This window comes from Amblyomma americanum, chromosome 10, assembly GCF_052857255.1.
Source record: "Amblyomma americanum isolate KBUSLIRL-KWMA chromosome 10, ASM5285725v1, whole genome shotgun sequence".
Taxonomy (NCBI): Eukaryota; Metazoa; Arthropoda; class Arachnida; order Ixodida; family Ixodidae; genus Amblyomma; species Amblyomma americanum.
The window spans coordinates 50,443,022-50,587,200 of record NC_135506.1 but is presented as its reverse complement, the minus strand read 5'-3'; the positions used below and the strand labels follow the sequence as shown (position 1 = coordinate 50,587,200).

Here is a 144,179-nt window from a genome sequence, read left to right as displayed (position 1 = left end):
TTAGAGGAGGTCGGCGGGGATCCTTTGGGATGCCGCGGCCTCCACCGCGCGCTGGATAAGCCAGCGTTGGTCTGCTGGCTTGGAAGTACACAGGAGAGACTCCCACGTCTCTGGGGTGTTTGCGTTGTCTCTGTTGTAATGTGGACATGTCCACACCATGTGTATGAGTGTGGCCGGAGTTGAGCAGTGTTTACACATGGGGGCTATCTGTTCCGGAAATATCTTGCTGTATAAGAGGGGGTGTGGGAAGCTGCCAGTTTGTAGTTTGCGCCATTGGACGGCCTCGCGCCTTGTTAGATCGCGGTGTGCGGGAGGATATGTGCACCTTTGGAGTCTGTAGTGCTGGAGTATGTCCGTGTAAGTGGTGAGTAGAGATAGTGAAGCGCGTGGGATATTAGTGTCAGCGGAAGCAGGGTGGCTGATCACACTCTCGGCTCGGCAGCTGAGATCTCGAGCGAGTGTGTGTGCCTGGGCGTTTCCGCTGAGCGACTCGTGGGCTGGAGCCCAAAGAAGTAAGCGAGATGTGGAAGAGGGTGCTGTAGAACGTAGAATGTGTAACGCCTGGCAAGAGATACGGCCAGCATCGTAATTGCGAATAGCCTGTTGAGAGTCACTGATGACGACTTTGGTATTAGGGTCGGCTAGCGCGAGCGCAATGGCAACCTCCTCAGCTGCGGTGACTGTTTCTGTATTGCGAATGCTGCAGGCTGTGTACCAGCTGCGGTGAGGGGCGAGAGCTACCGCCACCATCGCTGGCCTCGATGGATGGTAAGAGGCGTCCGTATACGTGACGTCCGGACGTCCGCTGAAGCGTTTCTCGAACTGACGAGCCCGGTCGGCCCGTCTCTCGGCGTGGTGTTCCGGGTGCATCCGTTTGGGAATGGGAGGAATGCGGAGATTTAGGCGATATTCCGATGGAAGTTCAGCGTAACTTGGGGCCGATCTCGGCGGGGAGATCTCAACTTGCTGCAGTACCGCTCGGCCAGCGTGTGTGAGTGAGAGCCGCTCATACTGGGCGGTGAGGGTTGCTTCGATCAGTTCGCTCACGGTATTGGAGATTCCGAGAGCCATGAGCCTACCCCAGGTGATTAAGAAGTCGCTCTAAACGGCACGGTCATGGACGGTCACGTGCTAGAAAGAAAAAGCCGCAACAAGGATGTTGCTTTAATTCCTGCTGATTAGAATTTTAGATACTTCTGTAATTTTTTTTTTAAAGTGAACCGTGGTCCGAGAAACATTCTACCGATTTGATGAAGTGTGGACGAACAGGAGCATCTGTGTTATTTGTCGTTTCCGTCCCTATCATCGGCCTGTTCACAGCTTCTTTGAGAGCGCGTGCGGGTTGGATTGCGTTTCGATTGCGCAGTAGATGCCTCTTTGAAACCAGCCAGTCAGAACGCTGCTGGCACAGTACAGTGGTAATATGGGTGTGCTCAAAAAGGCAAACGTTAAAAAGTCTAAGACCTTTAAGACCTAGACCTATTTCACATTTGCATTTTTGAGCGCACCCATATTACCACTGGACTGTGCCAGCGGCGTTCTGATTGGCTGGATTCAAAGAGGCATCTACTGCGCAAGCGCTGTACACTGCAACGCGCTTACGCGCTCAATCAAGCTGTGAACAGTGAAAACTAAAAAGGGAGCAAACTGTAATCTAGCGAACTCCGTTATAAAAAAAGCAGTGCGCTAGGGGTGAGCTTACTCCCTTTTTGTAGCGATAGCTACGTCACGGTAGCATTTCGAGCCTTCCGCGTGGCGGCGCCGCCACGCTGTCACGTGGTTGGTCACGTGGAGCGCAGCAGCTGCCGATGGCGTGGCGCCGTGGCTGGTCACGTGGTTCGTCACCTGGTTGGTCACGTGACCAGCCACGGGGTGCGGAGCAACTGCTGCTGCCGGCTGCGCGGCGCGCCGGCGAAACCGAGCTGCCACAGCTGTGCGCATGCGCCGTATCAAGTGGGACGAAGATGAAGAAGGAACGTTCAGCGACACGGAGCGGCGAAAGACTGACTTTGCAATTCAACTGAGCAAGTTCCACTCGGCCAGCTGTACCTATCGCGTCACTCTACGTTTAACCAAAGCTAAGCCACCGCCATTTCTTTTTTTCATGTCTTGGAGCTTTTTCAGGCTCCCCCCCCCCTACTTTTCTTTGCTGTTGAAGTTGTCCTTTCAGCGCCCCCCCAAACCCCTTTTCTTCAATCCTTGAAATTCTTTCCGTCTGCTCGAGAGGGGAATTGAGCCAGCATCAGGAGCATGGAGGTCCACGCCCCTTTTCGACGCCCGTCGCGGCGCGGGCGTCGAAAAGGGGCTTGGACCTCCATGCTCCTGATGCTGGCGGGCTGGGCGCTCCCCACATACGCGAGGCAGTGTTCATGGTTTGGTTTGGTTTGGTTTTGTTTATGGGGGTATAACGTCCCAAAGCGACTCAGGCTATGAGAAGGACGCCGTAGTGGAGGGCTCCTGAAATTTCGACCACCTGGGGTTCTTTAACGTGCGCTGACATCTCACAGGACAGGGGCCTCTAGAATTTCGCCTCCATCGAAACTCGACCGCCGCGGCCGGGATCGAACCCGCGTCTTTCGGGCCAGCAGCCGAGCGCCATAACCACTCAGCCACCGCGGAGTTGCCGCTTTAGTTCGCGGCGCGGATCGAAGGGATGAAAGCTGAAGAAGGCGATTATTTCAAATACATGTTCGAGAGGACACCAGTTGGAACACGCACAGCCAGCGACTGCGGGTAAAACAATGGAGATGGCTCGTGCGGTCTAAATCATCGGAAAACAAAGCTTCTTTTTCCGCCACGACTGTTTCAAACCCTGCTCCTCACTATATATTACACTGTTGAAACTCGATGTATCAAAACCCGATTTTATTTACTTCCCGATCTAACGAAAAAAATTTTGATTCCGTAGCAAGTACCCATATCGTTCAATGTTCTCATCAATCCGGAATAACGAAACAGAATTGAACAACGGACCTGATGTAACGAAGTTTATCTGGGAAGACATGAGTAAGAAGCAGGTGATTTCTGACTTATTTTGCTCACAGTGTCTCGCAGCTTGTTGGCAGCGTGCCAGCAGAAACATCTATAGGCGCCCAACTTACGGGCCTATACAGGCTTTATAGCGTGGTATCATGGTGGCTGCCATCTTTGGTCACGTGATAACACCGCCATTACACGCCTCCTGACTACTCGGCGCGCGCCTCTTCGCGACGGCTGCTGCGCCTGATGGTACGGTTCCGAGAGGCAGTGCTTTAGCTGATACGGTTGTAAAGGAGCGGGCAGACGACACTGTAGCTTGGCCAAAGCTTCGAAGGAGATGTGAGAGTCCTAGTTTGATCACTTGAGGCGTGAAAACGTGATCGGGCTTCATGTCGCAGAGAGCTGCAAAGCTCTCCCTTTTCGAGCCAAGGGACGGATCGTCTGAAAGCTTATCTTTGCATCCACTGTATGTTTTTTATTGTTATTATCTAAAACGGCAGCACAGGTCGTTGTCGTGCTGTGTAGATGCATGCAGACATTGCTCTAAAACGTTCACATGTACGTCGTACGCATTTGTTTACATGTTAGCGGGACTTAGGAAACCTAAAATATTTTCTGCTGGCCGACAGAAGGCCGACAAAAATAGACACACAAATGTTAACTGTCATGTTAGCAGTACCACGCAATGAGCAATCTTCACGAGCTGGCGCGCGTTTCGAAGCATGCCTTTATGTTATTGTTAAAACGCGCGCATGGAAACGCGTTATTAGTACGCGAAGTTCATAATTATGTCAGCCTCACATATCAGATTGTGGTACACTCCACGATCGATATGAGGACATGAAAATGCTCGAGGTCTCGTTAGTGGTAAGTAATCATCCTCACTCTGAGTGCTGTTCAGCGAGTTCATTCTTACTGTCTCGCATGGACCACAAGGAAGTGGCAACCAGCCAGCACACCAGCCGTAACGCAAATGCTTTATTCCGAATATGGTCCACGAAAACCGCGCTACTTGGAGGGAAGTTCAACAGTACTATAGCACCAAGACGCCTTGTAATACACGGACTGACGGTAAGCGTTGTCCGCTCGCGCGGCTGTGCTCTGCGTACATAGTCTACAGTAGCGGTATGTAGGAGCGTAAGTCGTCTTTCTTTCCCGTTCTTAATTCGTCCTCGCGCGCTCCTGTTACTCATGGCCGCACACATTAACTTAGGAGCAATCGGGTCTCGCTACACACGCAGACGAAACTGCAGAGCATCTGAAAGCACGAAGTGACGTGTTCGGTGGCGGAACAGGTTGTTCATGCGCCTATGTAGTGCACTTGCCCACGCAAATTTTCCAAGATCGAAACCTTTCTTCCTATATTTGCTATCTAGCGCTGGACGAACGTGTTTGTTGCGTTCGCCCGTTCGGAAGGGTGCATGCCGAATGGGCGCGACAGGGGCAGCGCGTCCTTGTGCAGTTCGGTTCCGTGATGATCGCATCTCGCACCTTTAACTCTCTCTGGCAATGCTTCAATCCACAACACAGCACGTATTTCCACTGCTGAGTCGAGGCGTACACGCTGGCGACTTACGAGGCCCGCAATGGTGTGTTTCTCGCACACATGTGGCGCCATCTGATCTCAAACGGAAGAACCGCCCGCTGGAAACGGTCTATAGTTTTGTTTTGATGGCGCTGCGCCGCTGCTCACAACAACGGACTCGGCATTCGGCGGCGCTTTCCACCTTGGCTTCGAATCCGTTTTATCAGATGACGCTTTCATGCACAAACCATTCGAGACGCCTTCGCGGACTTCTCATATGCTTAGGCACGGTCGCCAAATACGATGCCACGGTAGCTTTTGGGTGCCGCTATGTTACGATATTAGATTTCGAAGGGTCGAAAAATGACATTCTCAATATTACGATTTTCCCGATTAAAAGATATAATTTGCGGCTGCTCTTTACTTTGTTCAAGGGAGTTTTTTACTGTAATAATGATTTCTTTCTTCTTTTGAGCATCACCCGGAAGCAATGTTTCAGAATATTACGGATAAGTTCTTCAGTTCTTCGTGTATGGCTTTATGTTCGCGGTCATGCTCGGTTTCACATTCCCCCCCCCCCCCCCCCCCCCCCCCCCGCCGGTTCACAGGCGATATTCGGTTTATTTTGCCGAGGATTGGAACTAAGAGCGTTTCACACTTAGAAAGCATCTCAGCCTCCGGATGCATCAGTAGTCAAGCAGGCCTTTCGCATTCATGGCGTGGAAAAAGAATATTTAAGGTGCTTGAAAATATGTTTTGGAAATGAATACAGAGCAATCAGTGTCTGTCACAGGACGACTATATGCAGAGGACGCAGCAAAACTGGTTGTACCTGCGGACACCCACCGTTAAAAAATTAATCTCCTGCCTACGAGCAGGTGGCGTGATCCAGTCCGTCAACCACCATATGACACGCTGTACCCCCTTTCCACCACTGCGCCTTCTCGCGGGCGCAGTGGGGCAGCGGTTAAGCGATACTCCACTGCCCGCGAAGACAGGTGCTCTCAGCGGTGGGCCTTGAGCGGCCCAGGTTGCTCTCTCCGAGCAACAAATCACTAACTTAACTGCCATCTGCCAAGGTGGACAGTTTTCTTCCTATCCGACGGGCAGGTTGTGATGGCGCCGCAAGGTCACGTGACCAAGGTGGGCCACCTGCCTCGTAGGTTGCTCTCTGGGCGCCACCTGCCAGAGTCATGCTGGTGATTTTTCGCTCGCAATCGCGACAACGCCGACGCCATATTTTCTGTAGAGCGGGGTCTTTAACGCTTTCACGTTAAAAAATTCAAGCCGTAAAAAAATCAATCTCCCACGTACGAGCTTCCACCACCCACCCGCCCGCGCGCCTCCCCCTTACCGCGGCCGCCAGCCGCCAATGCGCACGCGCAGATGCCTCCGTCTGCGCATGCGCACTAGCGACCGCGGTAAGCGAACACATTAGATACTTTATTTTACACTTGCAGTATTATTAATTCTATTTTACATTTGATACTTTATTGTACACTTTTAATATTATTAGTTTTTATATTAGTTGTATTATGTTACAGTTAGGGTATTGTTAGTTTTTATTTGTGATTTACAGTTGTTCTACTTCCGCAGTGGAGTGCTGCGGAAGACTTCCCTTTATACGTGTACCCGTATAGTACACGGGCGTTTTCGCACCCGTTCTCCAACCTGGGTGCAGTCTCCGAGGCCGGGTTACTAGCCCGTGCACCTGCCCAACGCAGTCGCGTAACGCCTTAGCCACTGCACCACCTCGAAGAGTAACTACTAGTAGTTAAGGGCGCCTTATATGTGTGCAAGGTCCAGCGATAAGCACCTTTAAGCTCCTTGGCAGGCATATAGCCGAGAGATGAGAGGGCGAAAAAAGGGGCCCTGAAATCCCCCACGGTTAAGCGGTTAAGCGACGTGCCATTGCCCTGCGATGGCAGGTGCTCCCAGCGGTGGGCTTTGTGCGACCCAGGTTGCTCTTCCTGAGCGACCAATCATAAATTTAACTACCACCTGCCATGGTGGGCAGTTTTCTGACAATCCGGTGGGCAGGTTATGATATGACGCCACAAAGCCACGTGACCTAACTGACAGCCTTCCAATCCTACCAACAAAGGAACATGGGAAGGCTTCCTTTATTGTTGACACCCCTGCCAGCACCGAGTACATAGGGGGGAAAATTTTGTATCTGTCTTACATCTCGGTGGACACCTGAACCGCGCCGTAAGAGAAGGGATAAAGGAGGAGGTGAAAGTAGAAAAGAAGAAAGAGGTGCCGTAGTGGAGGGCTCGGGAATAATTTCGACAACCTTGGGATCTTTAACAGGCTCTGTCATAGGGGGACGACGTCGTCACAATGCGCGGCTATGGCTGCCCCAACAAAGCAACAATTGCCTGCAAGCTTCCGCTGTGTGTGCGCTAGGCGCGGTTCCGATTGGTAGCGCCAATCTCAGCATTGGGTGAGTGAAATGAGTTTTCGTCCGATCTTTTTATTTTGAATTTTCAAAGCGGACTAACTTTCGTTTGTACGCTCCGATATGAACAACTATTTTGTAGCGATAGCTACATTACGGTAGCATTTCGAGCCTTCAGCGTGGCGTCGGCACGTGACCGTGGCGGCGCCGTCACGGTCACGGGGTGCAGAGGAGTTGCCGGCGGCGCGGCGCTGTGGCTAGTCACGTTGTTCATCACGTGATTGGTCACAGCTGCTGCTGCCGGCGGCGCGGCGCGACGGCGAAACCGAGCTGCCACAGCTGTGCGCATGCGCCGTGTAAAGTGGGACGAAGATGAAGGAGGAACGCCCAGCGAAACGGAGCGGCGCCAGACCGACTTTGCAGTTCGACTGAGCGAGTTCCACTCGGCCAGCTGTGGCTATCGCGTCAGTACAGGATTAACCAGATCTAAACCACCACCAATGTTTTACTCCATTCTGTTTAGAATGTAGGAGGGTGGGTTCTTAACTAACACCCGAGGAATGCTGCACTGGGAGTCAAAAGGACAGGGAGAGATGGAAGGGAGAAGTATGGCTTGCTATGCTATGTGGCTTTTTGAACTCTCTTTCTGGGGACACTTCGAGGCTTCTGGGAGGGAGTTAAAAATAAGCATAACCATTCGCCTCTCGTATTCAAACACCCGACTGATGTGCTCGCGAAGCTACCGCAGGCGCAAGTTTCGCCCCCATTTTGACAGCGCTTTTCTTTACGTTGGCGTTGACGTGAAACGCTGTCATAATGAGATCATCGACGCCCCTTGCGACTCTGCCTCCTTTTATTTTTCTTTGTATTTTTCCCCAGTTGTTATGGCTCTATTACATGTTTGACTATTTCACTGACTTTGGTCAATAGCCACTTCGGTGGCTAGGCTGACAGGCTAATGATTTCAGCGTAGCGGGATAGGATCTATTCCGGGCCGCAGCGGACTAATTTCGATTAAGGGAAACGCGAGATCACCACTGCGCTGTGCGACGTCAATGCACGCTAATTGTAGAACCCCGAGTGATCGAAGTTTGTCGGCAGCTCTACGCTACTGCACCTCTCATAAATTACCTTACCTTACGACACATGCACAATAAGCCGTGGTGCTGCTGCGCCTATGTTACGTTTAGACACTGCCTTAGTGTTCGACTTCAGACCATTGGCAACGGGAGTTTCAAGCGGTTACATCGGTGCGCTCAGCGGACGTGGTGATGAAATCCGAACATCCGCGGATGTTTCCTTACCGGAAACATCCCTTCTAATTCACAAGCAGCGCCATCTACCTTGTGAATTTTGCGCTTCTATTACGATTTACAGCCAAATTCGTTATATCCTGTATATTTCCTCGCTATATCAGTTAATAAATTATATAAACGTGTGCATCACGAAACTACGAATCGTTTGACACCATTCGGGACCCTCTGCGACAAACGGTTCGGCCGTAATGGCTGCCTAAGGTCCTCGGAATGCACGGTTTGGGGGCGTACAGGTCGTCGTTGCAAATCCCACACCTAATTCGGACTTCACTCAATTAGCAATTCTATCCCCATCAAATCATTACCGCAATCGTGTCAAAACTCTTAAGGCCGAAATGAACTGTCCCCTCGCCTTTCCTTTCTCTCAACATTTTTTATTTCATCGTTTATTATGAAAACGTGGCATCCTTATCGTTTCCAAGAAACCAATTTCCGAGCCGTCAATCTTCTTTGTGTCAGTTCTGCATCCCACAGGCCTGTGCTGGTTTTTTGTTCGAGTTCATGCTTCGACGTGGAGCAGGCGCTGTCGCAGCTGTTTGTCTCCGATACGCAAACAATTTGATCGCGCAGCAAACTGTTAGCGAGAGCTTCACCATTAGAAGACCTTGCTGATAGCTTCAGCCGCCAGTAACGCTCTATTAAATAACTTTCAGCCTATGATCAGCGGTTGCACCACCCTCGTGGTTACCCTTGCTTCTTTAGTCATCCTGACATATGTCATTCAGAGAAAATAACGCTATCATCTTTGACAGTCGCAAAACACTCGAAGGGAGACTCATAATGCAGTCAGATAGGCAAAGTGGATGAAAGTTGCTGCCTTTTTCTTCGCCCAGTACCGCCTCTCATAACGCGTTGATTGAATGTGTACGCAACTCAGCCACATGGGCGTGGACGGGGAATGCATAGGTGGTGGCTGAAAGTTTGACAGTGACGAAGCCAAAGAGGAGCATACTTGTCAGAAACGTAGTGTCGTTAAAATAAGAACGAGTAGCGATATTTATTGAACCAAACGAAAGAAAGGCGGAGAGGAAATTGCTTTGGATTGGGTAAAGAGACGAAATACAAGTTTTAATAAGAATGTAGTCTTGATCAAAAGTCTTAAGGCCAAATGCTTTTCGCTTCAGTCGCATAACAAAGCCATTACAGCACAGTTAAAGATCGAGTGACCATGAAATGCTAGCAGAAGGTTTCTTCCTGTGGTAGAGAAGCTTCCTGCTTGACTTGTGCTTTGTATGATCCGCTACACGGAGCATTTTAGGAAAATTCATTTTGATGCAGCAGAACGTTCTGGCCTTAAGGCTACTGATCCGGAGTACCCGGATTCGAACCCGACCGCGACGGCCGCGTTTTGACGGAGGCGAAACGCTAAGGAGCCCGTGTGCTGTGCGGTGTCAGTGCACGTTAAAGATCCCCAGGTGGTCTAAATTATTCCGGATCCCTCCACTACAGCACTTCTTCCTTCCCTTCTTCTTTCACTTCCTCCGTTATCATTTCCCTTAAACAGCGGTTCAGGTTTCCGCCGATATGTGAGACAGATACTGTGGCTTTTTTTCCCCCAGAAACCAGTTTTCAAGGATGCTGCCTAAACGCTCTCCTGTGTCTCCAGCAACTAAGCGTACGCGCGCTAATGAACGACAACGACACGAGCAGCAATACGCGCTAAAGGCTTTCGCCTCACCGCACCTTAGATCAACAAAGTGCCCCCCTGAATTTTTTCATTCATCGCAATGATGATTAAATACACTTTTCTCGCAGTGGAATATTTGCCTGCAAAGCTGAGTATGCAGGTACCAATTTTTTTTTTATTCGGGCTACTTAAACTAGCCGGTGTGCTAATTTTGTATACAGAGAGAGAAATAACATTTATTGGCACCCGTCAGAATGCTGACGGGAATCCGAGTTGCAGCTCGGTCCCGGCCGTGTCCTCCCCGTCGACCACGATCTCCTGGATCTGATCAGCGGCCAGGACAAGACGGATGACTTCACGTTGTCCTTTTCCTTCCCGTTCGAGATGCAGTGCCTCCCACGACTCATTTGTTCAGTCAGGTTCTCCAAAGCTAGGACACGTCCATACCATCTGGATCATGTCCACTATGCCCCCGCAACTCTTGCACCTGGGGCTAGAAATCTCCGGATACCACTTGCTATAAAGCTGTGGATTTCGAAATCCTCTGGTCTTTAGCTTACGCCACACAACCTCTTCGCTTTTGGTGAGCTGCTTAGAATCTTTTGGGAGTACCAGTCTGCTAATTTGTATTAGGCCTTTCTGAACAAGTTTCACACCTCATCTGGCTCTTTGCATTCAGGCAGCAGATATTGATATATGCTTTTCTCTAATTCTGCCTTTATACTCTTGAGCATATTTCGCCCTCTACACTTTCGTAACCAATTTCTCCATAATTTTGGTCACATCTTTCCTGATCTCCTTTCATCCATTTATTTCTTTATTGTTTTTCTTATTGACATGAACATAAAAGGAGTTAACTGTTGGTGCCTGATTAAGGCGCCGGCTACTCCTTTTCACATAACTGAGGAAAACCACTTGAGCTGGCGACATAATGTTCAACTAAGCAGAGCTACAAAACGCACGATTCGCAAGGCGAATACTACAATGGAGGTGCCAGAAATTCTAGCATAAGATTGAAAAATAAACTCTAGGTAATCATATTACCTAGTAACATAAAGTGAGGATATACTATAAGCAATTATATGCAATGATATGCTTTTTCTAGCTCTAGTATTTGTATAAGAGCTACAAATTTAAGGAATGAAAAAGAAACAATGAGCTGCAGCAATAACGATATCACATACATCAGATACATAATCGAAGCACATATAAATAATTTCCAGGACACTAGAGAGCAGCAAAAATAGCAATTTATTGTTAGTTGCTTTTACATAGGCTTATTTTATGTGCTTATGGTGTGCGTGCATAAGCCGGGACTCTCGCGCACGTTTCATGTTACGATAGTCCCCGCACTGCCTGTATCGAGTGGAGTCAGCGGCATCGAGGAGCTGGTGCCACACGTGATGCGAGGAGAGTGTTTGTCTTTGTTCTTTTTATGACTGAGAGCTTCCGCTAGGAGTGATGATATTGCGGGAAGGGGGTGTATTTGCCTATCTCTTTAGCCTGCGCTGAGAGTGTGACCGGATATCAATTTTGATTTGTTCGATCTAACATTATTCACCAAAAATGCAGTGAGCATTGATAAAGAACTGATATTTTTATCGCTTTATATGGCCCGTCTTCTTCACTGGCAGTCCAAACAATTTTCAACCGCAGTAACAAATATGTGAAAAAATCTAGTGCACTGGAGAATAACAACAAACATTTCAAAACTTCGCGTGCTGCAGCCACCACCACGCATAAGATAAGAAGGACTGTGAATGATATACAGCTAAACATTTCACGAAAGAAACTGTCGCAGACGTTGGGTAACAACGAGGACCAGGAAAATTTGAAAAACGAAGGAAAATTTTGAATGACTTGAAAACTCCCTGTTCTATTGCCGGTGCGTTGCCGTGTCTAAACTGATGCTTGGAAAATTATTATTTAAGAGTCCTGAAAATACTGTTCGTTCCGATCTCCAGATTTGCAAACGGGGTGCCATGCGCCGGAATATGTAACTTCTCGTGAGAGCATCTTCGCGGTCAGCGCATGGCTAGCTAGCTGTCTCATCCTGGGACGCAGGAAACTGGTGTGTGTGCGTGTGTGTGTTGGCGTTAAATACATCGGATATGAAGGAGACTCCTCTAGAAGAGAGTTTATTGAACCGAAGTGTTCTGGAGAGTGTTTGCGAGCCTCTCAGGGTGCTAGGGTGGTGCTTCGGTACGCGAATTCATCTGGCTTCGGGCAGTCTTCTAAGGTCGCCCTAAACTTGTATTTTTTGGGAGTATGTGCTTGCGGTAACGGAGGGCTGAAGACCCGAGGTAGATTTTTTTATTATGTTTTCAGGTGCCCCTTGCCCTTATGCAGCATTTTCCAATGAAGGCTTTTCTGAGGCACTCGCATCCGATTCCTAAACAATGGTGTAATGAAGTAAAAAAAAGTCTGCGAGGCAGCCGGCTCTTTATGGTTATTATCTCCAGCTTCTGCTATACGACACAGCGTTTGGAAACGACTTAGTACTTTCTTGCTAGAAGCATTTCCTTTTTATTTTAGCTTTATTCTTTCGTAATTTCTCCGAAGGCATCACTGTAGCCCCTTGGCAGCAGAAAAGCACTTAAAGGTATTATTATCATGCATTATCCGCGGATGGGCAAAGTGGATCGAAATTTTCACTTTCTCGCCACATAACACACAGCAGACAAAAAGCAGCACTAGACCTCTGAAGACCAATATGGCTGCTGTTTCTACACTGTAAAGTATGAGCACTTCTTTCATCTGCAAGAACGGCTGACTCCCCTCCTCTCCCTCCCTCCCTCCCGAAGCGCTATATTTACAAGGTCATGCCTGTGTGAATGACTCAAGACTTCGTTAGGCAGCTTGTTAGTAATTAGGAATTGTGAAGTTTATGGCTTGATCCACAGCTTGACCGATCTTCATGGATGTCAATCTTTGTCATGGATGTTAATCAGCAGGCGGTCTCTGATGAGGGACGGCGGTTGTGTGAAACTGTTACCTTCCACACTCTAAAATACTCCACGAGAGCTCCTTTTAAAAGCATAAACGTCTCGCGTGTGGAAGTGGAATCCTTTGGTGGAACTATGTGTTCCCTTAAAACCTGCAGGGAAGCTTCATCGGGAACACTGCCATCTCAACACATGGGAACACAGAAAGGGAACCACTCGCCAGCTAATAAGTGGCTGTGCACGAAACTTGTCGCATTAAAAATGCTGCTGTCGCTATGTCATGTTTAACGTTATTAAGCGACACATAACCTCTGAGGGAAGGCGTACTGGAGGGCTCCGGATTACTTTGGTAACGTGGCTTTATTTATCATGCACTGATACCGCGCAATGCATACGAGTTTTTGAATTTCGCCTTGATCGAAATGGAGCAGTATGTGGCCGCTGTGCCCTGGATTCAATCCAGCGACCTTCAGATCACCAGTCAAACGCCTAAGCCACTGAGCCACTGCATGCTACATCGAAAATATTACAGCTAAACTTAGAGAATATGGGAAGGAGAGATGTGATATATAGCTTGAATCACCAGTAACATGTCCGAAACCTGCCTAATGTCAAGGTCTAAAGATATTTCTGCTCGTATAGTCTCTCAGTGATGCAGAGAAAATCATTTGTAAACTACACCTTTAATAGTAGGCAATACCTGTACTTTAAACTAGGTCAGTGCGCCACATATAAGAATTTGGCCTGCGATGCAACGATAGTATGTATATTATGTAATTTAGAGACTGAATTTTGCCCGACTTAACGCGTTTCATTAGATGTGCTTTAGAGGATTCCGTCTTTACAAGCTTTGAAGGTCCAATTAGCAGCACTCTGGAGCCATGAAAAAGATTTTTCTTTTACTGTTGAAAAAACCGCACACCGCAACCGAGCAGGACCTGGCAAGATAAGAGAATCAGAGGGCCGCAGTGGTGTCTCAGGGGTTATGACGTTTGGCTGCTGGCCAAGAAAGACGCGTGCTCGGTCCCGGCCGCGGCGGTCAAATTTCGATGGAGGCAAAATTCCAGAGGCCCGTGTGCTTTGCGATGTCAGCGCCCGTTAAAGAACCCCAGGTGGTCGAAATATCCGCAACCCTTCTCTACCGCGTCTCTCATAGCCTTAGTTGCTTTGGGACATTAAGCTCTCTAAAATCAAAGCACAGAATCAGAGCAACTGAGAGAAGCACATTCCGAACATCAACTAAGTATTCGCACATTCAGACTTTTCAGGCATGCACTACGTTCCCCCTTATTATTACTTTCAACAACACTACGATATAATCGCTTCCACGCCGAAACAGTATATTGGAAGTAATAATATTTGTATACATTGTTATGAGCACATCACTCTTGTGGGTGCTGTTCTTCCGTGCTGGGAAAATGAGTGTTTCCTTGCAGCACAGTGGGGATGTGACGCATCTCGGCAATTTGCATTTTATTATCGTAGAAAATATACAGAAACTTGAGCCTGTATGCAGCACGGTTGTATTAAAACGTCCCAAGAGCCAAGATATTCATCATTTTATTCATTTGTTTGTTCAATTAGGCCGGAGAGATAATTACATGGGGTGGAGAGGTACAAATCCTCAAAATTCATACAAAACAGGGACACATTCCAAGAATTCGCACATGAAATAAATACGTCACTGCAGGCAGACATGCGCTGCTCTTGAACAGCATTTATTACACTGTCTGTTCTGTACAGATTGAAAATTATTCGAACAACCTATTAAAGCCGTACTGATGATTTTCCTTCCTATAGTTACGAGAATTTACCTTTGATAATGCAAGAAATTTTGCCGAAATCGCTGGAGCGGTTATACTTGAAAAGTGTTTTACAAAGCTTCTAATATAATCGAAAGGATAAATGAGGGTTGGGTCCGAACTTAAGCTTTCCTACGGCAAAAGAATTGTGCTAAACATGATGACAACCCGGCTCTATTAGAGTAGTATGTCGGATGCGAAGAAAAGGAGAACGCCAGCGAGGGCATCCTTGAGTGTGACATAATAAAGAGCAAATAACGCAACCACAGCCGGAGAAAAAACTGCAGTAATTGAAAGGCGTAAAGAACTAATTGACCCTGTCTTGCAGTTGACTGCTTTTTTCTCTGCTAATGGTGATAATTATGGCGGTCGTCAAAGGCTAGCTAAATTGCAGCGCGCATGATAAAAATAGCGGTCCGAAGAAGGAATTCTTCGCGTTGACTTTGCTTTATAGCCATGCGTTTGACAATGTCGACAACTTCCGCTTCAGCCAATTTCCCACTGGTATTTCCTGTCTAGAGTAGCGAAAGATCGAACAGATGATGAAAGCGAGTACAATATATAGCATGATTATTTTATGTGATATGTGCTGGCAAATCTTCGTCAGTTTTCCGGCCGCATCGCGGGGATATAAGGCTGCCTTATCTGCAGCGTCTTTCTGTTATATGCATAGGATGGGTAAACCGGCGGACAGCGGCCGTACATCAATTTCTCAGCAATATCTTTAAGCCCATGAAATGAGTTTTCGCAGAGAAAGGACAGTTTACAATCCGATCAACTTTTATTAAGTTACGTGCTATAACGAAAAAAAAGGAAGTTCTTAAACGATGGCCTGCCGCTCATCGTTTCGACGTGTCACTTTCGCATGGGCTTCATTGAACGGTTATGTTAAAGGAAAACGGCTGCAGCTTATGTTTTCAGGAAGCCATGAGCATACTCATTCAACAACTCTCCTCAGATAGCACCACTACATTACCATGTCAGATTTCATTAGGTCAAATGACGGTTTTAAACAGATATGCTGCAGGCGGCAGTTTTAAATAAGAACCTTTACGTTGTCATCTTTGCACTGAATATGTTTTTGACTGCACCCTTGTTTTTTGTTCGCCGGTCTGGCTGACATAATTTTGAAACTCATAGCCAATCATACGAAAGAACGTGTAGGAAGAGGACCCTTGCCACATGTTTCTCGAAATAATGAGCATCGAATAATGAGCATCGAAATAATGAGCAGAAATAATGAGCATCGAAAGATTCCTCTGAAATGAGCCATCGAAAAGCAAGCATGGGATAACGAAGCCCGAAATGATTAGGGTGTTTCCGCGTGTCCTGTCGAGCAACTAGGAATAGCACTTTCAAAAACGAGTAACATGATGATGACACTCGTGTAGCTCTAAATCGGCGACCACAAGCAGCTGGGAAGCACGGCTGTTGTACGTATAAGGAGATCAATGCGAATTTCTCGAAGAAAATTTCCCGTGCGCTTTTTGAGCACCTCTCTACGTAAGTTAAATCCGCTTGGTAAAAACTTGAATCTCACTAGCTTTAATTCTAATAATTAACCTAGGTTGCGCGTAGAATAATATTAGTAACACTTTGGTCATTCCCTGCCTTATTTACAGAAGGTGAGGGTCAGTAAGTAATTCTTAACTAAATATAAAAAAATATAGACACCGTTTTGATTTGCTAAGAAAAGCAAACAGGGAATCGTTCTTGTACTCTCTTGAGGTGATTCTCGCGAATTGGTTGAGTAAAAACGCGGCCTACTGCAACTTAACGTTGGTGTACTTCACGCGTACGGCTCTACATGGTCGTTCTACTTCTTTATTTATTGTTCTTTTTCTTTTGGTCGCATGCCCTCTTGAGAGAGAGAGAGAGTGATAGAGAAAAACGTTTAATGTGTAGAATGTTTGGGCGGGCCCACATTCCAGGAGGCCATTGGCTTTTGCCGCCGTTCTCGCCCGATTCACCAGCGATAGCTGGTCCTCCGAATGTGAGCTGAACAGCGCAGCCTCCCAGTCCTCAGTTGTTCGGTTATTGATTCTTAGTATAGCTTGACTCTAATGGCTTCCCGCTGTCGTTTCCTCTTCCTCCATACCAGGGGCCGTCAGTTCACCTCTCTCTTACAAGTGGAAGAATGCAATTATAAGTACATTGTATACCACACGGACTTGCGTTCGTTGAGCAGCGGAATAGTCCTGAAGATGGTTTTTGCACCTCAAAGAGAAAATCGACAGCTCCTTGAAGGAGAGAAATAAGCCGATCGCAGATTTGTTAAATGACAAGTTGCTTCTTTCTATTGCGATTCTCACAGATATATGTGGTCACCTGAACATCATGAACGCAAAAATTCGGGGAAAAGAAAAAATTGTACCGAAAATGAGTGAAGGCGTACAACTCTGAAAGCGCTACATACAACTCTGACAGCGCTAGATAAAAGCGAATAAACCGAACCACTTTTAAACTCTCAAGTCACTAGCTAAAACACGTTGCCTAAGTATCGTGCGATGTTTTCGCAGATTTTCTCCGCAATCTGGAGGAAGCATTGAAAATTCGATTTCAAGGCATCCGCAGCCTGTCTAAACAGTCAGAAATTTTCTCTATAGCTTTCAGTGTGCGAGACGACGATGTTGAATCCAAGTTGCAAATCGAGCTTATTGAACTTCAAGCAAGCACAACATTATACAATATAAGTGTGAAGACATTGGTGTCCCGAATTTAGGTTTTTTTTAGATAAGACAATTTTCCAAGTCTGCGGCACCAAGCGATCAGGATCATTTCCATGTTTGGGAGCACATACTTGTGCGAGTACTTTTTTTTCTTTATTGAGGGTGAACAAATCCGCTCTGCGTTCAAGAATGAAAGACGACCCCTCAGAGCCACCACGAGAATAGTCTGAGCACAAGATCTAACACCGAACTTTGCGTAACTTCTCGCTGATAAGCGTTTTCAAGCCTCAACCCACCAGCATGCTGAGAACTGAAGGGTAATTCCTGTGATCAACGAATAAAAGCCCTTGATAAGGGCAGTTACCTTCGTAGTTTATTTTACACACTGCAAGATTGACGCTTCACCCCCTCCCCCCCCCCCCCCAAAAAAAAACGCCATTCTGACTCACCCCGACCCCCTTTTATTGCTATTTTTCGGCTTCTGGCTCACGGGAGAAGTTTTAACAATGCCGCTGGCATTGCAACTTGAGTTTGATACCCATGCTCTGTAGGATATCTTTACCTGACCCGATTTTACTCCGCTCTCATGCCACAGCAGGTACAGCCTTGTTTTTTTTTTTGTCTTCGCTGTGCGTATGGTCTGCTCCAAAAGCACCCATTCTCACACAAAGCACCAGATGACAGCGCTACAGCTGCGACCATGAGCGCAGCCACGGCAGGTGACTGCACCAGCTGACTCGCTCGACTTAATGGTGGAGCGAACGCTTTGTTAATTCTTTATGCCATCGTTATGAATGCGCTTCACAGTTCTTTCGCTTCCGCTTTGTCGATCTCTTTTTCGACTCTCCTTTCTCGGTTTCCTTTCATTCTGCACCTGCCGCTTTCCGCAGTAAGCAGGAAAAAAAAAGAAAAGAATAAGAACGTTCGCGGTGGCGCTATGACCACCGAATGCGAGATTTCCTTTTACTTGACAAGCGAAGCGGCTACTAGCACCAGAATAAACTGCAAAAACTTGTGCCTTCAGCCGAGACAGTCTTTAAGGAGGCGCGTAATTAATTTGGTGGGAATGAGTGCAGCTTTGCAGAGTTAGAAGAGGAGCGGTTCCGTGTTCACCCCAGGTGATTAAGGAGTCACTCTAAACGGCACGGTCATGGACGATGACGTGCTAGAAAGAAAAAGCCGCTACAAGGATGTCGCATTAATTTCTGCTCATTAGAATTTTAGATACTTCTATGCTTTTTTTAAAAAAAGTGAAGCCTGGTCCGAGAAACATTATTCCTGTTTTGATGAAGTGTGGACGCACGGGAGCGTCTGTGTTATATAAAAAAAAGTCCTCAGTTGTTCGGTTATTGATTCTTAGTATAGCTTGACTCTCATGGCTTCCCGCTGTCAGTTCCTCTTCCTCCATACCAGGGGCCTCAAACACGCGGCGTACCGGCACAGTAAGTTTTGTCTTTTATTCCAAAGCTCGTGCCAGCTTCACGAGTCAGCTTCACCACCATAATTGTTTTCCAACCGAAATCGGCCAAAGGGTAACAACGTTCGCAAACGGCACTCATTCTTTTCGGAAAAGAGACGTGTGCCCCTTATTCTGCTTTACCTTCAGCGTACGTCAACTGCCTTCAAGAGCGTACAATAGGCGAAGTGCCGGACAGCCCTCTTTCTCTCTTTCGCCCCTCCCCACCCCTAAGCCGAACAACGAACCCACTCCCAAGTACACGGGGACAAAGACTCTCCTCCTTTTCTGTCCTGCGTCGCCTTTGCTGCAGAGTCCCAGGAAGTTGTCCAGGAGTAGACGATTTCCACACCGGAGACCACTGGCAACCCCTTGTGTGGAAATTGAAAGGAAGCAACTTCTTACCTTTGCCTTTATTCCTGACTATGAGTAACTAACGTTCGTCTTGTGAGACGCGAACGTATTCGGGCGGTAATAGAAGGTACGGACGATTCACTTCCCAGAAGCCACGGCACATGCAACGTGTTAATTGACCCACTACCCACCTTCCGTTGCGCTCCAGCAACAATGCTGTTTTGTGCATTCGGTGAAATCGCATTCCGAAGACGATACGGGCAACTAAAGGCTACCATTGAAAGATGTGAAGACGCAGAAGGGCACACCTCGGAATGCACACAGAGAACGCCTATGCGAGTAGGTCGAAAAAGCTGTGCGGCTTCTTTGTAGAGGGGGGGGGGGGGGGAGATCGAGGAGGAGGGCAGAGTGGTGCCTGCAACCCTTGTCAAGTTCTCACCTCATACTAAAATGAGAGCAAAAGACGCCCATCTGCCAAATATTTTTTTCCCTTTCAAGGTACGGACTTCCTTACTGACAGCAACTCTAAGAAAGCCTTGTAATGAATTTCAGCTAGACTGAAGACTGGGTGAGTTGGTAGACATTCACATTAAAACAATCCAAAAGACGCAGCAGAGAACAGGTAGGAAGCTCTGATGTAAAATACAGGCCTTGACTACCCGCCTTAAAGATCCCTAAGATATCTTGTTTTATCTCATTTGAGCCCTCCTTGCACAGTATACCATAAAGCTAGGTCGACCACTTGCAAGAAGAATGTGGTTTATCGCATTCCGCCACCTTGTGGAAGGAACTGCTACTGATAGAAAGGTAGGTGTCTTAATGTGCGCCTGAGTGAGGACTTCAGCTTGTTAGTCGGGAAGGCGAGCTCTACTCTGACACTGCTCTGCCAGTCTCGTGAAACCGGATAAACTAAACTGCAGTACACAGTACCACAGAAAACTCGGTTCACCACTTGCAAGAAGAGTGTGGTTTATCCCATTCCGCTGCCCTGTGGAAGGAGCGACTATGGGCAGACAGGCACGTGTCTTAATGTCTGCCTCAATGAGCACTGTACTTATTAGTGGGGAAGGCGGTCTCTAACTTGGCATCGTACTGCAATTCTCGCGAATGTCAATCGGTGGACGCAGGCTCAGTTTGCACGCCTGATTTCCGTGACACTTCAGTGGTGTATGTAAGTGACAAATAGGTACGTGTAGAGATAGTTGAGACATTCTATATTGATAAGGCGGATATCAAACTCTGATTTGATATGCGCCCTTCCACTGCTCTGGGTCATGTGCCCGCGTATCTTTGTGCGTGTCTTCCTTTGCCTCTTTCCCTCAAGAAAGCTTTGTCCTCCCTCATTTCTGAAACCGCGTACCATCACGTACATACACTTTCCCGTGTTAAGTAGTTTAACAGCATAGTCGCAGCTCAGAATGCCAGGACATCAAAGGTGACAAAGGTTGCAAGCCTGCATGTTTAACTGGCCGAGGTTATCCTATTCACCATTTTTAGCAACTAGAGATGAAGGAATTTTAGGAGATGTTAAGGCACACAGAATGAAGGCAAAATTAAGCTGGCCACCACTTTTGCTTGTTTCTTTCAGCGCATTCAGTGAGTACCGAAAATCGTGGTGCCGTGCAAGCGTTGCTAAAAAGCACGAAGTTTGGGATGAAGAGTGGCCCTCTTAGCCACAACTACTTGTCACATGCCTCATAGCCTACTTGTAGCTTAGAGACATTGAAATCTACCTGCCGCATACTACACCTGCTTTTTTGGGTAGGGCGTTTTATCTGTTTTATCCACCCTTTCTGACATTATTTGGGAAGCTATATTAGGCACGTCACCGCACCAAACCCCACTCAGCGATAACCTGCTGTAATTTCGGATTCACTTCTGCCACATCTTCATCAATTTTTTTTACAGCCCTTGTGGTAGCAAGAAAATAGGCGTTTTGCAGTTAAAGTTCCGCTTTAGAATGTTGCTGTCGAAGGACTCAATGAAATGAAAAATTGAAGATGAAAAGCGGTGTTTGAAACCTCGATGGAAACAGTCGTATTTTTTCGCTGAGTCGCAGCTCCACGTGATCTCTTTAATCTGCTGTCAGACTGTGTCTGTGCCGAAGAATGACAAATGCGGTGAATTGACTGAAAAGATGCGTGCCGACAAAATTTATAAACTGAAGGCGTCACTCGGAAAACCGCAAGAATTTTTCCCAGAGCCTCCCAAAACAGCGGAAGAAACGTTGAGAGCAAGATTGATTATTTTCCATCTAATTGCGAAAATCGCAAAAGCTATCACCTATGGGTTATTTGTGAAAAAATTGCTTGCTTCAATCCGCTGGTGCTATCTGTACCAGCGTGAAAAAAGAATTACAAATGACAGCCATTTCGCCCAATACGGTTGCGTAAAGAATTACTGACATAGGCCATGACAAAACGCCTTAATGAACCGATATCGGGACTTCAAAGCCTTTTGTCTCGCTATTGACGAAAGGACTGACATTACAGACAACGCCCAGGGTGCCATTTTCTTCCAGGGCATAGCCAGATGTCTCAACGTTACAGAACTACTGGACGTTGTCCCGCTGAAAATCACCTATACAGGAGCGGACATCATATCGGTGCTGGAAGGAGTTGTTTGCATTGCACTGCATTGCATTACATTGCATTGCATTGCATGGCTTTCATTGCGAGCGTATTGTGTGCGCGGCAACAGACGTTGCTCCATGGGTGGTTGGAAGCAGGAGCAGTCTTGTAAAACGTTTTCGAACAAAGCTTCAAGGGCTGGATGTCACTGAACTGTTTGTGGTGATGCATTGCATCTTACATAAAGATGCACCATGCAGCCAGCAAGGCACTCAATTTTTAATGTTTCATGGACATTGTGTTCGCCGCAGTGAACTTGATTCGTTCATGAGCGCTCAACCACCGTAAGTTCACCTCTCTCTTACAAGCGGAAGAATGCAATTATAAGGACATCGTATACCACACGGACTTGCGTTTTTTGAGCAGCGGAATAGTGCTGAAGATGATTTTTGGACCTCAAAAAGAAAATCGACAGCTCCTTGAAGGAGAAAATTAAGCCGATCGCTGATCTGTTAAATGTGAAGTTGCTTCTTTCTATTGCATTTCTCACATATATATGTGGTCACCTGAACATCATGAACGTAAAAACTCAGGGAAAACAAAAAAATTGCGCCAAAAATGAACGACGGCGTCCGTACATTTCCGGCCAAATTACAACCCTGACAGCGCTAGATAAAAGCGAATAAACCGAACCACTTTTAAACTCTCAAGCCACTAGAAAACGTTGCCTAAGTTTCGTGCGATGTTTTCGCAGATTTTCTCCGCAATCTGGAGGAAGCATTGAAAATTCGATTTCAAGGCATCCGCATCCTGTCTAAACAGTTAGAAATTTCCTCTATAGCTTTCAGTGTGCGAGACGACGATGTTGAGTCCAAGTTGCAAATCGAGCTTATTGAACTTCAAGCAAGCACAACATTATGCAATATAAGTGTGAAGACATTGGTGTCCCGAATTTAGGTTTTTTTAGATAAGACAATTTTTCAGGTCTGCGGCACCAAGCGATAAGGATCATTGCTATGTTTGGGATCATATACTTGTGCGAGTACTCTTTTCTTTATTGAGGGTGAACAAATCCGCTCTGCGTTCAAGGATGACAGACGACCCCCTCAGAGCCACCATGCGAATAGTCTGAGCACAAGATCTAACACCGAACTTTGCATAACTTTTCGCTGCTAAGCGTTTTCAAGCCTCAACCCACCAGCATGCTAAGAACCGAAGGGTAATTCCTGTTATCACAGAATAAATTCACTTGATAAGGGCAGTTACCTTCGTAGTTTCTTTTATTTTACACACTGCAAGATTGTTGCTTCGCCCCTCCCCCCCCCCAAAAAAAAAAAAAAACGCCATTCTGACTGAACCTGTCCTCCATTTTTGCTATTTTCCGGCTTCTGGCTCACGGGAGAAATTTTAACAATGCGGCTGGCATTGCAACTTGAGTTTGAGACCCATGCTCTATAGAATATCTTTACCTGGCCCGATTTTACTCCGCTCTCATGCCACAGCAGATACAGTCCTGTTTTTTTTTTTGTCTCCACTGTGCGTATGGTCTGCTCCAAAAGCACCCATTCTCACACAAAGCACGAGATGACAGCGCTACAGCTGCGACCATGAGCGCAGCCGCGGCAGGTGACGGCACCAGCAGACTCGCTCGACTTAATGGTGGAGCGAACGCTTTGTTAATTCTTTATGCCATCATTATGAATGCGCTTCACAGTTCTTTCGCTTCCGCTTTGTCGATCTCTTTTTCGACTCTCCTTTCTCGGTTTCCTTTCATTCTGCACCTGCCGCTTTCCGCAGTAAGCAGAAAAGAAAGCAAAGAATAAGAACGTTCGCGGTGGCGCTATGAGCACCGAATGCGAGATTTCCCTTTACTTGACAAGCGAAGCGGCTACTAGCACCGGAATAAACTGCAAAAACTTGTGCCTTCAGCCGAGACAGTCTTTGAGGAGGCGCGTAAATAATTTGGTGGGAATGAGTGCAGCTTTGAAGAGTTAGAAGAGGAACGGTTCCGTGTTCACCCCAGGTGATTAAGGAGTCACTCTAAACGGCACGGTCATGGACGATGACGTGCTAGAAAGAAAAAGCCGCTACAAGGATGTCGCTTTAATTCCTGCTCATTAGAAATTTAGATACTTCTGTACTTTTTTAAAAGTGAAGCGTGGTCAGAGAAATATTCTACCTACTTGATGAAGCGTGGACGCACGGGAGCATCTGTGTTGTATGTGGTTTCCGTCCCTATCATCGGCCTTTCACACTAAACACAAACACGTCCTGTTAGATGCCTCTTTGAAGTAGATGCCTCTTTGAAGTAGTTGCCTGTTTGAAACCAGCCAGTCAGAACGCTGCTGGCACAATCCAGTGGTAATATGGGTGCGCTCAGAAAAGCAAACGTTAAAATGTCTATAAGACCTTTAAGACCTAGACCTTTTCACATTTGCCTTTTTGAGCTCACCCATATTACCACTGTACTGTGCCAGCAGCGTTCTGATTGGCTGGTTTCAAAGAGGCATCTACTGCGCAAGCGCAACACAGTGCAACGCGGCCGTGCGTTCAAACTGTGAACAGTGAAAAGTAAAAAGGGAGTAAGCTGTCATCTAGCACACTCCGTTATAAAAAATGGAGTGCGCTAGAGGTGAGCTTACTCCCTTTTTGTAGCGATAGCTACATCACGGTAGCATTTTGAGCCTTCCGCGTGGCGGCGCCGCCACACTGTCACGTGGTGCGGAGAGAGAGAGAGAGAAAAGCTTTATTGGCGCCAAAAATTGGTCAATTCTGCGGGACCCGGATGTCTTCATGTTGAAGTTCCGAGTCTTCCAGTGGTGGTGCCCTTATTCTAGGGCCCCACTGAGTCTTGCTACCTCTTACGCATGCTGGACAAGTCCTTTTTGGACCGCCAGCACGCTGCTGGTGAGCAGGCTCTCCCACTGTTCCGCATTGGGCTCTTTTAGTTCATGGAATGAAGAATTGTTTTTACACTCCCATGTAATATGGTATAAAGTGGGGGTGGCTCCACACCACTTGCATGTGTCCGCGTACTGGTTCGGAAACATTTTGTGCAGTATGTGTAAGTTATGAAAATTTCCTGTTTGCAGTCTACGCCAACCGACTGCCTGATATTGCGTTAATAGCTGGTGTGGTGGAGGATACGCTATCCTCTGTCCTTTGTAGTGATTTAGGATTTCCGCTTAATATGGTTCCACCGTTGTAATGGGCTCAGGGTCACTTGATGTATCTGCTCGTTTGGTAAGCTCGCGAGCTAGATCGTCGGCCCTCTGATTCCCAGTCACCTCGGTGTGCCCCGGCACCCAGAAAATTTTGTGCTGAATTTCTTTGTTCGGGGGTCCCGCCTGGAGGATGATGCGTAGCGCTCCCTTGCTGATCCTACTAATAGTGCAGTGCCTGCATGCTTCTTTGGGCCCCGCCGCGGTGGCTCGGTGGTTAGGGCGCTCGACTACTGAACCGGAGTTCCCGGGCTCGAACCCGACCACGGCGGCTGCGTTTTTATGGAGGAAAAACGCTAAGGCGCCCGAGTGCTGTGCGATGTCAGTGCACGTTAAAGATCCCCACGTGGTCGAAATTATTCCGGAGCCCTCCACTACGACAGCTCTCTCTTTCTTTCTTCTTTCACTCCCTCCTTTACCCTTCCCTTACGGCGCGGTTCAGGTGTCCAACGATATATGAGACAGATACTGCGCCATTTGCTTTCCCCCAAAACCAATTATTATTATTATTATTATTATTATTATTATTATTATTATTATTATTATTATTATTATTATTATTATTATTATTATTATTATTATTATTATTATTATTATTATTATTATTATTATTATTATTCAAGGCAATGTTCAAGGCAATACATACTCTTCACGATTGCTTGTCATTGCAATCGGACATATCCGCCTTCTCTGATTGGTGCTTGAAGAATGGGCTCACTCTCAATTCATCTAAAACCAAGGTTGTCTCATTTACGCGTAAAACGCACAGTCTTCTCTACTCTTATTCGGTGAATGGTAGGCCGCTGCCCAGGGTTGATGAAATTAATGACCTCGGCGTACTTTTCGACCGTAGCCTCAGCTTCTTCTCTCATACAAAACGCATTGCTCTACGGGCTATGCGTACACTCGGCTTCATCTGCAGGCTTTCGAGAGAGTTTCGAGCCCCACTTCCTTTCTTAAAGCTCTACCTCTCCATATGCTTGCCGCTTTTGGAATATGCGTCTGTTGTTTGGAACGGCACTCGCCAGTCGAACTGTGAAAAAATCGACAGAGTTCAGCTAAAGTTTTTACGCATATTTCAACATCGGTTTTCTTGCAAAACTTCCAGCTCTCGTCCCAGACGGAGTAACTCACTGCAGCTTCCTTCTCTTAGCTGCCGTCGCGTGAGGGCAGATATAATTTTCTTGTATAAACTTCTTCATGGTCACATTCTATGCCCCCAGCTCCTAGCGCGTATCCTTTTGCGTGTACCGCGAAAGAGCATAAGGGAATTCAGACCATTCCAAGTTTCTGCGCTCCTGCACTCCCTCTCCCCTCTGGACAGAATGCAAAAGTTGTTTAATTCTCTTTGTCCTCACCTAGATATATTCGAAAATTCTCTCCCTTCCTTTATATTGGATGTCCGTGACGTTCCACTTTGAGCACTCTTTTTCTCATACATAACTTCCCCTTTCATGCATTTTGTCTTTACTACACTTGTGCGTTTGCACCGGTATTATGTTGTTTTTTTCTCTCCTTAATTGTTCATCACGTGTACTTGTTTACATTAATATTATTTCTTTAATACTGTATACTCACGCCTGATTGTCTGTAACGCGTTCACTAATTACTTTTCTTATTGTGTATGATTGTATTTCTAGCTTGTATTTCAGAGGTTTCTTATTCGTTCTTATTAGTTTTGGCTTTATTCTTCTTTGTATTTTGCTATATGCTTTACTTGGCTGTTATCGCTCGTTCATTGTCTTTGTTTATTGTTTCATTAGTTATTTATATGTGTGTTGCCTGTTCTAGCTGTTTTCATTTACCGCTGTTCTCGCTGTTTTCTTGTTTTCGCTTTTTTGCTTCATGCTTGCTGTCACGCCTAGTTTATGTGTTTTTTTTCTATCGCCTTGACTGCTGCATTACCTCCCCTGAGTGTCTTCCTTTATAATGAAATAAATTTACATTTTGTGCGTGTGAATGGTGTACCAGCACCAAGACCTATGGGTTGTTCCTGGGCACCGAAAAATAAAGATTGATTGATTATAATTATTAGCATTATTGTTGTTATTATTGTTATTGATATTATTATTATTATTATTATTATTATTATTATTATTATTATTATTATTATTATTATTGTTGTTGTTGTTGTTGTTGTTGTTGTTGTTGTTGTTGTTGTTGTTGTTGTTGTTGTTGTTGTTGTTGTTGTTGTTGTTGTTGTTGTTGTTGTTGTTGTTGTTGTTGTTGTATTGTTGTTATTGTTATTGTTGTTATTGTTGTTGTTATTATTATTGTTATTGTTATTATTGTTATTGTTATTGTGACTGTTGTTATTGTTATTGGTATTATTATGCTTCTTTGGAGTCAGTGATTATTGTGAGCGATTTATTTCTGCTCTATCCATCAGCTACTGCTAGCGCAACAGCAGCTTCTTCCCCCTCAGATACTCTGCAGCCGCTCTGTGATATACTGGTGACTAGGTCCTCTTGATGGTTCACCACCACCGATACTACTCTGTGTTCCTTCGTGTTTCTGTTCCATCGATGCAAAGCTGCATCTGTGTATACTACATTTGTTTTTTCAGCTAAGTGCTTTTCTACATACTCTGCTCTCGCAGCCCTTCTCCCTGCGTGCAGATTAGGGTCCATGTTGCGAGGGATTGTGCACACCCTGAGTGTTTAGCGAATGTTATCAGGTATGCCCGCAACCCTATCTTCCACTTCTTCTCTTAAGTAGCCGAGCCTTCGGAGGAGAGCTCGGCCAGTGGTTGACTGCTGGAGCCTGTACATTTGGGCCCCTATTTGAGCTTCCTTTAGCTCGTCAAACGTATTGTGGACTCCCAACTCGAGGAGCTTCTCGTTTGACGTATTTCTTGGTAGATTTAGGGCCGTCTTGAAAGCCTTTCTGATTAAAGTGTCTGCTTGTTCTTTTTCGTGCTGTGCCATCTTGTGGTAGGGGAGTGAGTATGTTATGCGGCTGACCTCCAGGCTCTTGACTAACTTGATCGTGTCACTCTCCTTCATGCCAAATCTTCTCTGTGATACTCTGGTGATCATTCTGCTGGACTGTTGCATTGATTGTTGGAGAATGCTTAGGGTGTGGCTTCACTTCCCGCTGCTTTGGATCCACATTCCCAACACTCTGATCATGTTGCGTTCCGGGAGGACCTCCACTTCAATTTTTATGTTGTATATTTTTTTTGATGGTCTCTTGCCCACTCGTAGAATTTCCGACTTCTCGGTGGAGCATAACAGGCCTCTCTGACGTAGTTCTCCACGCATGTGGCTGCCTGCTACAGGAGATTTGGTTTTCGCCCTGGGGAGCCCTGGCTGTTCCACATCGTTATATCATCGGCGTACATAGCGTGCTGTATCCCCTCTATCTGGCTCAGCTCTCTGCCTAGCCCAATCATCGCTATGTTGAAGAGGACCGGCGAGATCACTGAGCCTGGCGGGGTGCCTTTGTTTGGTGTTTCGAAGTCCTTGCTGCGTAAGTCCCCCAGTCCAACCGTAGCTGTGCGGTTTGGCTGGAAGGCCCTAACGTAGTCGTGTACTCTTCTTCCGCAGTTGGTGGTGGTTGGCTCTTCCATGATGGCGTCATGGCTGACGTTATCGAACGCGTCCTTGATGTCCAGTGCCGTGATGATGTTCTCCCTTGTTTTGGGGGCGGCTTCCGCGACTTCCTCCTTGATCTGTAAGAGGATGTCCTGCGTCGATAGATTTGTTCTGAAGCCGAACATACTGTGCGGGTACAGATCTTCTTCTTCCAGGTATTGTTGTATTCTCCTTGTGATGACTCTCTCAAAAAGCTTTCCTAGGCACGACGTGAGCGAGATAGGGCGCAAATGGTTTATCTCCAACTTTTTGCCTGGCTTGGGAATCATCACAACTTCTGCATGCTTCCTTTCAGTGGCAGCGTGCCTTCTGTCTACAGTGTATTGAGGTCTCCCGCGATAAGCAGAGTGTTGGATTTAGCTAGTCTTCGCACCTCCATAAAAAACTTATTGAAATTGCATCTCTTCTGTCTGGGTGGGCTATATAGGTTTACTATGAAAGTGCTTTTCGCTTTATGCTTCTTTTTGGGAATAACCTCCGTTATAACGTGCTCTATCCCCGTGTCCTCAATTTCGTCACGCGCTATGGTGACTAGGTGGTTGTTAATTAGAGTTGCCGTGCGTCCATTTTCCTGGCACTGGTATCCTTTTAAAACCGGAGTTTTATTAGTTTCTTGTAAGAGAATTAAATCAGGCGGTGAGACCTGCGTGTATATGAATTGCTGCAGTAGTCCCGGCTTGCGCCGGTAACCCCGACAGTTCCACTGCCATATATTTATTTTGCTGTTGCCTGCCATGTCGTTGTCTTATTGTTGCTTGTTTGGTTTTCGTTCCCAAATCTTCTTTCGTTGAAAAGCCTATCCCGGGCTTCGCTTGTAATTTTTTGAACAGTTTGGCTTTTGATGTAGCTATGGAAATACTGGTTTTCCTGCTGTAGCTGCTGCATTTGCGACTGCATTCGTGATATTTGATTTTGTATGCTGCGTAAAAGGCGTTACATGCCGTTCTCTGCATTACCTTCCATCACGACTGGTGGGGGAGTTGGACTCCGTGGTGGCGTTGGCACGCGCACCGGGGTGCCTGTTTTAAGAGCCTTCTGCTCACTGATGTATTCCCTCAGTCTTTATTTGAGCTGCTTGTTTTCCTCTCTAAGGAGCTCGAGCTCTTTCTTAATCTTTTTGATTTCCTCTTTATCATCGTTATTGTTTTGCCCATTTTGCGGAAAAAGTGGTTTGGGAGGGCCTGTTCCCCACCTCACCTGAACGCCGCTCTTGGTCTGCTTCTGCTGTTGTTCTTTGGGTGGTGTCCCGTGTTTTTGGCCTAGGGGCGGGAAGGACTCGTCCCTGGGTCCTCCGCTGCTGCCGCTGCGACCCCGGTTCCGGCTCTGGCGGCGCTGACGGAAGGCTCCCTCGTCCTGGTTGCGAGGATGACTGCCACTCCTGTCCCGCTCCGAGCTGAACCATCTCGGCCGGCGTCTCTTGCTGCGGCTACGACTCCTTCTCTGCTGCTGCGCCCCTTATGGCGGGCGCCCTTTCAGCTCTGCCACTGACTTGAGTTTTTGTTTGCATTCCCTTGTGCCGGTCAGGTGCTCGCCTCCACAGACCATGCACTGGACTTGACATCGATGTTCTTCCTTCGGGTTGCTTGCTCCGCAGCGCCTGCAGGCTTTTGCGCTCGATGTCAGGCATACATCCGAGCGATGCACGTCCTTGCATGCCGAATACGAAGCAGCACTGCCTAGTGGGCCGGTAGGCGTAGGTTTGGTACTCTCCCGAACAAAAGAGGAGCCATTTAGGAATGTTCGATTTCTCAAAGGAGAGTAATGCCTTCTCCAAATTACCTAGCATTCGTGCCGCTACAATCCTGTTGTCCTGCGTTCTCAATCTGAGCTGAGATTGGAGTTCTTCTTCCTTCATGCCTGACGGTAATCCGTGTATGACTGCCCGTGCGATATCGCTGGGTAGGGTGTAGGCTTGTACTTGATACGTTGTGCCTTCATACGGACTGCTCTCGATGTTTCTTATTTTCTTCGCTGTGTTGTCGTTTGAAGTACTTGCTATGATGATATTCGAACCTGGCCTGAGTATGACCATGAAGTCTTCTGCCTTGATACTTCTATTGCTCAGCAGCTGCCGGCGGCGCGGCACCGTGGCTGATCACGTGGTTCGTCACCTGGTTGGTCACGTGACCATCCACGTGGTGTCGAGCAGCTGCTGCTGCCGGCGGCGCGGCGCGCCGGCGAAACCGAGCAGCCACAGCTGTGCGCATGCGCCGTGTCAAGTGGGACCAAGATCAGGAAGGAACGCCTAGCGAAACGGAGCGGCGAAAGACTGACTTTGCAATTCAACACAGCAAGTTGCACTCGGCCAGCTGTAGTTATCGCGACACTCCACGTTTAACCAGAGCTAAGCCACCGCCATTTTTTTTCATGGCTTGGAGCTCTTTCAGGCTTCCCCCCACTTTTATTCGCTGTTAGAGTTGTCCTTCCAGCGCCCCCAAACCCCTTTTCTTCACGCTTTGAAATTCTTTCCGTCTGCTCGAGAAGGGAATTGAGCCATCATCAGGAGAATGGAGGTGCATGCCCCTTTTCGACGCCCGTCGCAGCGCGTGCTGGGCGCTTCGCACATACGCGTGGAAGTGTTCATGTAGTTGCCGCTTTAGTTCGCGGAGCGGATCAAAGGGATGAAAGCTGAGGAAGGCGATTATTTCAAATGCATGCCCGAGAGGACACCAGTTGGAACACGCACCGCCAGCGGCTGCGGATGAAACAGTGGAGATGGCTCGTGCTGTCTAAATCATCGGAAAACAAGCTTGTCTTTGCCCCACGACTGGTTCGAACCCTGCTCCTCACTATATATTACACTGCTGAAACTCGATCTATCGAAACCCTGTTTTACGATTTTCCCGATCAAACTAAAAAAATTTCATTCTGTAGCAAGTCGTTCAATGTTCTCATCAATCCGGAATAACGAAACTAACTTAAACAACGAACCTGATCTGACGAAGTTTATCTGGGAAGACATGAGTAAAAGGCAGGTGATTTCTGACTTATTTCGCTCCCAGTGTCTCGGAGCTTGTTGGCAGCGTGCCAGCAGTAACATCTATAGGCGCCCAAGTTACGGCCCTATAGTTTCGTTTTTATGGGGCTGCACGCTGCGCCGCTGCTCGGAACAATGGACTCGGCCGTCGGCGGCGCTTTCCACCTTGGCTTCGAATCCGTTTTACCTGATGGCAGGCACGGACGCCAAATACGATGCCACGGTAGCTTTTGGGTGTCGCTACGTTACGGTCTTACATTTCGAATGGTCGAAAAATGTCATTCTCAATTTTATGAATTCTTCAATTAAACGAAATAATTCGCGGTTGTTCTTCACTTCGTTAAATGGAGTTTTCTTTCACTGTAATAACGATTTCTTCTTTTGAGTATCACCCGGAATGAATGTTTCAGCATATTACGTATAAGCTCTTCGGTTCTTCATGCATGGCCTTATGTTCGCGCTCATGCTCGGTTTCACATTCACCCCGGTTTCCAGGCGAACTAAGAGCGTTTCACGCTTAGAAAACATCTCAGCCTCGGGATGCATCAGAGGTCACGCAGGCCTTTCGCATTCATGGCGCGGAAAAAGCATATGTAAAGGCGCTAGAAAATATGTTTTCGAAATGAATGCAGAGCAATGAGTGTCCGTCACGGGATGACTACACTAATAAGAGAAATATGCACATGACGCAGGAAAACTGGTCGTACCTGCGGACACGCGCCGTTAAAGAATTAATCTCCCACCCACGAGCGTGTGGCATGAATGGGTGGCGTGGCCTTCTCACGGGCGCAGTGGTGCAGCGGTTAAGCGATACGCCACTGCCCGGGAAGACAGGTGCTCTCAGCGGTGGGCCTTTAGCGGCCCAGGATGCTCTCTCCGAGCGGCAAATCATTTAACTGCCGCCTGCCATGGTGGGCAGTTTTCTCACTATCCGGCGGGCAGGTTGTGATGGCGCCGCAAGGTCACGTAAACTAGGTGACCTACCTGCCTCTAATAGGTTGCTCTCTGGGGACCACCTGCCAGAATCATGGTCGTGATTTTTCGCTCACAACGCCGATGCCGGATTTTCTGTAGAGCGGGATCTTTACCACTGTCGCGTTAAAAAATTCAACCTGTAAAAAAATCAAACTCCCACGTACGAGCTTCCACCACCCACCCGCCCGCGCGCCTCCCCCTTACCGCAGCCGCCAGCCGCCAATGCACACGCGTCTCCATCTGCGCATGTGCACTAGCGGCCGCGGTAAGCGATCACATTAGATATTTTGTTTTACACTTGCAGCATTATTATTTTATTTTACATTTAACAATTTATTGTACACTTGGATTATTATTAGTTCTTATATTAGTTATGTTACAGTTAGAGTATTGTTAGCTTTTAATTATGTTTTACAGTTGTTCTATTTCCGCAGTGGAGTGCTGCGGAGGACTTCCCTTTATACGTGTACCCGTATAGTACACGGGCGTTTTCGCACCCGTTCTCCAACCTGGGTGCAGTCTCCGAGGCCGGGTTACTAGCCCGTGCACCTGCCCGACGCAGTCGCGTAACGCCTTAGCCACTGCGCCACCTCGAAGAGTAACTACTAGTAGTTAAGGGCGCATTATATGTGTGCAAGGTCCAGCGATAAGCACCTTTAAGCTCCTTGGCAGGCATATAGCCGAGAGATGAGAGGGCGAATAAAGGGGCCCTGAAATCCCCCACGGTTAAGCGGTTAAGCGACGCGCCATTGCCCGGCGATGGCAGGTGCTCCCAGCGGTGGGCTTTGTGCGACACAGGTTGCTCTTCCCGAGCGACCAATCATAAATTTAACTACCACCTGCCATAGTGGGGAGTTTTCTGACAATTCGGTGGGCAGGTTATGATATGACACCACAAGGCCACCTGACCTGACAGCCTTCCAATCCTACCAACAAAGAAACATGGGAAGGCTTCCTTTATTCTTGTCACCCCTGCCAGCTCCGATTACACAGAGGGGAAAAATTGGAAATTTGGTTGTTGGGGAAACTTAATGGCGCAGTATCTGTCCAACATCTCGTCGGACGGCTCAACCGCGCCGTAAAGGAAGGGATAATGGGGGGAGTTAAAGAAGAAAGGAAGAAAGAGGTGCCGTAGTGGAGGGCTCCGGAATAATTCCCTGCACCTGGGGATCTTTAACGTGCTCTGACATAGGGGGACGACGTCGTCACAATGCGCGACTGTGGCTGCCCCAACAAAGCAACAATTGCATGCAAGCTTCCGCTGTGTGTGCGCTAGGCGCGGTTCTGATTGGTAGCGCCAATCTCAGTATTAGGTGAGTGAAATGAGCTTTCGTCCGATCTTTTTATTTTGAATTTCCAAAACGGACTAACTTTCGTTTGTACGCTCCGATATGAACAACTATTTTGTAGCGATAGCTACATTATGGTAGCATTTCGAGCCTTCAGCGTGGCGTCGGCACGTGACAGTGGCGGCGCCGTCACGGTCACGGGGTGCACAGGAGTTGCCGGCGGCGCGGCGCTGTGGCTAGTCACGTTGTTCATCACTTGATTGGTCACAGCTGCTGCTGCCGGCGGCGCGGCGCGACGGCGAAACCGAGCTGCCACAGCTGTGCGCATGCGCCGTGTCAAGTGGGACGAAGATGAAGGAGGAACGCCCAGCGAAACGGAGCGGCGACAGACCGACTTTGCAGTTCGACTGAACGAGTTCCACTCGGCCAGCTGTAGCTATCGCGTCAGTCCAGGATTAACCAGATCTAAACCACCACCAATGTTTTACTTCATTCTGATTAGATTGTAGGAGGGTGGGTTCTTAACTAACACCCGAGGAATGCGGCACTGGGAGTCAAAAGGACGGGGAGAGAGGGAAGGGAGAAGTATGGCTTGCTATGCTATGTGGCTTTTTGAACCCGCTTTCTGGGGACACTTCGAGGCTTCTGGGAGGGAGTTAAAAATAAGCATAACCATTCGCCTCTCGTATTCAAACACCCGACTGATGTTCTCGCGAAGCTACCGCAGGCGCAAGTTTCGCCCCCATTTTGACAGCGCTTTTCTTTACGTTGGCGTTGACGTGAAACGCTCTCATAATGAGATCATCGACGCCCCTTGCGACTCTGCCTCCTTTTATTTTTCTTTGTATTTTTCCCCAGTTGTTATGGCTCTATTACATGTTTGACTATTTCACTGACTTTGGTCAATAGCCACTTCGGTGGCTAGGCTGACAGGCTAATGATTTCAGCGTAGCGGGATAGGATCTATTCCGGGCCGCAGCGGCCTAATTTCGATTAAGGGAAACGCGAGATCACCACTGCGCTATGCGACGTCAATGCACGCTAATTGTAGAACCCCGAGAGGTCGAAATTTGTCGGCTACTCTACGCTACTGCACCTCTCATAAATTACATACAGCTTAGGGCGGTAAAAGCGGCCTGCCATACCATTTCATACCGTTCCATACCGTACCTTACGACACATGCACAATAAGCCGTGGTGCTGCTGCGCCTATGTTACGTTTAGACACTGCCTTAGTGTTCGACTTTAGACAATTAGCAACGGGAGTTTCAAGCGGTTACATCGGTGCGCTCAGCGGACGTGGAGATGAAATCCGAACATCCGCGGATGTTTCCTTACCGGAAACATCCCTTCTAATTCACAAGCAGCGCCATCTACGTTGTGAATTTTGCGCTACTATTGCGATTTACAGCCAAATTCGTTATATCTTGTATATTTCCTCGCTATATCAATTAATAAATTATATAAACGTGTGCATCACGAAACTACGAATCGTTTGACACCATTCGGGACCCTCTGCGACAAACGGTTCGGCCGTAATGGCTGCCTAAGGTCCTCGGAATGCACGGTTTGGGGGCGTACAGGTCGTCGTTGCAAATCCCACACCTAATTCGGACTTCACTCAATTAGCAATTCTATCCCCATCAAATCATTACCGCAATCGTGTCAAAACTCTTAAGGCCGAAATGAACTGTCCCCTCGCCTTTCCTTTCTCTCAACATTTTTTATTTCATCGTTTATTATGAAAACGTGGCATCCTTACGGTTTCCAAGAAATCAATTTCCGAGCCGTCAATCTTCTTTGTCTCAGTTCTGCATCCCACAGGTCTGTGCTGGTTTTTTGTTCGAGTTCATGCTTCGACGTAGAGCAGGCGCTGTCGCAGCTGTTTGTCTCCGATACGCAAACAATTTGATCGCGCAGCAAACTGTTAGCGAGAGCTTCACCATTAGAAGACCCTGCTGATAGCTTCAGCCGCCAGTAACGCTCTGTTAAATAACTTTCAGCCTATGTTCAGCGGTTGCACCACCCTCGTGGTTACTCTTGCTTCTTTAGTCGTCCTGACATAAGTCGTTCAGAGAAAATAACGCTAGCATCTTTGACAGTCGCAAAACACTGGAAGGCAGTCTTATAATGCAGCCAGATAGGCAAAGTGGATGAAAGTTGCTGCCTTTTTCTTCGCCGAGTACCGCCTCTCATAACGCGTAGCTTGAGTGTGTACACAACTCAGCCACTTGGGCGTGGATGAGGAATGCATCGGTGGTGGCTGAAAGTTTGACAGTAACGAAGCCAAAGAGAGGCGTAGTTGTCAGAAATGTAGTGTTGTAATAAGAACGAGTGGTTTGTGTCTGTAGCGATATTTGTGGAACTAAACGAAGGAAAGGCGGAGAGGAAATTGCTTTGGATTAGGTAAAGAGACGAAACACAAACTTAAATAACAATGTACAGTCTTGATAAAAAGTCTTATAGCCAAATGCTTTTCTCTTCAGGCGCATAAAAAAGCTATTACGGCACAAATAAAGATGGAGTGACCTTGCAATGCTAGCAGAAAGTTTCTTTTTGCGGTAGAGGAGCTTTCTGTTTGACTTGTGCTTTGTATGATCCACTACACGGGGCATTTTGGGAAAATTCATTTTGCTGCAGCAGAACGCTCTGGCCTTAGGACTTTGGATACTGGCCTTAAGGCTACTGATCCGGAGTACCCGGCTTCGAACCCGACCGCGACGGCCGCGTTTCAATGGAGGCGAAACGCTAAGGAGCCCGTGTGCTGTTTGACATGAGTGCACGTTAAAGATCCCCAGGTGGTCGAAATTGTACCTGAGCCCTCCACTACGGCACCTCTTCCTTCCTTTCTTCTTTCACTCCCTCCTTTATCCCTTCCCTTAAGCAGTGGCCCAGGTGTCCGCCGATATGTGAGACAGATACTGTGCCATTTTTCCCCCAGAAACCAATTTTCAAGGATGTTGCCTAAACGCTCTCCTGTGTCTCCAGCAACTAAGCGTACGCGCGCTAATGAACGACAGCGACACAAGCAGCAACACGCGCTAAAGGCTTTCGCCTCACCGCACTTTAGGTCAACAAAGTGCCCCCCTGAATTTTACCATTCATCGCAATGATGATTACATACACTTTTCTCGCTGTGGAGTATTTGCCTGCAAAGCTGAGTATGCCGGTACCATTTTTTTTATATTCGGGCTACTTAAACTAGCCGGTATGCTAATTTTGTATACAGAGAGAGAAATAACATTTATTGGCACCCGTCAGAAGGTTGACGGGAATCCGAGTCGCAGCTTGGTCCCAGCCATGTCCTTGCCGTCGACCGGGATCTCCTGGATCTCATCAGCGGCCAGGACGAGACGGATGACTTCACGTTCTCCTTTTCCTTCCCGTTCGAGATGCAGTGCATCCCAGGACTCAGGTTCTCCAAAGCTAGGACACGTCCATACCATCTGGATCATGTCCACTATGCCCCCGCAACTCTTGCACCTGGGGCTGAAAATGTCCGGGTACCACCTGCTATAAAGCTTGGGATTTGGAAAACCTCTGGTCTGTAGCTTACGTCACACAACCTCTTCGCTTTTGGTGAGCTGCTTACAATCTTTTGGGAGTACCAGTCTGCTAATTTGTATTAGGCCTTTCTGCACAAGTTTCACACCTCATCTGGCTCTTTGCATTCAGGCAACAGATCTTGATATATGCTTTTCTCTAATTCTGCCTTTATACTCTTGAGCAGATTTCGCCCTCTACAGTTTCGTAACCAATTTCTCCATAATTTTGGTCACATCTTTCCTGATTTCCTTTCATCCATTTATTCCTTTACTGTTTTTCTTATTGACATGAACAAAAAGGAGTTGTTGGTGCCTGATTACGGCGCCGGCTACTTCTTTTCACATAACTGAGGAAAACCACTTGAGCTGGCGACATAACGTTCAACAAAGCAGAGTTACAAAACGCACGATTCGCAAGGCGAATACTACGATGGACGCGCCAGAAATACTAGCATAAGATTGAAACATAAACTGTAGGTAATCATGTTACCTAGTGCCATAAAGTGAGGATATACTATAAGCAATTATGCGCAATGATATGCTTTTTCTAGCTATAGTAATTGGTATAAAAGCAACAAATTCAAGGAATGAAAAAGAAACAATGAGCTGCAACAATAACGATATCACATACATCAGATACATAATCGAAGCACATATAAATAATTTCCTGGACACTAGAGAGCAGCAAAAATAGCAATTTGTTGTTATTTGCTTTTACATAAGCTTACTTTATGTGCTTAAGGTGTGCGTACATAAGCCGGGACTCTCGCGCGCGTTTCATGTTACGATAGTCGCTGCAGTGCCTGTATCGAGTGGAGTCAGCGGCATCGAGGAACTGGTGTCACACGTGACGCCAGGAGAGTGCTTGTCTTTGTTGGCTTCATGACTGAGAGCTTCCGCTAGGAGTGACGATATTGCGGGAAGGGGGTGTATTTGCCTATCTCTTGAGCCTGCGTTGAGAGTGTGACCGGATAGCAATTTCGATTTAGTTGATCTAACATTTTTCACAAAAAATGCAGTGGATATTTATAAAGAACTGATATCTTTATCGCTTTACCGGGGCCGTCTTTTTCACAGGCAGTCAAACAATTTCCAACAGCAGTAACAAATATGTGAAGAAATCTAGTGCACTGGAGAACAAAAAGCAAACATTTCAAAGCTTCGCGTCCTGCAGCCACCACCACGCATAAGATAAGAAGGACTGTGAATGATATACAGCAAAACATTATACGAAAGAAACTGTCGCAGACGTTGGGTAACAACGAGGCCCAGGGAAATTTGAAAAACGAAGTAAAATTTGGAATGAGTTTTGACAACTCCCTGTTCTATTGCCAGTGCGTTGCCGTGTCTAAACTGAAACTTAAAAAAATTATTATTTAAGAGTCCTGAAACTACTGTTCAGTCCGATGTCTAGAATTGGAAACGGGGTACCATGCGCAGGAATATGAAATTTCTAGCGAGAGCACCTTCGCGGTCATCGCATGGCTTGCTAGCTGTCTCATCCTGAGACGCAGGAAACTGGTGTGCGTGCGTGCTTGCTTTTGTGTACGTGTGTGTGTTGGCGTTAAATACATCGGATATGAAGGAGACTCCTCTAGAAGAGCGTTCATTGAGCCGATGTGTTCTGGAGAGTGTTTGCAAGCCTCTCATGGTGCTAGGGGGGTGCTTCGGTACGCCAATTCATCTGGCTTCGGGCAGTCTTCTAAGATCGCCCTAACCTTGTATTTTTGGGAGTGTGTGCTTGCGGTATCGGAGGGCCGAAGACCCAAGGCACCTTTTTTTTATGTTTTCTGGTGCCCCTTGCCCTTAAGCAGCATCTTCCAATGAAGGCTTTTCTGAGGCACTCGTATCCGATTCCTAAACAATGGTGTAATGAAGTTAAGAAGAAAGTCTGCGAGGCAGTCGGTGCTTTATGGTTATTATCTCCAGCTTCTGCTATACGGCACAGCGTTTGGAAACGACTTAGTACTTTCTTGCCAGAAGCATTTACTTTTTACTTTTTATTTTAGCTTTATTTTGTGGTAATTCCTCCGAAGGCATCACTGTAGCCCCTTGGCAGCAGAAAAGCACATAAAGGTGTTATTATCTTGCATTGTCCGCGGATGGGCAAAGTGGTTCCAAATTTCCACTTTCTCGCCACATAACACACAGCAGACCAAAAGCAGGACTAGACCTCTGAAAACCAATATGGCTGTTGTTTCCACTCAGTTAAGTATGACCACTTCTTCCATCTGCAAGAACGGCTGACTCCCCCCCTCTTCCTCCTTCCCGAAGCGCTATCTTTACGAGGTCATGCCTCAGTGAATGACTCAAGACTTCGTTAGGCAGCTTCTTAGTAATTAGGAATTGAGAAGTTTATGGCTTGATCCACAGCTTGACCGATCTTCATGGATGTCAATCAACTCACTTGAACTCTGATGAGGGACAGCGGTTGGGTGAAACTGTTATCTTCAACACTCTAAAATACTCCACGAGAGCAGCTTTTAAAAGCATAAACGTCTCGCGTGTGGAAGTGGAATTTTTTGGTGGAACTATGTGTTCCCTCCAAGCCTGCAGGAAAGCTTCATCGGGAAGACTGCCCTCTCAACACATGGGAACACAGAAAGGGTACCACTCGCCAGCTAATAAGTGGCTCTGCACGAAACTTTTCGCATTAAAAATGCTGCTGTCGCTGTGTCAGGTTTAACGTTACTAAGCGACACATGACCTCTGAGGGAAGGCGTACTGGAGGGCTCCGGATTACTTTGGCAACGTGGCTTTATTTATCATGCACTGATACCGCGCAATGCATAGGAGTTTTTGAATTTCACCTTGATCGAAATGGGGAAGTATGTGACCGCTGTGGCCTGGATTCAATCCAGCGACCTTCCGATCAGCAGTCAAACGCCTAAACCACTGAGCCACTGCATGTTACATCGAAAATATTGCAGTTAAATGGAGAGAATATGGGAAGGAGAGATGTGATATATAGCTTGAATCACCAGTAGCATGTCCGAAAACTGCCTAATGTCAAGGCCTCAAGATATTTCTGCTCGTATAGTCTGTCAGTGATACAGAGAAAATCATTTGTAAACTACACCTTGAAGAGTAGGCAATACCTGTACTTTAAACTAGGTAAGTGCGCCACATATAAGAATTTGGCCTGCGATGTAACGATAGTACTTATAGTATGTAATTTAGAGACTGAATTTTGCCCGACTTAACGCGTATCATTAGATGTAGTTTAGAGCATTTTGTCTTTATAAGCTTGGAAGTTGCATTTAGCAGCACTCTGGGGCCATGAGAAAGATTTGTCTTTTATTGTTGAAAAAACCGCCCACTGCGACCGAGCAGGACCTGGCAAGAGAAGGGCCGTCGTGGTGGCTCAGGGGTTATGACGTTCGGCTGCTGGCCAAGAAAGACACGAGTTCGGTCCTGGCCGCGGCGGTAAAATTTCGATGGAGGCGAAATTCCAGAGGCCCGTGTGCTTTGCGATGTCAGTGCCCGTTAAAGAGCCCCAGGTGGTCGAAATTTCCGGAACCCTTCAATACGCAGTCTCTCATAGCCTTAGTCGCTTTGAGACATTAAACTCTCTAAAATCAAAGCAGAGAATCAGAGAAACTGGGAGAAGCACATTCCGAACATCATCTAAGGAATCGCACATTCAGACTTTTCAGGCATGCAATACGTTCCCCGTTATTATTTCTTTCAACAACACTACGAGATAATCGCTTCCACGCGGAAACAGTATATTGGAAGTAATAATATTTGTATACATTGTTATGAGCACAGCACTGTTGTGGGTGCTGATCTTCCGTGCTGGGAAAATAATTGTTTCCTTGCAGCACAGTGGGGATATGACGCATCTCGGCAATTTGCATTTTATTATCTTAGAAAATAAACAGAAACTTGAGCCTGTATGCAGCACGGTTGTATGAATATTTCTCAAGAGCCAAGATATTCATAATTTTATTGATCTGTTTATTCAATTAGACCAGAGAGATAATTACATGGGGTGAAGAGGTAGAAATCCTCAAATTTCATAAAAAACAGGGGCACATTTCAAGAATTCGCACATGAAATAAATACGTCTCTGTAGGCAGACATGCGCTGCTCTTGAACAGCATTTATTACACTATCTGTTGTGTACAGGTTAGAAATTATTCGGACTGCCTATTAAAGCCATTCTCATGATTTACCTTCCGATAGTTATGATAATTTACCTTTCTTAGTGCAGGAAATTTCGCCGAGATCGATGGAGCGGTTATACTTGAAAATTCTTTTGCAAAGCTTCTAATGTAATCGAAAGGAGAAATCAAGGTTGGGTCCGAAATTAAGCTTTCCTACGCTTAAGGATTGTGCTAAACTTGATGGAAACCCGGCTCTTTTAGAGTGGTATGTCGGATGCGAAGGAAAGCAGGCAACCAGCGAGGGCATCCTCGAGTGTGACAAAATAACGAGCACATAACGCAACCACAGCTGGAGAAAAAACTGGAGTAATTTAAACTGCGTAAAGAAGTAATTGACCCTGTCTTGCAGTTGACTGCTTTTTTCTCTGCTAATGGTGATAATGATGGCGGTCGTCAAAGACTAGCTAAATTGCAGCACACATGAAAAAATAGCGATCCGAAGAAGGAATTCTTCGCGTTGACTTTGCTTTATTGCCCTGCGTTTGACAATGTCGACAACTTCCGCTTCACCCAATCTCCCACTGGTATTTCCTGTCTAGAGTAGCGAAAGATCGAACAGATGATGAAAGCGAGCACAATATATAGCATGATTATTTTATGTGATACGTGCCGGCAAGCTCTCGTCACCTTTCCGGCCGCATCGCAGGGACATGAGGCTGCCTTATCTGCAGCGTCTTTCTGTTATATGCATAGGATGGGTAAACCGGCGGACAGCGGCCGTACATCAATTTCTCAGCAATATCTTTAAGCCCATGAAACGAGTTTTCGCAGAAAGGACAGTTTATAATCCGATCAAATTTTATTAAGTTACGTGCTAAAACGAAAAAAAAGGAAGTTCTGAAACGATGGCCTGCCGATCATCGTTTCGACGCATCACTTTCGCTTGGACTTCATTGGACGGCTATGCTTAAGGAAGACGGCGGCAACTTATGTTTTCAGGAAGCCATGGACATACTCATTCAACAACCCTCCTCAGATAGCACCACTACATTACCATGTCAGATTCCATTAGGTTAAATGACAGTTTTAAGCAGATATGCTGCAGACAGAAGTTTTAAATAAGAACTTTTACGTTGTCATCTTTGCACTGAATATGTTTTTGACTGCACCCTTGATTTTTGTTCGCCGGTCTGGCAGACATAATTTTGAAACTCATAGCCAATCATACGAAATAACGTGTAGGAAGAGGATCCTTGCCACATGTTTCTCGAGGGTATCTGTCAGAAACAATGAGCATCGAAAGATTCCTCCGAAATGAGCCATCGAAAAGCAAGCATGGGATAACGAAGCCCGAGATGATTAGGGTGTTACCTCGTGTGCTGTCGAGCAACTAGGAATAGCACTCTCAAAAACGAGTGACATGTGGATGCCACTCGCGCAGTTCAAAATCGGCGACCGCAAGCAGCTGGGAAGCACGGCTGTTGTACGTATAAGGAGATCAATGCGAATTTCTCGAAGGAAATTTTCCGTGCGCTTTATGAGCACATCTCTACGTCAATTCCGTCCGCTTGGTAAATACTTGAATCTGAGTAGCTTTAATTGTAATTACTAACCTAGGCTGCGCGTAGAATAATATTAATAACACTTTGGTCATTCCCTGCCAGGTTGCGCGTAGAATAATATTAGTAACACTTTGGTCATTCCCTGCCTTATTTACAGAAGGTGAAGGTCAGTAAGCAATTCTTAACTAAATATACAAGAATCTAAACACCGTTTTGATTTGCTAAGAAAAGCAAACGGAATCGTTCTTGTACTCTCTTCAGGTGATTCTCGCGAACTGGTTGAGTAAAGAAGTGGCCTACTTCAACTTAACGTTGGTATACTTCCCGCGTACGGCTCTACATGGTCGTTCTACTTCTTTATTTATTGTTCTTTTTCTTTTGCTCGCATCCTATCTTGAGAGAGAGAGATATTGAGAAAAACGTTTAACGTGTGGATTGTTTGGGCGGGCCCTCATTCCAGGAGCCCATTGGCTTTTGCAGCCGCTCTTGCCCGGTTCACCAGCGATAGCTGGTCTTCCAAATGTGAGCTGAACAGCGCAGGCTCCCAGTCCTGAGTTGTTGGGTTATTGATTCTTGGTATAGCTTGACTCTCATGGCTTCCCGCTGTCGTTTCCTCTTCCTCCATACCAGGGGCCGTCAGTTCACCTCTCTCTTACAAGTGGAAGAATGCAATTAAAAGGACGTTGTATACCACACGGACTTGCGTTGGTTGAGCAGCGGAATAGTGCTGAAGATGGTTTTTGGACCTCGAAGAGAAAATCGACAGCTCCTTGAAGGAGAGAAATAAGCCGATCGCTGATCTGTTAAATGACAAGTTGCTTCTTTCTATTGCATTTCTCACAGATATATGTGGTCACCTGAACATTATGAACGCAAAAGTTCGGGGAAAAGAAAAAATTGTACCGAAAATGAGTGAAGGCGTCCGTGCATTTCCGGCCAAATTACAACTCTGACAGCGCTAGATAAAAGCGAATAAACCGAACCACTTTTAAACTCTCAAGTCACTAGAACACGTTGCCTAAGAATCGTGCGATGTTTTAGCAGATTTTCTCCGCAGTCTGGAGGAAGCATTGAAAATTCGATTTCAAGGCATCCGCAGCCTGTCTAAACAGTTAGAAATTTTCTCTATAGCTTTCAGTGTGCGAGACGACGATGTTCAGTCCAAGTTGCAAATCGAGCTTATTGAACTTGAAGCAAGCACAACATTACAACATAAGTGTGAAGACGTTGGTGCCCCGAAGTTTAGGCTTTTTTTATAAGACAATTTTTCAAGTCTGCGGCACCAAGCGATCAGGATCATTGCCATGTTTAGGATCATATACTTGTGCGAGTACTCTTTTCTTTATTGAGGGCGAACAAATCCGCTCTGCGTTCAAGGATGGCAGACGACCCCCACAGAGCCACCATGCGAATAGTCTGAGCACAAGATCTAGCACCGAACTTTGCATAACTTTTCGCTGCTAAGATTTTCAAGCCTCAACCCACCAGCATGCTAAGAACCGAAGGGTAATTCCTGTGATCACAGAATAAAAGCACTTGATAAGGGCAGATACCTTCGTAGTTTAATTTACACACTGCAAAACTGACGCTTCGCCCCCCCCCCCTCCCCCCCCCCAAAAAAAAAAACGCCATTCTGACTGACCCCGTCCGCCTTTTTTTGCTATTTTCCGGCTTCTGGCTAACGGGAGAAATTTTTACAATGCGGCAGGCATTGCAAATTGAGTTTGAGACCCATGCTCTATAGGATATCTTTACCTGGCCCGATTTTACTCCGCTCTCATGCCACAGCAGATACAGTCCTGTTTTTTTTTTGTCTCCACTGTGCGTATGGTCTGCTCCAAAAGCACCCATTCTCACACAAAGCACGAGATGACAGCGCTACAGCTGCGACCATGAGCGCAGCCGCGGCAGGTGACGGCACCAGCAGACTCGCTCGACTTAATGGTGGAGCGAACGCTTTGTTAATTCTTTATGCCATCATTATGAATGCGCTTCACAGTTCTTTCGCTTCCGCTTTGTCGATCTCTTTTTCGACTCTCCTTTCTCAGTTTCCTTTCATTCTGCACCTGCCGCTTTCCGCAGTAAGCAGAAAAGAAAAAAAAAGAGTAAGAGCGTTCGCGGTGGCGCTATGAGCACCGAATGCGAGATTTCCTTTTACTTGGCAAGCGAAGCGGGTACTAGAACCGGAATAAACTGCAAATGAGTGCAGCTTTGCAGAGTTAGAAGAGGAGCGATTCCGTGGTCACCCCAGGTGATTAAGAAGTCGCTCTAAACGGCACGGTCATGGACGGTCACGTGCTAGAAAGAAAAAGCCGCTACAAGGATGTCGCTTTAATTCCTGCTCATTAGAATTTTAGATACTTCTGTAAATTTTTTTTTAAAGTGAACCGTGGTCCGAGAAAAATTCTACCTACTTGATGAAGTGTGGACGCACGGGAGCATCTGTGTTATATGTGGTTTCCGTCCCTATCATCGGCCTTTCACACTAAACACAAACACGTCCTGTTAGATGCCTGTTTGAAACCAGCCAGTCAGAACGCTGCTGGCACAGTCCAGTGGTAATATGGGTGCGCTCAAAAAAGCAAACGTTAAAATGTCTATAAGACCTTTAAGACCTAGACCTTTTCACATTTGCAGTTTTGAGCTCACCCATATTACCACTGTACTGTGCCAGCAGCGTTCTGATTGGCTGGTTTCAAAGAGGCATCTACTGCGCAAGCGCAACACAGTGCAACGCGGCCGTGCGTTCAAACTGTGAACAGTGAAAAGTAAAAAGGGAGTAAGCTGTCATCTAGCACACTCCGTTATAAAAAATGGAGTGCGCTAGAGGTGAGCTTACTCCCTTTTTGTAGCGATAGCTACATCACGGTAGCATTTTGAGCCTTCCGCGTGGCGGCGCCGCCACACTGTCACGTGGTGCGGAGAGAGAGAGAGAGAAAAGCTTTATTGGCGCCAAAAATTGGTCAATTCTGCGGGACCCGGATGTCTTCATGTTGAAGTTCCGAGTCTTCCAGTGGTGGTGCCCTTATTCTAGGGCCCCACTGAATCTTGCTACCTCTTACGCATGCTGGACTAGTCCTTTTTGGACCGCCAGCACGCTGCTGGTGAGCAGGCTCTCCCACTGTTCCACATTGGGCTCTTTTAGTTCATGGAATGAAGAATTGTTTTTACACTCCCATGTAATATGGTATAAAGTGGGGGTGGCTCCACACCACTTGCATGTGTCCGCGTACTGGTTCGGAAACATTTTGTGAAGTATGTGTAAGTAATGAAAATTTCCTGTTTGCAGTCTTCGCCAACCGACTGCCTCATATTGCGTTAATAGCTGGTGTGGTGGAGGATACGCTATCCTCTGTCCTTTGTAGTGATTTAGGATTTCCGCTTAATATGGTTCCACCGTTGTGGTGGGCTCAGGGTCACTTGATGTATCTGCTCGTTTGGTAAGCTCGCGAGCTAGATCGTCGGCCCTCTGATTCCCAGTCATCCCGGTGTGCCCCGGCACCCAGAAAAGTTTGTGCTGAATTTCTTTGTTCGGGGGTCCCGCCTGGAGGATGATGCGTAGCGCTCCCTTGCTGATCCTACTAATAGTGCAGTGCCTGCATGCTTCTTTGGGCCCCGCCGCGGTGGCTCGGTGGTTAGGGCGCTCGACTACTGATCCGGAGCTCCCGGGCTCGAACCCGACCGCGGCGGCTGCGTTTTTATGGAGGAAAAACGCTAAGGCGCCCGTGTGCTGTGCGATGTCAGTGCCCGTTAAAGATCCCTAGGTGGTCGAAATTATTCCGGAGCCCTCCACTACGGCAGCTCTCTCTTCCTTTCTTCTTTCACTCCCTCCTTTACCCTTCCCTTACGGCGCGGTTCAGGTGTCCAACGATATATGAGACAGATACTGCGCCATTTCCTTTCCCCCAAAAACCAATTATTATTATTATATCATTATTATTATTATTATTATTATTATTATTATTATTATTATTATTATTATTATTATTATTATTATTATTATTATTATTATTATTATTATTATTATTATTATTATTATTATTATTATTATTCCTTGGAGTCAGTGATTTTTGTGAGCGATTTATTTCTGCGGTATCCTTCAGCTACTGCTAGAGCAACAGCAGCTTCTTGCCCCTCGGATACTCTGCAGCCGCTCTGTGATATACTGGTGACTACGTCCCCTTGATGGTTCACCACCACCGATACTACTCTGTGTTCCTTCGTGTTTCTGTTCCATCGATGCAAAGCCGCATCTGTGTATACTACATTTGTTTTTTCATCTAAGTGCTTTTCTACATACTCTGCTCTCGCAGCCCTTCTCCCTGCGTGCAGATTAGGGTCCATGTTGCGAGGGATTGTGCACACCCTGAGTGTTTAGCGAATGTTATCAGGTATGCCCGCAACCCTATCTTCCACTTCTTCTCTTAAGTAGCCCAGCCTTCGGAGGAGTGCTCGGCCGGTGGTTGACTGCTGGAGCCTGTACATTTGGGCCCCTATTTGAGCTTCCTTTAGCTCGTCAAACGTATTGTGGACTCCCAATTCGAGGAGCTTCTCGTTTGACGTATTTCTTGGTAGATTTAGGGCCGTCTTGAAAGCCTTTCTGATTAAAGTGTCTGCTTGTTCCTTTTCGAGCTGTGCCATCTTGTGGTAGGGGAGTGAGTATGTTATGCGGCTGACCACCATGCTCTTGACTAACTTGATCGTGTCACTCTCTTTCATGCCAAATCTTCTCTGTAATACTCTGGTGATCATTCTGCTGAACTGTTGCATTGATTGTTGGAGAAGGCTTAGGGTGTGGCTTCACTTCCCGCTGCTTTGGATCCACATTCCCAACACTCTGATCATGTTACGTTCCGGGAGGACCTCCACTTTAACTTTTATGTTGTATATTTTTTTATGGTCTCTTGCCCACTCGTACAATTTCCGACTTCTCGGTGGAGCATGCCAGGCCTCTCTCTCTGACGTAGTTCTCCACGCATGTGGCTGCCTGCTGCAGGAGATCTGGTTTTTGGCTTGGGGAGCCCTGGCTGTTAAACATCGTTATATCATCGGCGTACATAGCGTGCTGTATCCCCTCTATCTGGCTCAGCTCTCTGCCTAGCCCAATCATGGCTATGTTGAAGAGGACCGGCGAGATCACTGAGCCTTGCGGGGTGCCTTTTTTTGGTGTTTTGAAGTCCTTGCTGCGTAGGTGCCCCAGTCCAACCGTAGCTATGCGGTTTGTCAGGAAGGCCCTTACGTAGTCGTGTACTCTTCTTCCGCAGTTGGTGGTTATTAGCTCTTCCATGATGGCGTCATGGCTGACGTTATCGAACGCGCCCTTGATGTCCAGTGCCGTGATGATGTTCTCCCTTGTTTTTGGGGCGGCTTCCGCGACTTCCTCCTTGATCTGTCAGAGGAAGTCCTGCGTCGATAGATTTGTTCTGAAGCCGAAAATACTGTGCGGGTACAGATCTTCTTCCAGGTATTGTTGTATTCTCCTTGTGATGACTCTCTCAAAAAGCTTTCCTAGGCACGACGTGAGCAAGATAGGGCGCAAATTGTTTATCTCCAACTTTTTGCCTGGCTTGGGAATCATCACAACTTCTGCATGCTTCCTTTCCGTGGCAGCGTGCCTTCTGTCTACAGTGTATTGAGGTCTCCCGCAATAAGCAGAGTGTTGGATTTAGCTAGTCTTCCCACCTCCATGAAAAGCTTATTGTAATTGCATCTTTTCTGTCTGGGTGGGCTATATAGGTTTACTATGAAAGTGCTTTTCGCTTTATGCTTCTTTTTGGGAATAACCTCCGTTATAACGTGCCATATCCCCGTGTCCTCAATTTCGTCACGCGCTATGGTGACTAGGTGGTTGTTAGAGTTGCCGTGCGTTCATTATCCTGGCAGTGGTATCCTTTTAAAACCGGAGTTGTTTTAGTTTCTTGTAAGAGAATTAAATCAGGCGGTGAGACCTGCGTGTATATGAATTGCTGCAGTAGTCCCTGCTTGCGCCGGTAACCCCGACAGTTCCACTGCCATATATTTATTTTGCTGTTGCCTGCCATGTCGTTGTCTTATTTTTGCTAGTTTGGCTTTCGTTCCCAAATCTTCGTTCGTTGAAAAGCCTTTCCCGGGCTTCGCTTGTAATATTTTGAACAGTTTGGCTTTTGATATAGCTATGGAAATACGGGTTTTCCTGCTGTAGCTGCTGCATTTGCGACTGCATTCGTGATATTTGATTTTGTATGCTGCGTAAAAGGCTTTACATGCCGTTCTCTGCATTACCTTCCGTTACGACTGGTGGGGGAGTTGGACTCCGTGGTGGCGTTGGCACGCGCACCGGGGTGCCTGTTTTAAGAGCCTTCTGCTCACTGATGTATTCACTCAGTCTTTCTTTGAGCTGCTTGTTTTCCTCTCTAAGGAGCTCGAGCTCTTTCTTAATCTTTTTGATTTCCTCTTTGTCATCATTATTGTTTTGCCCGTTTTGCGGAAAAAATTATTTGGGAGGGCCTGCTCCCCAGCTCACCTTAACGCCGCTCTTGGTCTGCTTCTGCTGTTGTTGTTTGGGTGGTGTCCCGTGTTTTTGGCCTAGGGGCGGGAAGGACTCGTCCCTGGGTCCTCCGCTGCTGCCGGTGCGACCACGGCTCCGGCTCTGGCTGCGCTGACGGAAGGCTCCCTCGTCCTGGTTGCGAGGATGACTGCCACTCCTGTCCCGCTCCGAGCTGAACCATCTCGGCTGGCGTCTCTTGCTGCGGCTACGACTCCTTCTCTGCTGCTTCGCCCCTTATGGCTGGCGCCCTCTCAGCTCTGCCGCTGACTTGAGTTTTTGTTTGCATTCCCTTGCGCCGGTCAGGTGCTCGCCTCCACAGACCATGCACTTGACTTCACATCGATGTTCTTCCTTCGGGTTGCTTGCTCCGCAGCGCCTGCAGGCTTTTGCGCTCGGTGTCGGGCATACATCCGAGCGATGTACGTCCTTGCATGCCGAATATGAAGCAGCACTGCCTAGTGGGCCTGTAGCGGAAGGTTTGGTACTCTGCCGAACAAAAGAGGACCCATTTACTAATGCTGGGTTTCTCAAAGGAGAGTAATGCCGTCTCCGAATTACCTAACATTCGTGCCGCTACAATCCTGTTGTCCTGCGTTCTCAATCTGAGCTGCAATTGGAGTTCTTCTTCCTTAATGCCTGACGGTAATCCGTGTATGACTGCCCGTGCGATATCGCTGGGTAGGGGGGAGGCTTGTACTTGATACGTTCTGCCTTCATACGGAATGCTCTCGATGTTTCTTATTTTCTTCGCTGTGTTGTCGTTTGAAGTACTTGCTATGATGATATTCGAACCTGGCCTGAGTCTGACCATGAAGTCTTCTGCCTTGATACTTCTATTGCTCTGCAGCTTCCGGCGGTGCGGCGCCGTGGCTGATCACGTGGTTCATCACCTGGTTGGTCACGTGACCAGCCACGTGGTGTGGAGCAGCTGCTGCTGCCGGCGGCGCGGCGCGCCGGCGAAACCGAGCAGCCACAGCTGTGCGCATGCGCCGTGTCAAGTGGGACCAAGATGAGGAAGGAACGCCCAGCGAAACGGAGCGGCGAAAGACTGACTTTGCAATTCAACACAGCAAGTTCAACTCGGCCAGCTGTAGTTATCGCGTCACTCCACGTTTAACCAGAGCTAAGCCATCGCCATTTTTTTTCATGGCTTGGAGCTCTTTCAGGCTTCCCCCCACTTTTATTCGCGTTTAGAGTTGTCCTTTCAGCGCCCCCAAACCCCTTTTCTTCACGCTTTGAAATTCTTTCCGTCTGCTCGAGAAGGGAATTGAGCCAGCACCAGGAGCATGGAGGTGCATGCCCCTTTTCGACGCCCGTCGCAGCGCGTGCTGGGCGCTTCGCACATACGCGAGGAAGTGTTCATGGAGTTGCCGCTTTAGTTCGCGGAGCGGATCAAAGGGATGAAAGCTGAGGAAGGCGATTATCTCAAATGCATGCCCGAGAGGACACCAGTTGGAGCACGCACCGCCAGCGGCTGCGGATGAAACAGTGGAGATGGCTCGTGCTGTCTAAATCATCGGAAAACAAGCTTCTCTTTGCGCCACGACTGGTTCGAACCCTGCTCCTCACTATATATTACACTGCTGAAACTCGATCTATCGAAACCCGATTTTACGATTTTCTCGATCAAACTAAAAAATTTTCATTCTGTAGTAAGTCGTTCAATGTTCTCATCAATCCGGAATAACTAAACTAACTTGAACAGCGAACCTGATCTAACGAAGTTTATCTGGGAAGACATGAGTAATACGCAGGTTATTTCTGACTTATTTCGCTCACAGCGTCTCGGAGCTTGTTGGCAGCGTGCCAGCAGTAACATCTATAGGCGCCCAAGTTACGGCCCTATAGTTTCGTTTTTATGGGGCTGCACGCTGCACCGCTGCTCGGAACAACGGACTCGGCAGTCGGCGGCGCTATCCACCTTGGCTTCGAATCCGTTTTACCTGATGGCAGGCACGGTCGCCAAATACGATGCCACGGTAGCTTTTGGGTGTCGCTACGTTACGGTCTTAGATTTCGAAGGGTCGAAAAATGTCATCGTCAATTTTATGAATTCTTCAAATAAACGAAATATTTTGCGGTTGCCCTTCGCTTCATTAAATGGAGTTTTTTTTTCACTGTAATAAACATTTCTTTCTTCTTTTGAGTATCACCAGAAAGCAATGTTACAGCTTTTTACGTATAAACTCTTCAGTTCTACATGCATGGCTTTATGTTCGCGCTCATGCTCGGTTTCACATTCACTCCGGTTTCCAGGCGAACTAAGAGCGTTTCACGCTTAGAAAACATCTCAGCCTCTGGATGCATCAGAGATCACGCATGCCTTTCGCATTCATGGCGCGAAAAAAGCATATGTAAAGGCGCTAGAAAATATCTTTTCGAATAGAATACAGAGCAATAAGTGTCCGTCAGAGGATGACTACACTAAAAGAGAAATATGCAGAGGACGCTGCAATACTGGTTGTACCTGCGGACACGCACAGTTAAAAAATTTATCTCCCTCCTATGAATGGGTGGCGTGATTCAGTACGTGAACCACGATGTGACACACTCTACCCCCGTTCCACCACTGCGCCTCCTCGCGGGCGCAGTGGTGCAGCAGTTAAGCGATACGCCACTGCCCGCGAAGACAGGTGCTCTGAGCGGTGGGCCTTGAGCGGCCCAGGTTGCTCTCTCCGAGCAACAAATCACTAACTTAACTGCCACTTGTCACGGTGGGTAGTTTTCTCACTGTTAGGTGGGCAGGTTGCGATCACGCTGCAAGGTCACGTGACCTAGGTGGCCCACCTGCCTCGTAGGTTGCTCTCTGGGGACCACCTGTCAGAGCCATGCTCGTGATTTTTCGCTCGTAACGCCGACAACTTCGACGCCGGATTTTCTGGGTAGCGGGGACTTTAACGCTGTCGCGTTTGAAAATTCAACCTGTAAAAAAATCAGTCTCCGACGTACGAGCTTCCACCACCCACCCGCCCGCGCGCCTCCCCCCTACCGCGGCCGCCAGCCGCCAATGCACATGCGCAGATGCCTTCGTCTGCGCATGCGCACTAGCGACCGCGGTAAGCGAACACATTAGATACTTTATTTTACACTTGCAGTATTGTAAATTCTATTTTACATTTGATAATTTATTGTACACTTGGAATAATATTATTTTTTATGATAGATATATTATGTTACAGTTAGAGTATTGTTAGCTTTTACTTATGTTTTACAGTTGTTCTATTTCCGCAGTGGAGTCATGCAGAAGACTTCCCTTTATACGTGTACCCGTTCAGTACACGGGCGTTTTCGCACCCGTTCTCCAACCTGGGTGCAGTCTCCGAGGCCGGGTTACTAGCCCGTGCACCTGCCCGACGCAGTCGCGTAACGCCTTAGCCACTGCGCCACCTCGAAGAGTAACCACTAGTAGTTAAGGGCGCCTTATATATGTGCAAGGTACAGCGATAAGCACCTTTAAGCTCCTTGGCAGGCATATAGCCGAGAGGTGGGGGTGCGAATAAAGGGGCCCTGAAATCCCCCACGCTTAAGCGGTTAAGCGACGTGCCGTTGCCCTGCGATGGCAGGTGCTCTCAGTGGTGGGCTTTGTGCGACCCAGGTTGCTCTACCCGAGCGACCAATCATAAATTTAACTACCACCTGCCATGGTGGGCAGTTTTCTGACAATTCGGTGGGCAGGTTATGATATGACGCCACAAGGCCACGTGACCTAACTGACAGCCTCCCAATCCTACCAACAAAGAAACATGGGAAGGCTTCCTTTATTGTTGACACCCCTGCCAGCTCCGAGTACACAGAGGGGAAAAATTGAAAATTGGGTTGTTGCAGAAACGAAATGGCGCATTATCTGTCCCACATCTCGGCGGACGCCTCAACCGTGCCGTAAGGAAAGGGATAAAGGAGGGAGTGAAAGAAGAAAGCAAGAAAGAGGTGCTGTAGTGGAGGGCTCGGGAATAATTTCTACAACCTGGAGATCTTTAACGTGCTCTGTCATAGGGGGACGACGTCGTCACAATGCACGGCTATGGCTGCCCCAACAAAGCAACAATTGCATGCAAGCTTCCGCTTTGTGTGCGCTAGGCGCGGTTCTGATTGGTAGCGCCAATCTCAGTATTAGGTGAGTGAAATGAGTTTTCGTCCGATCTTTTTATTTTGAACTTTCAAAGCGGACTAACTTTCGTTTGTACGCTCCGATATGAACAACTATTTTGTAGCGATAGCTACATTACGGTAGCATTTCGAGCCTTCAGCGTGGCTCGGCACGTGGCCGTGGCGGCGCCGTCACGGTCACGGGGTGCAGAGGAGTTGCCGCCGGCGCGGCGCTGTGGCTAGTCACGTTGTTCATCACGTGATTGGTCACAGCTGCTGCTGCCGGCGGCGCGGCGCGACGGCGAAACCGAGCTGCCACAGCTGTGCGCATGCGCCGTGTAAAGTGGGACGAAGATGAAGGAGGAACGCCCAGCGAAACGGAGCGGCGACAGACCGACTTTGCAGTTCGACTGAGCGAGTTCCACTCGGCCAGCTGTAGCTATCGCGTCAGTACAGGATTAACCAGATCTAAACCACCACCAATGTTTTACTCCATTCTGTTTAGATTGTAGGAGGGTGGGTTCTTAACACCCGAAGAATGCTGCACTGGGAGTCAAAAGGACAGGGAGAGATGGAAGGGAGAAGTATGGCTTGCTATGCTATGTGGCTTCTTGAACCCGCTTTCTGGGGACACTTCGAGGCTTCTGGGAGGGAGTTAAAAATAAGCATAACCATTCGCCTCTCGTATTCAAACACCCGACTGATGTGCTCGCGAAGCTACCGCAGGCGCAAGTTTCACCCCCATTTTGACAGCGCTTTTCTTTACGTTGGCGTTGACGTGAAAGGCTGTCATAATGGGATCATCGACGCCCCTTGCGACTCTGCCTCCTTTTATTTTTATTTTTATTTTTCCCCAGTTGTTATGGCTCTATTACATGTTTGACTATTTCACTGACTTTGGTCAATAGCCACTTCGGTGGCTAGGCTGACAGGCTAATGATTTCAGCGTAGCGGGATAGGATCTATTCCGGACCGCAGCGGACTAATTTCGATTAAGGGAAACGCGAGATCACCACTGCGCTGTGCGACGTCAATGCACGCTAACTGTAGAACCCCGAGTGGTCGAAGTTTGTCGGCAGCTCTACGCTACTGCACCTCTCATAAATTACATACAGCTTAGGGCGGTAAAAGCGGCCTGCCATACCATTTCATACCGTTCCATACCGTACCTTACGACACATGCACAATAAGCCGTGGTGCTGCTGCGCCTATGTTACGTTTAGACACTGCCTTAGTGTTCGACTTTAGACCATTAGCAACGGGAGTTTCAAGCGGTTACATCGGTGCGCTCCGCGGACGTGGAGATGAAATCCGAACATCCGCGGATGTTTCCTTTCCGGAAACATCCCTTCTTATTCACAAGCAGCGTCATCTACCTTGTGAATGTTGCGCTACTATTGCGATTTACAGCCAAATTCGTTATATCTTGTATATTTCCTCGCTATATCAGTTAATAAATTATATAAACGTGTGCATCACGAAACGACGAATCGTTTGACACCATTCGGGACCCTCTGCGACAAACGGTTCGGCCGTAATGGCTGCCTAAGGTCCTCGGAATGCACGGTTTGGGGGCGTACAGGTCGTCGTTGCAAATCCCACACCTAATTCGGACTTCATCTCAATTAGCAATTCTATCCCCATCAAATCATTACCGCTATCGTGTCAAAACTCTTAAGGCCGAAATGAACTGTCCCCTCGCCTTTCCTTTCTCTCAACATTTTGGATTTCATCGTTTATTATGAAACGTGGCATCCTTATGGTTTCCAAGAAACCAATTTCCGAGCCGTCAATCTTCTTTATCTCAGTTCTGCATCCCACAGGCCTGTGCTGGTTTTTTGTTCGAGTTCATGCTTCGACGTGGAGCAGGCGCTGTCGCAGCTGTTTGTCTCCGATACGCAAACAATTTGATAGCGCAGCAAACTGTTAGCGAGAGCTTCACCTTTAGAAGACCTAGCTGATAGCTGCAGCCGCCAGTAACGCTCTGTTAAATAACTTTCAGCCTATGATCAGCGGTTGCACCACCCTCGTGGTTACCCTTGCTTCTTTAGTCGTCCTGACATATGTCATTCAGAGAAAATAACGCTAGCATATTTGACAGTCGCAAAACACTGGAAGGCAGACTCATAATGCAGCCAGATAGGCAAAGTGGATGAAAGTTGCTGCCTTTTTCTTCGTCGAGTACCGCGTCTCATAACGCGTAGCTTGAGTGTGTACACAACTCAGCCACTTGGGCGTGGATGGGGAATGCATCGGTGGTGGCTGAAAGTTTGACAGTAACGAAGGCAAAGAGAAGCGTAGTTGTCAGAAATGTAGTGTTGTAATAAGAACGAGTGGTTTGTGTCTGTAGCGATATTTGTGGAACTTAACGAAGGAAATGTTGAGACGAAAATGCTTGGAAGTGGGTAAAGAGACGAAACACAAACTTTAATAACAATCTACAGTCTTGATAAAAAGTCTTAAGGCCAAATGCTTTTCTCTTCAGGCGCATAAGAAAGCCATTACGGCACAATTAAAGATCGAGTGACCTTGAAATGCTAGCAGAAGGTTTCTTTTTTCGGTAGAGGAGCTTTCTGTTTGACTTGTGCTTTGTATGATCCACTACACGGGGCATTTTGAGAAAATTCATTTTGCTGCGGGAGAACGCTTTGGCCTTAATACTTAGGCTACTGGCTTTAAGGGTACTTATCCGGAGTACCCGGATTCGAACCCGACCCCGACGGCCGCGTTTCGATGGAAGCGAAACGCTAAGGAGCCCGTGTGCTGTGTGATGTCAGTGCACGTTAAAGATCCCCAGGTGGTCGAAATTATTCCGGAGCCCTCTACTACGGCACCTCTTCCTTCCTTTATTCTTTAACTCCCTCCTTTATCCCTTCTCTTAAGCAGTGGTCCAGGTGTCCGCCGATATGTGAGACAGATACTGTGCCATTTTTTCCCCCAGAAACCAATTTTCAATGATGCTGCCTAAACGCTCTCCTGTGTCTCCAGCAACTAAACGTACGCGCGCTAATGAACGACAGCGACACAGGCAGCAACACGCGCTAAAGGCTTCCGCCTCACCGCACTTTAGGTCAAGAAAGTGCCCCCCTGAATTTTTTTCGTTCATCGCAATAATGATTAAATGCAATTTTCTCGCAGTGGAATTTTGACTGCAAAGCTGAGTATGCCGGTACTAGTTTTTTTTATGCGGGCTTCATAAACTAGCCGGTGCGCTAATTTTGTATATATATATATAGCGAGAGAGAGAGAGAGAAATAACATTGATTGGCACCCGTCAATAAGTTGACGGGAATCCGAGTCGCAGCTCGGTCCCAGCCATGTCCTCCCCGTCGACCGGGATCTCCTGATCAGCGGCCAGGAAGAGAAGGATGACTTCACGTTGTCCTTTTCCTTCCCGTTCGAGATGCAGTACCTCCCAGAACTCATTTGTTCAGTCAAGTTCTCCAAAGCTAGGACACGTCCATGCCATCTGGATCGTGTTCACTATGCCCCCGCAGCGCCTGCACCTGGGGCTGAAAATCTCCGGGTACCACTTGCTATAAATCTGGGGATTTTTAAATCCTCTGGTCTGTAGCTTACGTCACACAACCTCTTCGCATTTGGTGAGCTGCTTACACGCTTTTGGGAGTACCACTCTGCCTAATTTGTAACAGGTCTTTCTGCACACGTTTCGCACCTCATCTGACTCTGCGTATGCAGGCAGCAGATCCTCATATATGCTTTTCTTGAATTCTGCCTTTATACTCTTGAGCAGATATCACCGTCTGCAGTTTCGTTACCAATTTCTCCATAATTTTGGTCATACCTTTCCTGATTTCCTTTCATCCATTTATTCCTTTATTGTTTTTCTAATGGTCCTGAACATAAAAGGAGATATTGGTGCCTGATTACGGCGACGGCTACTCCTTTTCACATAACTGAGGAAAACCACCTGAGCTGGCGACATAACGTTCAACAAAGCAGAGCTACAAAACGCACAATTCTCAAGGCGAATACTGCGATGGACGCGCCAGAAATGCTAACATAAGATTGAAAAAAAAGAAAGTAATCATATTACCTAGTGACATAAAATGAGGATATACTATAAGCATTTATGTGCAATGATATGCTTTTTCTAGCTATAGTAATTGGCATAAAAGCTACAATTTCAAGGAATGAAAAAGAAACAATGAGCTGCAACAATAACGATATCGCATACATCAGATACATAATCTAAGCACATATAAATAATTTCCAGGACACTAGAGAGCAGCAAAAATAGCAATTTATTGTTATTTGCATTTACGTAAGCTTATTTTATGTGCTTATGGTGTGCGTGCATAAGCCGGGACTCTCGCGCGCGTTTCATGTTACGATAGTCCCCGCAGTACCTGTATCAAGTGAAGTCAGCGGCATCGAGGAGCTGGTGTCACACGTGATGCCAGGAGAGTGTTTGTCTTTGTTCGCTTTATGATTGAGAGCTTCCACTAGGAGTGATGATATTGCGGGAAGCGGGTGTATTTGCCTATCTCTTGAGCCTGCGCTGAGAGTGTGACCGGATAGCAATTTCGATTTATTCGATCTAGCATTTTTCACAAAAAATGCAGTTAACATCTATAAAGAACTGTTATCTTTATCGCTTTATCGGGCCCGTCTTTTTCACAGGCAGTAAAAATAATTTCCCACATCAGTAACAAATATGTGAAGAAATCTAGTGCACTGGAGAACAAAAAGCAAACATTTCAAAGCTTCGCGTACTGCAGCCACCACCACGCATAAGATAAGAAGGACTGTGAATGATATACAGCTAAACATTACACGAAAGAAACTGTCGCAGACGTTGGATAACTACGAGGCCCTGGGAAATTTGAAAAACGAAGAAAAATTTGGAATGACTTTTGAAAACTCCCTGTTCTATTGCCGGTGCGTTGCCGTGTCTAAACTGATGCTTGAAAAATTATTATTTAAGAGTCCTGAAATTACTGTTCGTCCCGATCTCCAGAGTTGCAAACGGGGTGCCATGCGCCGGAATATGTAACTTCTGGTGAGAGCATCTACGCGGTCAGCGCATGGCTAGCTAGCTGTCTCATCCTGGGACGCAGGAAACTGGTGTGTGTGCGTGTGTGTGTTGGCGTTAAATACATCGGATATGAAGGAGACACCTCTAGAAGAGAGTTTATTGAACCGAAGGGTTCTGGAGAGTGTTTGCGAGCCTCTCAGGGTGTGAGGGGGGTTCTTCGGTACGCGAATTCATCTGGCTTCCGCCAGTCTTCTAAGGTCGCCCTAACCTTGTATTTTTTTCGGAGTGTGTGCTTGCGGTAACAGAGGGCCGAAGACCCGAGGTAGCTTTTTTTTCTGTCTTCAGGTGCCCCTTGCCCTTATGCAGCATCCTTCAATTAAGGCTTTTCTGAGGCACTCGTATCCGATTCCTAAACAATGGTCTAATGAAGTAAAAAAAAAGTCTGCGAGGCAGCCGGCGCTTTATGGTTATTATCTCCAGCTTCTGCTATACGGCACAGCGTTTGGAAACGACTTAGTACTTTCTTGCCAGAAGGATTTCCTTTTTGTTTTTATTTTAGCTTTATTTTTGGTAACTTTTCCGAAGGCATCACTGTAGCCCCTTGGCAGCAGAAAAGCACTTAAAGGTGTTAATACCATGCATTATCCGCTGATGGGCAAAGTGGATCGAAATTTTCACTTTCTCGCCACATAACACACAGCAGACAAAAAGCAGCACTAGACCTCTGAAGACCAATATGGCTGCTGTTTGCATACAGTAAAGTATGAGCACTTCTTTCATCTGCAAGAACGGCTGACTCCCCTCCTCTCCCTCCCTCCCGAAGCGCTATATTTACGAGGTCATGCCTGTGTGAATGACTCAAGTCTTCGTTAGGCACCTTCTTATAATTAGGAATTGAGAAGTTTATGGCTTGATCCACAGCTTGACCGATCTTCATGGATGTCAATCTCTGTCATGGATGTTAATCTGCAGGCAGTCTCTGATGAGGGACAGCGGTTGGGTGAAGCTGTTATCTTCCACACTCTAAAATACTCCACGAGAGCTCCTTTTAAAAGCATAAACGTCTCGCGTGTGGAAGTGGAATCCTTTGGTGGAACTATGTGTTCTCTTAGAACCTGCAGGGAAGCTTCATCGGGAAGACTGCCGTCTCAACACATGGGAACACATAAAGGGAACCACTCGCCAGCTAATAAGTGGCTGTCCACGAAGCTTGTCGCATTAAAAATGCTGCTGTCGCTATGTCAGGTTTAACGTTACTAAGCGACACATGGCCTCTGAGGGAAGGCGTACTGGAGGGCTCCGGATTACTTTGGTAACATGGCTTTATTTATCATGCACTGATACCGCGCAATGCATATAAGTTTCTGAATTTCGCCTTGATCGAAATGGGGCAGTATGTGGCCGCTGTGTCCTGGATTCAATCCAGCGACCTTCAGATCAGCAGTCAAACGCCTAAGCCACTGAGCCACTGCATGTTACATCGAAAATATTACAGCTAAACTTAGAGAATATGGGAAGAAGAGATGTGATATATAGCTTGAATCAACAGTAGCATGTCCGAAACCTGCCTAATGTCAAGGTCTAAAGATATTTCTGCTCGCATAGTCTTTCAGTGATGCAGAGAAAATCATTTGTAAACTACACCTTTAAGAGTAGGCAATACCTGTACTTTAAACTAGGTCAGTGCGCCACATATAAGAATTTGGCCTGCGATGCAACGATAGTATGTAAAGTATGTAATTTACAGACTGAATTTTGCCCGACTTAACGCGTTTCATTAGATATACTTTAGAGAATTCCGTCTTTACAAGCTTTGAAGTTCCATTTAGCAGCACTCTGGAGCCATGAGAAAGAGTTGTCTTTTATTGTTGAAAAAAAAGGATACCGCAACCGAGCAGGACCTGGCAGACAAGAGAATCAGAGGGCCGCAGTGGTGGCTCAGGGGTTATGACGTTCGGCTGCTGGCCAAGAAAGACGCGTGCTCGGTCCCGGCCGCGGCGGTCAAATTTCGATGGAGGCGAAATTCCAGAGGCCCGTGTGCTTTGCGATGTCAGTGCCCGTTAAAGAACCCCAGGTGGTCGAAATATCCGAAACCCTTCTCTACCGCGTCTCTCATAGCCTTAGTCGCTTTGGGACATTAAACTCTCTAAAATCAAAGCACAGAATCAGAGCAACTGAGAGAAGCACATTCCGAACATCAGCTAAGTATTCGCACATTCAGACTTTTCAGGCATGCAATACGTTCCCCCTTATTATTACTTTCAACAACACTATGAGATAATCGCTTCCACGCCGAAACAGTATATTGGAAGTAATATTATTTGTATACATTGTTATGAGCACATCACTCTTGTGGGTGCTGTTCTTCTGTGCTGGGAAAATGAGTGTTTCCTTGGAGCACAGTGGGGATATGACGCATCTCGGCAATTTGCATTTTATTATCGTAGAAAATATACAGAACCTTGTGCCTGTATGCAGCAGGGTTGTATGAAAACGTCCCAAGAGCCAAGATATTCACCATTTTATTCATTTGTTTGTTCAATTAGGCCGGAGAGATAATTACATGGGGTGAAGAGGTACAAATCCTCAAAATTCAAACAAAAGAGGGGCACATTCCAAGAATTCGCACATGAAATAAATACGTCACTGCAGGCAGACATGCGCTGCTCTGTAACAGCATTTATTACACAATCAGTTCAGTACAGGTTGCAAATTATTCGGACTGCCTATTAAAGCCGTACTCATGATTTACCTTCCAATTGTTATGAGAATTTACCTTTTATAATGCAAGAAATTTCGCCGAGATCGATGGAGCGGTTATACTTGAAAATTCTTTTGCAAAGCTTCTAATTTAACCGAAAGGAGAAATCAAAGTTGGGTCCGAAGCTAAGCTTTCCTACGCTAAAGGATTGTGCTAAACATGATGACAACCCGGCTCTATTAGAGTAGAATGTCGGATTCCAGCGAGGGCATCCTCGAGTGTGACAAAATAACGAGCACATAGATAACGCAACCACAGCTGGAGAAAAAACTCGAGTACTTGAAAGGTGTAAAGCAGTAATTGACCCTGTCTTGCCGTTGACTGCTTTTTTCTCTGCTAATGGTGATAATGATGGCGGTCTACAAATGCTAGCTGAATTGCAGCGCGCATGAAAAAATAGCGGTCCGGAGAAGGAATTCTTCGCGTTGACTTTGCTTTATTGCCCTGCGTTTGACAATATCGACAACTTCCGCTTCACCCAATCTCCCGCTGGTATTTCCTGTGTAGAGTAGCGAAAGATCGAAAAGATGATGAAAGTGAGCAAAATATAGCACGATTATTTTATGTGATACGTGCCAGCAAACTTTCGTCAGCTTTCCGGCCGCATCGCAGGGACATAAGGCTGCCTTATCTGCAGCGTCTTTCTTTTATGTGCATAGGAAGGGTAAACCAGCGGACAGCGGCCGTAAATCAATTTCTCAGCAATATCTTCCCGCCCATGAAACGAGTTTTCGCAGAGAAAGGACAGTTTACAATCCGATCAAATTTTATTAAGTTACGTGCTATAACGTAAAAAAGGAAGTTCTGAAACGATGGTCTGCCGCTCATCGTTTCGACGCAACACTTTCGCTTGGACTTCATTGGACGGCTATGCTTAAGGAAGACGGCGGCAACTTATGTTTTCAGGAAGCCATGAGCATACTCATTCAAAAACTCTCCTCTGATAGCAACAGTACATTACCATGTCAGATTCTATTAGGTTAAATGACAGTTTTAAGCAGATATGATGCAGGCGGCAGTTTTAAAGAAGAACCTTTACGTTGTCATCTTTGCACTGAATATGTTTTTGACTGGACTCTTGTTTTTTGTTCGCCTGTCTGGTTGACATAATTTTGAAACCCATAGCCAATCATACGAAAAAACGTGTAGGAAGAGGACTCTTGCTACATGTTTCTCGCGGCTATCTGTCAGAAACAATGAGCATCGAAAGATTCCTCTGAAATGAGCCATCGAAAAGCAAGCCTGGGATAACGAAGCCCGAGATGATTAGGGTGTTACCTCGTGTGCTGTCGAGCAACTAGGAATAGCACTCTCAAAAACGAGTGACATGTGTATGCCACTCGCGCAGTTCAAAATCGGCGACCGCAAGCAGCTGGGAAGCACGGCTGTTGTACGTATAAGGAGATCAATGCGAATTTCTCGAAGGAAATTTTCCGTGCGCTTTTAGAGCCCATCAATTACGTCCGCTTGGTAAAAACTTGAATCTCGCTATCTTTAATTCTAATAACTAACCTAGGTTGCGCGTAGAATAATATTAGTAACACTTTGGTCATTCTCTGCCTTATTTACAGAACGTGAGGGTCAGTAAGTAATTGGTAACTAAATGTACAAAAATATAAACACCATTTTGACTTTCTAAGAAAAGCAAACAGAAAATCGTTCTTGTACTCTCGTCAGGTGATGCTCGCGAATTGGTTGAGTAAAGGCGCGGCCTACTTCACCTTAACGTTGGTGTACTTCACGCGTACGGCTCTACATGGTCGTTCTACTTCTTTATTTGTTGTTCTTGTTGTTTTTGTCGCATCCTCTCTTGAAAGAGAGAGAGAAAAACGTTTAATGCATTTATTGTTTGGGTGGGTCCTCATTCCAGGAGCCCATTGGCTTTTGCCGCCGCTCTTGCCTGGTTCAACAGCGAAAGCTGGTCCTCCGAATGTGAGCTGAACAGCACAGCCTCCCAGTCCTCAGTTGTTCGGTTATTGATTCTTGGTATAGCTCGACTCTCATGGCTTCCCGCTGTCTGTTCCTCTTCCTCCATACCAGGGGCCTCAAACACGCGGCGTACCGGCACAGTAAGTTTTGTCTTATTCCAAAGCTCGTGCCAGCTTCACGAGACAGCTTCACCACCATAATTGTTTTCCAACTGAAGTCGGCCAGAAGGTAACAACGTTCGCAGGCGGCACTCATTCTTTTCGGAAAAGAAAAGAGACGTGTGCCCCATATTCTGCGTTATCGTCAGCGTACGTCAACTGCCTTCAAGATCGTACAAGAAGCGAAGTGCCGGACAGCCCTCTTTCTCTCTTTCGCCCCTCCGCACCCCTAAGCCGAACAACGAACCCACTCCCAACAACACGGGGACAAAGACTCTCCTCCTTTTCTGTCCTGCGTCGCCTTTGCTACAGAGTCCCAGGAAGTTGTCCAGGAGTAGACGATTTCCACACACCGGAGACCACTGGCAACCCCTTGTGTGGAAATTGAAAGGAAGCAACTTCTTACCTTTGCCTTTATTCCTGACTATGAGTAACTAACGTTCGTCTTGTGAGACGCGAACGTATTCGAGTGGTAATTGAAGGTACGGACGATTCACTTCCCAGAAGCCACGGCACATGCAATCTGTAAATTGACCCACTGCCCATTTTCCGCTGCCCTCCAGCAACAATGATGTTTTGTGCATTCGGTGAAATCACATTCCGAGGACGATACGGGCAACTAAAGGCAACCAATGAAAGATGTGAAGACACAGAGGGCACACCTCGGATTGCACACAGAGAACGCCTATGCGAGGAGGTCGAAAAATCTGTGCGGCTTGTTTTGTAGTGGGAGGGGGGGGGGGAGGGGATCGGGAAGGAGGGCGGAGTGGTGCCTGCAACCCTTGTCAAGTTCTCACCTCATACTGAAATGAGAACAGAGGATGCCCATCTGCCAATTATTTCTTCCCTTTCAAGCCACGCGCTTCCTTAATGCCAGCAACTCTAAGAAAGCCTTGTTATAAATTTCAGCTAGGCTGACGACCGAGCGAGTTGGCGCACATTCATGTTGAAACAAACCAACAGACGCAACAGAGAACAGGTGGGAAGCTCTGACGTAAAATAAAGGCCTTGACTACCCGCCTTAAAGATCCCTAAGATATCTTGTTTTATCTCATTTGAGCTCTCCTTGCACAGTATACCATAAAACTAGGTCGACCACTCGCCAGAAGAATGTGGTTTATCGCATTCCGCCACCTTGTGAAAGGAACTGCTACTGGTAGACAGCTAGGTGTCTTAATGTGCGCCTGAGTGAGCACTTCAGCTTGTTAGTGGGGAAGGCGACCTCTACTCTGAAACTGCTCTGCCAGTCTCGCGAAACCGGGTAAACTAAACTGCAGTGCACAGTACCACAGAAAACTCGGTTCACCGCTTGCAAGAAGAGTGTGGTTTATCCCATTCCGCTGCCCTGTGGAAGGAGCGACTATGGGCAGACAGGCACGTGTCTTAATGTCTGCCTTAGTGAGCACTATAACCTATTAGTGGGGAAGGCGGCCTCCAACTTGGCATCGTACTGCCAATCTCGCGAATGTAAATCGGTGGACGCAGGCTCAGTTTGCACGCCTGATTTCCGTGACACTTCAGTGGTGTATGGAAGTGACAAATAGATACGTGTAGAGTTAGTTGAGACATTCTATATTGATAAGGCGGATATCAAACTCTGGTTTTATATGCGCCCTTCTACTGCTCTGGGTCATGTGCCCGCGCATCTTTGTGCGTGTCTTCCTTTGCCTCTTTCCCTCAAGAAAGCTTTGTCCTCCCTCATTTCGAAACCGCGTACCATCACGTTCATGCACTTGCGCCTGCTAAGTAGTTTAACAGCATAATTGCGGCTCTGAATACCACGACATCAAAGGTGACAAAAGTTACAAGCCTGCATGTTTAACTGGTGGAGATCATTATATTCACCATTTTTAGCAACTGGAGATCAAGGAATTCCAGGGGATGTCAAGGCACGCAGAATGAAGGCAAAATTAAGCTGGCCACCACTTTTGCTCGTTTCCTTCAGCGCATTCAGTGAGTACCGATAATCGTGGCGCCGTGCAAGAGATCCTAATAGGCACGCAGTTTGAGTTGAGGAGTGGCCCTCTTATCCACAAGTACTTGTCACATGCCTCATAGCCTACTTGCAGCTTGGAGACATCGAAATCTACCTACCCCATAATACACCTGCTTTTTTGGGTAGGGCTTTTCCTGTTTTCCCCACCCTTTCTGACATTATATTGGAAGCTATATTAGGCACGTAACCGTACCAAACCCCACTCGGCGATAACCTGCTGTGATTTCGGATTCACTTCTGCCGCATCTACATCAATATTTGTTACAGCCCTTGTGGTAGCAAGAAAATGGGCGTTTTGTAGTTAATGTTCCGCTTTAGAATGTTGCTGTCGAAGGCTTCAATGAAACGAAAAATTGAAGATGAAAAGCGGTGTTTGAAACCTCGATGGAAAGAGTCGTATTTTTTCACTGAGTCGCAGAACAACGTGATGTGTTTAATCTGCTGACAGACTGTGCCTGTGCCGAAGGATGACAAATACGGTGAATTGACTGAAAAGATGCGTGCCGACAAAATTGATAAACTGAAGGCGTCATTCGCAAAACGGCAAGAATTTTTCCCAGAGCCTACAAAAACAGCGGAAGAAACGGTGAGAGCAAGATTGATTATTTCCCATCTATTTGCGAAATTCGCAAAAGCTATCACCTATGGGTTATTTATGAAAAAATTGCTTGCTTCAATCGGCTGGTGCCATCTGTACCAGCGTGAAAAAAGATTACAAATGACAGCCATTTCGCCCAATACGGTTGCGTAAAGAATTACTGACATACGCCATGACAAAACGCCTTAATGAAGCGATGTCGGGACTTCGAAGCCTTTTCTCTCGCTATTGACGAAAGGACTGACATTACAGACAACGCCCAGTGTGCCATATTCATCCAGGGCATAGCCAGATGTCTCAACATGACAGAACTACTGTACGTTGTCCCGCTGAAAATCACCTATACAGGAGCCGACATCATATCGGTGCTTGAAGGAATTGTTTGCATTGCACTGCATTGCATTACATTGCATTGCACTGCATGGCTTTCATTGCGAGCGTATGGTGTGCGCGGACACAGACGTTGCTCCATGTGTGGTTGGAAGCAGGAGCGGTCTTGTAAAACGTTTTCGAACGAAGCTTCAAGGGCTGGATGTCACTGAACTGTTTGTGGTGGGGCATTGCATCTTACACTAAGATGCACCATGCAGCCAGCAAGGCACTCAATTTGAAATGTTTCATGGACATTACGTTCGCCGCAGTGAACATGATTCGTTCATGAGCGCTCGACCACCGTCAGTTCACCTTCCTCTTACAAGTGGAAGAATGCAATTATAAGGAGATCGTATACCACACAGACTTGCATTGGTTGAGCAGCGAAATAGAGTTGAAGAGGTTTTTGGACCTCAAAGAGAAAATCGACAGCTCCTTGAAGGAGAGAAATGAGCTGATCAGCGAGCTGTTAATGAGGAGTTGCTTCGTTCTCTGGCATTTCTCACAGATATATGTGGTCACCTGAACATCATCAACGTAAAAATTCGGGGAAAAGAAAAAATTGTACCGAAAATGAGTGAAGGCGTCCGTGCATTTCCGGCCAAATTACAGCTCTGACAGCGCTAGATAAAAGCGAATAAACCGAACCACTTTTAAACTCTCAAGCCACTAGAACACGTTGCCTAAGAATCGTGCGATGTTTTCGCAGATTTTCTCCGAAATCTGGAGGAAGCATTGAAAATTCGATTTCAAGGCATCCGCAGCCAGTCTAAACAGTTAGAAATTTTCTCTATAGCTTTCAGTGTGCGAGACGACGATGTTGAGTCCAAGTTGCAATTTGAGCTTATTGAACTTCAAGCAAGCACAACATTACAATATATGTGTGAAGACGTTGGTGTCCTGAAGTTTAGGTTTTTTTTTTTTGGATAAGACAATTTTTCAAGTATGCGGCACCAAGCGATCAGGAGCATTGCCATGTTTAGGATCATATACTTGTGCGAGTTCTCTTTTCTTTATTGAGGGTGAACAAATCCGCTCTGCGTTCAGGGATGACAGACGACCACTTCAGAACCACCCTGCGAATAGTCTGAGCACAAGATCTAGCACCGAACTTTGCATAACTTTTCGCTGCTAAGATTTTCAAGCCCCAACCCACCAGCATGCTGAGAACTGAAGGGTAATTCCTGTGATCAAAGAATAAAAGCACTTGACAAGGACAGTTACCTTCGTAGTTTCTTTTACTTTACACACTGCAAGATTGACGCTTCGCACCCTCCCCTCCCCCCCCCCCACCAAAAAAAACGCCATTCTAACTGACCCCGCCCTCTTTTTTTTTGCTATTTCCCGGCTTCTGGCTCACGGGAGAAATTTTAACAATGCGACTGGCATTGCAACATGAGTTGGAGACCCATGCTCTGTAGGATATCTTTACCTGGCCCGATTTTACTCCACTCTCATGCCACAGCAGGTAGAGTCTTGTTTTTTTCTTTTTGTCTCCGCTGTGCGTATGGTCTGCTCCAAAAGCACCCATTCTCACACAAAGCACGAGATGACAGCGCTACAGCTGCGACCATGAGCGCAGCCGCAGCAGGTGACGGCACCAGCAGACTCGCTCGACTTAACGGTGGAGCGAACGCTTTGTTAATTATTTATGCCATCATTATGAATACGCTTCACAGTTCTTTCGCTTCCGCTTTGTCGATCTCTTTTTCGACTCTCCTTTCTCAGTTTCCTTTCATTCTGCACCTGCCGCTTTCCGCAGTAAGCAGAAAAGAAAGAAAAGAATAAGAGCGTTCGCGGTGGCGCTATGAGCACCGAATGCGAGATTTCCTTTTACTTGACAAGCGAAGCGGCTACTAGCACCGGAATAAACTGCAAAAACGTGTGCCTCTGGTCGACACAGTCTCTAAGGAGGCGCGTAATTAATTTGGTGGGAAAGAGTGCAGCTTTGCAGAGTTAGAAGAGGAGCGGTTCCGTGTTCACCCTAGGTGATTAAGGAGTCACTCTAAACGGCACAGTCATGGACGATGACGAGCTAGAAAGAAAAAGCCGCTACAAGGATGTCGCTTTAATTCCTGCTCATTAGAATTTTAGATACTTCTGTACTTTTTTAAACGTGAAGCGTGGTCCGAGAAACATTCTACCTACTTGATGAAGTGTGGACGCACGGGAGCATCTATGTTGTATGTGGTTTCCGTCCCTATAATCGGCCTTTCACAATAAACACAAACACGTCCTGTTAGATGCCTCTTTGAAGTAGATGCCTCTTTGAAGTAGATGCCTGTTTGAAACCAGCCAGTCAGAACGCTGCTGGCACAGTCCAGTGGTAATATGGGTGCGCTCAAAAAAGCAAACGTTAAAATGTCTATAAGACCTTTAACACCTATACCTTTTCACATTTGCCTTTGTGAGCCCACTCATATCACCACTGGACTGTGCCAGCAGCGTTCAGATTGGCGGGTTTCAAAGAGGCATCTACTGCGCAAGCACAACACATTCCAACGCGCGCGCGCGCTCAATCAAGCTGTGAACAGTGAAAACTAAAAAGGGAGTAAACTGTAATCTAGCGCACTCCGTTATAAAAAAAGCAGTGCGCTAGGGGTGAGCTTATTCCCCTTTTGTAGCGATAGCTACGTCACGGTAGCATTTAAATCCTTCCGCGTGGCGGCGCCGCCACGCTGTCACGTGGTTGGTCACGTGGAGCGCAGAAGCTGCCGATGGCGCGGCGCCGTGGCTGGTCACGTGGTTCGTCACGTGACTGGTAACGTGAACAGCCACGTGGTGGGGAGTAGCTGCTGCCGGCGGCTCGGCGCGCCGGCGAAACCGAGCTGCCAAAGCTGTGCGCATGCGCTGTGTCAAGTGGGACGAAGATGAAGAAGGAACGCTCAGCTAAACGGAGCTGCGAAAGACTGGCTTTGCCATTCAACTGAGCAAGTTCCACTCGGCCAGCGGTACCTATCGCGTCACTCTACGTTTAACCAAAGCTAAGCCACCGCTATTTTTCTTTTTTCATGGCTTGGAGCTCTTTCAGGCTTCCCCCCCCCCTTTTATTCGCTGTTGAAGTTGTCCTTTCAGCGCCCCCCCCCCCACCCCATCCCCAAACCCCCTTTTCTTCACGCCTTGAAATTCTTGCCGTCGGCTCAAGAGTGGAATTGAGCCAGCACCAGGAGCATGGAGGTGCATGCCCCTTTTCGACGCCCGTCGCGGCATGGGCTGGGCGCTCCGCACATACGCGAGGAAGTGTTCATGGTTTGTCTTGGTTTATGGGGGTTTAACGTCCCAAAGCGACTCAGGTTATGAGGGACGCCGCAGTGAAGGGCTCCGGAAATTTCGACCACCTGGGGTTCTTTAACGTGCACTGACATCGCAGAGCACACGGTCCTCTAGAATTTCACCTCCATCGAAACTCGACCACCGCGGCCGGGATCGAACCCGCGTCTTTCGGGCCAGCAGCCGAGCGCCGTAACCACTCAGCCACCGCGGAGTTGCCGCTTTAGTTCGCGGTGCGGATCAAAGGCATGAAAGCTGGAGAAGGCGATTATTTCAAATACATGCCCGAGAGGACACCAGCAGGAACACGCACCGCCAGCGACTGCGGGTAAAACAGTGGAGATGGCTCGTGTTTTCTAAATCATCGGAAAACAAAGCTTTTTTTGAGCCACGACTGGTTCGTACCCTGCCCCTCACTATATAGTATACTGCTGAAACTCGATCTATCGAAACCAGATTTTACGAAGTTCCCGATGTAAGGAAAAAATTTTGATTCTGTGGCAAGTACCCATATCGTTCAATGTTCTCACCAATCTGGAATAACGAAACAAAATTGAACAACGAACCTTCTATAACGAAGTTTTTCTGGGAAGACATGAGTAAAAAGCAGGTGATCTCTGACTTATTTTGCTCACAGTGTCTCGCAGCTTGTTGGCAGCGTGCCAGCAGTAACATCTATCGGAGCCCAAGTTACGGCCTTATAGTTTCGTTTTTATGATGCTGAATGCTGCGCCGCTGCTGGGAACAACGGACTCGGCAGTCCGCGGCGCTTTCCACCTTGGCTTCGAATCCGTTCTACCAGTTGACGCTTTCATGCACAAACGATTCGGGACTCCTTCGCAGGCTTCTCATACGCGCAGTCACGGTCGCCAAATACGATGCCACGGTAGCTTTTGGGTGCCGCTACGTTACGATATTAGATTTCGAAGGGTCGAAAAATGACATTCTCAATATTACGATTTTCCCGATTAAACGAAATAATTCGCGGCTGCTCTTTACTTTGTTCAAGGAAGTTTTTTACTGTAATAATGATTTCTTTCTTCTTTTGAGTATCACCCGGAAGCATTGTTTCAGAATATTGCAGATAAGTCCTTCAGTTCTTCATGCATGACTTCATGTTCGTGCTCATGCTCGGTTTCACGTTCACCCCAGTTTCCAGGCGATGTTCGGTTTATTTTGGCCAGGACTGGAACTAAGAGCCTTTCACGCTTAAAAAGCATCTCAGCCTCTGGATGCATCAGTAGTCACGCAGGCCTTTTGTATCCATGGCGTGGAAAAAGCATATGTAAAGGCGCTAGAAAATGTGTTTTCGAAATGAATGCAGAGCAATCAGTGGCCGTCACAGGATGGCTACACTAATAAGAGAAATATGCACATGACGCAGCAAAACTGGTTGTACCAGCGGACACGCAACGTTAAAGAATTAATCTCCCACCTACGGGCGTGTGGCGTGAATGGGTGGCGTGGCCTTCTCGCGGGCGCAGTGGTGCAGCGGTTAAGCGATACGCCACTGCCCGCGAAGACAGATGCTCTCAGCGGTGGGCCTTGAGCGGCCCAGGTTGCTCTCTCCGAGCAACAAATCACTAACTTAACTGCCACTTGTCACGGTGGGTAGTTTTCTCATTGTTAGGTGGGCAGGTTGCGATCGCGCTGCAAGGTCACGTGACGTAGGTGGGCCACCTGCCTACTAGGTTGCTCTCTGGGCACCACCTGCCAGAATCATGGTCGTGATTTTTCGCTCACTACTTTTTTTTTCTTTATTGCCTGGCTTTGACCCATAACATTTACACAAAAACACTCAACAAAAAACACACAAAACGCTATGTACATACGACACTGTCGTGGTCAGCCATCTGGCTTCGTCATACTAAAATTCACGAAGCATACAGAGCGGCTCTAGCCTCGAGAGCCACTCGGGAGGCTCCGCAGCTGCTTTCTGGATGGCCAGAAAGCAGAAAGCCGACGCCGGATTTTCTGTAGAGCGGGGTCTTTAACGCTGTCGCGTTTAAAAATTCAACCTGTAAAAAAAATCAGTCTCCGACGTACGAGCTTCCACCACCCACCCGCCCGCGCGCCTCCCCCTTACCGCGGCCGCCAGCCGCCAATGCGCACGCGCAGATGCCTCCGTCTGCGCATGCGGACTAGCGACCGCGGTAAGCGAACACATTAGATACTTTATTTTACACTTGCAGTATTGTTAATTCTATTTTACATTTGATAATTTATTGTACACTTGGAATATTATTAGTTTTTTATTAGTTGTATTATGTTACAGTTAGAGTATTTTTAGTTTTTATTTATGTTTTTCAGTTGTTCTATTTCCGCAGTGGAGTCATGCAGAAGACTTCCCTTTATACGTGTACCCGTTCAGTACACGGGCGTTTTCGCACCCGTTCTCCAACCTGGGTGCAGTCTCCGAGGCCGGGTTACTAGCCCGTGCACCTGCCCGACGCAGTCGCGTAACGCCTTAGCCACTGCGCCACCTCGAAGAGTAACTACTAGTAGTTAAGGGCGCCTTATATATGTGCAAGGTCCAGCGATAAGCACCTTTAAGCTCCTTGGCAGGCATATACCCAAGAGGTGGGGGCGCGAATAAAGGGGCCCTGAAATCCCCCACGGTTAAGCGGTTAAGCGACGTGCCATTGCCCTGCGATGGCAGGTGCTCCCAGCGGTGGGCTTTGTGCGACCCAGGTTGCTCTTCCCGAGCGACCAGTCATTAATTTAACTACCACCTGCCATGGTGGGCAGTTTTCTGACAATTCGGTGGGCAGGTTATGATATGACGCCACAAAGCCACGTGACCTAACTGACAGCCTTCCAATCCTACCAACAAAGAAACATGGGAAGGCTTCCTTTATTGTTGACACCCCTGCCAGCACCGAGTCTGTCTTACATCTCGGTGGACTCCTGAACCACGCCGTAAGAAAAGGGATAAAGGAGGAGGTGAAAGAAGAAAGAGGTGCCGTAGTGGAGGGCTCGGGAATAATTTCGACAACCTGGGGATCTTTAACGGGCTCTGTCATAGGTGGACGACGTCGTCACAATGCGCGGCTATGGCTGCCCCAACAAAGCAACAATTGCATGCAAGCTTCCGCTGTGTGTGCGCTATGCGCGGTTCTGATTGGTAGCGCCAATCTCAGTATTAGGTGAGTGAAATGAGTTTTCGTCCGATCTTTTTATTTTGAATTTTCAAAGCGGACTAACTTTCGTTTGCACGCTCCGATTCGAATACCTATTTTGTAGCGATAGCTACATTACGGTAGCATTTCGAGCCTTCAGCGTGGCGTCGGCACGTGACCGTGGCGGCGCCGTCACGGTCACGGGGTGCAGAGGAGTTGCCGGCGGCGCGGCGCTGTGGCTAGTCACGTTGTTCATCACGTGATTGGTCACAGCTGCTGCTGCCGGCGGCGCGGCGCGACGGCGAAACCGAGCTGCCACAGCTGTGTGCATGCGCCGTGTAAAGTGGGACGAAGATGAAGGAGGAACGCCCAGCGAAACGGAGCGGCGACAGACCGACTTTGCAGTTCGACTGAGCGAGTTCCACTCGGCCAGCTGTGGCTATCGCGTCACTCCAGGATTAACCAAATCGAAACCACCACCAATGTTTTACTCCATTCTGTTTAGAATGTAGGAGGGTGGGTTCATAACTAACACCCGAGGAATGCGGCACTGGGAATCAAAAGGACGGGGAGAGAGGAAAGGGAGAAGTATGGCTTGCTATGCTATGTGACTTTTTGAAACCGCTTTCTGGGGACACTTCGAGGCTTCTGGGAGGGAGTTAAAAATAAGCATAACCATTCGCCTCTCGTATTCAAACACCCGACTGATGTGCTTGCGAAGCTACCGCAGGCGCAAGTTTCACCCCCATTTTGACAGCGCTTTTCTTTACGTTGGCGTTGACGTGAAAGGCTTTCATAATGGGATCATCGACGCCCCTTGCGACTCTGCCTCCTTTTATTTTTTTTTGTATTTTTTCCCAGTTGTTATGGCTCTATTACATGTTTGACCATTTCACTGACATTGGTCAATAGCCACTTCGGTGGCTAGGCTGACAGGCTAATTATTTCAGCGTAGCGGGATAGGATCTAATCCGGGCCGCAGCGGCCTAATTTCGATTAAGGGAAACGCGAGATCACCACTGCGCTGTGCGACGTCCATGCACGCTAACTGTAGAACCCCGAGTGGTCGAAGTTTGTCGGCAGCTCTACGCTACTGCACCTCTCATAAATTACATACAGCTTAGGGCGGTAAAAGCGGCCTGCCATACCATTTCATACCGTTCCATACCGTACCTTACGACACATACGCTATTAAGCGGTGGTGCCGCTGCGCCTACGTTACGTTTAGACACTGCCTTAGTGTTCGAATTTAGACCATGAGCTACGGGAGTTTCAAGCGTTTACATCGGTGCGCTCAGCGGAAGTGAATATGCAATCCGAACATCCGCGGATGTTTCCTTTCCGGAAACAACCCTTCCAATTCACAAGCAGCGCCATCTACCTTATGGATTTTGCACTACTATTGCGATTTACAGCCAAATTCGTTATATCTAGTATATTTCCTCGCTACATCAGTTAATAAAATCTATAAACGTGTGCATCACAAAACGACGAATCGTTTCACACCATTCGGGACCCTCTGCGACAAACGGTTCGGCCGTAATGGCTGCCTAAGATCCTCGGAATGCACGGTTTGGGGGCGTATAGGTCGTCGTTGCAAATCCCACACCTAATTCGGACTTCATCTCAATTAGCAATTCTATCCCCATCAAAGCATTACCGCTATCGTGTCAAAACTCTTAAGGCCGAAATGAACTGTCCCCTCGCCTTTCCTTTCTCTCAACATTTTTGATTTCATCGTTTATTATGAAAACGTGGCATCCTTATGGTTTCCAAGAAACCAATTTCCGAGCCGTCAGTCTTGTTTCTGTCAGTTCTGCATCCCACAGGCCTGTGCTGGTTTTTTTCGAGTTCTTGCTTCGATGTGGAGCAGGCGCTGTCGCAGCTGTTTGTCTCCGATACGCAAACAATTTGATCGCGCAGCAAGCTGTTAGCGAGAGCTTCACCATTAGATGACCTAGCTGTTAGCTACAGCCGCCAGTAACGCTCTGTTAAATAACTTTCAGCCTATGATCAGCGGCTGCACCACCCTCGTGGTTACCCTTGCTTCTTTAGTCGTCCTGACATATGTCATTCAGAGAAAATAACGCTAGCATATTTGACAGTCGCAAAACACTGGAAGGCAGTCTTATAATGCAGCCAGATAGGCAAAGTGGATGAAAGTTGCTGCCTTTTTCATCGCCGAGTATCGCCTCTCATAACGCGTTGATGGAATGTGTACACAACTCAGCCACTTGGGCGTGGATGGGGAATGCATCGGTGGTGGCTGAAAGTTTGACAGTGACGAAGCCAAGAAGGAGCGTAGCTGTCAGAAATGTAGTGTCGTTAAAATAAGAACGAGTAGCGATATTTATTGAACCAAACGAAAGAAAGGCGGAGAGGAAATTGCTTTGGATTGGGTAAAGAGACGAAATACAAATTTTAATAGGAATGTAGTCTTGATCAAAAGTCTTAAGGCCAAAGGCTTTTCGCTTCAGTCACATAACAAAGTCATTGCGGCACAGTTAAAGATCGAGTGACCTTGAAATGCTAGCAGAAGGTTTCTTCTTGTGGTAGAGAAGCTTCCTGCTTGACTTGTCTTTTTTATGATCCACTACACGGAGCATTTTAGCAAAATTCATTTCGTTGCAGCAGAACGTTCTCGCCTTAAGACTTATGGCTACTGGCCTTAAGGCTACTGATCCGGAGTACCCGGATTCGAAGCTGACCCCGGCGGCCGCGTTTCGATGGAGGCAAAGCGCTAAAGAGCCCGTGTGTTGTGTGATGTCAGTGCACGTTAAAGATCCCCAGGGGGTCGAAATTATTCCGGAGCCCTCCACTACGGCTCCTCTTGCACCTAGGGCTGAAAATCTCCGGGTACCACCTGCTATAAAGCTGGGGATTTGGAAAACCTCTGGTCTGTAGCTTACGTCACACAACCTCTTCGCTTTTGGTGAGCTGCTTACACTCTTTTGGGAGTACCAGTCTCAGACCTGCCAACCCGACGATGCTAAATCTACTATAGAGGATGCCAAGAAATACTAAAATTCGGTGAAAAATACTAAAATTATGTTTTAGTACATCAAATTTTTTATTTGGCTATGAAAACAAAACAACTTCAACTGGTGTTTCAATACATCACGCAAACAACTTCAGAAAGATGTCCTCGAAGTGGAAGGTTGGGACAACACTGAGGATGTTGCTGCTTTTGCCTTCCTCAGAAAGTCCTTGTCGAACACCTGATTGTGACAGACTACTGACTCCTTACATTTCACAACTAACAGCTGTTCTAGGCTCTTTTCTGACATGGATGAGCAAAACTGAGTGCAAGTCTTCTTCACTTTGCTGAACACTCTTTCACAGTCTGCCTTACTGTGTGGGAGAGTCAGAATCCCCAACATAACTTTTGAGATCTTATCATACCTTAAAGTACGGTCAATGTCCTGAATAATGGCAATAGCATACCACTGCTCGTCTATCCGCACCTGTGTAGTTACTTGTACTGGAAGTTCTTCGAGCTGAAGGCGGCTTAACTGGGCTTGGATGTCATCCAGGTCCGAGTCATCATCCTGCCCCTCAGAAACTGGCAAGAGAACTGGAAAGCGATTGATGAAGTACCTGACATCAGCAAACTTTGCTGTCACAATGCTGGAAAGCCTTGCCACTTCTGCTTTCTTCAGTATCTCTGACTTCAAGGGGAATTTCAGTATGATGTAATCGCTTACCACCACAAAAAATCTTCTTACTCGTGTAAGAAACTGTTGCTTGTCAGCAATCTTCAGCCTTTCTAAGATTTGTAGAGTTTGGCTGCCGATTACAAGGTTAGAAACTTGGGCGAGTCGGTAACGGTGATCCATGGAAAGTGAGAGTAGCGCAAAACGGCGCCTGTGTTGTGTCTGTCTTTCTCTGTCCCCTTGTCCCGTTTTGCGCTACTCTCACTTTCCATGGATTACAAGGTCATCATCATCCCTCTGGTTGCCAGAAGACTTGTAATCAATATCTGTCAGCTCACAACTACTCTTAATAACTGATGGTTTCACGAACCGCAGTAAAATCTCCCTGAGCAGGCTGTTCAAAACTTCCAGAAGCACATGTACTTGGGGAGCTCCAGACTGCAAAAAGGTGTTTGTCTTTTCAAATTCTGGTATGACTGACAGCAAGAAGGCGCAGTATGCCTTGTTGACATCTGATGAAAGGAACATGAACAGTCTTTCTTGCCTATTTAAGACCTTGGCCACTTGCTGCTTCAGAGCTTGCTGCGAAGGAGCTGAGTCGATGTCCAGCCTTGGTCGCTTGTTCTGATGTGCGATTTTTGCTGTCCGCGTCGACTTCGGAGAGTCCATCTCTGGATTTCGTTGTTCACTTGGTGATTCCAAGGGTTTCTTCGATGGCTTCACTTCACTGTGAAAGAAGCTGAGCAGTGGCTGCCACTGCTCAACAAGTCGTTTCAAGCTCCTACCAAGAGATAACCAACGAGTGTTGACATGTTTCAGGATTTTTTTTTACTCTACATCATGCAAGCATTGAAAAGCTCTCAGTTTGTCTTTCCTTTTTGAACTCTTCTCCAGTTAGTAGTAGACATCAATCAGCACCTCGTCCACACTTACAGGAAGGCAGGCCGAACCCTTCTGAGCTGCCAAATTGCTTAAGTGGCAACAACATCCAAGGATGGCAATGTTTTCATGGTTTTCTTTGAGAACAGCAGCAACCCCATCCTTAGATCCGATCATCACTGGCGCGTTATCGCACGCCATGCCGACGCAGTTCGGTACAGGCACGTTGTTGGCCTTCAGCGTGTCTACAACAAGTGCACCAATGTTCCGTCCAGTTGAGTCTCCCTCGAGTGTAAGCATTGCTAGCAAAGCAGTACGAACAATGCCGTCAACGAATGTGACAACAATCGGGTAGAGCTTTGCATCATTGCCAGCGTCGTTGCTCCCGTCCGTAGCGACCGAAAACGGTTCGGATTGAAGACAGCTTACAACACCTCTTGATTGGCCATTTCCTTGGCGATTGCAGCCGTTTTTGTACGAGCGCAAGCGTAGGCCACTGCCTCTTTGGAGTTCGGAGACATTTTCCTGAAGAGGTCTCCCGCAGCAGTGAATGCCACGTTGTGCTCGATGAGGAAAGCTGTGAAAAGGCATTCCGCTCGCCTTGGTCCACCGAAGCGCTAAAATATCCACCGAGCTTCTCGTTGGTGTCAACGATCTGCGCCGAGTCCTTGTGCTTCTTTGTTCCGAGATGCAGGAGGATGTCCCGACGACCGGCGTGCGCAATGTTCAGATCACAGCGGCAGACAGTGCAGATAGCATATTTTTCACCCTTGCGAGATTTCTGAATGCACGGAAAATCCGTCGAATAACTTGGTATGAACACTTGAAAGTACTTCTTGCCGGACATCTTACAACGACACCCGCAGCAACAACGCTGCACGCCGCGGAAATCACAACGCCGCCGGCAACACAACAGGCCTAACAAGCCCGGCTATGACCACACCAAACGCACCATTTCAAACGGGCAAACACAACAGAAGAAAGAATGCGAGGAAGTTCTCTCCTTCCTGCATGAACGCGATGGTGGTGATGACGATGGCTATCCCGTTTGCGAGCCACCAAAAGCCTCAGTGTTGCCAACACAGAATCAGAATGTACCGTGTGCAGCCGCTGAACGACAAAAATAAACAAAAATCGTAAAAATAGAGCGACATTACGATACTCGTAAAAAAACGCTGGAAATCGGGCACTTTACGATAAAATCGTAAAACTTGGCAGGTATGCAGTCTGCTAATTTGTATTAGGCCTTTCTGCACAAGTTTCACACCTCAACTGGCTCTTTGCATTCAGGCAGCAGATCTTGATATATGCTTTTCTCTAATTCTGCCTTTATACTCTTGAGCAGATTTCGCCCTCTACAGTTTCGTAACCAATTTCTCCGTAATTTTGGTCACATCTTTCCTGATTTCCTTTCATCCATTTATTTCTTTACTGTTTTTCTTATTGACATGAACAAAAAAGGAGTTGTTGGTGCCTGATTACGGCGCCGGCTACTCCTTTTCACATAACTGAGGAAAACCACCTGAGCTGGCGACAACGTTCAACAAAGCAGAGCTACAAAACACACAATTCGCAAGGCGAATGCAACGATGGACGTGCCAAAAATACTAGCATAAGATTGAAAAATAAACTGTAGGTAAACATGTTACCTAGTGCCATAAAATGAGGATATACTATAAGAAATTATGTGCAATGATATGCTTTTTCTAGCTATAGTAATTAGTATAAGAGCTACAAATTCAAGGAATGAAAAAGAAACAATGAGCTGCAACAATAACGACATCACATACATCAGATACATAATCGAAGCACATATAAATAATTGCCAGGGCACTAGAGAGCACCAAAAATAGCAATGTATTGTTATTTGCTTTCCATAAGCTTATTTTAAGTGCTTATGGTGTGCGTACATAAGCCGGGACTTTCTCGCGCGTTTCATGTTACGATAGTCCCCGCAGTGCCTGTATCGAGTGGAGTCAGCGGCATCGAGGAACTGGTGTCACACGTGATGCCAGGAGAGTGTTTGTCTTTGTTGGCTTCATGACTGAGAGCTTCCGCTCGGAGTGATGATATTGCGGGAATGGCGTGTATTTGCCTATCTCTTGAGCCTGCGTTGAGAGTGTGACCGGATATCAATTTTGATTTGTTCGATCTAACATTATTCACCAAAAATGCAGTGAACATTGATAAAGAACTGATATCTTTATCGCTTTATAGGGCCCGTCTTTTTCGCAGGCAGTCCAAATAATTTCCCACATCAGTAACAAATATGTGAAGAAATCTAGTGCAGTGGAGAACAAAAAACAAACATTTCAAAGCTTCGCGTACTGCAGCCACCACCACGCATAAGATAAGAAGGACTGTAAATGATATACAGCAAAACATTACACGAAAGAAACTGTCACAGACGTTGGATAACAACGAGGCCCAGGAAAATTTGAAAAACGAAGTAAAATTTGAAATGACTTTTGAAAATTCCCTGTTCTATTGCCGGTGCGTTGCCGAGTCTAAACTGAAGCTTGAAAAATTGTTATTTAAGAGTCCTGAAACTACTGTTCGGTCCGATGTCTAGAATTGAAAACGGGGTACCATGCGCAGGAATATGAAATTTCTAGCGAGAGCACCTTCGCGGTCATCGCATGGCTTGCTAGCTGTCTCATCCTGGGACGCAGGAAACTGGTGTGCGTGCGTGCTTGCTTTTGTGTACGTGTGTGTGTTGGTGTTAAATACATCGGATATGAAGGAGACTCCTCTAGAAGAGCGTTCATTGAGCCGAAGAGTTCTGGAGAGTGTTTGCGAGCCTCTCAGGGTGCTAGGAGGGTGCTTCGGTACGCCAATTCATCTGGCTTCGGGCAGTCTTCTAAGGTCGCCCTATCCTTGTATTTTTTTGCAGTGTGTGCTTCCGGTAACAGAGGGCCGAAGACCCGAGGTAGATTTTTTTTGCTGTTTTCAGGTGCCCCTTGCCCTTAAGCAGCATCCTCCAATGAAGGCTTTTCTGAGGCATTCGTATCCGATTCCCAAACAATGGTGTAATGAAGTAAAAAAAAAGTCTGCGAGGCAGCCGGCGCTTTATGGTTATTATCTCCAGCTTCTGCTATACGGCACAGCGTTTGGAAACGACTTAGTACTTTCTTGCCAGAAGGATTTCCTTTTTGTTTTTATTTTAGCTTTATTTTTTGGTAATTTTTCCGAAGGCATCACTGTAGCCCCTTGGCAGCAGAAAAGCACTTAAAGGTGTTATTATCATGCATTGTCCGCGGATGGGCAAAGTGGTTCCAAATTTCCACTTTCTCGCCACATAACACACAGCAGACAAAAAGCAGCACTAGACCTCTGAAGACCAATATGGCTGCTGTTTAAATACAGTAAAGTATGAGCACTTCTTTCATCTGCAAGAACGGCTGACTCCCCTCCTCTCCCTCCCTTCCGAAGCGCTATATTTACGAGGTCATGCCTGTGTGAATGACTCAAGTCTTCGTTAGGCACCTTCTTAGTAATTAGGAATTGAGAAGTTTATCGCTTGATCCACAGCTTGACCGATCTTCATGGATGTCAATCTCTGTCATGGATGTTAATCTGCAGGCAGTCTCTGATGAGGTACAGCGGTTGGGTGAAACTGTTATCTTCCACACTCTAAAATACTCCATGAGAGCTCCTTTTAAAAGCATAAACGTCTCGCATGTGGAAGTGGAATCCTTTGGTGGAACTATGTGTTCCCTTAATACCTGCAGGGAAGCTTCATCGGGAAGACTGCCATCTCAACACATGGAAACACAGAAAGGGAACCACTCGCCAGCTAATAAGTGGTTGTGCACGAAACTTGTCGCATTAAAAATGCTGCTGTCGCTATGTCATGTTTAACGTTATTAAGCGACACATGACCTCTGAGGGAAGGCGTACTGGAGGGCTCCGGATTACTTTGGTAACATGGCTTTATTTATCATGCACTGATACCGCGCAATGCATAGGAGTTTTTGAATTTCGCCTTGATCGAAATGGGGCAGTATGTGGCCGCTGTGTCCTGGATTCAATCCAGCGACCTTCAGATCAGCAGTCAAACGCCTAAGCCACGGAGCCACTGCATGTTACATCGAAAATATTACAGCTAAACTTAGAGAATATGGGAAGGAGAGATGTGATATATAGCTTGAATCATCAGTAGCATGTCCGAAACCTGCCTAATGTCAAGGCCTCAAGATATTTCTGCTCGTATGGTATTTCAGTGATGCAGAGAAAATCATTTGTAAACTACACCTTGAAGAGTCGGCAATACCTGTACTTTAAACTAGGTAAGTGCGCCACATATAAGAATTTGGCCTGCGATGCAACGATAATACGTATAGTATGTAATTTAGAGACTGAATTTTGCCCGACTTATCGCGTATCATTCGATGTGGTTTAGAGAATTTTGTCTTTACAAGCTTGAAAGTTGCAATTAGCAGCACTCTCGAGCTATGAGAAAGATTTGTATTTTATCGTTGAAAATACCGCCCACCGCGACCGAGCAGGACCTAGCAAGAGAAGAGAATCAGAGGGCCGTCGTGGTGGCTCAGGGGTTATGGCTTTCGGCTGCTGGCCAAGAAAGACACGAGTTCGGTCCTGGCCGCGGCGGTCAAATTTCGATGGAGGTGAAATTCCAGAGGCCCGTGTGCTTTGCGATCTCAGTACCCGTTAAAGAACCCCATGTGGTCGAAATTTCCGGAATCCTTCTCTACCGTGTCTCTCATAGCATTAGTCGCTTTGGGACATTAAACTCTCTAAAATCAAAGCAGAGAATCAGAGCACCTGAGAGAAGCACATTCTGAACATCAACTAAGAATTCCCACATTCAGACTTTTCAGGCATGCAATACGTTCTCCCTTATTATTAATTTCACCAACACTACGAGATAATCGCTTCCACGCCGAAACAGTATATTGGAAGCAATAATATTTGTATACATTGTTATGAGCACAGCACTCTTAAGGGTGCTGTTCTTCCGGGCTGGGAAAATGAGTGTTTTCTTGCAACACAGTGGGATATGACGCAGCTCGGTAATTTGCATTTTATTATCATAAAAATATACAGAAACGTGACCCTGTATGCAGCACGGTTGTGTGAAAACTTCTCAAGAGCCAAGATATTCATAAATTTATTCATTTGTTTATTCAATTAGACCAGAGAGATAATTACATGGGGTGAACAGGCACAAATCCTCAAAATTCATAAAAACCCGGGGTACATTTCAAGAATTCGCGCATGAAATAAATACGTCTCTGCAGGCAGACATGCGCTGCTCTTGAACAGCATTTATTACACTATCTGTTCAGTACAATTTGGAAATTATTCGAACTGCCTATTAAAGCCGTACTCATGATTTACCTTCCAATAGCTATGAGAATTTACCTTTCTTAATGCAAGGAATTTCGCCGAGATCGATGGAGCGTTTATACTTGAAAATTCTTTTGCAAAGCTTCTAATGTAATCGAAAGGAGAAATCAAGGTTGGGGTCCGAAGTTAAGCTTTCCTACGCTAAAGGATTGTGCTAAACTTGATGAAAACCCGGCTGTGTGAGAGTGGTATGTCGGATGCGAAGAAAAGCAGACAACCAGCGAGGGCATCCTCGAGTGTGACAAAATAACGAGCACATAGATAACGCAACCACAGCTGGAGAAAAAACTCGAGTACTTGAAAGGTGTAAAGCAGTAATTGACCCTGTCTTGCCGTTAACTGCTTTTTTCTCTGCTAATGGTGATAATGATGGCGGTCTACAAATGCTAGCTGAATTGCAGCGCGCATGAAAAAATAGCGGTCCGGAGAAGGAATTTTTCGCGTTGACTTTGCTTTATTGCCATGCGTTTGACAATGTCGACAACTTCCGCTTCACCCAATCTCCCGCTGGTATTTCCTGTGTTGAGTAGCGAAAGATCGAAAAGATGATGAAAGCGAGCACAATATATAGCATGATTATTTTTTGTGATACGTGCCGGCAAACTTTCGTCAGTTTTCCGGCCGCATCGCGGAGATATAAGGCGGCCTTATCTTTAGCGTCTTTCTGTTATATGCATAGGAAGGGTAAATCGGCGGACAGCGACCGTAAATCAATTTCTCAGCAATATCTTCCCGCCCATAAAACGAGTTTTCGCAGAGAAAGGACAGTTTACAATCCGATCAAATTTATTAAGTTACGTGCTATAACTAAAAAGGAAGTTCTGAAACGATGGCCTGCCGCTCATCGTTTCGACGCATCACTTTCGCTTGGACTTCGTTGGACGGCTATGCTTAAGGAAAAGGGCGGCAACTTATGTTTTCAGGAAGCCATGGGCATACTCATTCAAAAAGTCTCCTCTGATAGCACCAGTACATTACCATGTCAGATTCTATTAGGTTAAATGACAGTTTTAAGCAGATATGCTGCAGACAGAAGTTTTAAATAAGAACTTTTACGTTGTCATCTCTGCACTGAATATGTTTTTGACTGCACCCTTGTTTTTTGTTCGCCGGTCTGGCAGACATAATTTTGAAACTCATAGCCAATCATGCGAAAGAACGTGTAGGAAGAGGACCTTTGCCAGATGTTTCTCGAAATAATGAGCATCGAAATAATGAGCAGAAACAATGAGCATCGAAAGATTCCTCTGAAATGAGCCATCGAAAAGCAAGCATGGGATAACGAAGCCCGAGATTATTAGGGTGTTACCTCGTGTGCTGTCGAGCAACCAGCAATAGCACTTTCAAAAACGAGTGACATGATGATGTCACTCGCGCAGTTCGAAATCGGCGACCGCAAGCAGCTGGGAAGCACGGCTGTTGTACGTATAAGGAGCTCAATGCGAATTTCTCGAAGGAAATTTCCCGTGCGCTTTTTGAGCACCTCTCTACGTCAAGTCCGTCCGCTTGGTAAAAACTTGAATCTGACTAGGTTTAATTCTAATAATAAACCTAGGTTGCACGTAGAATAATATTAGTAACACTCTGGTCATACCCTGCCTTATTTACAGAAGGTGAGGGTCAGTAAGTTATAAACTAAATATACAAAAATCTAAACACCATTTTGACTTGCTAAGAAAAGCAAACAGGGAATCGTTCTTGTACTCTCTTCAGGTGATTCTCGCGGATTGGTCGAGTAAAAATGCGGCCTACTTCAACTTAACGTTGGTGCACTTCACGCGTACGGCTCTACATGGTCGTTCTACTTCTTTATTTGTTGTTCTTGTTGTTTTTGTCGCATCCTCTCTTGAGAGAGAGGGAGAGAAAAACGTTTAATGCATTGAATGTTTGGGCGGGCCCTCATTCCAGAAGCCCCTTGGCTTTTGCCACCGCTCTTGCCTGGTTCAACATCGAAACCTGGTCCTCCGAATGTGAGCTGAACAGCACTGCCTCCCAGTCCTCAGTTGTTCGGTTATTGATTCTTGGTATACCTTGACTCTCATGGCTTCCCGCTGTCGTTTCCTCTTCCTCTGTACTAGGGGCGTCAAACACGCGGCGTACCGGCACAGTAAGTTTTGTCTTTTATTCCAAAGCTCGTGCCAGCTTCACGAGTCAGCTTCACCACCATAATTCTTTTCCAACTGAAATCGGCCAAACAGTTACGTCCGCAGGCGGCACTCATTCTTTTCGGAAAAGAAAAGACACGTGTGCCCCATATTCTGCGTTATCTTCCGCGTACGTCAGCTGCCTTCAGTAGCGTACAAGAAGCGATGTGCCAGACAGCCCTCTTTCTCTCTTTCGCCCCTCCGCACCCCTCAGCCGAACAACGAACCCACTCCCCAGTACACGGGGACAAAGACTCTCCTCCTTTTCTGTCCTGCGTCGCCTTTGCTGCAGAGTCCCAGGAAGTTGTCCAGGAGTAGACGATTTCCACACCGGAGACCACTGGCAACCCCTTGTGTGGAAATTGAAAGGAAGCAACTTCTTACCTTTGCCTTTATTCCTGACTATGAGTAATTAACGTTCGTCTTGTGCGACGCGAACGTATTCGGGCGGTAATAGAAGGTACGGACGATCCACTTCCCAGAAGCCACGGCACATGCAACCTGTAAATTGGCCCACTACCCACCTTCCGTTGCGCTCCAGCAACAATGCTGTTTTGTGCATTCGGTGAAATCGCATTCCGAAGACGATACGGGCAACTAAAGGCAACCATTGAAAGATGTGAAGACGCAGACGGGCACACCTCGGAATGCACACAGAGAACGCCTATGCGAGTAGGTCGAAAAAGCTGTGCGGCTTCTTTTGTAGAGGGGGGGAGATCGAGGAGGAGGGCATAGTGGTGCCTGCAACCCTTGTCAAGTTCTCACCCCATACTGAAATGAGAGCAAAGGACGCCCATCTGCCAAATATTTTTTTTCCCTTTCAAGGTACGGACTTCCTTACTGACAGCAACTCTAAGAAAGCCTTGTAATGAATTTCAGCTAGGCTGACGACTGGGTGAGTTGGTAGACATTCACATTAAAACAATCCAAAAGGCGCAGCAGAGTACAGATAGGAAGCTCTGACGTAAAATACAGGCCTTGACTACCCGCCTTAAAGATCCCTAAGATATCTTGTTTTATCTCATTTGAGCCTTCCTTGCACAGTATACCATAAAACTAGGTCAGCCACTTGCAAGAAGAATGTGATTAATCGCAATCCATCGCCTTGTGGAAGGAACTGCTACTGGTAGACAGCTAGGTGTCTTATTGTGCGCCTGAGTGAGCACTTCAGCTTGTTAGTCGGGAAGGCGACCTCTACTCTGACACTGCTCTGCCAGTCTCGCGAAACCGGGTAGACTAAACTGCAGTGCACAGTACCACAGAAAACTCGGTTCACCACTTGCAAGAAGAGTGTGGTTTATCCCATTCCGCTGCCCTGTGGAAGGAGCGACTATGGGCAGACAGGCACGTGTCTTAATGTCTGCCTCAATGAGCACTATAACTCATTAGTGGGGAAGGCGGCCTCCAACTTGGCATCTTACTGCCAATCTCGCGAATGTCAATCGGTGGACGCAGGCTCAGTTTGCACGCCTGATTTCTGTGACACTTCAGGGGTGTATAGAAGTGACAAATAGATACGTATAGAGATAATTGAGACATTCTATATTGATAAGGCGGATATCAAACTCTCCCTTGATATGCGCCCTTCCACTGCTCTGGGTCATGTGCCCGCGCATCTTTGTGCGTGTCTTCCTTTGCCTCTTTCCCTCAAGAAAGCTTTGTCCTTCCTCATTTATGAAACCGCGTACCATCACGTACAAACACTTTCCCGTGTTAAGTAGTTTAACAGCAAAGTTGCAGCTCAGAATGCCAGGACATCAAAGGTGACAAAGGTTGCAAGCCTGCATGTTTAACTGGTCGAGGTTATCCTATTCACCATTTTTAGCAACTAGAGATGAAGGAATTTTAGGAGATGTTAAGGCACGCAGAATGAAGGCAAAATTCAGCTGGCCACCACTTTTGCTTGTTTCATTCAGCGCATTCAGTGAGTACCGAACATCGTGGTGCCGTGCAAGCGTTGCTAAAAAGCACAAAGTTTTGGATGAAGAGTAGCCCTCTTAGCCACAAGTACTTGTCACATGCCTTATAGCCTACTAGTAGCTTAGAGACATTGAAATCTACCTGCCGCATACTACACCTGCTTTTTTGGGTAGGGCGTTTTCTGTTTTATCCACCCTTTCTGACATTATTTGGGAAGCTATGTTAGGCACGTCACTTGCCGAACCCCACTCGGCGATGGCCTGCTGTAATTTCGGATTCACTTCTGCGACATCTACATCAATATTTTTTACAGCCCTTGTGGTAGCAAGAAAATAGGCGTTTTGCAGTTACAGTTCCGCTTTAGAATGTTGCTGTCGAAGGCTTCAATGAAACGAAAAATTGAAGATTAAAGCGGGGTTTGAAACCTCGATGAAAACAGTCGTATTTTTTCACTGAGTCGCAGCTCCACGTGATGTGTTTAATCTGCTGTCAGACTGTGTCTGTGCCGAAGGATGACAAATGCGGTGAATTGACTGAAAAGATGCGTGCCGACAAAATTGATAGACTGAAGGCGTCACTCGGAAAACCGCAAGCATTTTTCCCAGAGCCTCCCAAAACAGCGGAAGGAACGGTGAGAGCACGATTGATTCTTTTTCATCTAACTGCGAAAATCGCAAAAGCTATCACCTATGGGTTATTTGTGAATAAATTGCTTGCTTCAATCCGCTGGTGCTATATGTACCACCGTGAGAAAAGAATTACAAATGACAGCCATTTCTCCCAATACGGTTGCGTAAAGAATTACTGACATAGGCCATGACTAAACGCCTTAATAAACCGATACCGGGCCTTCGAAGCCTTTTCTCTCGCTTTTGACGAAAGGACTGACATTACAGACAACGCCCAGTGTGCCATATTCATCCAGGGCATTGCCAGATGTCTCAACGTGACAGAACTACTGTACGTTGTCCCGCTGAAAATCACCTATACAGGAGCCGACATCATATCGGTGCTGGAAGGAGTTGTTTGCATTGCACTGCATTGCATTGCACGGCTTTCATTGCGAGCGTATGGTGTGCGCGGCAACAGACGTTGCTCCATGTGGGGTTGGAAGCAGGAGCGGTCTTGTAAAACGTTTTCGAACAAAGCTTCAAGGCCTGGATGTCACTGAACTGTTTGTGGTGGTGCATTTCATCTTACACCAAGATGCACCATGCAGCCAGCAAGGCACTCAATTTGAAATGTTTCATGGACATTGTGTTCGCCGCAGTGAACATGATTCGTTCATGAGCGCTCGACCACCGTAAGTTCACCTCTCTCTTACAAGTGGAAGAATGCAATTATAAGGACATCGTATACCACACGGACTTGCGTTGGTTGAGCAGCGGAATAGTGCTGAAGATGATTTTTGGACCTCAAAAAGAAAATCGACAGCACCTTGGAGGAGAAAAATGAGCCGATCGCTGATCTGTTAAATGACAAATTGCTTCTTTCTATTGCATTTCTCACATATATATGTGGTCACCTCAACATCATGAACGTAAAAATTCAGAGAAAACAAAAAATTGCGCCAAAAATGAACGACGGCGTCCGTACATTTCCGGCCAAATTACAACTCTGACAGCGCTAGATAAAAAGCGAATAAACCGAACCACTTTTGAACCCACAAGTCACTAGAAAACGTTGCCTAAGTATCGTGCGATGTTTTCGCAGATTTTCTCCGAAATTTGGAGGAAGCATTGAAAATTCGATTTCAAGGCATCCGCAGCCTGTCTAAACAGTTAGAAATTTTCTCTATAGCTTTCAGTGTGCGAGACGACGATGTTGAGTCCAAGTTGCAAATGGAGCTTATTGAACTTCAATCAAGCACAACATTACAATATAAGTGTGAAGACATTGGTGTCCCGAAGTTTAGGTTTTTTTAGATACGACAATTTTTCAAGTCTGCGGCAACAAGCGATCAGGATCATTGCCATGTTCAGGATCATATACTTGTGCGGGTACTCTTTTCTCTATTGAGAGTGAACAAATCCGCTCTGCGTTCAAGGATGACAGACGACCACCTCAAAACCACCATGCGAATACTCTGAGCACAAGATCTAACACCAAACTTTGCATAACTTTTTGCTGCTAAGCGTTTTCAAGCCTCAACCCACCAGCATGCTAAGAACGAGGGTTATTCCTGTGATCACAGAATAAAAGCACTTGATAAGTGCCGTAACCTTCGTAGTTTCTTTTACTTTACACACTGCAAAACTGACGCTTCGCCTCCCCCCTTCCCCCCCACAAAAAAAAATGCCATTCAGACTGACCCCGTCCCTCTTATTTTGCTATTTTCCGGCTTCTGGCTCACGGGAGAAATTTTCACAATGCGGCTGGCATTGCAACTTGAGTTTGAGACCCATGCTCTATAGAATATCTTTACCTGACCCGATTTTACTCCGCTCTCATGCCACAGCAGATACAGTGCTGTTTTTTTTTTTGTCTCCGCTGTGCGTATGGTCTGCTCCAAAAGCACCCATTCTCACACAAAGCACGAGATGACAGCGCTACAGCTGCGACCATGAGCGCAGCCACGGCAGGTGACGGCACCAGCAGACTCGCTCGACTTAATCGTGGAGCGAACGCTTTGTTAATTCTTTATGCCATCATTATGAATACGCTTCACAGTTCTTTCGCTCCCGCTTTGTCGATCTCTTTTTCGACTCTCCTTTCTCAGTTTCCTTTCATTCTGCACCTGCCGCTTTCCGCAGTAAGCAGAAAAAAAAGAAAAGAATAAGAACGTTCTCGGTGGCGCAATGAGCGCCTAATGCGAGATTTCCTTTTACTTGACAAGCGCAGCGGCTACTAGCACCAGAATAAACTGCAAATGAGTGCAGCTTTGAAGAGTTAGAAGAGGAACGGTACCGTGTTCACCCCAGGTGATTAAGGAGTCACTCTAAACGGCACAGTCATGGACGGTCACGTGCTAGAAAGAAAAAGCCGCAACAAGGATGTCGCTTTAATTCCTCCTCATTAGAATTTTAGATATTTCTGTAATTTTTTTTTAAAGTGAACCATGGTCCGAGAAAAATTCTACCAATTTGATGAAGTGTGGACGCACAGGAGCATCTGTGTTGTATGTGGTTTCCGTCCCTATCATCGGCCTTTCACACTAAACACAAGCACGTCCTGTTAGATGCCTCTTTGAAGTAGATGCCTCTTTGAAGTAGTTGCCTGTTTGAAACCAGTCAGTCAGAACGCTGCTGGCACAGTCCAGTGGTAATATGGGTGCGCTCAAAAAAGCAAACGTTAAAATGTCTATAAGACCTTTAAGACCTAGACCTTTTCACATGTGCCTTTTTGAGCTCACCCATATTACCACTGTACTGTGCCAGCAGAGTTCTGATTGGCGGGTTTCAAGGAGGCATCTACTGCGCAAGCGCAACACAGTGCAACGCGGCCGTGCGTTCAAACTGTGAACAGTGAAAAGTAAAAAGGGAGTAAGCTGTCATCTAGCACACTCCGTTATAAAAAATGGAGTGCGCTAGAGGTGAGCTTACTCCCTCTTTGTAGCGATAGCTACGTCACGGTAGCATTTTGAGCCTTCTGCGTGGCGGCGCCGCCACGCTGTCACGTGGTGCGGAGAGAGAGAGAGAGAGAGAGATAAACTTTATTGGCGCCAAAAATTGGTCGATTCAGCGGGACCCGGGTGTCTTCATGTTGAAGTTCCGAGTCTTCCAGGGCTGGTGCCCTTATTCCAGCGCCCCACTGAGTCTTGCTACCTCATACGCATGCTGGACCAGTCCTTTTTGGACCGCCAGCACGCTGCTGGTGAGCAGGCTCTCCCACTGTTCCGCATTGGGTTCTTTCAGTTTATGGAATGAATAATTGTTTTTACACTCCCATGTAATATGGTATAAAGTGGGGGTGGCTCCCCACCACTTGCATGTGTCCGCGTACTGGTTCGGAAACATTTCGTGAAGTATGTGTAAGTTATGAAAACTTCCTGTTTGCAGTCTACGCCAACCGACTGCCTCATATTGCGTTAATAGCTGGTGTGGTGGAGGAGACGCTATCCTCTGTCCTCTGTAGTGATTTAGGATTTCCGCGTACGATGGTTCCACCATTGTGTTGGGCTCAGGGTCGCCTGATGTATCTGCTCGTTTGGTAAGCTCGCGAGCTAGATCGTCGGCCCTCTGATTCCCAGTCACCTCGGTGTGCCCCGGCAGCCAGAAAATTTTGGGCTGAATTTCTTTGTTAGGGGGTCCCGCCTGGAGGATGATGCGTAGCGCTCCCTTGCTGATCCTACCATTACTGTAGTGCCTGCGTGCTTCTTTGGAGTCAGTGATTATTGTGAGCGATTTATTTCTGCGGTATCCATCAGCTACTGCTAGCACAAGAGCAGCTTCTTCCCCCTCAGATACTCTGCAGCCGCTCTGTGATATACTAGTGACTAGGTCCCCTTGATGGTTCACCACCACCGATACTACTCTGTGTTCCTTCGTGTTTCTGTTCCATCGATGCAAAGCCGCATCTGTGTATACTACATTTGTTTTTTCAGCTAAGTGCTTTTCTACATACTCTGCTCTCCAGGCCTTCTCCCTGCGTGCAGATTAGGGTCCATGTTGCGAGGGATTGGGCACACCCCGAGTGTTTGGCGAATGTTAACAGGTATGCCCGCAACCCTATCTTCCACTTCTTCTCTTAAGTAGCCCAGCCTTCGGAGGAGCGCTCGGCCGGTGGTTGACTGCTGGAGCCTGTACATTTGGGCCCCTATTTGAGCTTCCTTTAGCTCGTCAAACGTATTGCGGACTCCCAACTCGAGGAGCTTCTCGTCTGACGTATTTCTTGGTAGATTTAGGGACGTCTTGAAAGCCTTTCTGATTAAAGTGTCTGCTTGTTCTTTTGCGTACTGTGCCACCTTGGGGTAGGGGAGTGAGTATGTTATGCGGCTGACCACCATGCTCTTGACTAACTTGATCGTGTCACTCTCCTTCATGCCAAATCTTCTCTGTGATACTCTGGTGATTATTGTGCTTAACTGTTGCATTGATTGTTGGAGAAGGCTTAGGGTGTGGCTTCACTTCCCGCTGCTTTGGATCCACATTCCCAACACTCTGATCATGTTACGTTCCGGGAGGACCTCCACTTCAACTTTTATGTTGTATATTTTTTTACGGTCTCTTGCCCACTCGTAGAATTTCCGACTTCTCGGTGGAGCATGCCAGGCCTCTCTCTCTGACGTAGTTCTCCACGCATGTGGCTGCCTGCTGCAGGAGATCTGGTTTTTGCCCTGGGGAGCTCTGGCTGTTCCACATCGTTATATCATCGGCGTACATAGCGTGCTGTATCCCCTCTATCTGGCTCAGCTCTCTGCCTAGCCCAATCATGGCTATGTTGAAGAGGACCGGCGAGATCACTGAGCCTTGCGGGGTGCCTTTGTTTGGTGTTTCGAAGTCCTTGCTGCGTAGGTCCCCCAGTCCAACCGTAGCTGTGCGGTTTGACAGGAAGGCCCTAACGTAGTCGTGTACTCTTCTTCCGCAAATGGTGGTGGTTAGCTCTTCCATGATGGCGTCATGGCTGACGTTATCGAACGCGCCCTTGATGTCCAGTGCCGTGATGATGTTCTCCCTTGTTTTTGGGGCGGCTTCCGCGACTTGCTCCTTGATCTGTAAGAGGAAGTCCTGCGTCGATAGATTTGTTCTGAAGCCGAACATACTGTGCGGGTACAGATCTTCTTCTTCCAGGTATTGTTGTATTCTCCTTGTGATGGCTCTCTCAAAAAGCTTTCCTAGGCACGACGTGAGCGAGATAGGGCGCAAATTGTTTATCTCCAACTTTTTGCCTGGCTTGGGAATCATCACAACTTCTGCATGCTTCCTTTCCGTGGCAGCGTGCCTTCTGTCTACAGTGTATTGAGATCTCCCGCGATAAGCAGAGTGTTGGATTTAGCTAGTCTTCGCACCTCCATAAAAAGCTTATTGAAATTGCATCTCTTCTGTGTGGGTGGGCTATATAGGTTTACTATGAAAGTGCTTTTAGCTTTATGCTTCTTTTTGGGAATAACCTCCGTTATAACGTGCTCTATCCCCGTGTCCTCAATTTCGTCACGCGCTATGGTGACTAGGTGGTTGTTAATTGGAGTTGCCGTGCGTCCATTTTCCTGGCACTGACATCCTTTTAAAACCGGAGTTTTATTAGTTTCTTCTAAGAGAATTAAATCAGGCGGTGAGACCTGCGTGTATCTGAATTGCGGCAGTAGTCCCTGCTTGTGCCGGTAACCCCGACAGTTCCACTGCCATATATTTATTTTGCTGTTGCCTGCCATGTCGTTGTCTTATTGTTGCTAGTTTGGTTTTCGTTCCCAAATCTTCGTTCGTTGAAAAGCCTATCCCGGGCTTCGCTTGTAATTTTTTTAACAGTTTGGCTTTTGATATAGCTATGGAAATACTGGTTTTCCTGCTGTAGCTGTTGCATTTGCAACTGCATTCGTCATATTTGATTTTGTATGCTGCGTAAAAGGCTTTACATGCCGTTCTCTGCATTACCTTCCGTTACGACTGGTGGGGGAGATGGACTCCGTGGTGGCGTTGGCACGCGCACCGGGGTGCCTGTTTTAAGAGCCTTCTGCTAACTGATGTATTCCCTCAGTCTTTCTTTGAGCTGCATGTTTTCCTCTCTAAGGAGCTCGAGCTCTTTCTTAATCTTTTTTATTTTCTCTTTGTCATCATTATTGTTTTGCCCGTTTTGCGGAAAAAGTGATTTGGGAGGGCCTGCTCCCCACCTCACCTTAACGCCGCTCTTGGTCTTCTTCTGCTGTTGTTGTTTGGGTGGTGTCCCGTGTTTTTGGCCTAGGGGCGGGAAGGACTCGTCCCTGGGTCCTCCGCTGCTGCCGCTGCGACCCCGGCTCCGGCTCTGGCTGCGCTGACGGAAGGCTCCCTCGTCCTGGTTGCGAGGATGACTGCCACTCCTGTCCCGCTCCGAGCTAACCATCTCGGCCGGCGTCTCTTGCTGCGGCTACGACTCCTTCCCTGCTGCTTCGCCCCTTATGGCGGGCGCCCTCTCAGCTCTGCCGCTGACTTCAGTTTTTGTTTGCATTCCCTTGCGCCGGTCCGGCGCTCGCCTCCACAGACTATGCACTTAACTTGACATCGATGTTCTTCCTTCGGGTTGCTTGCTCCGCAGCGCCTGCAGGCTTTTGCGCTCGGTGTCGGGCATACATCCGAGCGATGTACGTCCTTGCATGCCGAATATGAAGCAGCACTGCCTAGTGGGCCGGTAGGGGTAGGTTTGGTACTCTCCCGAACAAAAGAGGACCCATTTAGGAATGTTCGATTTCTCAAAGGAGAGTAATGCCTTCTCCAAATTACCTAGCATTCGTGCCACTACAATCCTGTTGTCCTGCGTTCTGAATCTGAGCTGCGATTGGAGTTCTTCTTCCTTCATGCCAGACGGTAATCCGTGTATGACTGCCCGTGCGATATCGCTGGGTAGGGTGTAGGCTTGTACCTGATACGTTGTGCCTTCATACGGAATGCTCTCGATGTTTCTTATTTTCTTCGCTGTGTTGTCGTTTGAAGTACTTGCTATGATGATATTCGAACCTGGCCTGAGTCTGACCATGAAGACTTCTGCCTTGATACTTCTATTGCTCTGCAGCTGCCGGCGGCGCGGCGCCGTGGCTGATCACGTGGTTCATCACCTGGTTGGTCACGTGACCAGCCACGTGGTGTGGAGCAGCTGCTGCCGGCGGCGCGGCGCGGCGGCGAAACCGAGCAGCCACAGCTGTGCGCATGCGCCGTGTCAAGTGGGACCAAGATGAGGAAGGAACGCCCAGCGAAACGGAGCGGCGAAAGACTGACCTTGCAATTCAACACAGCAAGTTGCACTCGGCCAGCTGTAGTTATCGCGTCACTCCACGTTTAACCATAGCTAAGCCACCGCCATTTTTTTTTCATGGCATGCAGCTCTTTCAGGCTTCCCCCCACTTTTATTCGCTGTTAGAGTTGTCCTTTCAGCTCCCCCAAACCCCTTTTCTTCACGCTTTGAAATTCTTTCCGTCTGCTCGAGAAGGGAATTGAGCCATCATCAGGAGCATGGAGGTGCATGCCCCTTTTCGACGCCCGTCGCAGCACGTGCTGGGCGCTTCGCACATACGCGAAGAAGTGTTCATGGAGTTGCCGCTTTAGTTCCCGGAGCGGATCAAAGGAATGAAAGCTGAGGAAGGCGATTATTTCAAATGCATGTCCGAGAGGACACCTGTTGGAACACGCACCTCCAGCGACTGCGGATAAAACAGTGGAGATGGCTCGTGCGGTCTAAATCATCGGATAACAAGCTTCTTTATGCGCCACCACTGGATCGAACCCTGCTCCTCACTATATATTACACTGTTGAAACTCGATCTTTCGAAACCCGATTTTACAATTTTCCCGATCAAACTAAAAAATTTTCATTCTGTAGCAAGTCGTTCAATGTTCTCATCAATCAGGATAAACGAAACTAACTTGAACAACAAACCTGATCTGACGAAGTTTATCTGCGAAGACATGAGTAAAAGGCAGGTGATTTCTGACTTATTTCGCTCACAGTGTCTCGCAGCTTGTTGGCAGCCTGCCAACAGTAACATCTATAGGCGCCCAAGTTACGGCCCTATAGTTTTGTTTTTAGGGGGCTGCATGCTGCGCCGCTGCTCAGAACAACGGACTCGGCAGTCGGCGGCGCTTTCCACCTTGGCTTCGAATCCGTTCTACCAGAGACGCTTTCATGCACAAACGATTCGGGACGCCTTCGCGGGCTTTTATACGCGCAGGCACGGTCGGCAGATACGATGCCACGGTAGCTTTTGGGTGCCGCTACGGTACGATCTTATATTTGGAAAGGTCAAAAAATGCTATTCTCAATTTTACGAATTTCTCGATTAAACGAAAGAATTCGCGGCTGCTCTTCCCTTCGTTAAAGGGAGTTTTTTTCACTGTAATAATGACTTCTTTCTTCTTTTGCGTATCACCCGGAGCAATGTTTCAGAATATTGCGGATAAGTTATTCATGTATGACTTTATGTTCGCGCTCATGCTCGGTTTCACATTCCCCCCGGTTTCCAGACGATGCTCGGTTTATTTTGCCGAGGACTGGAACTAAGAGCATTTCGCGCTTAGAAAGCATCTCAGCCTCTGGATGCATCAGTAGTTACGCAGGCCTTTCCCATTCATGGCGTGGAAAAAGAGTATGTAAAGGTGCTAGAAAATATCTTTTGGAAGTGAATACGGAGCAATCAATGTCCGCGACAGGATGACTACACTAATAAGAGAAATATGCAGAGGACGCAGCAAAACTGGGTGTACCTGCGGACACCCGCCGTTAAAAAATTAATCTCCCGCCTACGAGCGGGCGGCGTGATCCAGTCCGTCAACCACCATGTGACAATCTGTACCCGCTTTCTACCACTGCGCCTCCTCGCGGGCGCAGTGGTGCAGCGGTTAAGCGATACGCCACTGCCCGCGAAGACAGGTGCTCCCAGCGGCGGGCCTTAAGCGGCCCCGGATGCTCAATCCGAGCAACAAATCACTATTGCCACCTGCCCCGGTGGACAGTTTTCTCACTATCCGACGGGCAGGTTGTGATGGCGCCGCAAGGTCACGTGACCTAGGTGACCTACCTGCCTCTTATATGTTGCTCTCTGGGCACCACCTGCCAGAGTCATGCTCGTGATTTTTCGCTCGCAATCGCGACAACGCCGACGCCGGATTTTCTGTAGAGCGGGGTCTTTAACGCTTTCGCGTTAAAAAATTCAAGCTGTAAAAAAATCAATCTCCCACGCACGCGCAGATGCCTCCGTCTGCGCATGCGCACTAGCGGCCGCGGTAAGCGAACACATTAGATACTTTGTTTTACACTTGCAGTATTGGTTATTCTATTTTACATTTGATAATTTATTGTACACTTGGAATATTATTAGTTTTTATGATAGTTATATTATGTTACAGTTAGAGTACTGTTAGCTTTTACTTATGTGTTACAGTTGTTCTGTTTCCGCAGTCGAGTCATGCAGAAGACTTCCTTTTATACGTGTACCCGTTCAGTACACGGGCGTTTTCGCACCCGTTCTCCAACCTGGGTGCAGTCTCCGAGGCCGGGTTACTAGCCCGTGCACCTGCCCGACGCAGTCGCGTAACGCCTTAGCCACTGCGCCACCTCGAAGAGTAACTACTAGTAGTTAAGGGCGCCTTATATATGTGCAAGGTCCAGCGATAAGCACCTTTAAGCTGCTTGGCAGGCATATACCCAAGAGGTGGGGGTGCGAATAAAGGGGCCCTGAAATCCCCCACGGTTAAGCGGTTAAGCGACGTGCCATTGCCCTGCGATGGCAGGTGCTCCCAGCGGTGGGCTTTGTGCGACCCAGGTTGCTCTTCCCGAGCGACCAATCATTAATTTAACTACCACCTGCCATGGTGGGCAGTTTTCTGACCATTCGGTGGGCAGGTTATGATATGACGCCACAAAGCCACGTGACCTAACTGACAGCCTTCCAATCCTACCAACAAAGAAACATGGGAAGGCTTCCTTTATTGTTGACACCCCTGCCAGCAGCGAGTACTCAGGGGGAGAAATTGGAAACTCGGTTGTTGAGGAAACGAAATGGCGCAGTATCTGTCCAACATCTCGCCGGACGCCTTAACCGCACCGTAAAGGAAGGGATAAAGGGGGGAGTGAAAGAAGAAAGGAAGAAAGAGGTGCCGTACTGGAGGGCTCCGGAACAATTCCCAGCACCTGGGGATCTTTAACGTGCTCTGACATAAGGGGTCGACGTTGTCACAATGCGCGACTGTGGCTGCCCCAACAAAGCAACAATTGCATGCAAGCTTCCGCTGTGTGTGCGCTAGGCGCGGTTCTGTTTGGTAGCGCCAATCTCAGTATTAGGTGAGTAAAATGAGTTTTCGTCCGATCTTTTTATTTTGAATTTTCAAAGCGGACTAACTTTCGTTTGTACGCTCCGATTTAAATAATTCTTTTTTAGCGACAGCTACATTACGGTAGCATTTCGAGCCTTCAGTGTGGCGGAGGCACGTGACCGTGGCGGCGCCGCCACCGCCACATGGCTGGTCACGTGGTGCGGGGGAGTTGCCGGCGGCGCGGCGCCGTGGCTGGTGACGTTATTCGTCACCTGGTTGGTCACATGATCAGCCACGTGGTTGGTCACGTGGTGCGGAGCAGCTGCTGCTGCCGGCGGCGCGGCGCGCCGGCGAAACCGAGCTGCCACAGCTGTGCACATGCGCTGTGTCAAGTGGGACGAAGATGAAGGAGGAACGCCCAGCGAAACGGAGCGGCGACAGACCGACTTTGCAGTTCGACTGAGCGAGTTGCACTCGGTCAGCGGTACCTATCGAGTCACTCCAGGCTGAACCAGAGCTAAATCACCGCCAATTTTTTACTCCATTCTGTTTATAATGTAGGAAGGTGGGTTCTTAACTAACACACGAGGAATGCGGCACTGGGAGTCCAAAGGACGGGGAGAGAGGGAAGGGAGAAGTATGGCTTGCCGTGCTATGGGGCTTTCTGAACTCGCTTTCTGACACTCGGAGACACTCAGAGGCTTCTGGGAGGGAGTTAAAAATAAGCATAACCATTCGCCTCTCAGATTCAGACACTTGACTGATGTGCTCGCGAATCTACTGCGTAAGTTTGACCCATATTTTGACAACGCTTCTCTGTACGTTGGCGTTGACGTGAAACGCTGTCATAATGAGATCATCGGCGGCCCTTGCGACTCTGCGTCCTTTTATTTTTCTTTGAATTGGTTTTTCCCAGTTGTTTTAAATCTCTTACATGTTTGACCATTTCACTGACTTTGGTCAATACCCACTTCGGTGGCTGTGCTGACAGGCTAATGATTTCAGCGTAGCGGGATAGGATCTATTCCGGGCCGCAGCGGACTAATTTCGATTAAGGGAAACGCGAGATCACCACTGCGCTGTGCGACGTCAATGCACGCTAATTGTAGAACCCCGAGTAATCGAAATTTGTCGGCAGCTCTACGCTACCGCACCTCTCATAACTTACATACAGCTTAGTGTGGTAAAAGCAGCCTGCCATACCATTTCATACCGTGCCATACCGTACCTTACGCTACATGCACTATTAAGCCGTGGTGCTGCTGCACCTACGCTACGGTTTGACACTGCTTTAGTGTCCGTCTTTAGAGAGTTGGCTACGGGAGCTTCAAGCGTTTACATCGGTGAGCTCAGCGGACGTGAAGGTCAAATCCGAACATCCGCGGATGTTGAAAGGAAACATCCCTTCTAAGTAGGGTGCCTCAATACCAGCTCCGCCGTTCCCGGTTGAAAACAACTTAAGCGACGCCGCCATATTGAATCACAACTGGCCTCTCCCATGTACCGCGAAATGCTCGACTGGCAGCCCAGTGTAGCTCTCGCTGCAAAAGGCCGTTCAAGTTAAAGCTCTTTGAAGCGCGCCGAAAGCATGAACGACACCGTTAGAGACGCTAGCGCCGCTGATCCCGTGTGGTTCAATATGGCGGCGCCGCTGAAGTTGTCTCCACCCCGGCGCTGGCATTGAGGTAGCCTACTTCTAAGTCCCAAGCATGCAGCGCAATCTGCATTATGAATTTTGCTCTACTATTGCGATTTAGAGCCAGTTTCGCTATATCTAGTATATTTCCTCGCTATATCAGTTAATAAATTTTATACACGTGCGCATCACAACACAACGAATCGTTTGATATCATTCGGAACCCCCTGCGACAAACGGTTCGGCCGTAATGGCTGCCTGAAGGTCCTCGGAATGCACGGTTTGGGGGCGGAAAGGTCGTTGCAAATCCCACAAATATTTTGGACTTCATCTCAATTAGCAATTCTATCTTCATCAACTCATTACCGCTATCGCGTCACAACCCTTAAGGTGGATCTGAAGTGTCCCCTCCCTTTTCCTTTCTCTACACTTTTTTTACTTCATCCTTTACTATGAAAGCGTGGCATCTTTATGGTTTCCAAGAAACCAATTTCCGGGCCGTCAATCTTCTTTGTGTCAGTTTTGCATCCCACAGGCCTGTGCTGGTTTTTTTCGAGTTCATGCTTCGATGTGGAGCAGGCGCTGTCGCAGCTGTTTGACTCCGATACGCAAACAATTTTATCGCGCAGCAAGATGTTAGCGAGAGCTTCACCAATAGAAGACCTAGCTGTTAGCTGCAGCCGCCAGTAACGCTCTGTTAAATAACTTTCAGCCTATGATCAGCGGTTGCACCACCCTCGTGGTTACCCTTGCTTCTTTAGTCGTCCTGACATATGTCATTCAGAGAAAATAGCGCTAGCATCTTTGACAGGGGCAAAACACTGGAAGGCAGTCTCATAATGCAGCCCGATAGACAAAGTGGATGAAAGTTGCTGCCTTTTTCTTCGCCCAGTACCGCCTCTCGTAACGCGTTGCTTGAATGTGTACGCAACTCAGCCACTTGGGCGTGGATGGGGAATGCCTCAGTGGTGGCTGAGAGTTTGACAGGAACGAAGCCAAAGAGAAGCGTACTTGTCAGAAATGTAGTGTCGTTAAAATAAGAACGAGTAGCGATATTTATTGAACCAAACGAAAAAAAGGCGGAGAGGAAATTGCTTTGGATTGGGTAAAGAGACGAAATACAAATTTTAATAAGAATGTAGTCTTCATCAAAAGTCTTAAGGCCAAAGGCTTTTCGCTTCAGTCGCATAACAAAGCCATTATGGCACAGTTAAAGATCGAGTGACCTTGAAATGCTAGCAGAAGGTTTCTTCCTGTGGTAGAGGAGCTTTCTGTTTGAGTTGTGCTTTGTATGATCCACTACATGGGGCATTTTAGGAAAATTCATTTTGATGCAGCAGAACGTTCTCATTTAAGACTTTGGCTACTGGCCTTAAAGCAACTGATCCGGAGTACCCGGATTCGAAGCTGACCCCGACGGCCGCGTTTCGATGGAGGCAAAGCGCTAAAGAGCCCGTGTGTTGTGTGATGTCAGTGCACGTTAAAGATCCCCAGGGGGTCGAAATTATTCCGGAGCCCTCCACTACGGCTCCTCTTCCTTCCTTTCTTCTTTCACTCCCTCCTTTATCCCTTCCCTTAAGCAGTGACCCAGGTGTCCGCCGATATGTGAGACAGATACTGTGCCATTTTTTCCCCCAGATACCAATTTTCAATGATGCTGCCTAAACGCTGTCTTGTGTCTCCAGCAACTAAGCGTACGCGCGCTAATGAACGACAGCGACACAAACAGCAATACGCGCTAAAGGCTTTCGCCTCACCGCTCTTTAGGTGAACAAAGTGCCCCCCTGATTTTTTTCATTCATCGCAATGATGATTACATACACTTTTCTCGCTGTGGAGTATTTGCTTGCAAAGCTGAGTATGCCGGTACCAATTTTTTTTTATATTCGGGCTACTTAAACTAGCCGGTGTGCTAATTTTGTATACAGAGTGAGAAATAACATTTATTGGCACCCGTCAGAAGGTTGACGGGAATCCGAGTCGCAGCTCCGTCCCAGCCATGTCCTTGCCGCCGACCGGGATCTCCTGGATCTCATCAGCGGCCAGGACGAGACGGATGACTTCACGTTCTCCTTTTCCTTCCCGTTCGAGATGCAGTGCCTCCCAGGACTCAGGTTCTCCAAAGCTAGGACACGTCCATACCATCTGGATCATGTCCACTATGCCCCCGCAACTCTTGCACCTGGGGCTGAAAATCTCCGGGTACCACCTGCTATAAAGCTTGGGATTTGGAAAACCTCTGGTCTGTAGCTTACGGCACACAACCTCTTCGCTTTTGGTGAGCTGCTTACAATCTTTTGGGAGTACCAGTCTGCTAATTTGTATTAGGCCTTTCTGCACAACTTTCACACCTCATCTGGCTCTTTGCATTCAGGTAGCAGATCTTGATATATGCTTTTCTCTAATTCTGCCTTTATTCTCTTGAGCAGATTTCGCCCTCTACCGTTTCGCAACCAATTTCTCCATAATTTTGGTCACATCTTTCCTGATTTCGTTTCATCCATTTATTCCTTTATTCTTTTTCTTATGGACATGAACATAAAAAGAGATGTTGGTGCCTGATTACGGCGCCGGCTACTCCTTTTCACATAATTGAGGAAAACCACTGGAGCTGGCGAGATAACGTTCAACAAAGCAAAGCTACAAAACGCACAATTCGCAAGGCGAATACTACGATGGACGCGCCAGAAATGCTAGGATAAGATTGAATAAATAAACTGTAGGTAATCATGTTACCTAGTGACATAAAGTGAGGATATACTATACGCAATTATGTCCAATGATATGCTTTTTCTAGCTATAGTAATTGGTATAAAAGCTACAAATTCAAGGAATGAAAAAGAAACAATGAGCTGCAACAATAACGATATCACATACATCATATACAAAATCGAAGCACATATAAATAATTTCCAGGACACTAGAGAGCAGCAACAATAGCAATTTATTGTTATTTGCTTTTACATAAGCTTATTTTATGTGCTTATGGTGTGCGTACATAAGCCGGGACTCTTGCGAGCGTTTCATATTACGATAGTCCCCGCACTGCCTGTATCTAGTGGAGTCAGCGGCATCGAGGAACTGGTGTCACACGTGATGCCAGGAGGGTGTTTGTCTTTGTTCGCTTTATGACTGATAGCTTCCGCTAGGAGTGATGATGTTGCGGGAAGGGGGTGTATTTGCCTATCTCTTGAGCCTCCGCTGAGAGTGTGACCGGATAGCAATTTTGATTTGTTCCATCTAACATTATTCACCGAAAATGCAGTGAACTTTGATGAAGAACTGATCTCTTTATCGCTTTCTCGGGCCCGTATTTTTCACTGGCAGTCCAAACAATTTCCAACAGCATTAACAAATATGTGAAGAAATCTAGTGCACTAGAGAACAAAAACAAACATTTCAAAGCTTCGCGTACTGCAGCCACCACCACGCATAAGATAAGAAGGACTGTGAATGATATACAGCAAAACATTATACGAAAGAAACTGTCGCAGACGTTGGATAACAACGAGGTCCAGGAAAATTTGAAAAACGAAGTAAAATTTGCAATGACTTTTGAAACCTCCCTCTTCTATTGCCGGTGCGTTGCCGTGTCTAAACTGATGCTTGAAAAATTATCTAAGAGTCCTGAAATTACTGTTCGTTCCGAATTCCAGAGTTGGAAACGGGGTACCATGCGCAGGAATATGAAATTTCTAGCGAGAGCACCTTCGCCGTCATCGCATGGCTTGCTAGCTGTCTCATCCTGAGACGCAGGAAACTGGTGTGCGTGCGTGCTTGTTTTTGTGTACGTGTGTGTGTTGGCGATAAATACATCGGATATGAAGGAGACTCCTGTAGAAGAGCGTTCATTGAGCCGAAGTGTTCTGGAGAGTGTTTGCGAGCCTCTCAGGGTGCTAGGAGGGTGCTTCGGTACGCAAATTCATCTGGCTTCGGGCAGTCTTCTAAGATCGCCCTAACCTTGTATTTTTTTGGAGTGTGTGCTTGCGGTAACGGAGGGCCGAAGACCCAAGGTAGCTTTTTTTTCTGTTTTCTGGTGCCCCTTGCCCTTATGCAGCATCCTTCAATGAAGGCTTTTCTGAGGAACTCGTATCCGATTCCTAAACAATGGATTCCTAAACAATCTCCAGCTTATGCTATACGGAACAGCGTTTGGAAACGACTTAGTACTTTCTTGCCAGAAGGATTTCCTTTTTGTTTTTATTTTAGCTTTATTTTTTGGTAATTTTTCCGAAGGCATCACTGTAGCCCCTTGGCAGCAGAAAAGCACTTAAAGGTATTATTATCATGCATTATCCGCGGATGGGCAAAGTGGATCGAAATTTTCACTTTCTCGCCACATAACACACAGCAGACAAAAAGCAGCACTATACCTCTGAAGACCAATATGGCTGCTGTTTCTACACAGTAAAGTATGAGCTCTTCTTTCATCTGCAAGAACGGCTTGCTCCCCTCCTCTCCCTCCCTCCCGAAGCGCTATATTTACAAGGTCATGCCTGAGTGAATGACTCAAGTCTTCGTTAGACAGCTTCTTAGTAATTAGGAATTGAGAAGTTTATGGCTTGATCCACAGCTTGACCGATCTTCATGAATGTCAGTCTCTGTCATGGATGTTAATCTGCAGGCAGTCTCTGATGAGGGACAGCGGTTGGGTGAAATTGTTATCTTTCACACTCTAAAATACTCCACGAGAGCTCCTTTTAAAAGCATAAACGTCTCGCGTGTGGAAGTGGAATCCATTGGTGGAACTATGTGTTCCCTTAAAACCTGCAGGGAAGCTTTATCGGGAAGACTGCCATCTCAACACATGGGAACACAGAAAGGGAACCACTCGCCAGCTAAAAAGTGGCTGTGCACGAAACTTGTCACATTAAAAATGCTGCTGTCGCTATGCCAGGTTTAACGTTACTAAGCGACACATGATCTCTGAGGGAAGGCGTACTGGAGGGCTCCGGATTACTTTGGTAACGTGGCTTTATTTATCATGCACTGATACCGCGCAATCCATAGGAGTTTTTGAATTTCGCCTTGATCGAAACGGGGCAGTATGTGGCCGCTGTGGCCTGGATTCCATCCAGCGACCTTCAGATCAGCAGTCAAACGCCTAAGCCACTGAGCCACTGCATGTTACATCGAAAATATTAAAGCTAAACTTAGAGAATATGGGAAGGAGAGATGTGATATACAGCTTGAATCACCAGTAGCATGTCCGAAACCTGCCTAATGTCAAGGTCTAAAGATATTTCTGCTCGTATAGTCTCTCAGTGATGCAGAGAAAATCATTTGTGAACTACACCATTAAGAGTAGGCAATACCTGTACTTTAATCTAGGTCAGTGCGCCACATATAAGAATTTGGCCTGCGATGAAACGATAGTACGTATAGTATGTAATTTAAAGACTGAATTTTGCCCGACACAACGCGTATCATTAGATGTGGTTTAGAGAATTTTGTCTTTACAAGCTTGGAAGTTGCATTTAGCAGCACTTTGGGGCCATGAGAAAGATTTGTCTTTTATTGTTGAAAAAACCGCCCACCACGACCGAGCAGGACCTGGCAAGAGGAGAGAATCAGAGGGCCGCAGTGGTGGCTCAGGGGTTCTGACGTTCGGCTGCTGGCCAAGAAAGACGCGGGCTCGGTCCCGGCCGCGGCGGTCAAATTTCGTTGGAGGCGAAATTCCAGAGGCCCGTGTGCTTTGCGATGTCAGTGCCCGTTAAAGAACCCCAGGTGGTCGAAATTTCCGGAACCCTTCAATACGCAGTCTCACATAGCCTTAGTCGCTTTGAGACATTAAACTCTCTAAAATCAAAGCAGAGAATCAGAGAAACTGGGAGAAGCACATTCCGAACATCATCTAAGGAATCGCACATTCCGACTTTTCAGGCATGCAATACGTTCGCCGTTATTATTTCTTTCAACAACACTACGAGATAATCGCTTCCACGCCGAAACAGTATATTGGAAGTAATATTTGTATACATTGTTATGAGCACAGCACTGTTGTGGGTGCTGATCTTCCGTGCTGGGAAAATAAGTGTTTCCTTGCAGCACAGTGGGGATATGACGCATCTCGGCAATTTGCATTTTATTATCTTAGAAAATATACAGAAACTTGAGCCTGTATGCAGCAAGGTTGTATGAATATTTCTCAAGAGCCAAGATATTCATAATTTTATTGATTTGTTTATTCAATTAGACCAGAGAGATAATTACATGGGGTGAAGAGGTACAAATCCTCAAAATTCATAAAAAACGTGGGCACATTTCAAGAATTCGCACATGAAATAAATACGTCTCTGCAGGCAGACATGCGCTGCTCTTGAACAGCATTTATTACACTATCTGTTGTGTACAGGTTGCAAATTATTCGGACTGCCTATTAACGCCATTCTCATGATTTACCTTCTGATAGTTATGATAATTTATCTTTCTTAGTGCAAGAAATTTCGCCGAGATCGATGGAGCGGTTATACTTGAAAATTCTTTTGCAAACCTTCTAATGTAATCGAAAGGAGAAATCAAGGATGGGTCCGAAGTTAAGCTCTCCTACGCTAAAGGATTGTGCTAAACTTGATGGAAACCCGGCTTTGTTAGAGGCGTATGTCGGATGCGAAGAAAAGCAGGCAACCAGCGAGGGCATCCTCGAGTGTGACAAAATAACGAGCGCATAACGCAACCACAGCTGGAGAAAAAACTGGAGTAATTTAAACTGCGTAAAGAAGTAATTGACCCTGTCTTGCAGTTGACTGCTTTTTTCTCTGCTAATGGTGATAATGATGGCGGTCTTCAAAGGCTAGCTAAATTGCAGCACACATGAAAAAAATAGCGGTCCGAAGAAGGAATTCTTCGCGTTGACTTTGCTTTATTGCCATGCGTTTGACAATGTCGACATCTTCCGCTTCAGCCAATCTCCCACTGGTATTTCCTTTCTAGAGTAGCGAAAGATCGAACAGATGATGAAAGCGAGTGCAATATATAGCATGATTATTTTAAGTGATACGTGCCGGCAAACTTTCGTCAGTTTTCCGGCCGCATCGCAGGGATATAAGGCTGCCTTATCTGCAGCGTCTTTCTGTTATATGCATAGGAAGGGTAAACCGGCAGACAGCAGCCGTAAATCAATTTCTCAGCAATATCTTCCCGCCCATAAAACGAGTTTTCGCAGAGAAAGGACAGTTTATAACACGATCAGATTTTTTTTAAGTTACGTTCTATAACGAAAAAAAAAGGAAGTTCTGAAACGATGGCCTGCCGCTCATCATTTCGACGCATCACTTTCGCTTGGACTTCATTGGACGGCTATGCTTAAAGAAACCGGCGGCAACTTATGTTTTAAGGAAGCCATGGGCATACTCATTGAACAACCCTCCTCAGATGATAACACCAGTGCATTACCATGTCAGATTCCATTAGGTCAAATGACGGTTTCAGGCAGATATGCTGCAGGCGGCAGTTTTAAACAAGAACCTCTACGTTGTCATCTTTGCACTGAGTATGTTTTTGACTGCACCCTTGTTTTTTGTTCGCCGGTCTGGCTGGCATAATTTTGAAACACGCAGCCAATCATACGAAAGAACGTGTAGGAAGAGGACTCTTGCGACATGTTTCTCGCGGGTATCTGTCAGAAACAATGATCATCGAAAGATTCCTCTGAAATGAGCCATCGAAAAGCAAGCATGGGATAACGAAGCCCGAGATGATTAGGGTGTTACCTCGTGTGCTGTCGAGCAACTAGGAATAGCACTCTCAAAAACGAGTAACATGATGATGACACTCGTGTAGCTCTAAATCGGCGACCACAAGCAGCTGGGAAGCACGGCTGTTGTACGTATAAGAAGATCAATGCGAATTTCTCGAAGGAAATTTCCCGTGCGCTTTTTGAGCACCTCTCTACGTAAATTAAGTCCGCTTGGTAAAAACTTGACTCTCACTAGCTTTAGTTCTAATAACTAATCTAGGTTGCGCGTAGATTAATATTAGTAACACTTTGGTCATTCCCTGCCTTATTTACAGAAGGTGAGGGTCAGTAAGTAATTCTTAACTAAATAAACAAAAATCTAAACACAGTTTTGATTTGCTAAGAAAAGCAAACAGGGAATCGTTCTTGTACTCTCGTCAGGTGATTCTCGCGAATTGGTTGAGTAAAGACGCGGCCTACTTCAACTTAACGTCGATGTACTTCACGCGTACGGCTCTACATGGTCGTTCTACTTCTTCATTTATTGTTCTTTTTCTTTTGGTCGCATCCTCTCTTGAGAGAGAGAGAGAGAGAGATAGAGAAAAACGTTTAACGTGTGGAATGTTTGGGCGGGCCCTCATTCCAGGAGCCCATTGGCTTTTGCCGCCGCTCTTGCCCGGCTCACCAGCGATAGCTGGTCCTCCGAATGTGAGCTGAACAGCGCAGCCTCCCAGTCCTGAGTTGTTGGGTTATTGATTCTTGGTATAGCTTGAGTCTCATGGCTTCCCGCTGTCATTTCCTCTTCCTCCATACTAGGGGCCGTCAGTTCACCTCTCTCTTACAAATGGAAGAATGCAATTATAAGGACATCGTATACCACACGGACTTGAGGTTCGTTGAGCAGCGGAATAGTCCTGAAGATGGTTTTTGCACCTCAAAGAGAAAATCAAAAGCTCCTTGAAGAAGAGAAATAAGCCGATCGCTGATCTGTTAAATGACAAGTTGCTTCTTTCTATTGCATTTCTCACAGATATATGTGGTCACCTGAAAAGCATGAACGTAAAAATTCGGGGAAAACAAAAAATTGTACCGAAAATGAGTGAAGGCGTCCGTGCATTTCCGGTCAAATTAGAACTCTGACAGCGCTAGATAAAAGCGACTAAACCGAACCACTTTTACACTCTCAAGTCACTAGAACACGTTGCCGAAGTATCGTGCGATGTTTTCGCAGATTTTCTCCGCAATCTGGAGGAAGCATTGAAAATTCTATTTCAAGGCATCCGCAGCCTGTCTAAACAGTTAGAAATTTTCTCTATAGCTTTCAGTGTGCGAGACGACGATGTTCAGTCCAAGTTGCAAATCGAGCTTATTGAACTTGAAGCAAGCACAACATTACAATATAAGTGTGAAGACGTTGGTGCCCCGAAGTTCAGGCTTTTTTATATAACACAATTTTTCAAGTCTGCGGCACCAAGCGATCAGGATCATTGCCATGTTTAGGATCATATACTTGTGCGAGTACTCTTTTCTTTATTGAGGGTGAACAAATCCGCTCTGCGTTCAAGGATGGCAGACGACCCTCTCAGAGCCGCCACGCGAATAGTCTGAGAACAACATCTAACACCGAACTTTGCATAACTTTTTGCTGCTAAGCGTTTTCAAGCCTCAACCCACCAGCATGCTTAGAACCGAAGGGTAATTCCAGTGATCACAGAATAAAAGCACTTGATAAGGGCAGTTACCTTCGTAGTTTCTTTTATTTTAAACACTGCAAGATTGACGCTTCGCCCCTTCCCCCTTCACCGCCCCCCCCCCCCAAAAAAAAAAACGCCATTCTGACTGACCCCGTGCGCCTTTTTTTGCTATTTTCCGGCTTCTGGCTCACGGGAGAAATTTTAACAATGCGGCTGGCATTGCAACTTGAGTTTGAGACCCATGCTCTGTAGGATATCTTTACCTGGCCCGATTTTACTCCGCTCTCATGCCACAGCAGATACAGTCTTGTTTTTTTTTTGTCTCCGCTGTGCGTATGGTCTGCTCCAAAAGCACCCATTCTCACACAAACCACGAGATGACAGCGCTACAGCTGCGACCATGAAAGCAGCCGTGGCAGGTGACGGCACCAGCAGACTCGCTCGACTTAACGGTGGAGCGAACGCTTTGTTAATTCTTTATGCCATCATTATGAATACGCTTCACAGTTCTTTCGCTTCCGCTTTGTCGATCTCTTTTTCGACTCTCCTTTCTCAGTTTCCTTTCTTTCTGCACCTGCCGCTTTCCGCAGTAAGCAGAAAAAAAGAAAAGAATGAGAGCGTTCGCGGTGGCGCTATGAGCACCGAATGCGAGATTTCCTTTTACTTTACAAGCGAAGCGGCTACTAGCACCGGAATAAACTGCAAATGAGTGCAGCTTTGCAGAGTTAGAAGAGGAGCGATTTCGTATTCACCCCAGGTAAATAAGAAGTCACTCTAAAGGGCACGGTCATGGATGGTCACGTGCTAGAAAGAAAAAGCCGCAACAAGGATGTCGCTTTAATTCCTGCTCATTAGAATTTTAGATACTTCTGTAATTTTTTTTTAAAGGAAGCGTGGTCCGAGAAACATTCTACCGTTTTGATGAACTGTGGACGCACAGGAGCATCTGTGTTATTTGTCGTTTCCGTCCCTATCATCGGCCTCACACACTAAACACTAACACTTCCTGTTCACAGCATAATTGAGAGCGCGTGTGCGTTGGAACGTCTTGTGCTTGCGCAATAGATTCCCCTATGAAACCAGCCAGTCCCAACGCTCCTAGCACAGTCCAGTGGTAATATGGGTGCGCTCCAAAAGGCAAACGTTAAAAGGTCTATAAGACCTTTAAGACCTAGACCTTTTCACATTTGCCTTTTTGAGCTCACCCATATTACCACTGGACTGTGCCAGCAGCGTTCTGATTGACGGGTTTCAAAGAGGCATCTACTGCGCAAGCACAACACATTGCAACGCGCACGCGCGCTCAATCAAGCTTAGAACAGTGAAAACTAAAAAGGGAGTAAACTGTAATCTAGCACACTCCGTTATAAAAAAGGAGTGCGCTAGGGGGTGAGCTTACTCCCTTTTTGTAGCGAAAGCTTCGTCACGGTAGCATTTCGAGCCTTCCGCGTGGCGGCGCCGCCACGCTGTCACGTGGTTGGTCGCGTGGTGCGCAGAAGCTGCCGATGGCGCGGCGCCGTGGCTGGTCACGTGGTTCGTCACGTGACTGGTAACGTGAACAGCCACGTGGTGGAGAGTAGCTGCTGCCGGCGGCTCGGCGCGCCGGCGAAACCGAGCTGCCACAGCTGTGCGCATGCGCCGTGTCAAGTGGGACGAAGGTGAAGAAGGAACGCTCAGCTAAACGGAGCTGCGAAAGACTAACTTTGCCATTAAAGTGAGCAAGTTCCACTCGGCCAGCTGTAGCTATCGCGTCACTCTACGTTTAACCAAAGCTAAACCACCGCCTTTTTTTTTCGTGGCTTGGAGCTCTTTCAGACTCGATCTCCCCACTTTTCTTCGCAGTTTAAGTTGTCCTTTCAGCGCCCCCCTCCCCCCACCCCAAACCCCTTTTCTTCACGCCTTGAAATTCTTGCCGTGGGCTCGAGAGGGGAATTGAGCCAGCACCAGGAGCATGGAGGTGCATGCCCCTTTTCGACGCCCGGCGCAGCGCGGGCTGGGCGCTCCGCACATACGCGAGGAAGTGTTCATGGAGTTGCCGCTTTAGTTCGCGGCGCGGATCAAAGGGATCAAAGCTGGAGAAGGCGATTATTTCAGATACATGCCCGAGAGGACACCAGCAGGAACACGCACCGCCAGCGACTGCGGGTAAAACAGTGCAGATGGCTCGCGTAGTGTAAATCATCGGAAAGCAATCTTTTTTTGGCGCCACGACTGGTTCAAATACTGCTCATCACTATATAGTATAGTGTTGAAACTCCATCTTCCGAAACCCGAGTTTACTAAGTTCCCGATGTAACGAAAATTTTTGATTCTGTGGCAAGTACCCATATCGTTCAATGTTCTCACCTATCTGGAATAACGAAACAAACTTGAACAACGAACCTGATCTAACGAAGTTTATCGGGGAAGACATGAGTAAAAAGCAGGTGATTTCTGACTTATTTCGCTCACAGTGCCTCGCAGCTTGTTGGCAGCGTGACAGCAGTAACATCTATAGGCGTCCAAGTTACGGCCCTATAGTTTTGTTTTTATGGGGCTGCACGCTGCGCCGCTGCTCAGAACAACGGACTCGGCCGTCGGCGGCGCTATCCACCTTGGCTTCGAATCCGTTCTACCAGATGACGCTTTCATGCACAAACGATTCGGGACGCCTACGCGGGCTTTTATACGCGCAGACACGGTCGCCAAATACGATGCCATGGTAGCTTTTCGGTGCCGCTAGGCTACGATCTTTGATTTCGAAGGGTTGAAAAGTGCCATTCTCAATATTACGAATTTCCCGATTAAACGAAATAATTCGAGGCTGCTCATCACTTCGTTGAAGGGAGTTTTTTTTTCACTGTAGTAATGATTTCTTTCTTCTTTGGAGTATCACCAGGAAGCATTGTTTCAAAATATTACAGATAAGTCCTTCAGTTCTTCATGTATGACTTCATGTTCGTGCTCATGCTCGGTTTCACGTTCACCCCAGTTTCCAGGCGATGTTCGGTTTATTTTGCCGAGGACTGAAACTAAGAGCGTTTCACGCTTAGAAAGCATCTGAGCCTCTGGATGCATCAGTAGTCACGCAGGCCTTTCGCAGTCGTGGCGTGGAAAAAGCATATGTAAAGGCGCTAGAAAATATCTTTTCGAAATGAATGCAGAGCAATCAGTGTCCGTCACAGCATGGCTGCACTAATAAGAGAAATATGCACATGACGCAGCAAAACTGGTTGTACCTGCGGACACGCACCGTTAAAGAACTAATCTCCCACCTACGAGCGTGTGGCGTGAATGGGTGGCGTGGCCTTCTCGCGGGCGCACTGGTGCAGCGGTCAAGCGATACGCCACTGCCTGCGAAGACAGGTGCTCTCAGCGGTGGGCCTTGAGCGGCCCAGGTTGCTCTCTCTGAGCAACAAATCACTAACTTAACTGCCACTTGTCACGGTGGGTAGTTTTCTCACTGTTAGGTGGGCAGGTTGCGATCACGCTGCAAGGTCACGTGACCTAGGGGACCCACCTGCCTCTTATATGTTGCTCTCTGGGGACCACCTGTCAGAGCCATGCTCGTGATTTTTCGCTCGTAACGCCGACAACTTCGACGCCGGATTTTCTGGGTAGCGGGGACTTTAACGCTGTCGCGTTTAAAAATTCAACCTGTAAAAAAATCAGTCTCCGACGTACGAGCTTCCACCACCCACCCGCCCGCGCGCCTCCCCCTTACCGCGGCCGCCAGCCGCCAATGCGCACGCGCAGATGCCTCCGTCTGCGCATGCGCACTAGCGACCGCGGTAAGCGAACACATTAGATACTTTATTTTACACTTGCAGTATTATTAATTCTTTTTTACATTTGATAATTTATTGTACACTTTTAATATTATTAGTTTTTATATTAGTTGTATTATGTTACAGTTAGGGTATTGTTAGTTTTTATTTATTCCGCAGTGGAGTGCTGCGGAAGACATCCCTTTATACGTGTACCCGTTCAGTACACGGGCGTTTTCGCACCCGTTCTCCAACCTGGGTGCAGTCTCCGAGGCCGGGTTACTAGCCCGTGCACCTGCCCGACGCAGTCGCGTAACGCCTTAGCCACTGCGCCACCTCGAAGAGTAACTACTAGTAGTTAAGGGCGCCTTATATGTATGCAAGGTCCAGCGATAAGCACCTTTAAGCTCCTTGGCAGGCATATAGCCGAGAGATGAGGGTGCGAATCTTTTTAAAGGGGCCCTGAAATCCCCCACGGTTAAGCGGTTAAGCGACGTGCCATTGCCCTGCGATGGCAGGTGCTCCCAGCGGTGGGCTTTGTGCGACCCAGGTAGCTCTTCCCGAGCGACCAATCATAAATTTAACTACCACCTGCCATGGTGGGCAGTTTTCTGACCATTCGGTGGGCAGGTTATGATATGGCGCCACAAAGCCACGTGACCTGACAGCCTTCCAATCCTACCAACAAAGAAACATGGGAAGGCTTCCTTTATTGTTGACACCCCTGCCAGCACCGAGTACACAGAGGGGAAAAGTTTGTATCTGTCTTACATCTCGGTGGACACCTGAACCGCGCCGTAAGAGAAGGGATAAAGGAGGAGGTGAAAGAAGAAAAGAACAAAGAGGTGCCGTAGTGGAGGGCTCGGGAATAATTTCGACAACCTGGGGATCTTTAACGGGCTCTGTCATAGGGGGACGACGTCGTCACAATGCGCGGCTATGGCTGCCCCAACAAAGTAACAATTGCATGCAAGCTTCCGCTGTGTGTGCGCTAGGCGCGGTTCTGATTGGTAGTGCCAATCTCAGTATTAGGTGAGTGAAATGAGTTTTCGTCCGATCTTTTTATTTTGAATTTTCAAAGCGGACTAACTTTCGTTTGTACGCTCCGATATGAACAACTATTTTGTAGCGATAGCTACATTACGGTAGCTTTTCGAGCCTTCAGCGTGGCGTCGGCACGTGACCGTGGCGGCGCCGTCACGGTCACGGGGTGCAGAGGAGTTGCCGGCGGCGCGGCGCTGCGGCTAATCACGTTGTTCATCACGTGATTGGTCACAGCTTCTGCTGCCGGCGGCGCGGCGCGACGGCGAAACCGAGCTGCCACAGCTGTGTGCATGCGCCGTGTAAAGTGGGACGAAGATGGAGGAACGCCCAGCGAAACGGAGCGGCGACAGACCGACTTTGCAGTTCGACTGAGCGAGTTCCACTCGGCCAGCTGTGGCTATCGCGTCAGTACAGGATTAACCAGATCTAAACCACCACCAATGTTTTACTCCATTCTGTTTAGAATGTAGGAGGGTGGGTTCGAAGAATACTGCACTGGGATTCAAAAGGACAGGGAGAGATGGAAGGGAGAAGTATGGCTTGCTATGCTATGTGGCTTTTTGAACCCGCTTTCTGGGGACACTTCGAGGCTTCTGGGAGGGAGTTAAAAATAAGCATAACCATTCGCCTCTCGGATTCAAACACCCGACTGATGTGCTCGCGAAGTTACCGCAGGCGCAAGTTTTACCAATATTTTGGCAGCGCTTCTCAGCACGTTTGCGTTGACGTGAAATTCTGTCATAATGAGGTTATCGACGCCCCTTGCGACTGCGCCTCCTTTTATTTTTCTTTGCATTTGCATTTACCGGTTGTTTTAATTCTCTTACATGTTTGACCATATCACTGACTTTGGTCAATACCCACTTCGGTGGCTGTGCTGACAGGCTAATGATTTCAGTGTAATGGGGTAGGATCTATTCCGGGCCGCAGCGGCCAAATTTCGATTAAGGGAAACGCGAGATCACCACTGTGCTGTGCGACGTCCAAGCACGGTAATTTTAGAACCCCGAGTAGTCGAAATTTGTCGGCAGCTTTACGGATCCGCACCTCTCATAACTTACATACAGCTTAGGGCACTAAAAGCAGCCTGTCACACTATTTCACGCCATGCCATACCGTACCTTGCGCCACATACGCTATTAAGCGGTGCTGCCGCTGCGCCTACGTTACGTTTAGACACTGCCTTAGTGTTCGACTTTACAGTGTTAGCTACGGGAGTTTCAAGCGTTTGCATCTGTGAGTTCAGCGGACGTAAAGATCAACTCCGAACATCCGCGGATGCTTCCTTTCCGCAAACATCCCTTCTAAGACACAAGGAGCGCCATCTACCTTACTGATTTAGCATTACTATTAAGCTATACAGCCAAATTCGTTATATCTAGTATATTTCCTCGCTATATCAGTTAATAAATTTTATAAACGTGTCCATCACAACACGACCGATCGTTTGACACCATTCGGAACCCCTGCGATAAACGGTTCGGCCGTAATGGCTGCCTGAAGGTCCTCGGAATGCAAGGTTTGGCGGCGGAAAAGTCGCCGTTGCAAATCCTACACGTATTTTGGACTTCATCTCAATCAGCAATTCTATCCTCATCAACTCATTACCGCTGTCGCGTCATAACCCCTAAGGCGGAGAGAAAGTGTCCCCTTTCCTTTCTCTCAGCTTTTGACTTCATTGTTTATTCTGAAAGCCTGACATCCTTATGGTTTACAAAAACCAATTTCCGGGCCGTCAGTCTTGTTTCTGCCAGTTCTGCATCCCACAGGCCTGTGCTGGTTTTTTTTCGAGTTCATGCTTCGATGTGGAGCAGGCACTGTCGCAGCTGTTTGTCTCCGATACGCAAACAATTTGATCGCGCAGCAAACTGTTAGCGAGAGCTTCACCATTAGAAGACCTTGCTGTTAGCTGCAGCCGCCAGTAACGCTCTGTTAAATAACTTTCAGCCTATGATGAGCGGTTGCACCACCCTCGTGGTTACCCTTGATTCTTTAGTCGTCCTGACATAAGTCGTTCAGAGAAAATAACGCTAGCATATTTGACAGTCGCAAAACACTGGAAGGCAGTCTCATAATGCAGCCAGATAGACAAAGTGGATGAAAGTTGCTGCCTTTTTCTTCGCCGAGTACCGCCTCTCATAACGCGTAGCTTGAGTGTGTACACAACTCAGCCACTTGGGCGTGGACGGGGAATGCATCGGTGGTGGCTGAAAGTTTGACAGTGACGAAGCCAAAGTGAAGCGTACTTGTCAGAAATGTAGTGTCGTTAAAATAAGAACGAGAGTTTTGTGTCTGTAGCGATATTTGTGGAACTAAACGAAGGAAAGGTGGAGACGAAAATGCTTGAAAGTGGGTAAAGAGACGAAGCACAAACTTTAATAACAATCTACAGTCTTGATAAAAAGTATTAAGGCCAAATGCTTTTCGCTTCAGGCGCATAAAAAAGCCATTACGGCACAATTAAAGATCGAGTGACCGTGAAATGCTAGCAGAAGGTTTCTTTTTGCGGTTGAGGAGCTTTCTGTTTGACTTGTGCTTTGTATGATCCACTACATGGGGCATTTTGGGAAAATTCATTTTTATGCAGCAGAACGCTTTGGCCTTAATACTTAGGCTACTGGCTTTAAGGGTACTGATCCGGAGTACCCGGATTCGAACCCAACCCCGACGGCCGCGTTTCGATGGAGGCGAAGCGCTAAGGATCCCGTGTGCTGTGTGATGTCAGTGCACGTTAAAGATCCCCAGGTGGTCGAAATTATTCCGGAGCCCTCTACTACGGCACCTCTTCCTTCCTTTATTCTTTCACTCCCTCCTTTATCCCTTCCCTTAAGCAGTGGTCCAGGTGTCCGCCGATATGTGAGACAGATACTGTGTCATTTTTCCCCCAGAAACCAATTTTCAAGGATGCTGCCTAAACGCTCTCCTGTGTCTCCAGCAACTAAGCGTACGCGCGCTAATGAACGACGGCGACACAAGCAGCAACACGCGCTAAAGGCTTTGGCCTCAGCGCACTTAACGTCAACAAAGTGCCCCACTGAATATTTTCATTCATCGCAATGATGAATAAATGCACTCTCGCAGTGGAATATTTGCCTGCAAAGCTGAGTATGCCGATACCAATTTTTTTTAATGCGGGCTACTTAAACTAGCCGGTGTGCTAATTTTGTATGCAGAGAGAGAAATAACATTTATTGGCACCCGTCAGAATGCTGACGGGAATCCGAGTCGCAGCTCGGTCCCAGCCATGTCCTCCCCATCGACCACGATCTCCTGGATCTGATCAGCGGCCAGGACGAGACGGATGACTTCACGTGGTCATTTCCCTTCCCGTTCGAGATGGAGTGCCTCCCAGGACTCAGGTACTCCAAAGCTAGGACTCGTCCATATCATCTGGATCATGTCCACTATGCCCCCGCAACTCTTGCACCTAGGGCTGAAAATCTCCGGGTACCACTTGCTATAAACCTGGGGATTTGGGAATCCTCTGGCCTGTAGCTTACGTCACACAACCTCTTCGCATTTGGTGAGCTGCTTACACGCTTTTGGGAGTACCACTCTGCCTAATTTGTAACAGGTCTTTCTGCACAAGTTTCACACCTCATCTGGCTCTTTGCATTCAGGCAGCAGATCTTGATATATGCTTTTCTCTAATTCTGCCTTTATACTCGTGAGCAGATTTCGCCCTCTACAGTTTCGTAACCAATTTCTCCATAATTTTGGTCACATCTTTCCTGATTTCCGTTCATCCATTTATTGCTTTACTGTTTTTCTTATTGACATGAACAAAAAGGAGTTGTTGCTGCCTGATTACGGCGCCGGCTACTTCTTTTCACATAACTGAGGAAAACCACGTGAGCTGGCGACATAACGTTCAACAAAGCAGAGCTACAAAACGCAATATTCCCAAGGCGAATACTACAATGGACACGTCACAAATGCTAACATAAGATTGAAAAATAAACTGTAGGTAATCATGTTACCTAGTGCCATAAAGTGAGGATATACTATAAGCAATTATGTGCAATGATATGCTTTTTCTAGCTCTAGTAATTGTATAAAAGCTACAAATTCAAGGAATGAAAAAGAAACAATGAGCTGCGGCAATAACGACATCACATACATCAGATACATAATCGAAGCACATATCAATAATTTCCAGGACACTATAGAGCAGCAAAAATAGCAATTATTTGTTATTTGCTTTTACATAAGCTTATTTTATGTGCTTATGGTGTGCGTGCATAAGCCGGGACTCTCGGGAGCGTTTCAAGTTACGATAGTCCCCGCAGTGCCTGTATCGAGTGGAGTCAGCGGCATCGAGGAACTGGTGTCACACGTGATGCCAGGAGAGTGTTTGTCTTTGTTGGCTTCATGACTGAGAGCTTCCGCTAGGAGTGATGATCTTGCGGGAAGGGGGTGTATTTGCCTATCTCTTGAGCCTGCGCTGAGTGTGTGACCGGATATCAACTTTTATTTGTTCGATCTAACATTATTCACCAAAAATGCAGTGAACATTGATAAAGAACTGATATCTTTATTGCTTTATAGGGCCCGTCTTTTTCGCAGGCAGTCCAAACAATTTCCAACAGCAGTAACAAATATGTGAAGAAATCTAGTGCACTGCAGAACAAAAAAAAAACATTTCAAAACTTCGCGTGCTGCAACCACCACCACGCATAAGATAAGAAGGACTGTGAATGATATACACCAAAACATTCTACGAAAGAAACTGTCGCAGACGTTGGATAACAACGAGGCCCAGGAAAATTTGAAAAACGAAGTAAAATTTGGAATGACTTTTGAAAACTCCCTGTTCTATTGCCGGTGCGTTGCCGTGTCTAAACTGAAGCTTGAATAATTATTATTTAAGAGTCCTGAAATTACTGTTCGGTCCGATGTCCAGAGTTGGAAACGGGGTGCCATGCGCAGGAATATGAAATTTCTAGCGAGAGCACCTTCGCGGTCATCGCATGGCTTGCTAGCTGTATCATCCTGAGACGCAGGAAACTGGTGAGCGTGCGTGCTTGCTTTTGTGTACGTGTGTGTGTTGGCGTTAAATACATCGGATATGAAGGGGACTCCTCTAGAAGAGCGTTCATTGAGCCGAAGTGTTCTGGAGAGTGTTTGCGAGCCTCTCAGGAAGCTAGGGGGTTGCTTCGGTACGCCAAATAATGCGGCTTCGGGCAGTCTTCTAAGGTCGCCATAAACTTTTATTTCTTTGGAGTGTGTGCTTGCGGTAACGGAGGGCCAAATACCCAAGGAAGCTTTTTTTTCTGTTTTCTGGTGCCCCTTGCCCTTATGCAGCATCCTTCAATGAAGGCTTTTCTGAGGAAATCGTATCCGATTCATAAACAATGGATTCCTAAACAATCTCCAGCTTATGCTATACGGAACTGCGTTTGGAAACGACTTAGTACTTTCTTGCCAGAAGGATTTCCTTTTTGTTTTTATTTTAGCTTTATTTTTTGGTAATTTTTCCGAAGGCATCACTGTAGCCCCTTGGCAGCAGAAAAGCACTTAAAGGTATTATTATCATGCATTATCCGCGGATGGGCAAAGTGGATCGAAATTTTCACTTTCTCGCCACATAACACACAGCAGAAAAAAGCAGCGCTAGACCTCTGAAGACCAATATGGCTGTTGTTTCTACACAGTAAAGTATGAGCACTTCTTTCATCTGCAATAACGGCTTGCTCCCCTCCTCTCCCTCCTTCCCGAAGCGCTATATTTACGAGGTCATGCCTGAGTGAATGACTCAAGTCTTCGTTAGGTACTTTCTTAGTAATTAGGAATTGAGAAGTTTATGGCTTGATCTACAGCTTGACCGATCTTCATGGATGTCAATCTCTGTCATGGATGTTAATCTGCAGGCAGTCTCTGATGAGGGACAGCGGTTGGGTGGAACTGTTATCTTTCACACTCTGAAATACTCCACGAGAGCTCCTTTTAAAAGCATAAACGTCTCGCGTGTGGAAGTGGAATCCTTTGGTGGAACTATGTGGTCTCTTAGAACCTGCAGGGAAGCTTCATCGGGAAGACTGCCGTCTCAACACATGGGAACACAGAAAGGGAACCACTCGCCAGCTAATAAGTGGCTGTGCACGAAGCTTGTCGCATTAAAAATGCTGCTGTCGCTATGTCAGGTTTAACGTTACTAAGCGACACATGGCCTCTGAGGGAAGGCGTACTGGAGGGCTCCGGATTACTTTGGTAACGTGGCTTTATTTATCATGCACTGATACCGCGCAATGCATAGGAGTTTTTGAATTTCGCCTTGATCGAAATGGGGCAGTATGTGGCCGCTGTGTCCTGGATTCAATCCAGCGACCTTCAGATCAGCAGTCAAACGCCTAAGCCACTGAGCCACTGCATGTTACATCGAAAATATTACAGCTAAACTTAGAGAATACGGCAAGGAGAGATGTGATATATAGCTTGAATCACCAGTAGCATGTCCGAAACCTGCCTAATGTCAAGGTCTAAAGATATTTCTGCTCGTATAGTCTTTCAGTGATGCAGAGAAAATCATTTGTAAACTACACCTTTAAGAGTAGGCAATACCTGTACTTTAAACTGGGTCAGTGCGCCACATATAAGAATTTGGCCTGCGATGCAACGATAGTATGTATAGTAGGTAATTAGAGACTGAATTTTGCCCGACTTAAGACGTTTCATTAGATGTGCTTTAGAGAATTTTGTCTTTACAAGCTTGAAAGTTGCAATTAGCAGCACTCTGGAGCCATGAGAAAGATTTGTCTTTTATTGATGAAAAAACCGCACACCGCAACCGAGCAGGACCTGGCAACAGAAGAGAATCAGAGGGCAGCAGTGGTGGCTCAGGGGTTATGGCTTTCGGCTGCTGGCCAAGAAAGACACGAGTTCGGTCCTGGCCGCGGCGGTCAAATTTCGATGGAGGCGAAATTCCAGAGGCCCGTGTGCTTTGCGATGTCAGTGCCCGTTGAAGAACCCCAGGTGGTCGAAATTTCCGGAACCCTTCCCAACGGCGTCTCTCATAGCCTGAGTCGCTTTGGGACATTAAACTCTCTAAAATCTAACCAGAGAATCACAGCAACTGAGAGAAACACATTACGAACATCAACTAAGGAATCACACATTCAGACTTCTCAGGCATGCAATACGTTCCCCCTTATTATTACTTTCAACAACACTACGAGATAATCGCTTCCACGCCGAAACAGTATATTGGAAGTAATAAATTTGTATACATTGTTATGAGCACAGCACTCTTGTGGGTGCTGTTCTGCCGGGCTTGAAAAATGAGTGTTTTCTTGCAACACAGTGGGATATGACGCATCTCGGTAATTTGCATTTTATTATCGTAGAAAATATACAAAAACGAGCCTGTATGCAGCACGTTTGTATGAAAACGTCCCAAGAGCCAAGATATTCATGATTTTATTCATTTGTATACTCAATTCGGCCGGAGAGATAATTACATGGGGTGAAGAGGTACAAATCCTCAAATTTCATACAAAACAGGGGCACATTCCAAGAATTCGCACATGAAATAAATACGTCACTGCAGGCAGACATGCGCTGCTCTTGAACAGCATTTATTACACTATCAGTTGTGTACAGATTGTAAATTATTCGAACTGCCTATTAAAGCCGTATTGATGATTTTCCTTCCTATAGTTACGAGAACTTACCTTTGATATTGCAAGAAATTTCGCCAAAATCGATGGAGCGGTTATACTTGAAAAGTGTTTTACAAAGCTTCTAATATAATCGAAAGGATAAATGAGGGTTGGGCTCGAACTTAAGCTTTCCTACGGCAAAAGAATTGTGCTAAACATGATGACAACTCGGCTCTATTAGAGTAGTATGTCGGATGCGAAGAAAAGGAGAACTCCAGCGAGGGCATCCTTGAGTGTGACATAATAAAGAGCAAATAACGCAACCACAGCTGGAGAAAAAACTGCAGTAATTAAAAGGCGTAAAGAACTAATTGACCCTGTCTTGCAGTTGACTGCTTTTTCCTCTGCTAATGGTGATAATGATGGCGGTCTTCAAATGCTAGCTGAATTGCAGCGTGCATGAAAAAATAACGGTCCGGAGAAGGAATTCTTCGCGTTGACTTTCCTTTATTGCCCTGCGTTTGACAATATCGACAACCTGCGCTTCACCGAATCTCCCGCTGGTATTTCCTGTCTAGAGTAGCGAAAGATCGAACAGATGATGAAAGCGAGCACAATATATAGCATGATTATTTTATGTGATACGTGCCGGCAAACTTTCATCAGTTTTCCGGCCGCATCGCAGAGATATAAGGCTGCCTTATCTGCAGCGTCTTTCTGTTATATGCATAGGAAGAGTAAACCGGCGGACAGCGGCCTTAAATCAATTTCTCGCCAATATCGGTCCGCCCATAAAACGAGTTTTCGCAGAGAAAGCACAATTTACAAACCGATCAAATTTTATTAAGTTACGTGCTATAACGAAAAAAAATTAAGTTCTGAAACGATGGCCTGCCGCTCATCGTTTCGACGCGTCACTTTCGCATGGGCTTCATTGGACGGCTATGCTTAAGGAAAACGGCGGCAACTTATGTTTTCAGGAAGCCATGGGCATACTCATTCAACAACCCTCCTCAGATAACACCAGTGCATTACCATGTCAGATTCCATTAGGTCAAATGACGGTTTCAAGCAGATATGCTGCAGGCGACAGTTTTAAATAAGAACCTTTACGTTGTCATCTTTGCACTGAATGTTTTTGACTGCACCCTTGTTTTTTGTTTGCCGGTCTGGTTGACATAATTTTGAAACCCGCAGCCAATCATACGAAAGAACGTGTAGGAAGAGGATCCTTGCCACATGTTTCTCGCGGGTATCTGTCAGAAACAATGAGCATCGAAAGATTCCTCCGAAATGAGCCGTCTAAACTCAAGCACGGGATAACGAAGCCCGAGAGGAATAGGGTGTTACCTCGTGTGCTGTAGAGCACTAGGAATAGCACTTTCACAAACGAGTGACATGTGGATGCCAATCGCGCAGCTCTAAATCGGCGACCGCAAGCAGCTGGGAAACACGGCTGTTGTACGTATAAGGAGATCAATGCGAATTTCTCGAAGGTAATTTTCCGTGCGCTTTTTGAGCACATCTCTACGTCAATTACGTCCGCTTGGTAAAAACTTGAATCTCACTAGCTTTAATTCTAATAACTAACCTAGGTTGCGCGTAGGATAATATTAGTAACACTTTAGTCATTCCCTGCCTTATTTACAGAAGGTGAGGGTCAGTAAGTAATTCTTAACTAAATATACAAAAATCTAAACACCGTTTTGATTTGCTAAGAAAAGCAAACAGGGAATCGTTCTTGTACTCTCTTCAGGTGATTCTCGCGAATTGGTTGAGTAAAGACGCGGCCTACATCAACTTAACGTCGGTGTACTTCACGCGTACGGCTCTACATGGTCGTTCTACTTCTTCATTTATTGTTCTTTTTCTTTTGGTCGCATCCTCTCTTGAGAGAGAGAGATAGAGAAAAACGTTTAATGTGTAGAATGTTTGGGCGGGCCCTCATTGCAGGAGCCCATTGGCTTTTGCCGCCGTTCTTGCCCGGCTCACCAGCGATAGCTGGTCCTCCGAATGTGAGCTGAACAGCGCAGCTTCCCAGTCCTCAGTTGTTCGGCTATTGATTCTTGGTATAGCTTGACTCTCATGGCTTCCCGCTGTCGTTTCCTCTTCCTCTGTACTAGGGGTCTCAAACACGCGGCCTACCGGCACAGTAAGTTTTGTTTTTTATTCCAAAGCTCGTGCCAGCTTCACGAGTCAGCTTCACCACCATAATTGTTTTCCAACTGAAATCGGCCAAAGGGTAACAACGTTCGCAGTCGGCACTCAATCTTTTCGAAAAGGAAAAGAGACGTGTGCCTCTTATTCTGTGTTACCTTCAGCGTACGTCAACTGCCTTCAAGAGCGTACAAGAAGCGAAGTGCCGGACAGCCCTCTTTCTCTCTTTCGCCCCTCCGCACCCCTCAGCCGAACAACGAACCCACTCCCCAGTACACGGGGACAAAGACTCTCCTCCTTTTCTGTCCTGCGTCGCCTTTGCAGCAGAGTCCCAGGAAGTTGTCCAGGAGTAGACGATTTCCACACCGGAGACCACTGGCAACCCCTTGTGTGGAAATTGAAAGGAAGCAACTTCTTACCTTTGCCTTTATTCCTGACTATGAGTAACTAACGTTCGTCTTGTACGAGGCGGAAGTGATCGGGTGGTAATAGAAGGTGCGGACGATCCACTTCCCAGAAGCCACGGCACATGCAATCTGTAAATTGATCCACTACCCGCCTTCCGGATGCTGTTTTGTGCATTCGGTGAAATCACATTCCGAAGACGATACGGGCAACTAAAGGCAACCAATGAAAGATGTGAAGACGCAGAGGGCACACCTCTGATTGCACACAGAGAACGCCTATGCGAGTAGGTCGAAAAAGTTGTGCGGCTTATTTTGTAGAGGGGAGTGGTAGTGAAGGAGGGCGGAGGGGTGCCTGAAGCCCTTGTTAAGTTCTCACCTCATACTGAAATGAGAACAAAGGATGCCCATGTGCCAATTATTTCTTCCCTTTCAAGCACCGGACTTCCTTACTGAAAGCAACTCTAAGAAAGCCTTGTTATAAATTTCAGCTAGGCTGAGACCGGGTGAGTTGGCGCACATTCACGTTGAAACAAACCAACAGACGCAACAGAGAACAGATAGGAAGCTCTGACGTAAAATACAGGCCTTGACTACCCGCCTTAAAGATCCCTAAGATATCTTGTCTTATCTCATTTGAGCCTTCCTTGCACAGTATACCATAAAACTAGGTCAGCCACTTGCAAGAAGAATGTGATTAATCGCAATCCACCGCCTTGTGGAAGGAACTGCAACTGGTAGACGGGTAGGTGTCTTACTGTGCGCCTGAGTGAGCACTTCAGCTTGTTAGTGGGGAAGGCGAGCTCTACTCTGACACTGCTCTGCCAGTCTCGCGAAACCGGGTAAACTATATTGCAGTGCACAGTACCACAGAAGACTAGGTTCGCCACTTGCAAGAAGAATATGGTTGACGCAGGCTCAGTTTGCACGCCTGATTTCCGTGACACTTCAGTGGTGTATGGAAGTGACAAATAGATATGTTGAGAGATAGTTGAGACATTCTATATTGCTAAGGCGGATATCACACGAGAGTTTGATGTCCCTGCCACTGCCACTGCTCTGGGTCGTGTGCCCGCACATCTTTGTGCGTGTCTTCCTTTGCCTCTTTCCTTCAAGAAAGCTTTGTCGTCCCTCATTTCTGAAACCGCCTACCGTCATGTACATACATTTTCCCGTTTTAAGCAGTGTAGCAGCATAATTGCGGCTCAGAATACCACGACATCAAAGGTGACAAAGGTTGCAAGCCTGCATGTTTAACTGATGGAGGCTATCATATTCACCATTTTTAGCAACTAAAGATCAAGGGATTCCAGGGGATTTTAAGGCACGTAGAATGAATGCAAAATTAAGCTGGCCACCACCTTTGCTCGCTTCCTTCAGCGCATTCAGTGAGTACCAATAATCGTGGTGCCTTGCCAGCGTTGCTAAAAGGCACACAGTTTGGGTTGAGGAGTGGCCCTCTTAGTCACAAGTACGTGTCCCATGCCTCATAGCCTACTTGCAGCTTGGAGACATTGAAATCCACCTACCGCATACAACACCTGCTTTTTTGGGTAGGGTGTTTCCTGTTTTCGCCACCCTTTCTGACATTGTTTGGGAAGCTATATTAGGCACGTCACCGTGCCGAACCCCACTCGGCGATAGCCTGCTGTAATTTCGGTTTCACTTCTGCCGCATCTATATCAATCTTTTTTATATGCCTTGTGGCAATAAGAAACTAGGCCTTTTTGCCGTTGAAGTTCAGATTTGGAATGTCGCTGTCGAAGGCGTCAATGAAACGAAAAATTGAAGATGAAAAGCGGTGTTTGAAACCTCGATGGAAACAGTCGTATTTTTTAGCGATAGCTGCATAACAATAACATTTCGAGCCTTCAGCGTGGCGGCGCCGTGGCTTTAACGGCGCTGCCACCCTGTGGCAGCGTGGTTGGTCACGTGCTGGTCACGTGCTTAGCATGGTGGAAACTGCCATCATCCTGTTTCAAAGGGGATGCTCCTACCTTCCATCCATCCATCCAGCCTTTTCGCCACCTTGTCCTACGCCGTCACGCTGTAACGCGATTGGTCACATGGTGCGGAGCAGCTGCAGGCGGCGCGGCGCCATGGCGGATCGCATGGTTCGTCACGTGGTGATGTCAAAATTGGTTTTGGGAAAAGGAAATGGCGCAGTATTTGTCCCACATATCGGCGGACACCTGAACCGCTCCGTAGGGGAAGGGATAAAGGAGGTAATTAAAGAAGAGGCGCCGTAGTGGAGGGCTCCAGAATAATTTCGACCACCTGGGGATCTTTAACGTGCGCTGACATCGCACAGCACACGGGCGCCTTAGCGCTTTGCCTCCATAAAAACGCAGCCGCCGCGGTCGGGTTCGAACCCAGGAACTCCGGATCAGTAGCCGAGCGCTCTAACCACTGAGCCACCGCGGTGATGTCCTTTCCAAAAATTGCGGGTGAAGCTGCAGCGCAGCGTCCGGGATCCGGGGCGAAAGAATCAGTGTCTCGTGACAGTATTACCTACTTGAGAAATCAGCCGATGATGGCGGCACCGGTATTTTGTTTCTTGCTCTTTTCGAGCTTATACAAGCTGCGCTTTCGGTGACCGTGACTTCTTTGCGATAGCAATGTGATATTTTATCTGTGTAGGTCAACATCTGTTTGTTCACAGCTTCCCTTTAACGCAGAAAGTAAATAGACACCTCTAGCATACCGTGTACCGTGCCACCTTTACCGGTACCGGAGTACCGGGAGCCCGCCCGCAACCAATGGGCATGTGCAAATCATCTTGAAGGCGCCAGGTACCCGGCAGCCTCGCGCGGTGAGAATGCGCTGATTGGTCCCGATGCTGCAGGCGCGCGCGCAGCTGCCGGGTACCTGGCGCCATCTGGCGTTCTCAAAGCGATTTGCGCATGCGCATTGGCTGCGCGCGGTCTCCCGGTACTCCGTACCGGTAGCGGAAACTCGGTGTACGGTATACTAAAGGTGTCCAACAACACAGCTATGGCGGTCATGTAGGTGGACACCCATTGTAACCTTTAGTCTAGAGGCTGCCGCTTGTCCCAACGTAGCCTTTGGCGCTGCCGCTCTCTCCACCCCCCCCCCCCTAATTTTTTCTCTCCACGCAAACAATGTGGACAGGAAGCGAAGAGCTTGTGATAGGAGGCAGGACCAAAAATATCAACTCTTGAGCAGCAGCTAGAATACAGCGTTGGTAACTTACAAGGTACGTTTCTATGTTGTGGAAAAGCCGCTGCTGGAAGGTTTGAGAATGACAAAGCACTACAAGGTACCCTTCCTTTAACACGGACGCCTGCACGAGGGTGGAACACTTGTTGCAGGACGGCACTGGTTAACGCGACTTCACGGGAAAAAAAAATCCCTCATGAGAAAAAGAAAATATGCAGAGCAAAAAAAACGCATACGTCCCCTCAAGCGACAAAGCAGCACATTCTATGAATAGACTACAGCGCATAAGGACGCTTGGGCCCTACCGACGTTGCTGTCCCTCTGGAAATTACACGCGAGACAAGCACTGAGCGCCACACGTAAGCTCCGCGGTCCTACCCCCATTATTGCATTATTAGATCTTCGGGCTAGCCCCAATTTTTAAAAGCTACTCAAAAATTCTCTTCCTTTTTCATGCCTCGTGAAGGACAAGCGGGGTGGAACATCAGCCCTTGCAATTTTGAAGGGCGATTATTGCTTTTTCTGCATGCATGAACTGCACCTCGTAACATAGCCGGCTTGTATGCGGACGGTTCCAATGTCCACTTGAGTTATACTCGCTGTATTCTGTACGGAAAACAGAGTAATGTTAAAAACAAGAAAATGATTAAGAGTTTATGCTCCCATGGCGTTAAGTTCGTTAAATTAATTTGAAAAGAAAAGAAAACGCAGAAATGAAACCTTCAGATGGACGAAGAAAACAAAACTCCACTTACTCAGGGGCGCAATTTCCGCCGTCCGTAAACGCAATAAGCTAGTCGGAAATTTATGAACACAGAAAAAAAACTCATTCGAATGAAGACACGCTTTGGCGCATATACTGTACACTGCCGAAGTCTGAGTTTCCCCGTTGACTTGCGCGCCTGTCGCTTCTTCCGTTCCACAGATTTCCGGTAGCATCGCAATCAGATCTTGCTCTTTGTAGTTGAGGAAGAGACTCAACTATTAGGAACTGTCGTAGTTCTAGGAAACCCAAGAGAAAAGACAGAAAAAATGAAGGTGGAAGAAAGAAAATATGGTCGACACGCCTGACTGACTATTGCGGCTGTCTTACGTAGTGGAGACGCAATTTCCGAACTGATCAATTCGAACGCAAAGTGCCGGCCTATTTCTCGGGGGACGATGGCTGGGAGAAAGTCAAGATTGAAGGGTAAAGACGGATGATTCCTTGACTGCCGCGCAATCTCGGTAGTTGCGGACAAAGCGCAACAGAGGCGTGGGCGAAGCCAGGAAGGAAAAAAACGGAGGCGAAATGAGGAAACCAAGATGTACTGCGGGGAAACTTTCAGCGCATATGCTGCAGTGGTTTCCTTGGCGCCCACCCGGTTTTGCAATCCCATGCAATACGGACGAAAACTGATTTTTTTTTTTGCGGGGGCCGTAATTTAAGAACTAGCCTTGGCCTACGTGAAAGAAATGCGGGGTGAATTGTATTGCGTATTCACTGTTCTAGCTTCGTCGCTTTGCGCGTCCCGTTGTCATTCATCGTGCTTTATAAATCACATCCGGTGCAAAGGGCCCTGGCGGTAGCTCAGTGGTTATGGTGCTCGGCTCCTGACCCGAAAGACGTGTGTTCGATCCCGGCTGCGGTGCTCGCATTTAAGTGGAGTCGAATTTCCTAGAGGTTCGTGTACTGTGCGATGTCAGTGCACGTTAAAACAAAACGCCAGGTGGCCGAAATTCTCGGAGCCTTCCAATGCGGCGTTCCTCATAGCCTGAGTTGTTTTGCAACGTTAAACCCTGTAAAACAATAAAACAAACATTTACCTAGAACTGTGGATTATGCCGCAATTCTCGGAGCCTTCCAATGCGGCGTTCCTCATGGCCTGAGTTGTTTTGGAACGTTAAACCCTGTAAAACTAATAAAACAAACATTTACCTACAGCTGGGGATTGTGCTACCTGCCATATACAGTAAAACATCTCTATAAAAGAACGCTGTATAGCGAAATATTGAACAGAATGATGCAACAGCCCACGCGCAAGATCCCTCAGATGCATGTCAAGCTTTCTAGGGCAAAAAGTTTTGATATTGGAAAACTGCAGGGTACTGTTACGGAAATATTGAAGGTAATGGTCCATTGTTCTCGTATGTAGCAAAATTTTTCTTTTAAATCGTTTCCATCGATCGCAACGAACAGTTAAGGCTGCCTTAGAAAATCGATGGGGAACCCTGTTGACGATAGCAAAAACGTTAATAAAGAAAAATAATACAAGACTGCCATCAGGTGATCAGCGGATATGTTGATTGTTATAGTGAAATCTTAACATTATACGAAGAAAAAAAGCTATCGTAAATGGCCCCTCGCTCAAAATTGCTGTCAAGAATTGCTGGGTATATTCAATAAATTCGATATTTTGTTCCTACAAAAGTAAATATTCCTACAACCGGATACAACGAACCTCCAATCAACCCCAATTGCCATTTCATGCTATGTAAATTTATAGCGGTGCCCTATACTTCTTTACCAATTCTATGTGGCAAATGTTTACCATGAGGCATAATCTTCACTTCATAACAAACCTGCATGATAACCTGCATAACAAATGCGGAAAACTTATCCCGCCTCAAGCGGGCCTGCATGGAGCGTTTGTTTTCTCAATCCGTCAGCTTCGGCACGTGGTTCAACGCTGGCGCTTCCTGCTGTGAAACTTAGGTACACGGCCGTATGAACAATGCTAGGCTCCGTGATGCGTACGGGGTGCTGCGCTGTGCTGCGGCTCGACCGAGTTGCCATATTCGTTTGAGTTCACCTTTCTCCAGCCTCGTCACTGTACAAGATCCTCTACGAGCATTCTGCTTCTGCGGTTGCATGCGCGGTTCAGATCCTGTTTTCTAAGCATGATCGTGTGGTTAGAACCGTTTGGCAGAGCGCTTGGTATGTTTTACGGCATCGACGTCCCGCGGGTTTCTCAGGTCCAAGTGGTGAAAAACTAAAGCGCAAAACAGTTTCCATTGTCGAGAAAATGGCCATCATCAAAGCGTTCGCTTTGGCCGGCGCATTCTCCACAACGCCCTCGTGTTATGCAAAAAATGTGTCCCGTGTGCGCGTGAGCTGTGCGGCGAAGCCAGCCAAAAAGGGTAATCGCCCCCAGATGCCTCCACGTGCCTCCTTTTGCAGTGACCCGTATATACTTCAGCGGCTGGAACACAGAGCTAAATGTTCTGAATGGGTCCACCCCTGTTTTCTGTGACATTATTCGTACAAGGCCGGTTTTAGAAGAGATGAAGCTCACGTGGGCCTCGGAGGAAACGGGTGCGCTTTGGCGAGGTTGACATGTTCGCTAGGTGCACGTATATTCGAACTGGTCGTGGGCGATTCATACACGTGTTGAAGGCTCCCGCAACGCACACCGGCGCACACAAAACGCTAGCTATTTGGTCCTAGATATATACACTACCAGGTAAGCCCGTTTGCATGCGGCTGTTGTAACAAAGGTAGCGTAAAGATATAATGAAGGAACGGCTATAACTAAGAAACAGTGGGGCCGCTTCGACTTTGCTATAACGATATAGCCTTTGATATATAATAATATATATGATATATAATAATATCGATATTTTGCTGCGATATAACGTAGCAAAACATCACAGCCCAATTGTATGCTAAAACAATACTTCCGTATCATTGTTATTGGCAGCATAGTTAGCAGGTGCACGGACAGTTTTTGTTGGTTTTCACCTTAGCTTTTTCCACCTTCTTTCAAGGACCACGATCGACTGCGCGCTGTTTACTTCTGAGGGTACACAGCGGATACACAGTAAGCTGGTCGCAGGTCGTGCACGGTTTCGCCTCGCTCCATTTCCGTCGTCAGTGTAAGTAATCACAAACATGAAGCGTTGGTGGCTGTACCGATTCGTGGGCCGTGCAGTCCGAATATAACCTCCTAACAGCTTCCTCTCCTTCCCCACTTTCTGGCCCTCCGACTCGAGGTTTTAGCTAATGCGCTGCCGTTAATCCGCGCGCAAATGGAGAACTCTTGCTCAGGATCTCTGCGCACTGCCCAGGAAAGCTGGAGAACGAAAATGGCTCCAGGCTAAACCCTCGGCCAAACAGTGCTGCAGGGAAACCTCCTTCCGCGCTAATGGACACCAACGGCCGTTTTGAGTGGGGACATCAGTAGGTATAGGTCTGCAGAGTACTGGGCCTAATGTGAAGGAGAACAGGTGTCCAGAAAAAGAAAAAAGGAAATCCTACTCCAATCCTAAGTCCACTCTGTTGCTGAAGCGGTGCTTATACCAGTCTTCACGAAGGGCGTGACGGATGTTCTATAAACGAGTTGGAGTAAGAAGTGCTGTAGTTGTTTTGTTCGTGCGTCCAAACCAGCGACATAAGAGGTAGACTAGCTTTTATTAAAGGTATTTGTAAGTGTCCGAAAGCTTGCACGTACAGCCGGCCAAATGTATAACTCGCGTGATTTTCGCATCTCTAATTGAACCTTATAAAAGGATTCTCTCGACAAAACCACTGGCATATTCATCTTGTATTTTGACGCGTATGGTGGCATTTGGAGGTGCATTGTATTTCATATCATGGTTGAGTGGAGTAATTGCCTAATTTGATCAAAATTATTTCAGCTCAGAGTTTAAACTTCAAATTACCCTCTTGCCCCCGCCCTCCCTCCCTCCAAATGCACACACACTTCCCAACAACGTCTGTGCAGTAAGAGTGGGAATCGGGAGTTTATTAACAGGCTATCAACAAACCGCAAACTCGATGTAAAGAAATCACTTTATTAACATGTACAGATCATACACGCTTTCCACGCTGTAACCGTGACTTAATATATCGTATTATTCTTGTTTCTATTTTGCGCCGTTGATAATTTTATCCTAGTCTCCATGTTTTCATTAAACGTACCTCTGTGGCATCTAATAGTTTTCTAGAAAAAATAAGGTGCAGTAGCTGCCTTATTACTTTCTTGACGATATGATTTTTGGTTTTCAATCCAACTACGTTCTAATTATAACTCTAATTAGCACTTAGACACAAAGGCCCCTCATTATCTGATTCAAGAGTGTCGTGTTTATATTTCTGTTTGATGTATGCAAACAAAAATATAACTTCGAAATTGAAACCAAAACTTTAAACTTTTGGGAAAGCTGTTGTGACTCGCATATTAGGTTCAGCTTTTTTAAATTACTGATAATTTTTGTTTTTTGTTCTTTATTTTGTTTTCCCCCAGTATCCTGGACCCGTCGTGTTCCACTGTGTCGTCAAGCAAACCAAGGAAAGCGTTTACGGCATAAAAAGCAATAATACATAGACTGCAGCCTCGTCCGGTCATGTACTAAAATTCTAAGTAGATTTAATTTCCGCGACCGCACTCCCCAATCTCCCCTTCACGTAACAAATTACTGGGTCACTTATGAAAAAGGGGCGACATAGGATCTGGTGAAATTTTGTTCTTTAAATCCATCCTAAAATCATGCATGTTTTCGTTAACCAAGAAATTTAATTAGATCGAATTTCAGTTTGTGTCATCAAAACAAATTCTCCTATCCGCTTTACTACAACAGTAGATTGCGATAGAGGCGCAGTAATTTGATCCTTGCAGAGCATTAGCATGAGTGGAGTTAGGAAAGAAAATTGGCGTGCTTCAAAGCTGTGTATTGTTTTTATGGGGCTTTGTGTAGCGACATTACACTGACAGTTTGTAGGTAATAGTACCTCAAGTAGGTATTTATTGCATGAAATGTGGGTATAACTCATAGAAAGTCTGGCCTAACACGGTGCCATTAAAATATTAAAACTGCCACATTACTCGCTTCACCTGAAGAAATCGAACTTGTCATCCTTGAAAAGATGGAAAGCTTTGAAGGAAGTTCGTCACTATTTTTTTCATGTGCGCTATTCGTAATGTATATACCTAAGGATCTCGGCAGCTCCATATAGATTCATTTTCCGGTGGATTCCATTGTCTTTTGTAGCGATAGCTACATTACGGCAGCACTTCGAGCCTTCAGCTTGGCTAGTCACGTGGCGCGGAGAAGCTGCCGGTGGCGCGGCGCCCTGGCTGATCACGTGGTTCGTCACGTGGCTGGTCACGGGCCCAAGTTCCACTCAGCCAGCTGTAGCTATCGCGCCACTCCAGGTTTAAGCAGAGCTAAACCACCGCCATTTTTTTATCATTAAAAGCTGCCGCTGCCGACGTCAGTGTTGATAATTAACCGGTATTGTGACTTGAACGTTCGGCTGTGAGTGATGGGCCTGTCCAATGGTGCTAGAGAGAAATCTATCCGGTCTTGATTGCACAGTGATACTTGGCAGCGAGAACGTCATGACAAGAATTGTGGCAAAAACTCATTAAATTCACCGAATTAATGAAATGAGTGACGTATTAGATATTCCCGCTCATGACATGTACCTATCCCATAAAACAAACAAAAGTATGAAAGACACGGGACCGCACTTTAGGTTAGGCCTAGTTAATTCACTGCGGATGCTAACAAGCGATGAAAAGCGCTATTAAATTTGCGTGCGTAAAAGGAAACGGAAGGCACGGCAGACGCTATACTGACATTTGCGTGCCCTTTCTTTTCATGTGTAGCTTCACCTTTTTTTCATTTTTAAACCGCATACTCAGCAATTCTGGACAAATGCATTTTTGAACGGCAAACCATAAACACAACATTTTCATATAATGTAAGCTTAACAACAGATATATCTGCACATCAGCCGATGGCAGTCTTAATTTTTTTTCTATTATCGTTTTTGCGATCGTCCAAAGCGTTCCCCATTGGTTTTCTATGGGAGTCTTAATTATTTGATGCGACCGATGCCAACACTTTGAAAGAAATATTTTGCTATACATACCAGAAGAATGAACCACTATACCTTCAGTATCACCGCAAAAGTATCTTACAATTTTGCAATTTTCAAAATTTTTGTTCGAAATTGCTGGACATATCACAGCTGCGGCCTAAATCCATGCAATCATATCGTTATGGATTTATGCGTGAACAGCTTAGACAGCCTTGCGTACTTTGCATTATTTCTGCTCGCAGAATTAACTTTCTGCTTTTTGTTCATGATAGCGGGGACCCAGAGTAGCGTCGTACGCAGATGCCCTTAGAGAGAGAGAAAAAAAAATTTGTTGCCGCCAGAATGGCTGACCCGCCGCGGTGGCTCAGTGGTTAGGGCGCTCGACTACTGATCCGGAGTTCCCGGGTTCGAACCCGACCGCGGCGGCTGCGTTTTTATGGAGGAAAAACGCTAAGGCGCCCGTGTGCTGTGCGATGTCAGTGCACGTTTAGGATCCCCAGGTGGTCGAAATTATTCCGGAGCCCTCCACTACGGCACCTATTTCTTCCTTTCTTCTTTCACTCCCTCTCTTATCCCTTCCCATACGGCGCGGTTCAGGTGTCCAACGATATATGAGACAGATACTGCGCCATTTCCCTTACCCAAAAACCAATTATTATTATTATTATTAGAATGGCTGAGCCAGTTATAATTTGTCGCTAACAGAGAGTCTCACTTTGTAACTTACACACTCCCAAAGATCGGTTTTGCGTACAAGTTACTCGGCAGATTCTGCCGAAGTAATTAGAACGTATTGAGGCATTGTAACCTTTTGACCAGTCCAGAATAATTAAAACATAGCAACAAGCCTGGTTCTAACATTAATTTCCGCCTTAATTATTGCATGTAACTTTCATACAAGTAGCTTTATACTACCAGGTTTACAGCGTATTTATTGAATGTGGCAAAATAGGAACCCTGCGGGTGAAAAATGAGATTGCAGGAATTCCATTGCAGCCCCATTCTTATATGAAACAGCTTAACCACACAGCAGGAGAAGCGTTCGGTTGCTTTCATGCGGCAACACCTTGTATATTGCCGAACTGTATCCACTTGATATCAGCATCGTCATAATTACCAGTGCACGTATGTGTCTACTCCATGACGAAGACCTATCCAGTTTATATCGAAGTAAACCTGCTGCGCGCCATCTATTGCCCCACAATCGCTGCAAACTTCCCAATATTATCTGACCACCTGACTTTGCCCTACTATGTTTATCTATGCTTTGCACGCGCTTTGCTGCCCTAAGGGACGACCGGCTATTTTCCCTTCGCATTACAAGCTCTGCCGACATGCATAGCTTCTATATCTCCGCAAGGATATCGTGAATTTGCATTTTCTCCCCATCATTCTCTGATCTGTTCCTGTCTCATAGCGTTGTACCCCGTCTCTCCACAGCTCGTTGCCCTGAGCGCGATTTAGTTTCAGGCCTCTTCTCTTCCTCTTGCGATAAGGAGCCGTTAACAGGCTATTGCCACTAGAACACCCCCGAAACCAGCCCACGTGGTGTCAATCTACTTTGTAAACTAGTCTGTCGCTCAAATCAGGCCGCAGGCAAGGCCGATCTTCCACCTTTTCATAACCTCCGGGAGTTTTCGGTGCGGTACCCTCAAAACGCGGCGTACATTGCTTGAAGCTTAGCTCTGCTGAAGTGTACAGGTGATGCACGCGAGCCTCTCAGCTCCGCTGTGGGGAAAACACTCATCCGCTGATGCGTCCCTGCCGGCAACAAAATGGTAACACTCCTCAGTAAGCCATGCACTCGTGTCGGGGGCGTTGTGCCTTTGGGCCATGCTATACGCGTGGGAAGATGCCGCTCCCACTAAGAGCAACGCTGAACTGCGGCTGACAGCCCTTTCGCGCATCTTCCCTTTGCACGCACTTCACGTCTCACGTAGCAGGAGTTGTGAGCAGCACAGCCGAAGGCGCGCTACCGTCAGATGATGAGCCACTGTTTTTATGTTCTGGGAAACAGCAATGAAGCGATCATGGTCACATTGGCAGGAGTTTAGCATTAAAAAGTCACGTAACACTGCAAAAAGAATTTTTTTTTTCACTCCTGTTCCTTCTAAACTGTTTTGTATCAACATTTTTGCTTCTCTTGTACTGCAAATCTCGTTTTTTTTTTCATTCTGTTCTTTATTCTTCTTTTCATCTGACATATATGTTGAATTCAAGTTCCTAGCAGTTGTTAACTTAAAAACGAATAGCTATGTATCTCTATATTAATAAAATGCATTCTTTTAGCAGGGTTTGTTTTAAGATTTGATTTATCAACAGTGCATTAGTTGCTGTCCGTCGTTTAGAACGTTTTCTGTGGAAATTAGGTACAGGAGGCTCCCTTGAAGGAGTCGTAAAAACGGGGCCTGCTTGTATGTTTCATACCAGGTAACAACGATGAACAATATACAACCGCTGACGCCATAGTGGCCACCAGTTTGTCCAAACCGGAACATGTCTAAAATCGGCGCGTTTTAGTAATCCGCGTTTTTGCACATTTAAAGCATGGTGAATGTGCACTTTGCTTCATTGCGACACCAATGACGCCACTAACCAGCAACCCTTAAGTCAGTATTAGCACCTCCTCCACATCGGTTACATCATCGAAGTACGGGGGCTGAGGCGTACCGAATATTTTTCTGCGTTTTAGCAGCTTACAATAACAGAAAAAAGGCGGACACAGGTAAGCAGAGAGGCACGTACGGTTAATGCGAACAGTTAATGTATACTCGAAGTTACACACGTCGCAGTTGTTCTCCGCTGTCTCTGTGTTTTTGCTCTCCGCTGCACGTTGTCTATGCCTTAGTTTTTTTTTTTTTTCCTGTCAGTCACTTCCTCTCAAATAGGAGAGCGCAGCCGCTCCAACCTCAGCAGCGGTGCACGAAATTCTTGAGCCGGGTGCGCTAGGTTCCTTCTACGCTCCTGACGGGCCCGCAGTACAGGGTGGTCCTCGGCCCGTTCCCTAGCCGTGTCACGTTTTTCGCCCGTCAACTTTGCCACGACGGCGTATGGAGCTGCTGTGGACGGCTCCATCCTGTGTTGTGGTCTCCTGCACCCGGCCCCCCTCCTTTTCTTCCCATCGATTGTGAGAAGCGTAGGCTTGAAGACCTGTGGGCGTGGAACGGCAGCGCTTGTCACTGGCTGGTTTTGTGTGGCTCAAGAATGCAATATACTCATCTCCAAAGGCGCCCATAGCGTAAAAGAAGGCGTACGCAGGCACTGAATTGGATGCAGAAGCAAGCGTTAACTGCCGCCACCCACGCAAGGCGAATAAGGAAAGGTGAGTTGGGGAAGGGGAGGACTAGAAAGGGGAGCTAGTGCTTAGATGTTAAACATGTTGAATGACTCATTATCGATGCAACGGTAACGAATAATCCCTTTCAGTAGCTGTGAGTGCCTTCTGGCACTGAAGTTTAAAAATACGATGAGGAGAAATACATGTTGGCGCGTATCGATACGGTACCACACTCTAAAAGCAAAGAGAGCACTCTAACGGAAAAGAGAGCTTTTATAAGCTACGAATGAACAAATAGCGAAATCAAGGGGTTACAATCACCCGAAGATTTTGGCGAGTAAAATGCGTACATTGACACCAATTTTCTAGCGCGTAGTGCAGAGGCTACGTACGCCATCATTTACTTAAAAACGGCGGCGACCCGTCCTTTTCGGTGACGACGTGACGAGCTTCATTCGAGTGGCGGGAAGATAGGTAAATCTTGGCGATGAGTACGTCTTTTGCTGCAGGACAAGCGTCAACATATCCAGGAAGCGCCGCAGAAGCAGTTTTTCAGAACAATGATTGGATGGCGCGGTCCTGTGTTCCTTTAAATTATCTGTTAAGGGATAATAATAATTGGTTTTTGAGGAAAGGAAATGGCGAAGTATCTGTCTCATATATCCTTGGACACCTGAACCGCGCCGTAAGGGAAGGGATAAAGGAGGAAGTGAAAGAAGAAAGGAAGAATAGGTGCCGTAGTGGAGGGCTCCGGAATAATTTCGACCACCTGGGGATCTTTAACGTGCACTGACATCGCACAGCCCACGGGCGCCTTAACGTTTTTCCTCCATAAAAACGCAGCCGCCGCGGTCGGGTTCGAACCCGCGATCTGTTAAGGGATAAAAGGAGTTTCTAGGCTGTTCAAACACTTTTTCGGAAAAACCTATCTCTCAGTCATGTTTTGGTAAAAATTAAAAGGCGTTTATAGGGGAAACATCATTGTACGATTCCCTCGAGTATGGCATAAAACTTTTCGAAATACAGTACTTCGTAAAATCCAAAAACTCGAGTTATAAGTAGATGGTTGGTGAAATCAGCGCAGCTGACGCTGGACAAGACAAAGCGGCACATACACAACAGCGCTGAACTTACAACTGAGTTGTAAGTCCAGCGGAGTTGTGTGTGCCTCTTTGTCTTGTACTGCGTCAGTTTCGCTGGTTCCACCATCTGTTCATTACGAACCAATAACCGAGCAATTTACTCTATTAAGTAGATAATAATAATAATAATAATAATAATAATAATAATAATAATAATAATAATAATAATAATAATAATAATAATAATAATAATAATAATAATAATAATAATAATAATAACGAGTTTATTTTTCCCTCGGTACAAGGAAAAGGAGCAGCCGCAAAAAGCTGCTGCGAAGAGCAGCTTGACGGGGCGACTGCCCCCATATTTGACAACAGCTGGCAGCATGACACGAGTCAGCACAGAGTGAAACAACCAAAACGGTTAACAATGGTCGTTCGATCCGCTTAGACTTAGACTGGTCTTTTTAGTCAGAGACACTAAACACTGTGGTTGTGCAATAAAGAGCATCTGGCATTTTTCTGCCCTTGTGCAAGCTAGTGAACCATTTCAGAATGCCGATCATACTAACTGCTTGCCTCGGCTTTGCTTGGGATGGTCAGACGCCCAGTATTATCATCTGTGTCCCGCATAATAATCACTACTCACCTCACTGCGGTGGTTCTGTTGCAACAATTTCTGTTGCACCGAAGTTCGACCTAAAAACCGCGACAAGTCACCCAGAGCCTTGCCAAATCTTGTCGAAAAGTAGCTAGCAAACCTGTTCGCCGAAGCTCAGGACGTGAACTTTTTATTTGTTTGACAATACTGGAGGCCTAATTTCTAGTAATGCAAGAGGGGGGAGAAATGATATAAATTTTAATCAAGCACGGAAGTCATTAAGATCTTAAATACACACAAAAAAACAGTGTTTCTTGTCAGCGTATTACGTAAACTTCTAAAGCAGCTTCAAATTTATTGGCATCAAAAATTTTTCAGCAGTACGTTTCAGTACTCAATAGTGTGCGAAAAAAACTACATCTCAGTGCGTTGTTTTTTTAATATAGTGCATAGAATTTTGGTTATAATAGGCATATATACATATATTTAATGGCTTAACATAAAGCGGTATTTTATTTGTCTTGCCGTCCTGTACGCCCGCACTAACGCGACCAGGAATTCGGACCTTGTGTGTGTGTGGTCGGTTTGCTTTTTCACGCGATATGTGCAGCCAAAATTACATTACGTTACAAAACAGAATGTAATCATAACCAACACGCTGAGCTTTCTGCTTTGGTTCCTTTTCGATGTTTTATAGCCTTCTTGCAGACAATAAATCTAAGCGCTATATTTTCTCATATGTTTGTAGCCTCCTCCTTTCTTTGAAATTCTGCGCAAAATTCAGCACAAAACTCAAATTCTTTCGAGTTCGTGGGTGGACAGCATGCTATTATTGACGTTTGGGCAAGATATTTCGTAAAATGCAGTTTCCTGAAATCTTGTTTGAACTGGTGATCTTCTCACTGAAAATTGTTTTTCATAGGCAGTGGCTTCGCCTGCGTGGCCTTTTCCTTCTGTTGCCTTTTTTAACGAGCGTATAACTCTATCATCATGCGTTCGTGTCCTTGCTCAAAATTCATCTCCCTCGCGGACAAGTCATCGGGTGATGTTGGATCGGATGAAGCACGCGTGTCTCGTACCTTCCCAGGCCTTTCAATGGATAACACGCAATCGCAGTGGAAAATTTTCTTTCCGCACGCCGTAAATTTTCGTCCCCGGCAGTACATGATTACTTCTGCAAGGAAACCATATGAAAACAACTATTCGAAAACGAAGAACATCGATTGAGTGTGCTGTCTCGTTTCGCAGTGCCTATGGAAGTTCAGTATTTTGAGCATATAACAAAATGAGTTTTACTTCGAGGTACACGTCGCAAACGATATGATCACTCGCTTGTGAAACTCATTTCCCGCTGAGTTATGCTTCGCCTATGTCAATTGTCTGCTCCACAGAGTACACGTGCTTAACGAACTTTTCGCTTCTAATCGAGTACGCTTTCTGGAAATTGCTGTGAAGCTAGCGCATCTTTCTTGCAGACGGTACTCTGCAACGCACCACAAATGCAGCGCGAGAGCTCTGCACGTGCACGAAAGCGAGGGCAGATGCAGCAGCGAAAGGAGGAAATGCGCGCTGGGCATCCCAAGTTTCTATTTTTCTGTCAAAGATGGCGCTTCCTCTCAAGAGTAGCAGCGCCACTCGGTGGTGCTTTCGGAGCCTACGCGTGAGAATGGCCAGCTTGTAGGATCCAGTCAAGAGTACAGCATAGCACAGAAATAACTAGACACTAGACACTGCAGATGGGCCTGCTACATTGCTTCTTTACCTGTAGTACTGTTTTTAGGGCGCTAGCTAGCACTTATAGTGGACATTCTCCACATTTAGCCGTTGTGTGTTCGTCTGCTGCCTGAAGCAAGCATTGTGGCAGGTTGCACAATGCTGCCACAGGTTGCCACAATGCTCAGTTAATCGTGAGAGGCTGCTCGGAAAGAGCAACCTAGATTGCAACCGAACCTATGCAACTCAAGTCCCACCAATGGCGGCACCTGCGATAGAAGAGCAGGGGCGCATCACTTGACAGCAGCACCACTGCTCCAGGAGTGGTAGCAATACTTCCAGGGATCTATGAATATAGGGAACGGCCAGTTCTGCATATATAGACACTAAGCCGTTATCGCTGTCCGAACAACTGCCACCCGTGAACACTGGATCTGAACACCGAACCGAAGAAAAAACCGAACAACTACTGCACCTAATTCGCATCTGGCCTAACTACGCAAATTGAGTGTAATTTTTTTTTCTTTTCTTTGGCTGGCTCCACCATGGAAAATGAGAAATTCGCCCTTTACGGAGTGTTATTTTGGAAGCAGTCGCCTCGAACTGTGATAGCTTCTACTGCAGTACGAAAGTTCGGCCAGTGTATAATAACATCCCTGTGCTAATGACGCAATTCCAGAAATCAAAAACAAAGGTGCTAGGCCAGCGTAAAGGACGCGCACTCAAGCGTGGAAACTGTTGGGAAAGCCGGCTCTCTCCAAGCCACCGGCATGGTCCTAACACTTTGTTATCCGCGACAAAGTGTCTGTCAGTCTTTTCCGCCCGACCGACTCTCGGGTTCACGCTTCGACCTCCCTTGCGCGCAGGGCACGATAGATTTGAGCCTGACGAACTCTTCGGACGGTGACCGAAACACAGTGGACCCCGCTTCCCTGAAAGCGAGGGCCGCTGCACGACACCCCTGCGCACTCTACCATGGTTTCCTGCTCACAGACTTGCGCTTGTGCTCTCGTGAAATATCGGTGGGTCTCCGCCGTTTTTCACCTGATCGCCCGTCTTCGCGGCTGTCCATGTTACGCTTGCTTTGAGGGGGGGGGGGGGGGGGGGGGGGGGGGTGTCAATTCCTTTCTTCACTTTTTGCGGCACACGCGAGGCGTCGTGGTCGGAGAAGAGTTCCCTTACAACCGCAATCTGGGGTAATGTAATTTTCTACACAACAATCGAAGCGTGTTATTGTAATGTAAAGGCGCCAAAAATCACACACACACACACACACACACACACACACACACACACACACACACGCAGCGCGCGCGCGCGCGCGCGCGCACACACACACATACACACACAGGAGAAGAGATGCGCTCTGTTCCATTCTCTCTCTCCCTCCCTCTTTGTGTGCGTGTGTGTGTTTTTTGGCGTCTTTAAGTTACAATGATCAATTACCAGCAAGGCCAACAGGAAGTTCTCTGAAGCGTATTATAAGCTTTCATTTCTGTATCTCTCCTTTCGTTCTATTTTTTGGTCTCTTGTCGTCCCAAAAATACCCTCTCGAGGTGTGGCACGTGTATGGGACATGAATTTAAGTACAGTTTCAAAGTTGTTTTTTTATTTGTTAATTATTTGAATAGATGTTCTGCCCTTGTTATCATGTAAGGAGAATATTTCACAGAACCGCCATGTAGCTTTTTTGGGGGGGCACACTCGCAATAAAGGCAGGCTCTTTCTGGGGTTTTGTGTTTGTATGGTCGAGATTTTGCAACGAAATACGGCGCGACAAATTCGGTGCCACGGGACTAATTGGCTCCGCCACCTCGTGTAACAGTCTTGTGCCCCGCAATCCTCCCCGTGAAGGGTCCTCTTATGAAGGGTGGCGATTCTCTTTTTCTTTTTAATTCCTAGTTTTTCATCTGAATCGTTATTTGCTTCCCAGTCTATGCCTTACGAGTACACATTGCTATGTTTGTATTCTGCAGCGTACTACGAATACACCACCTCGGTTGTCTTTCGCGGTCCTATGGTTAGTACAGCCTTGTTCCAGAAACAGTGCACCACTCTTTTCAGATGCTGTGCCAGAATAATATTGGCACTACGCTCGGAACATCGCAAAGCTGGAAGAATGGGTCTTAAGCCCCGTTCAATTGGAGCTGATAGCTTTTATAAAATTGTTAACCACTAACCAGTTCCCAAGAGAAAATTGCCAGCTTGGAAAACACGATTAGCAGCAGAAATACCTGCTCGCTATGGCAACTCTCTGACTTTGGTATAAGCGGCTAATAGTAGGCGTTAAGTGTGAAGTTGGGAGGAAATTATCTGTTTGTTGCAGACAGCAACCAACAACAAGTAGTTTAGGAGCCCATCTTTCTTTTTGTGTAGCTAAGAGCTCAGTGAGCAAATAGGTCGAGGAACGCCTCGAAATATCCACAACTAGTTCATGGTCTGTGGACAACAACTTGTTAACGTGTCCTGCATTTTTGCCTAACTGCAGGGACAAGGAAACGCCTTCGGAACGCGTTTTCATGTCGCGAATGCTCACACTGTATTCATGCGCAAAAGCGGGTTGTCGTCACCTCCCCTTCCCCAGCCTCTCCCCGCTGACTTTCGTAAAGGGTAACTCCTGCGGGGCAACCAACTGTTTTCCTCCTTCGTTTCTCGTCTCCACCCCCCCCCCCCTTCCAACATCATCCCCTACCGTTTATTTTTATTGTAGCTTTTGATTCTATAGGCAGACACCTTCATAGAGGTCTCACGGCCGACAGCTCTTTGGAATGACGTCCTCAAGCTCGTCATGATGTCTTCAAGCTCGCGTAATGAGTGATCACCACGCATATATATGATCAGCAAGTCAAATGACCCTTTAGTTGCATTATTGGGTGCGCATGACCTATTACTTCTCATCTGGTCATGGGCCCCTCTAGTATACAAGGTGTTTTCCCTAAGACTTTGCACAGTTTATAGCAATAGACTTTTTGAATTAGAAGAGCGTTTTTTTTCAGAATGGCATTTTCAGCGGTAGCACATCAAAATTCAGCTAAGGCGTGGTAACTAGAACAGGCTTGTTAGCTAATACTGAACTGTTAGCTTTTTAACTACTACTTTTAAGCTCCTTGGGAGGGGGGATCCGACTGTGTGGCCTGTCCGTGCCCCCCCCCCCCCCCTCCCGGCTACCGAATACGGCCAGGTGTAGTTTCGGCTACAAGGCTTTGTTCCGGTGCAACGGCAGAGGTGGGGATGGGTTCGCCGGGGCTCATCCTCTGGGGATGCAAAACCCCATGGGAGTGGCAGCGACTGCAACGCAGCTGCGAGGGCCAGCTGCTGCCCCGTGAGGCTTCGATGTCCTGAGGAGGCCTGGCTGGCTGTAACCCCCGCGCTGAACCTGGCCTCGTCCGGTAGCCAGAAACCGGGCGCGTCGGTGGCCAGCCGTGCACTTCCCTGCCTCTGCACGCGGGGAAGTGCACGGCTGGCCACCGACGCGCCGGTTTCTGGCTACGGAGAGGCCAGGTCAGCGCGGGGGTTTACAGCAGCCAGGCCTCTCGGAATCGATGCCTCGGGGAAGCAGCCTCAGGGCTCACCGCGCGGCTGTAGTGGCCATTGCGGTACGCCGAGGTAGGGGGCGTAGTACGACCAGTGCAAAAACCGTCGATGTTGTGGAGTACCGGCGGAGTACGCCCGGGTCCTCTCACCCTATGCCACGTTCTTGGTTTGTGGCCCGGTCAGCCCAACCTAAAACACTCCCTCCTCAGTAGTTGTGTTGCAAGCAAGCCGAGAAAATAAGTGCCTTGTTGGTTGGTTGGAAGCACAGGTGAGTGCCCCGGAGGCGTTAGGTCATGGCGCCGAGGGCCGGAGCTAGGGCCGATAGGCTGACGACCTAAGCCTCTGCTGGCTGGACCACACCACACATACTTCAGGTGTCTGAAAAACCCAGAAAAGCACTCGACGGCTAGTGGCTGGCAGGTGAGAAACAAACCCTGAAAGTCGTGGAGGGGCCCGAG

General features: G+C 46.9%; 1 pseudogene; it reads right to left on the bottom strand.

Moving 5' to 3' along the window:
- Window positions 1–75,863: 75,863 nt before the first annotated feature.
- On the bottom strand, window positions 75,864–78,444 carry LOC144108280 (uncharacterized; annotated as a pseudogene).
- Window positions 78,445–144,179: the final 65,735 nt, after the last annotated feature.